Source organism: Oryzias latipes, chromosome 9, assembly GCF_053564925.1.
Source record: "Oryzias latipes strain Hd-rR chromosome 9, Olatipes_Hd-rR_3.1".
Taxonomy (NCBI): domain Eukaryota; kingdom Metazoa; phylum Chordata; class Actinopteri; order Beloniformes; family Adrianichthyidae; genus Oryzias; species Oryzias latipes.
The window spans coordinates 7,320,397-7,429,271 of NC_136245.1; the positions used below are offsets into that span (position 1 = coordinate 7,320,397).

A 108,875-nucleotide genomic window follows, 5' to 3' on the forward strand; every position below is an offset into this window, starting at 1 on the left:
TTCCTCCTGGGTTGGTCCATAGAATGTTAGTCTGCTTCCCCGGTTTGGGGGGTTTAGTGTTTCGAGTTTCTAGCCTGCCGTCTGCAGTGGTTTTGGTTTTGTTTTTTGAGTTTTGTTTATTAAAGCCCCCGTTCCCCTGCAACCTCCTGCCTCCTCTCGCTCTCTGCGCCTGGGTGCTTCCTCCCTTCTCCCCCCGTAACAACCCCTCCCCTTCCCTCTGACACACGCGGCTCAGTCTCTATGACGGGAGGCGCAGCTGCGGCCCAGAGTTGATTGTCAGATAGAAAATTCTCCGAATCACCTGTTAGTGTGATTCAGCCAGCCACCGGCGAGTTGCGCCCCCCTCTCGAGTTTTTTGACTTATGTTCCAAAGACTACCGCAAAGAGGCATCTTGCAGCAGAGGGCGGTGGTCACGTGCGCGTCGGGTCTGCTGTGTCGGAGCAAGTAATTGTGGGAAATAATCCCCATTGCCTGCTTTTGTCGGAATTGGGTTGAGTACGGGGGTTTCTTCTGCCTAATTCCTTTTCATGTGCCTGTTTTACGTTGTTTCACTCTGAGTTATTTCATCTTTTTTCTTTTTTTTTTTCTTTTTTTTTTTTTCTTTTGCACCATAAGTGTGAAGGGGAAACAGGATGAAGACATTCTTAAGAGTCTGATGCGTCAGGGAAAAAGTGGCAAGTGTCGGCAGCTGAAGCAATTTCAAATTGAAAGCGCAAAGCTTACTCTTTGAATATAGTAGCACATTATTTATAACGCATCGGACACGGCAAATGCCGCCCCCTATGAAGTGCCGCCCTGGGCGACCGCCCACATCGCCCATATCAAAAACCGCCACTGCACAGATGTATGACAAATAAATCACCATGCAAAGAACATGTAAATCGATGTAGAAAATGAACCATACGTAATTATTATGCTGTCCATATGCCATTCATTAGTGCGTCAATTACGTAATTTTCACATGATATAGGCAATCTGAAAGTCATACATCGGTGGTACATGCGTGAAAAGTCTGTTAGAGGCCACAAATTTGCGCATGCATCTAGAAAAATCGCGCACAATTGCATAAGATTTCTGAATTACGTATATCATGCATGAATCGTGAAAATGAGCAAACTTTACATAGTGGCTGTTAAACATGGCCTTTAGCAAGAAGATGGATGAGAGAGAGAGAGATGGATGAGGTCTGATTACAGGGAGCTGGGGAAGAAAAAGAACTAAAGACTAATTCATAGGATATTTAGAGCTAGTCAAACAGCAGCTTATGATCTACTCTTTTTATGGATTGTTTTTCATGAAAGGATTTGAAATTATTTAGGTCTTTGAATGACTGTATTTGGAATCATTTGATAAAAGTAATCAGTGCAAAATGTGTCTAAACTGTACATTTTCCTGGATTGGTCAATCTATGGAAAAAGAAAACATGTGGAATCCTCTTTTGTGCTTGCAGAAGAAGCACATCTGACTGAAAAGATTTTCCTAATGAGGGCATGTGCATCCAAGCAGGCTGAACCGGTGCTTCAACACACAAAATCGAACCAGTTTCTCAGCCAGTTTTGTATTACTGCTTTTGAGCTGCAACTAATTATCCAACCCAACAATGCCACAAAGTTGTCAGAAGATTGTTTACAGAGGCACTGCCTTTGAGATATAGGATGAAGCCTATGGTTAGAAAAGTGAGCGTTCAGTTCAGTGTTTGTGGATTTTTCTGACATTGAACCAGAGAAATCTAACCGTCCATCAGTAAATTCAGACATCTTTTTTCTGTGCAAACAAGCTACATCCAGTTTGCAATTATAATTATTAACTTGTCATGTTTAACAGCTGAGCACACAGATAGAAGCTTAAAACCTCTTATGTTGGACATATTTTACCACTACAACATCCTTTGGTACACAAGGTGTTGTGTAAATGGGAGAAACTTATATAAAAATCGTATAAAAATCGAAAATCGTATTTTCCGGACTATAAGTCGCTCCGGAGTATAAGTCGCACCAGTCCAAAAATGCATTGTAAAGTAGAAAAAAACACAGATAAGTCGCACTGGACTATAAGTCGCATTTTGACGGGAAATTTATTTGACAAAATCTGAGACCAAGAACTAATAAGTTGCACAAACTCATATGACACAATCATAGCAGACTGTTTATCTCATAACTTCACACTAATTCTTTCTCATACTTATTTATTTATTCCTTTCATGAAGCATCATTAGCCAACTAATACTCTGTTTTCATCCTGTATTTGTAGAAACAGTTGTTATTTTTATTGCATTTCTGAATCTATGAAATCATGGAAAATAGAATATTATGTTCTTAGCCTTCAAGATCTTACTGTAAAAAAAAGTTTGCTGATTCTCTGAGTCACTTAACATACTCTTAACACTTAACATACCTCATACATCAAATTGACCCAGGAACATCATCTCTGTTCCTCACAAATGAACATAACAGGAGGGTTAACAATGTATTTATTTCAATTTATTTCTAATATAAGTCGCTGCGGAGTATAAGTCGCACCCCTTGCCAAACTATGAAAAAAAGGCGACTTATAGTCCGAAAAATACGGTAGTCATTTTCTACCTTCTCCAAAGGCCCAAAGCACTTTACAGTCACAGTCCCATTCACCCATTCACACACTGGTGGCGGCTCCGCTGTCGAACACTGGCGCCAACCAGAGGCAAGGTGGTGTTTAGTGTCTTGCCCAAGAACACTTCGGGCAAGGTGGAATCGAACTTTCAATCTTACGATTGGAGGTCGACCGCCCTACCACTGCACCATGGTATGTTTGTGTATCGGTATTTGTATAAATCCCTTTTATAATTTAGCCTAAACTTTATTTATATGGATTGCATTTGTGCAGTGGTTAGAGCCCTTGCCTCACAGCAAGAAGGCCCCTGGTTCAAGTCCCAGCTGGGGGACCTGAAACAGAACATCATTGTGTGTGTGGAGTTTGTATGTTCTCCCCGTGCATGGGTGGGTCTTCTTCGGGGACTCCGGATTCCTCCCACCGTCCAAAAACATGCTTCATAGGTTAATTGGTATAATCTAAATGTTCCCTGGGTGTGATAGAGTGTGTGCATGTGTGTGTGATTGTGGCCCTGTGACAGACTGGATGTCCCCTGCCTTTTCTCGCAAATGGCTGGGATAGGTTCCGGCAGCCCCGGAACCCCGAAAGGGGAAAAAACGGATTAGATGAGGCATTTGTATCCTTTTTTTTGTTGGACTGGACGGAAATGAAGAATGTAGGAGACAGGGGGTGAGGGCAGAAGAAAGGTGGAAAAGGGGAGTTAAGGAAATCTGGAGGATGATTACAGAGGTGGACGCGGAGGGTACAATCATTAAGCAACAAGATGCTTGAGGATTATCATCGTTACTGTCTGGTGTAAATGTTAGTCAAAAGGGGCGGGGCCTGTCCACACACATCCTCAAATCCTAGCGAGATACCTGTTGGCTCCAAAAACCTACGTTTCACACACATATGCATATAAACAAACACATGTAAAGCATTTTATTCTGTCACACAGACTATTTGTTCAAGGGGAGCGGACACCTGTGGAGCCCAGCCGTCCCCACACGAAGACCCCATTGAAGCGGTAGTGGTAGCCAGCCCCCCACGACACCGGCACAGTATAGCAGATAGAGGGAATCCGCCTGCCAGGCAATCCAGCCAGACACCTGGACCAGGGCCAGCAGGACCGCCGCAGGGGCCCACAACCCCAAAGAGCAGGGAGGTATAGAAGTCCAGCCCGGGACCCCACCCCTGGAGACCCTCCCCCAGCCCCAGACGAGCAGCCCACCACCACCACCACCAGGAAGTTCCCCTCAGTTGCAATTATTGAAATAATTCAATGGGTTTTCTGTTGAAATTCTGCTGGTGGAGTGTTGCAACAGTTTCGCCGCTTTAGCAAACGCAAAGCTGAGAAATAACTGGTGCAAGAATCCTTTTTGCAAACAGACAAGAAGTCTTGCTGCCCTCACGATGCCACAGCCTATAACCCCACGTCCTGAAATGTCCGGGCTGACACATTGGAGCTATTGTCTTCGGACACTTTGTGTTTGCATGTATTCAGTGGGTGCAACAGAGAGGACTGCAGCGGAAGCAGCACTTTTATTGCTCACCAATGCGCCTATATTTGGCCGAGGCTTACAAACCTTACGATTCGATGACGATGTTATGAGTGAGGTAATTACCGCATTGAGCAAATGCTATTACTTAGTCACCCAATGTGTACAGTGTGTCAGTCATTTGATGCATGTGCTCATGATAAATAAGAGGAAAACTTTTTTTCTGTTAAATGACTTGAGGATTCTGCCAAATGCTTGTGTCAAAATGACAGCTGACAAACCTCTGATAAAAGTATAAGAGTGTGTCTTTCACAACAACACCCAGCTGCATTCTTCCTGGATTCTTTTAGAGAAGCTGGAGCATGTTCAAACAGGCTTGGGCGTGTTGTTGATGAGGAAGTGGCTGCGATAGGTCCAAAAGGACGGTGGAAGGTGTGGTCTCACACGAAAAGCAACACTACATTGAAGTTGACACTATAAATCTTCAGGGCACTCACCTGCTCTGTTAGAGTGACTGACTTGCACTTGGAAATGAAACGGACTCTCCTATTGTGGATCCTACTTCTAAATGCCTCGCTGAAGGCCTCAGGTGAGTCACTGGATACCATTACCTCCATTCATCTAGGTAGCTAATTAATAACTAAAGCCTATCTCTCCTGTCCTATTTATTCAAACCATATAGTTGTTGTTTTTTTGCAGGATTAGGTGCTCCTATCAGTTATATTGGAATATAATTCATTCATTGTATATATTAAAAAGGTTAAAAGGGTCTTTTAAACAGTTTCGGGCTAGATCCACAGTTTTTGTGTAACTTAAGAATAGAATAAACTTTCTTGAGGCAACAGCTTTGTGCTGTTTTTCTGGTGGTGTAAGATTCTGCTGGAGATTGACACCTTTTGTTGTGCCACAAAGACACCTTACATAGGCCAAAAGCATGTCAAAAGGCAAATTAAATGAGACAGCTACTTATGGGTGACACACATTGGACGGTAGACTTTGGATCCCAGCAAAGGCACCATCCTCTCAGGTGCTACTGTGTGCCGAGCTAACAGAAAACAATGGAGCAACGGCGAGGAGGAAGAAAATGACGTGTGTTTCAGAAGACCTGATTTCCTTTCATTAAAGTGTCTGTCATTACGAAAAAATGAGAAAATTGTCTTCTTTTTAAGAGTAGAAATGATATAAATGTTGAGAGCAAAATGATGAGAGCATTGTCTGTGAAAAACGCTTACAGTTGGTTTGTGGTTGTTTGGGTTGTGAAGCAACAAACTGTTAAAAGGAAAACTATCAGGAAGAAGGACATTTATTTCTATTCCAGCAGTGCATACCAAGTTTAGTACGTTCAGAGCAAAGCTCTGGATTTGATCAATTTCATTCACATTTCCATAATCTCAAAGCCTTCTGTAGGTCAGTGACAGGCTCCTGTTGATAACTGAAAACGTCCCATGTTGCTCGGCCTTTTTGTTGCGCCGGTAATGTTAGTTTTTGGATTGTGAGGGGCTGTAAACTAGTGGTAGAAAGTGCAAAACAAGTTATGATGTGGAATGAATGGAGGTTCACTCAATTCCACCCACAAATTTTTTTGAAGAATTCCTGTTGCTCTGCAGAAACTAGGTCCTAGAAAACTACACATTTTTTTATTTGGCTAAAGAAGGCATAATCATAGTTAAAAACCACTGGGAATTGCTTAAAAATAGATCCTAAGATGACCATAGAGAGACTTCAGTAAGATCTGGTCATGTGCCTGTGAACAGTAACAAACGAAAATCCCGTAATTACAGAAGGTTGATTGCCCAAGAATCTGAACACGTCACAAAAACCAAAGTGCCCACGGGCGTTTCAGCAGTTTCTTTCAGCAGCTCTTCTTTGATCTCCTGAACTTTAATCAGATTATCCTGCAGAGACGGTCATTTCTTAGAGCTTGTTTTTGTTTTTCCATATCCGATATTTGGCCTTGAAACCTACAACCTTCATTTCACACTAAGATTTTTAGCTTTTTAGGCGGGAATGTAGCCTTTACATCTTCTTTTGTACGCCTTTTAAAAAGTTTTACATAAGAGCACAGGCTGCAACAGAGCACAGGTCTGAATCTAGCTTTGAAATCACTTTTGCAATTGAAAATCTCCAGATAACAATAACCAATTTAAATTCCACACATTTTCAGCTCCTAAGTAAGTTATCTTCTTTTCAGTTCATGTTTGCCTCTCTTTTTCAAAAATGTAATAAATTGTAGCTTTGTGTTTTTAAAGAAAAGGAGCACTTTTGTTTCCAAATGTTATCCTCATGATAGAGGACACATATACAGCAAATAGGCTTAAAATTGCATTTCTGAGTATTATTATTCAAATTACTGCCAATCAGGAGCAGATAAACAATTCCATTGCTCTTTTGTATGGCAAGTGTGCAGCATTAAGCTAGCTTCATAAAAAATGTCCTATTTCCATCCTTAATGTGGTCTAAATTTTAATCAGCGTTTCATTTTGAAAAACATTTTCTTCAGAACATTTTTTCTGGGTGTGTGAAGTGAAAGAAACAAATCTATGTTGCATTTATATCTGAAAATGTGTCATTCAGGTCTGCTGGAAAATCTTGCGTCGATTTCCTAAAGTAGCATTTTAAGCGGGAAGAAACTTCCCCAAGCAGCTTTTTTCTGCTGGTGAAGTAGGTGTGAAAGACAGCTGACTGACGCACACATTTTTAAAGAAGCACACTTTCTGCCTAACATGTGCTGTCATGATGTAAGGAAACTGACTCCAAGCCATTATTAAAAAAAAGAAAAAAGGGTGTCCTACATTCATCAATAGAGGTGCGAAGACTTGTTTTCTTGTGATATTGCAGTCAAAACATGGGACAAGAGTTTCAGCAAGCAATGTAGAATGTAGAAGCAGAATGTGTTTCCACACAAGAAAAGTATATAGAGAGAGAGAGAGAGAGAGAGAGAGAGAGAGAGAGAGAGAAAGAAAGAAAGAAAGAGAGAGAGAGAGAGAGAGAGAGAGAGAAATCAGCTTTAAATTGTATTTTTGAGTTTTTGTTTGTTCAACTTGTAAATCAGGAGCAGATGAAAAAATGCCTTGTAAGTGTGACATACAAGTTACTACGGACTACTACACCGTCTGTAAAACTAGTAAACTTAACTTTTAAAGTCTCAAGAAAAAAAGATGAATCCGTTTGTTCCGCCTCTTTGACTCAATGAGAGATAAGATCAACTTTATTGATATCGCAGTGAGGAAATTCCATTGTTACAGCAGCTCTGGGGATCAAACATTGGCTGCAAAGAAAGGAAAAAATTGAAATGTGCAAAAAATTCAAGGGGAAGGAATATGTTAATAAACTAAAATAATGCAACTTTTAAAAATCTCTTATTATGTACAGATAAAAAAGCCAACTAGAAAAGCAGTGGTGCGTCATTTACCTCTGTTAAGTTGTATAGTCAAAAAGTGGATCAGGATCAGAGGAATACAAACTGAACTCATGCTCTTTGTGGTGGGGGCTTTTTTAAGAGCTGGCAAAGTGAGATACCACTGCTTTGTCTTTGTTTAGGGTTGACATTCACCTACAGGCTATCATCCAAAGGTTGTCTAGAGCTGTATTGTACCTTTAAGTTTATGTTAATGCTGGCTTGACAAGCTTGATGCATCGAATGTAAACAGTGGAGGTTTAAATGCGTGTGTCAACTTCAAGTTAATAGATATTAAACTCTAAAAAACAAACATTAAATAACAAAAAAAAGGTTATGACTGACAGAAAAGAGAAGACAGGCAAATGGAATGTACTATAACGGTATTCTTTTTCGGGTTGCCCTCACTTCTTCCTGAAGCACAATTCTACAGTTTTGCTGTAGTTTAAAACATTCTAAAAATAACAAATTGTTACTTTTGCAAGATTTGTTTTGCTCAAAATGTGCTTAAGTACCTCCTTTAATTTAAATCTGTCAGATTCAAATGACCAGTTTTTTTATCTCACCACATTTTAATTTATTCTCTTTCATGAAATGTTTGTGGGGTTTTTTAACAATGTAGCTCTGTGAGCATTTCTATGTACGTGTTTAATCTTTTTTTGTCTCTCAGTCAGTGTTCAGCACTTTGGGTCTCTATGGAAAATTTAAATGCTTTATAAATAAGGTTTAATATTAATATTATTAATCCTGGTAATCTCCCACCAAAATTTGCCGTTTCGTACTATTTCTGCAAACCTCATGGTGGAATGCGTACTTGGCCTAAATTGTGACTTTTATTTTGAAATCTTTAACCAAACTTTTTTTATGCTCTTCTTTAGTTAATAGAGGGTTTTTTTTCTCCCTAAAATAATACAAAACAACAAACTAGAAAGAGTGCATTGTGTCGGAAGGAGCCTCAAGCCGCACACTATTTAGAGAAAGACTAACTTTCAATGACATTTTTCTCCAATGTGTTTCCTCTTGTTAACAGACAGCCACAGTGTTCAGGTGCAACAGGAGAAGGAAAAGGACTATGAGGTGGTTCGGCCTGTCAGACTGCACACATTAAGAAAAAGAGATGCTGAGGTGCGTTGTTCCAATTGAAACGTATGAAAAACAGTATGGATTACGTCCCACTGATAGAGATGCAGGCATATTGGTGTGTTTGCATGCTCTTGCATGTTCTGGCTCCAAGGCCAAAGATTGGGAAATATAAATGAGGAACTCATCCTCACCCTCAAACGAATTATTTCTGTTTTATTTTTGTGTTGTTTTTTATGAATGTATTTATTCGATTCTGCTTTTCTCTACAGCATTCCAGACCCCCCGTGATTAGATATGCAATGACTGTGGGAGGAAAAGACATTGAAATGCATCTAGAGAAAAATAAGTATGTTTCACAGTTTTTTTTCTGGTTTACAATCTGGCAAGTTAAGCAACTATCGTGTCACAAACTGTCTCAAAACCACAAAACATATCCTGCCTGCTTTTATGTATTTGATCAAATATGTTTAGTTTGTATCATGAATGCACTTTAGGTGTGAAAACCAATCCTAAATTGACTGTTTGTGAGGTTCTGAGGGTTTTAGCTGTGAGAAGAATGCTGACACACGGCCAATTTTTGAATGTAATTTCCCCAGTAAACTTCTCACCAAAGAATACAGCGAAACGTACTATCAAGAAGACGGAACTCAAGTCACCACAATCCCCCATGACATTGTAAGTGTTTGCTGGCAAGTTTCACTTCCACACAGATTGTCGCTATGATTTACAGATCTAGTTTATTTGAATCACATAAAACTAAACATTAGTGAAACTTGAAACAATTCAAAAATGGGCTTTTACTCTTATTTTGGCGAAAAGTAAGGATTTTTGTGTTGTCATCAGGATCACTGCTACTACCAAGGAAAGATCGTCAACGACAGTGAATCATCTGTCAGCATTAGCACTTGTGATGGACTCAGGTGAGGCCTCCGCTGTCAGAGCTGGACTGATGACTTCCACAGGAAAACACACCAGTTATGTCGTTTCAAAAATATTCCTCCAGCTCAGTGTATTTCATGCAAAATGTACCGTAAATACTTTTTATTTTATCCTTTTAAAGATTTTTATGAAAAACTATGATGGAATGACCATAGCAGTCATTTTGACTGTCCTGACATCATTTGTGTATAATTTAAATTGTGCTGAAAAGACCTAAGAGTATTTGGGAGAATAGGTAAAACAGAACACTCAATGAGAATTTGTGTTCCACTGACAACAAACATTATTGTCTAGTAGTTTTATTTTTTGAAATATTCACATTATCAGGCCTTTTCCAATTCATGACAATAGACTCCAAAGCTTTGATTGTAATTTGTTGTAAATCGTTGCTTTAGGGGTTATTTAAGAACATCTGCCCAAAAGTACGTGATCGAGCCCTTGTCTGGCAGTGATGAGGGAGACCATACACTGAAAACCTTCAGTGAAGAAACGGCTCCACCTCCAGTGTGTGGAGTTACCAACAACAGTTGGAGCGAGGACTTCGAACCCCCAACAAGCCGAATTCAATCCAGATTCGGGGCAAGTATTTGCTTCAAAGAAAACAGGCAATTTGACGACAAAGGGAACAAATAATAAAATAAACGTCTTCTCACTTTTTGTACACTTCAGGGTAGATCTATCGTCCAACAACAGAAGTACATCGAGCTCTTCCTTGTTGCTGATAATCGAGAGGCAAGTTGGTTTTCTTTGGTTTACTTGGTTTTCAGAGAAGAACTTGATAAAAGTATACAAATATAAAAAAAAGACATGAGCATGAAAGGGTAGAGCAGTGGTTAGCACTCTCACCTCTCAGCGAGAAGGCCCAGGTTTAAATCCTGGCTGGGTTTCTTTGTTTCCATGTTCTGCTCATACATGTTTGGGTTTGGGCACTCTAGCTTCCTCCCACATTCCAAAAACATGCTTCATAGCTTGACTGATGATTCTAAATAGTTCGTAGGTGTGATTGTGTGCCTGCAGCAGACTGGTGGGTGTACCTCACCTTTGTCCAACAGTAGCCAAGACAAGCTCCAGCAACCCAGTGACCCTGAAAGGGATTCAGCTGCTTTAGAAGATGGATGGATGGATGGATGGATGGATGGATGTTAGGGTACAGTCTAGTGTCCTGCCCAAAGTTAGTCTCTCGGATACTGACATTTTTATTTGGGGGTCGATAAGTAAAACTTTACAACATAAGTTACCATTAAGGTAACCAATATTTTGAATTTTAAGTGTTTTTTAATGCTTGAAATGTCCTGTAAGATCACAATCAGCTGGATTTCAATTTGAATGATGCTGTTACAGTACCTGAAGATGAACAAAGACATGCAAAAGCTGAGGCAGAGGGTGTTTGAAATCGTCAACTTTGTCAATCTGGTGAGTCATCTCTTTTGACTTTTATGGAAGTTTCCAATGCTCGAAACATTTTCATAAACCAACCACAACTTTGAATCGTGTCTATTGTTACAGTCTGGATGATGTCTGTCTGAGAATTCTTCCTCTTTGGTTTACGGGCAGGTCTACAAACCCCTGAAGACCTTCATCGCTCTGGTGGGTTTGGAAGTTTGGTCGAATGGAGATCTAATCGCCATTACCAACCCGGCAGGACAAAATCTGGATGCTTTCACAAAGTGGAGGAACTCCGAGCTGAAAAAAAGGAAAAATCATGACAATGCACATCTCATCAGGTGTGACCAGCCTCTGCAGAGAATCCACCCTGTGTTCCATCGTTAAATATGACAAAATATTTCTTGTAAGATGTTTGCAGTGAGTTTAATTCAGGATATTGCAAATTCTTCCTTGATCTGAGCTCAGGGTGTACTAAACGTGACTCTTGTCATCACACCACATTGCGTAACCTTCAGACTTTTCAAGAGTCTGGCCGCATGATAAAACTGGTGTCACAGAATTTCCTTTTTTAAGTCAACTTCTCTAAATTTAGGCAAGTATCATGCATAGACATTGAAATACCAGAGAAAGGAACAAAAATGTCTTCACACTTTTCCGTAAACAAACAGAAAACATGAAATCGTTACACTATTTGTGTGTTTGTGGACTGAAATATTGTTGTTGTTTCAGTGGCATCGACTTTGAAGGATCAACTGTGGGTCTCGCTTTTGTTGGAACTTTGTGCTCAGATCACTCAGTTGGGGTGATACAGGTAAGGTGGTCACAGCTGTATTGATTCTGCAATCTTTAAATTCATAACACATAGCTTTTTAACTTCTGTTTTTTTTTATTAATATCCTTTAGACGAACTTAGCCATTTTTTCTACCATTAATAGTTAAATTCTCATGCACTGATAGTTTTTTTAGTGTTTCAAACAAGCCCTTGCATTTTTGATTATTCAGATAAAGGTGATGTTTGGTCAGTGCAGAGACGTTCTTCATTGTATTTTATTTTAAAGAAACTATTTTGATGGCAGAGAAGCATTGGACATGTTATGTTATGCAAACCAGTAAAATGTGATAGGAGCCCAACTATTGAGCGAAAAAATGCAACTGGTCCCACTCTACAATTGCAGTATACAACTTTATTTTTAAAAATGTACAAAAATATGATCAAAACATTGACATTTCCATCAGCAAATGACTTTTTTGTAATGAATTGGATAAAAAAAAAATCATAGTTAAATCATTTTTCTTGTTTTTTTTGGGTAGCATTTTGAAATTTCATTTGTGAATTGGAGCTTTTTACATAAATGTAAACAAATAAAAAAAAATATTGCCGTCTACGATGCAGTCATGCACGGATCATAAAGTGCTATTGGTTTATCTAAAAAGCTTCAGCATGGTTCTTGTCAGATAATTTTTGCTAATGACATCAGAAAATCTTTGTTCACATAGCTCATGTCTTTTCATAAAGGATCACAACAATAACGCCATTGCAGTGGGGGCCACGCTGGCTCATGAAATGGGCCACAACCTAGGAATGAACCACGACGATTCCAGTGCCTGTGCTTGTGCTGGAGACAGCTGCATAATGGCTGCTGCCCTCAGGTAAACATGGAAACCATGTGAAGCTAAAGTACCCAAAAAGTATTCGAGATAAGAAAAACAGGAGCTGCCCTGACGTTGATTTTACTAACAAAAGCAGGTTGTTACTTATCAGATGTTTCTTATCAGGCCTTTTTCCATCTCTGCTTTAGGCGAAAGACTGTCAAAGCTCACAGGGTTGACTCTGATTGCTTTTCACGACAGGGAGATACTTGTAATATTATAACAAAACATGATATGATAACTGAATTAGGCCTTTATTAGTCTGAATTCTAAGATGTTCTTCTGTAAAAATATTCTGACAGTGTTTTTGTATTGTGGTTGCAAATAGGTTCAGGATGGCAAAAAACTGGGAAGACTGGCATTGGTTATCATGAATTCTCATGAATTTTTTTTCAATAATAATTTAAACAATAAGAAAAATAAACCAGCAAAAGAAACATTTTCTGTGGTTGTGGTGTTGTATTGAGCACAGAATGAGTTTTTAAACATAAAAACACAAAGAACCTAACTAAAATTTGATTTTAAATATATTATTTCCCAAATTCTAAAAGGAAAAATTGCCATCAATACCAAAGCTATGTCTCTGCTTGACAATAAAATGAATAAATGACAATTGTGACAGTTAATTTTCCTGTTATTATGGCAAAAGTTTGCAAAGTCATGATTTAAAAGCAAAAATCCAGCAGAGCATTTGATATTTAAAACAACGAAATTATGGATATTCCCAACACATTTTTTTGTTATTAAATATGTTTCTGCCTTTCTTTTTTTGTCCAGCTGGAATGTACCTCGCTCTTTCAGCAGCTGCAGCAGCAGCACCTATGAGCGCTACCTGACAGACCGCAGCCCCAGCTGCCTGCTCGACAAACCCGACTATAAGAGCTTGGAGACACCACCAGTCTGTGGAAACGGTTTCAAAGAGGAAGGGGAACAGTGTGACTGCGGCACGCTGAATGTAAGAGAATTTGTTCTGTTGCTTTAGGGGCATGTAGGTATCATATATAACACATGAAAAGATAGAATCTAGCAAGAATATGACAATACCTTTAGGGACTCTTATTTTGAAACAGTAAATCAGAAGATTGCTATTCCCAAAATAAATTTGAAAAAATAATTAAGGTATAATTGTCATGTGTGGGGGGTGGCTCGAGAGCCAGTTGGACCCAGAAGCAGAGGCGGAGGCACGAGGATCAGGGACTAGTGGGTTTAATACAAGAAAACAAACAAAAAGCGCTGCAGAGCAGGTTCACAGAACAAAAACAAAAACTTACTTGGCGAGGCATGAAACGTGGACGAGGCAAGAGACAGGACCATGGACTAGACAGGACATGAACAACATAACAGAGGTAATGAACCAGCACAGGAGGAAGGCAAAGACAAGACTTAAATTCAGACAGGGCAGACAAGACACAGGTGGACACGATCAGGGCTGATGGGGACCAAAGGAAGTAAAACTCAAGAAACAAGACAAGACAGGACCTTTCAAAATAAAACAGGAAACAGAAAACAAGACAGAACAAGAACTAAGACGAAAAACAAGACAACAAACTCAAAACCATGACAATAATATCTCTATCTTGTTTTCTTCTGCTTAGTTGTTTTATTTTAATACATTAAAATGAAAACTAGACAGTAAAAGTGATTAAATGTTGCATAACTTTGGGTAAAAACATTCAATAAGTCAATTAAGCAAGTACAACATCATACATGAGAAATAGTTACACAAAAAAGTAATAAAAGCACATGTGCTAACCCAGATTAACTCAGATTTTCCTGTATTTCTTTTCTCACTCCATTCTCACATATAGCAGGTCTTGTCAATTTATTTTGAAACCCATTCTTGTCAGGTTTGAAGCATTGTATACAAAGCTTCATCAATATTAGCAAAGTAGATTTTAATCCTGCGGGAAATTTGCTTTTGTTGTTGAAATAAATCATGTATGAAAAAGGACATTCTCAGTAAAGTAATATATAAACAAATTCAGATTTCCTCATAGGAGGTAAAAACATTGAGAACAATTTTTGTAGAATATTTTGGAAAAAGATTCATTCAATATATTGTATCCATGTCAAAGGACTTTAGACATCATGGGGAGGGGTGGAAATGAATATGAGGCATTTTTCCGACATGCTCACAATTTGAGGCTGTTAATTTGGTAATGTAGTTTAGAATTTAGTTTAACCCAATTTCCCAAGCTAGGATCAATAAAGTATCTTTATCTTATCTAGAATGGTGAAGATGCTTTCTTTTTTCCTTTGTATTTGCAGTCACAAAACTGGAAAACACAAAACTTACTTTGACATTTCTAGAATTGTTGACAGTTTTGGATTGCACAAACATTATGATGAACTACTTTTAAGCAACAATTGGCTTTCGTTGCAGAAAACATTCCGGTCTGCATCAAGTCTGATCCTGCTCTGTTATCCCCTCCAGTCAAATGTTGCACAGACAGAAACTCTGTGGCTCTGGGTGATATTGCTGGGTTATATCCCTCCTTCTCTCATTCCTAGAAAATTTTTGGCTGTGCAGGTGAAAATACTCTCTGGCATGTGGCGGTTAGTTGTTGCTGATTGAAGCTCATAACAACTAGATGCAACCTGTTGAAGTTCAGCTCCTGCAGCCCACCATTTGCAGATTGAAATGGAAACAGACAGATGAAAACAACACATATGAAAGAGCGGAACAAATAAATGTGTTACAAAAGTGTGAGTACTGTGGGCTAAACCCAACACTGTCTTCCCAGGAGTGTACAAACCCATGCTGCAACGCCACCACCTGCAAACTGACAGAGGGGTCACAATGTGCTGAAGGACAGTGCTGTGAGAACTGTAAGGTGAGTCAGTAACACTCTACAACAAGCGGCCCTTTATTAACAGTAGGTCATGCATGACTTATAATTACGTAACCGTTAAATTAAGTGTTTTCAATCAGGTGTATGCATTACTTTGGATTACTTAGTGCATTACTTACGCATAAGTTAGCAGTTTATTGTAAAGTGCTTCTGGTGAGTCAAAATAAATCACATCGATGATGATCCACTGCTTTGCAAGTCTGCCTTTTCTCTGAAATGCAAAACTTCGGCTAAATGTTTCTATGCCCTCTAGTGGATACTTAAGAAATTACAGTTTTTTAAATTTTATTTCTGAATGGCTGACCCGTAGCACACTGTTGGAGAAAAGAAAGTCATAGTTAAAGTGGCTAATAATTAAGTTATGAGATACTCTAATAAAAAGGAAAGAACAAGAAAACAGAAAGAAAATACAAGTTGTTTTTATTTTTAAAGACCTTTTTTTACTTTGCACTTTTACTCTGCATTATTTGTGATATTAAGCTATACAAAAGGTTCAAAATAGCCAACACAAGTATTGTTTGTATTGTGTTGTTTGTGCCTGTTAAGCTCTGCTTGAGTTACATGCTTGCATTATTCTAATTTGTGGCATTTTCTGTGCTGCAGATCCTGCCCACCACCAGAGAATGCCGTAGGCAGCAGGACGACTGCGACCTGGCAGAGTACTGTGACGGGAAAAGCAACACCTGTCCGGAGGACGTCTTTGCTGTGAATGGGCTCCCATGTGACAGAGGCCTGGGGTACTGCTACAACGGGCAGTGCCCACAGAGACCTAACCAGTGTGTGAAGATGTTTGGAGGAAGTATGTGCTCTGTTTTTACTGTTCTGATAACATTTAAAAATTCATGAATCAGCCTAAGAGACCTTCACCTGTGCTTAGGTGCCACTGATGCCTCACGTTCCTGTTACCACTTCAATACCAAAGGACAATACTATGGCTTCTGCAAACGCCCCTCAAACCAGGTGTACATCCCCTGCCAGCAACAGTGAGTCTAAGCAGAACAACACAGTCACTCTGCAGTCCGATCAAACATGTTTCAGCTGAAATACCAGGAACTAAACACTCTGATTCACGTGCAGAGATATTTTGTGTGGAAAGCTCTACTGTGAAGGGGGCAATGATAACCCAAACTATGGCCGCATGTTCACAATCAACAACTGCAAGGGATCTTTTTCTGATGATTACACCAAAGATTATGGACAAGTGGACACAGGCACTAAATGTGGCGATGGAATGGTAAACTCTTCTCTTTTAAAACTTTCCCAACCTGACAAATCTTTAAACACCTGAATCCTCTAAACAAAGTCATATTTGTGTTTTGTGTCTATTTAAGGTTTGCGGTCAGAATGAGTGCATGGAGCTTGAAAAGGCTTACCGAAACACAAACTGCTCTGCAAAATGTGCAGGACATGGAGTAAGTACAAGCGGAGTCACGGCCATTTTCATTTTCAAGCAATCTGAACTTCTTAAAGATTTATTGAAAAATTATGAAACAAGAAAAACCAGGATTCTGTTCTTCAGAGTTGATCTTTACAGTGTTTCACTGCACAAAAGCTAAGCAGTGAAACGGAAGTTTGTTGAATCATTTATCAGATCAACCTTTCAAAGTCCGGATTTACTTAATAATTCTGCAATAACACAATCGAGAGACGTAAGAAAATAAAGCTGCAAAAGTTCAAATTGTTCAAACTGTTCATTCTGATCTTTTAAACCACTAATTATTTCAGTACCATTAGATGCCCCAGTAATACCAAAACCCATTCAAACAAATGTGTTTTCTGTAGGTCTGCAATCACAGAAGCGAGTGTCAGTGCGAGCCGGGATGGTTACCGCCATACTGCAACATACAGGATGGAGAGTTCCGTGCGCTTTCAACTGGTTAGATCCACTAGCAGATGCTTTTAGGCAGAATCCTGAATTGATTCTGCCGCATCCTGTTGCATTGCTTCTCCTCAAACTGCTCTGTGTTCCATTTCTGCAGGAGCAACGGTTGCTATTGCACTGCCGATTATTCTAGTGATCTTAGGGGTCGTTCTTGGTGTAGCAGGGTTCATGTGGAAAAAGCGGCAAGGCCCCGTACTACCAAGGTGTGCAAAGGTTTCTTATTAAATGTTGTGGTGTTGTTATTTTGCAGATCTGAGGCATGTCTTTTTTTTCTAACAGCACACATGTTCAGAAGAAGAAGGGACCTGTGAACAACGCTCCTCCATATGTAAGCAAGCGGCCACCCAGCGGTCAGCCTATGCCTGTCAGAGAGGTGAGGGGGTTGTGATAAATGTGCAAAATGTGAACAGATGAACACATTTCTAACCTTTGGATGAAATTTCAGGCTCCAAGGATAAAGCCTAAAGTTGCACCACCACCACCAGTAGGGAAGAAACCTGCCCCCCAGAGTCAAAGTTATCTAGCAGCACGACAGGTAAAGTTTTCAGATTTTGGCTGACACATTGTTGGCCAACTCTGAATAATAAAGTGATCTTACAAAAGCAATAAGCCTCCTAGAAAACTGTGCACAGGCAATTTTATTTGAACTTTCCCACACTTTAATGTTGCTGCAAAAAGTTTAAAGTATAGTCCTAAAACTAGGGGAAAAAACAAGAGCTACATCTTAAGGTCAGAAAAATCTGCCTAAAAGTCTACACAAGTTTTCTTTTGGTTTAAAGGAGCTGTATGGACGAAATAAGCCAAATCCAGGCTGGAAAAAGGGAGTTCTTTTACTAGGAAGTGAAACTTGATAGTCTTTGTACACAAAGGCATATTTAGTGAACGGCTAAAACCAGTTAAGCACAAACATCTGACTGCCAGCTCTTAAACACGGCGGTAGAAAAATGATAGTCTGTACATCTGCTTGAGAAGAGTTATCTGAAGACTCAAATATTTCTTTAGAGGCATGTGGGAGAAATCAGCCCGACAGCTTAGTTTGACTAACGAAAATAAAAAGTTAGATAACAATTTTTTCAAAGGACTGTGTGACTAGCGTATCTCCATTAACAGAAGTCTGTTTTTTTAGTTAATTTGTTTCTTTTGTTGTATCGATCTGTTACGTTTGTAATTTATGTTCAGTGTTCATTGTGGGGGAAAAAAACAACAAAAATGAAATAAAACTTTTCAAACAAGAATTCCCTTTTTAATAATTGTAAATTACTTCCCATTAATGTGTAGAGAATAACTGAAAAACGTCTTACCTTAAGTCCTTAAGATCTATGAGTCCACTTCCTTTTAATACATGCCATCACAGTTATATTAATTTCCTCGTTCTTTTGTTTTCAAGTTTCCTTTCCAAAAATGTAAAATAAATTAGTTTTTTTCAGTCCTAAAGTCTCACTCCGATCAAGCATTCTCAGTGGTCTTTCCACCCTTGTGCTATCCTATGACCCCACCCTCACATTGACGTGTTCTCCCTACCATGACAAAGGTGGATAAAGGTGGAAAGATTTCATGTAATCCATGGACACCAGTGAAGATCACAAATCATTGGAGAAAAAAGTTCAGCGCTATGTCTTGGGGGGTCTAGATGACCCAACTCTCAATGTTAAAGTGCCAAGGATGGCACAGAGGTTAATTATGCCGTAAACACAGAACACAGTTTCTGCAGAGCAGCAGTAGAAAGTCAGGCGGGACTGGTGGTGCAGAGTAAGCCAACCCACTTCCCATCATCCATCTGTTTACACGCTCTACCGCTAGCTTAAAGCCCCTCACAACCCCACCTTACTGGTGCAACAAAACTGGGGAGCAATGCTGGCCGTACATATCTCCAACTTCACAGCTACAAGCTTTTTCCAACAACATTTTTTGCCATCTGCTCCTAATTCACCACAATTTGACTAAAGAAATACTCAGAAACGCCACTTTAAGCCTCAATTTTTTAAAGATGTATATATACATACATATATGTCCTTCATCATGAGAAAATGCCACAAGAACATGTTAAAAACACCAAAACATATTTTTTTTCGGAGCGGGTCTTAATAAAAAAACTAATGATTATAAATAAAGACTTCATTATGTGCATACAGCGAATGATAATTCTAAATAAAGTGTTTTTTTAATTTAAATATTCCGAAGTACTGTAAATCAAATAAAACTAAAGTTATTCATGGATCTGTCTTTCCTCTTTTTTTTTTTTCCAGGCTCTGAGACCAGTTCCTCATCCAAAGGTCTGATGTATAGATGTAGCAGCTGTTATACCAGGGGGGGGCATTTTTCACCGTCCATCTAATTCACGGGGCAGAGCCTCTTTTTACCCCAGCAAGCAAAAACTGGACTGTTACGATTGTGCCACAGAATCAGAACTTCATCACACTTTTTTTTTTTGTTTTTCTTTCCTCTTCCTCCTCCCGTTTTACCTGAAATGTCAGCCATACGTAGGTTTCTGTCAGAATGTTGGAACAGGAGCAGTCCGCGCAAAACGGTTCTAATCTTCAAACGCTTGGCTCGCTCAGTGAGCGAAGACGCTCAGATCGTCTTGGATTTGACAGTGAAATATTTCTAGCTGTCTATAGGGGTCATGAGTTTGAATGTTGTGGGACAGCAAATGTGTCTGAAAAGGTTTGTTTTTATCACATGTCAGGTTTTAGGGGAAAATACTGTGAAACCAATTTTTTGTATTTTTTAAATGTTTATAAAATATCTGTATTTGCAAAGCTGTACAATACAAATTGTGTACATTTGCAGCATTTTAGAATTGCAGCCTTTTAGAAATAAATGTCTTTAATAGTTTTCTTGAAATAGTGAGTAAATTATGTTGAAAATGTCTGCTGCTGATTTTTATGTCATAATCAAAGCTTAAGACTGAAACACGTGGTAAACTTGTAAGTTAATATATTTCAGTGTATCTTGTAAATGCATATTTGTACATTAAACATACTTTAACAGTTTTTTCATGTATTTATCATAATTATGGTATACAAATATTTATAAATTACAGAATTACTTATTATAAAGCAGTGTTGTGTACTCTTTTACAGCTGTTTGCCTTCTTGAAAACAGCATAAAGAGGTTCTTTATATAAGACTGATAACCTCTAAAAGTAGAGTTTGATCAATCATGAGCAAATATGAATGAAGCAAGGATCCATCCATTATTTATGTCCTTTTTTTGGTCCAATTATCGTTACTGAGGCTTATCAGGCAGGTCCATCCCGGCCAGGTTGCCAGTTTCTCTTAACCCTTGTGCTATCCAATGACCCCACCCTTACATTGATCTGTTATTCCTACCATGACAAAGGTGGATGAAGGTGGAAAGATTTCATGTAATCCATGGACACCAGTGAGGATCAGAAATCATTGAAGAAAAAATCAAATCAAATCAAATCAAACTTTATTTATAAAATAGCGCTTCTCATGCACTTTGTGCAGCTCGAAGCGCTTTAACACTAAAAACAGTAAACACACAACATTACAATAAAAACCCCAACCCACCCTTCACCCTTCCCACTCCCCTCCATTAAACCACATGACCCATGGCTCCCACGTACAATGAAATATGACTATGTAACTGTAAAAGAATAAATAAATAAATAAATAAATAAATAAACAAACAAACAAACAAGTATGGCTTGGCTCTGCTGTGAGGAAACAGTATCTGGGAATCCTTTCATACCAGGAGCCAGCCCGGCCACCGGAACATCGCCACAGTGCCCACCCAGACCGGGACAACACCGGGGTCCCCCTCACAGCCAAAAGCTGTAAAATTAGACCCCAGCCGCCCCAGCAAGGGCAACAACTGCAGCAACAACCGCTGACCAAGCCGGCATCCCTGGAGGAAAAGACCCCCTCAAGAAACACTGGGGCTAAAATCATAAGATGCTAAAATTAAAAACATAAAATTGAAAATAAGATGCGTAAAATTAAAATAAATACATAAAATAGCCTATACTAAAACTAATAGAATAAATTAGCAGTTAAAATCAACTAAAAGCTAAATTAAAAAGGTGGGTCTTGAGCCTCTTCTTAAAAACCTCTACAGTCTCTGCGGCCCTGAGGCTCTCCGGAAGGCCGTTCCACAGGCGAGGACCATAATGGCAGAACGAAGCCTCACCATAAGTTTTGGTCCTCACCTTGGGAACAACTAAGAGGCCAGCACCGGAGGACCTCAGGGTCCGCGAGGGCTCATATTTTAAAAGAATATCATTTAAATAAGAAGGCCCAAGACCATAAAAACATTTATAAACCATTAAAAGAATCTTAAAATCAATCCTGAAACGCACAGGGAGCCAATGCAGCGATTTTAAAACCGGTGTAATGTGTTCTCGCCCTCTGGTCCTCGTCAGAACTCGTGCCGCTGAGTTCTGTAGAAGTTGTAAGTTTGAAAGAGACTTTTTGGGTAAACCAGAGAGCAGGGCATTACAATAATCTAAACGACTGAAAATAAAAGCATGCATTAGTACCTCTGTGCTGGCAAGAGAGAGGAACGGGCGGACTCTGGCAATGTTTTTGAGATGATAAAATCCTGTCTTAACGACATTTTTAATGTGTGGGATAAAATTTAGCTCAGAGTCAAAAAGTACGCCCAGGTTTCTCACACATTGAGAAGGTTTAAAATTATGAAGATGTGGTAAAATCATCTCTCTCTTGTCTTCAGAACCGATGATTAAAACTTCAGTTTTGTCCTGGTTGAGCTGTAAGAAATTTTCTGCCATCCACAACTTTATATCTAAAATGCAGTTTAAAAGAGTGCTGACAGGTTCAAGGTCATCAGGAGACACGGCGATGTAAAGCTGTGTATCATCAGCATAGCTGTGAAAGTCAACGCCGTGTCTCCTGATGACCTCCCCAAGAGGCAACATATACAAATTAAAAAGTATTGGCCCTAAAATCGACCCTTGGGGAACCCCACAACTTATTTTGTGGATTCTTGAAGAGCACGTATCCATACTTACATAAAAGTGTCGATCTGTCAGGTAAGAGTAAAACCACTTAAGAACATTTCCAGAGAGGCCCACTAGACTCCTAAGTCTGTCTAATAAAATCTGGTGATCTACTGTATCAAAAGCGGCACTAAGATCCAGCAGCACCAGAACAGAAAGTTTCTGTGAGTCGTAGTTTAATCTTAGATCATTAACGATCTTTAAAAGAGCCGTCTCTGTGCTGTGGCTTTTCCTAAAACCAGACTGATATTTTTCTAAAATTTTTTGGGCATTTAAAAACTCATGCAGTTGAGTAGCGACACTTTTTTCTATTATTTTACTTAAAAATGGTAAGTTGGATACGGGTCTATAGTTATCCAGATTTTTTGGATCTAATTGACTCTTCTTCAGAAGGGGCCTCACCACCGCCATCTTACAGGCAGAGGGGAAGACCCCCGTCTGAAGAGAGCAGTTTACTATATTTAAAAGCTCTGACTCAAAGAATCCATAAAATGTTTTAAAAAGTGAAGTGGGAATGGGATCTAAAAGGCAGGTTGTAGTGTTTACTTGGGATACAACTCGACCAAGCATCTCTGCATCAACCAGGACAAAACTCCCCAGTGTTTCTTCTGGTAAAAACAATGCTGGTGGTCTGTTAAGATCCGTGTACTGCATAGATGACATGTTTGATCTTATAGCATTGATTTTACCCATGAAGTGGTCTGCAAAGTCCTCACATGCAGCATTAGATGATGGCATGGAGGACTTGTTGAAGTCTTTGTTTATTAAAATATCAATTGTTTTAAAAAGAAATTTGGGGTTGTTTTTATTTTCTGAAATGATTTTTGAAAAATAGGAGGTTCTGGCCCGTTTGACTGAGTTATTGTAGATTTTGAGTTGTTCTTTAAAAATGTCTTTATGAATGATTAAATTTGTCTTCCGGTATTTCCTCTCTGCTCTCCTGCAGTTCTGCTTCAGACCCTTAATGTCGTCAGTCTTCCATGGCATTTTAGGAGTGGCTCTTAATGTTTTTGTTTTGAGTGGAGCCACTGCATCTATGGAAGACTGAAGTCTGTTATTAAAATGATCAACAATAAAATCACAGGGTGCAGGTAAAATCTGAGCAGGAGTTTGCTTAAAAACATCAATAAAACTTGCAGCCACTTCAGGAGTTAAATACCGTTTCCTCACAGTTCTCACTGAGGCTTCCTGCTGGATTTCACTGGTGACAGTAAAAAACACACAATAATGGTCTGATATGGCCAAGTCAACAACAGAGGACACCCCAGTGGACAGACCATAGGTAATGACAAGGTCCAGGGTGTGTCCTCTGTTGTGAGTTGGCTGTGTGACATGCTGCTGAAAATCCATGCTGTTTAGAAGATTTAAAAACTCACAGGCATAGATATCATCATGATTGTCAACATGCAAATTAAAATCACCAGTAATTAAAATCCTATTGTACCTAATATGAAGAGATGATAAAAGTAAAAAGGTTCAGAGCACTGTCTAGTGGGGTCTAGATGACCCAACTCCCAATGTTAAAGTGCCTAGGATAGCACAAGGGTTACAGCCACATGCAGTCAACTCACAGTCAGGAACAAGTTTGAATTCTCAATAAACTTATCAAACGTGTTTCTGAAATAGAAAAAGGAATCCCAGGAAGACACTGAACTGACCAAGAGAAAGTTTGATTCCCATTATAAGGGGGACAATCTCTATGTCTTATAGTCACCCTATTTGTTCGTCTTATTCTACTTTATTCTGTAATATGAAGTTAGATTCTCCGTTTAGACTGGAGTTTAAAGAGAAACAGAATTTCAATTCCTATGTATGTGAAAACATTATAGAGATCGACAATAAAGTTTACTTTGTCTTTTGACAACACAAACCATCCCAGCACTGCTCTGCTATCAGAACTTCAATTTCAGAAACACTCCGGGAGGAACTGGTGTTTTCCTTTCAAAAGGAAATTTGTTCCTGAGTGAGAACCAAACGACCAGGTACTTACCTGAACAACTCTTGTGTTAAAAAAAACTGTGTTATACAGTACTTCATACTGCAAAAGCTGATATGATCACCACTTCGTTTGCACGAAGAGGTTGGAAAACTAAGTTGGAGCAAAATACATATGATAATGGTAGGTAAATTTCAACAACATTAAGAAAATCATTAAGAAAACAAGAAATCCACTTCAAAGAATTTCTATAAATGTATTTGTGTTTCACCGAGGAAAATAAGTAGTTGTAGAAATACTTAATACTTTGTGACAAAACGCTTATAAGCAGCAGATGTCAGATGTTTCTTATAGTTGATGGGCAGGTTTCTGCACATATCAGGAGGATGTTTACTCCAGTCTTCTTTAAAATGACTTCTAAATCATTCAGATTTGGTAGCTGTTGCTTAGCAACTCTGAGATTCAGCTCTCTCCATAAAAGTGTTCTAGAGGATTGAGGTTCAAAGATTGGCTGGATCACTCTATGACCTTGATATGCTTCTTCAGCCTTTCCTGGCTATATTTCTAAGATCATGATCCTGTTGGCCCTTCTGCTATCCTAGGCACTTTAACATTGGGAGTTGGGTCATCTAGACCCACCAGACAGTGCGCTGAACCTTTTTTCTTCGATGATTTGTCATCTTCACTGGTGTCCATGGATTACATGAAATCCTCTCCACCTTTATCCACCTTTGTCATGGTAGGGAGAACACGTCAATGGTCATCTTGACTCCACAAGATAGCACAAGGGTTTAAAAATCCATCCAGCACCCATTTTGAGCCTCCTGGTGGAGAGAAGGAGGTTCTTACTCTGGATTTGATGATACAGGGTTCTGTCCATCCTCCCATTCATGAAGTAGCCCTGTGCAGAAAAACACCCACAAGGCATAATGTTTCCACCTCCATGCTTAACAGTGGGGATGGTGGTCTTGGAGTCATAGACGGCATTTCTTCCTCCAAACATAATGAGTTACGTTGGTGCCAAAAAGCTCCATGTTGGTCTCATCTGAGCACAGCACCTTCTCCCGATCTCTCTTTATACCCACACTTCAGGGGGGCCTGATCGTGTGACGGAGGGCCATGTTGCCAGCACTGCAGGATTTTCCAGCCACTTTGAGATCATCAACTAACTCCTGCCGTGTTGTTTTAGGCCAATTTCTCTCTGTACACATGATTATGGAAACCCCACCAGGTCAGAACTGGTTTGGAGCCCCAGACCTATAGATTATGAAACATGACCCTATTGATTGTCATGTTGCACCAACAGTTGGCATCTTAGCCCCAAGCTTGTTGCGAATGATTTTGTAGTCCATTCAGGTCTGAAATCCACTGAATGCTCTTTAGTCTTTTCCTGGTGGACATTTTGGAGTCTGACTGACCGATTCTGTGGACAAGTGTCTTTTCTACAGGTGATTAGTTCAAACAGGTGTCTTTAAATCAGGTGACAGCTTGATTAGCCCTTGTGCTATCCTAGGCACTTTTACATTGGGAGTTGGGTCATCTAGACCCACTAGGCAGTGCGCTGAACCTTCTTTCTTCAATGATTTATGATCTTCACTGGTGTCCATGGATTACATGAAATCTTTCCACCTTTATCCACCTTTGTCATGGTAGGGAGAACACGTCGATGTAAGGGTGGGGTCATAGGATAGCACAAGGGTTAAGCGTCATTTCCAGAATTATCTTCCTGTGATCTGATGTTCACAAGACAAGCACAGGAAAACACTGCATTTAGGTTTATTCTATTTCAAGTGATACATCTATGTTAAAGATCGTATGGCCTCACATGACAAATACAGAACAGCGTTTTACCCTTTATTACAGCTATTGTAAGATCTCAAAAGATGAACAATTGTCTGTATTCTTTTTTTCTTTTTTACATTCTGCGAGATATGTGTAAGAGCTGACAGGAAGTCAGTGTGCTGTACGGTTCATCCAATAAAGCCTTACAGTTTCAAACAAATTCCAACATCACAGTTATGACTGTAAACCCAAACATTCAATATTTAAAGAGCTCAACCAGAAATCTATTCAACAAAACAATAAAAACATTTTCGGGATTTGAAGAACCTTAAGATTACTGAAGCTGAATGTTTTTGACCAAAAGTCTCCGGGCGCCCCTCTATGTTTACCGTCCACACCGAGACACACGTAGAAATGTTCCACCTATAGGTTGGATGGGGGAAACCAGCTTTTGTTTCTTCAAACATTTCTCAAAGAAAATTGAGCAATTTAACAAGTGAATATAAAGTCAAACAGGCTTGTATCTCCCTTCTTTTGCAGACATAAAAACTTAGTTGGTCTTGTCAGAGCACCGACCAAGTTGTAGGATTTAGCAGAAGCAAGCCTTAAAGGGTTGGAAGTGAAAAAAGAATAAATGTGTTGGAACAGGACAGACCGTTGACAGAACAGCATCTGCTCATCATGGTCTCTGTCTTTTAAAGTCCAGCATCCTTCTGTGATCAGGAGTTCAAGAGTCAGAAAAGCGTGAGTTGAGTGCAGCACAGGAAGGCCTTAGCCGACAGCTGCTAGAGCGGAAGCGGGTCCCTTTAAAAGCATCGTCTCTGCTGATCGGCGTGACTCAGTCCATTGTGTCTGGGTTCAGCAACACCAACGTGACATCGTTTCAGTCCTTTCACTTGTTATCAGAGTCAAAAGTTCTGCATGTGGTACGAATCAACGGAGATAAAAGAAGGCCCTGAAAGCGCACACCATCTTTGTAGTGTTTCAAAATATTACGTTTTTGAACAATAATGAACATCAGACAGTCTGGCCAGCAGCTCCCTGCTTTGAGAGACAATCAGTAAATATATCAAGCTTTTAAAAAATGCTTTACTTTTAACCTCTGTGGGTTTTTTGTGCCTTAAAATCCCCAATATCATCCTCAAAATGAAAACATTTTGCTTAGCCTGTCCTGGAACAGAAGAGGAAGCGCCTCCAGCTGGGATGAACCGTACACACCAGAAATGACAATATCATACTCCATATATGTGCATTAATCCCTTCTTATGAATCCTTTGCTTCTTTTGGTTTCGAGCTTGGAGAACATCCTAGCTGCCGTCAGGTGAGCACAGGTTGTACTCAGAAGAGGTCAGAAAGCAACACTAACTGGGATTGCACACAAAGTCTTAAGCCTTCACTTAAAATGTATCAGCCACACATACAAAATACAGTCTGTTGTTTCTACTGGAAGAGAACAAAATACTTCAATGTTTTTCTGCATCATGTGGTTGTGCTAACAAACATAAAATACCTCAGCCTTTCTTAAAATTGCAGTTTTAAATATAAAAGGTTCAGTTGTAATAATGATCATAAATGTATTAAACGTTACGTTCCTCACAATCTTCAATTTCCCTGTTTTAATATAAATTATGAAAACACTGCACTGCACTAGATCCTTAAAGGCCTTAGCAAAAAAATAAATAAAAATAAATTCAGAAGGATACTGTTCAGCCGTACAACATACAGCATTTGTACTTTTCCTTAAATCACTTTAAGGAAGATTTAAAAATAAACTTAAAGTGACTAAATCCCCTTAATACCAAGAGCTACTGCACTTTTTCTGCATCAAGTTTTAAAATCTTTAAAATAAAACTTCAGTATACATTTTTATGCTTTGACAAATCTTCAATCATTGATTTATAGCTATTAAACATTCTATCTATTGTACACAACGGTTAATAAATAAGACTGGATGTTCCACAGACTGTTTCATCATTCAGTAAGTCGTAGTTTCTTCTTTTGAACAGCTGGGACGAAGCATCCCCGTTCTGGGGCACCTTCTATTTCATTTATCTGCCAGAGTAGCTGCTGCTCCGCCCGATTGTGAGCTAACAGAAGACGGACAGATAGTTTCAGCAGAGGAAACGGATGGGCGTGGGGGAGACGGAACGGGCGCGGTGAGGGGCTGAGTCCGGTGAGGGAGGTGCGCCCTGTGTCTATCCGTCAGTGCCGTTCTTGCTGGGGGCGTTTGTGTTGATTGCTGTGCCATCGGGCTGCTGGCCATCTTTGCGTGGTGGCATCCTCTCGTTTATCCTGTCCAGACCCCGTGCCTCCTCGAAGTTGCGAATCTTCCTCGTGGGAGAGAAGCCTTGAATAGCTACAAGAAAGAGAATAAATAAAACAAAGAAAAAATAAACCAAAAACCCTTAAATGAGACTTAAATCCCACTGAATGATCCCTTTAAACCCTAAAAGTCAATTTTTCAAATTAATTTCCATTGACTAAACATCAAACATAGTTACTGACTAGCATAGAACAGCAGACACTAAAACACGGCACATGCACAGCTAAACATTAAACCCTTGTGGGACAAATTCAGCAATGAAACACCTCAGTTTGTAGACTTACGGTAACGTCCCGAATCGCCCAAGGAAACCAGACAGAAAAAAGTGCAAATGAAAAACAGACTTGTAAGAACTGCTGAGACACACTTTACACACATTAAAGGCAAAAATCTGGACTCTATTCTGACAAAGCAAGTATTGGGACCTAAGACACATTTTATTGCCATCCACTGATCATGTTGTCACTAAACAGGGTTGCAGCTGTGAGGAAAGACATGCAGACTTTTTTTTTTTTAAAGATTTTTAACAGCGAAACTTTATCAGAAACAAAGAGTGGAGGTTCCATTCTAAAACAATTTGGGTTCATGAAACAATAATGATGTTTGAAATTTAAGTCATCTGATTATGTTATTAAATGGGTTTGTGAAAAAAACTAAAACTCAAATGCTACAATCTTATGTCTATGCAAAAGCAGATGGATTTCTTTGGAAAAACTGCAACAACAACAACTAACCTGTGATTCACAACAGTATAAAGCTTTACTTAAGAGGAAGTTGGAGTGTGACCACAATGACTCCAATAACCCCTAAAGGCCAGTTGATGCAACAATGGATCAAACTACTCCGGCTCTAAATCACTTTAATTTAGCTTCTACTTGAAAGCAAAAAAGAAGGGATTTTTTATTTCAAAGTTAGAAATAATTACAAGTGTCAAGGGGTTAGAAATGTTCATAAAGGTTTGTTGTTAAAAAGAAATCTGCCTTGTGTACAGTGGAACTCAGTGTTAAAGCAACAAGTACACTAATTTTTATAATGCTAAGTTCACACCAGCCTCTGTAACACGTTCAAGCAACAACTACCAATGAAAGGTCTATGTAAACACGGGTAAACGTATGTTTCGGGCTTCCCCGTTCAAAACTTATCATTATCACACGTCCCTACTCAAGTATTTATGACTGTTTTCAGGCTACATGTACAAAACGTGTGGCCATTGAATTGGTATTAAAAGTTAAACCAGGTCAATCGGTGACCAATGGCGTCCTTTTAATTCACGGAAGTGCGAACCAGTTTAAAATTGATCATGCAGGAAAAATTATTTGACACAATGTCTTTCATATCTTGGAATAGAGCTGCGAAGGAAAAAGCCTGGATTCACGAGATTTATAGTGTTTTGTCATCTCGCACCGCCTGTAGGTGGCAGACATGAGCTAGTATTGGGTAGCGACAGTCTAAGTGTGAACACCATGGCACGAAGGTGCATAAAGCGCATTCTTGAATGCATATGCCCTGCAGTGAATGTAGCTTAAGAGTGCAAGTACTTATTTTGTAGTACATCAGAATATGGTGTACAGATAAAGCAGATGTTAGTATTGCCAAGTACCGGTAAGTAGAATAAATTACAAAAATGAACATTCTTCTGTTGTGTTATGCTAGCTGGATATTATGCAGCTTTAATAAGTAAGAGTCCCTGCATCTTTAACCTGTAATACAGTAGAAAAGAAACTAATTGAGTCTCTGAAGGGACATAAAAGCACATATATTGTTTTGGAATTATTAAATAAAGCTTAGGAATTATTTTAAAAATAAAGGCAATAGGATGTTGTTGTTGTTTACATTTTATATAACATACTAATTGTGTTAAGTAAACAGTTTCCAAATTGTGGGTTGCAGTTTTATTATTTCATCTTAAGATTAGGAGAGTACGTCCTGAGATAAACAAAGACGTTACCTAAGGTGAGTCAAAACTCAGTGATAGAATGTTATAATGATCTCTAGCTCAGCTGAAAACCTCCTGCTGTTATAGTCCACTGATCAGAAGATTTGCATTTTTTATGATGCGATTGTTGTATTTCTTAGGAGTCATCTACTTTACTGTTTGGCATGTGTGTACATTTATTCCTGAAAGGCTCAGCAGTAATTTTGTTTTAGGATCTTTCTTGTTACAGAGGATTAAACAGTTTTTAGTACATCAGTCCACCTGAACCACTGACCATCACCGTCAACCAAAAGGGGGCAGACTGTGTAGCAACAGCCAAACTGTGTAACAGGATTAGCTCCTGAAAATATCCCATCCAGAGATGTCCCTGATCTTCTCTTAACCGGGTCTTAGCAGACGGGCCAATGTGACCACAACCGAGGTTTTCGTGTTAACATGAGACAGTGAAAATACTCTACCTAACCTCTAAACCCCTAACTCCACTTTTGCAGCAGTAACTTTTTTTTTTCTGTTACTACGCACCCCAAGTTAAAAATACTTGAAATACGGTTAAGTTCACATTTTATCAAGTCTCCTCATACTTTTTGAGACTAAGTTTTTGTTGTGACTCCTCTGATCCTGCCAATGAAAAGGAAACAGACACAACAGACACTGACAGTGTGTGCAACAGCAACAAAAAGACTGCTAGAAAAATAAAGGAATCTAAAGAGACTGGATAATCAGCACTTGCACAACAATGGGGTAGTAAAAACTAAATACTCTAAAGAGTAATGATGTGTTTACAAGGTTGGTACCACACACAAAACACAAACAGGAATGTTAGACCTCACGGTCAGTGCGTACCTTTTGCTTTAGCCGCCTCAATTGTGGCTTTGTTAATAAGTCGAGGAAAGAGGGGGGAAAATGGAGTTATCAAATGCAAAACCAGAGACAGTTAATCAACAGTGAAATCAAACTGTAACCTTTAAATGATAAGAATAAAAAACAGATGGGAGATCACAGGGCGGCCGTCTCATGAAGGTTGAGCTGATGGCAGCTGTAAAGTGTCATAAACACAGGTTGGGTGTAGGGGTTGGGGGGAAGACGCCTTTCAGAGATTTGAGATAATGTTGGTGTTAAAAGGTCAATAGGATTTACATGAGGAGAGCTGAGAGGGGCAGATTTGTCTGAGCACTGAGGCCTGAAACTTGACCGCCATGTGCAACAATAACCCACTTTAACCCCATATAAGCATTTCAACCATATTTGATACACATGTATCACACATGGCTTTTCCGGCTCATCTAAAAATGGCTGCTTCTATGAAATTTAAGACACTTTTGGCGGGAAACGTTCAGCTAATTTTCAAACTTTAAGGAGATAATATCTAATCTTTTGATTTTCTTTACATCTTAAACTAACATTGTTGAAAGCTAAACACACCAAATTGCCCAATGTATCATAATTGATACGATCAATAGCTGTGTTTTCATTGCACTTATGCGCAAAAATACTTAAATTTTCTGTCAATTCTTTGATTTAGTGGATTCTACTGGGTTAAAGTCTGACCTCTTCACAAGAACAAGGTTCCAGCCAACATGGAGCTAGAAGATCTTCTTCACAAGTGTGCATCAGATTTAATCTTAAATAATATCTGTCATCTGTGATCTACCTCACAGGATAAACAATTCTTTCTTCTGGCCTTTGCACATCTATCTTATACTCTGGAGTGGAAAGTTACATGACGGCATAAAAGTTATTTTCTTTGTTTGGTTTGAAATGATGATTTCCAGAGGATTGAGATCTATGTCAAGAGTAAAAAACTAAATCAAAACCAAAGTTAATGTTTTTTATGTCTTTAGTAATGCCTTTATTAAACAAAGATGTTTTATGCAAATTTTACTGGTTTGCTTAATGAAAGATAAAAAAAGCTAAAAAAATTTATGGAAATCTTGCAATAAAACAATTAAGACGTTTATCAAAAACTGATGAGAGAGAAAAAAACAGTTTCAGCAAAAGTTCATATAAACTGATGATTCCAGAGGGGTGTTTCAGACCACGATGGCATTACTCACTGATCCCTCTTTTCAATGACTACCTCAGGTTCATTTAGCCAAAGTTTATAGTCTTTGAGGCGTGAACTCATGCTGTGGTACTTTCACGTGAGAAACTGAACATTTTCATACTCTGCTGTTTTCCGCAGGTAAATGTTCCAAGTTGTGATGCTCACACCAGAAAAAAGGAGGAACTAAAAAAGTGAGCAAATCTTATTTAAGCATCAGTTTAGGTGAAGTTCTGTACGCTGCAGCTGTGCTTTAAAGAAAAAAATCGAGTACAGATGAAATAAAAAAACGCAATCCCTTCCCATCCTTTATTTGAACTTCCACCTGAAAACTGTGGCAAGTGGAGCCGACATTGGCAATGGCATTCTCTGAAAGGTCACAACATGTGGTTTCTCCTTCGATTGCTCTGAAGCGTTTGTAAGCCTCCAGTGTGGCAAAGCGTGGCTCCCAGCAGGCCTTCTAGCGGGTGAGGCCAGGCGCTGGCCTTTACATCAAAGTGTCAGTAGCCACTTCCAGGTGACAGTCTGACCTCCCCGCCGTCCCGAAAACTTCCTGCTCCAATGAAGGGGGGGGGGGGGGGGGGGGGGGGACTCAAAGTGGAGCGGGAGCTTCCTGTGGTGGGCATGTGGTTATTGAAGTTAAACCTTTCAAAAAACATGGGGGCGTTAGTCTTTGCTCAACTATAAATATTAAAAGTGAAAAAGGAATCCGATGGATTTCAGTATCACTCCTTTTTGCAAAAAACAAGTTTTAGGCTATAGTGTTATTCACATTTCAATATTCGCGGTTTCATGTATTGGCAAATTTTTTTCAGTCCAGTGACTACTCTGGTTTATCACAAAAGCTCTGATAACTTAGGACGCTTGTATAAGACTTTTGCATCCCAGGGAGGAGCTGCAGGAATTTCTGAGGAAGGGGGGGTGGCCTCCAAGAGCTGATTCTACCGGTTCCAAATTGCTTAAATCAAAGTTTGTCCCCCTGAACGGAGAAATGGCATCAGTTGACTCAGAAGCGGCAGGAAAATTTCCTGATAAGCTGAAGAAGATCCCTGTGGAGAATAATTATCATCTGGATGAATGAGTGACTGGTGGGTGAAACCGGCCTCTTCTGGAAGAAGCGACACTCAAATCACGCTGCTGCCAGACTGGCACCCTGTGCCCGACACTGGAATGGCGCTGCAGGACCTCTCGCACTTAACTGATGAAGGAGGAAGCACGGGCTCCTGGTTTTAAGGCCCTCACAACCCCAAGCTAACGTTACCGGTGCAACAAAAATGGCGAGCAATAGTAATGCTATCCAGTCGTACAGTTATGAGCCAGACGCCGGCTCGGGACGAGGAAGAACAAAAACCTACGTGGATCTAGTTGTCTACAAGTGGATGAATCAGAATGGAGCAGAGCAGGAGGCTGCTTGTGGCCCGCCCAGCGTATTTTCTACATCATAAATCAATTCTCTTTCAAACAGCATTTTTTTCATCTGCTCCTGATTTACAACAATTTAAATAAAGAAATACTATTTCAGAAATGCTGATTTAAGCATTTAATTTAATTTTCTTTATAGATGTCCTCATCAGAAAAACGCTACAAAAAAATGTTAAACACCAAAAACACCATTTTCCCCAGAGTGGCTCCTTATTACGTAAAATAGAATTAGCTTTACTAACAATAACAATAATAATAATTGATACTTTATTTATCCAACAATGGGGAAATTCTTCTCCGCATTTTGACCCATCCCCTGGGGGGAGCGGGGAGCTGTGGACTAGCCGCGCTCGGGGGCAACAGCTGGCTGGGGAGAGCGGGGATCGATCCACCAACCCTTCGGTTGTTGGATGACCTGCTCTACCACCTGAGCTAAACTGCTAAACCAAAATTCCTACGATTCTGTTGATGTTCCATCAGTTCTGAGCTGGCTCAGCAAGCTAAGCACTTTTATTTAGACTTGTGTTTTTAGAGTACCGGGTTGATGACAGAATCTAGAAATAATTAACAGAAACATTGTCTCTTTAGTGGCCTGAACAAGTATATGTGTGAGTCATACACCTCCATTCTCAAATGCTTTAAAGTGCACACCAAAGAGTAATGTATATGCAAAAGGTTTGTAGTTTTCTTTACTTTTTCATGGTCTTGAAGCCAGCTCTCTAATGCCTCATTTCCTCTGTTTCATCCCCTCATTTCAATCACACCATTAATTTTAGGATAAAATGTTGACTTATCTGCAAGAATTCGGAATCTTTTCACACCTACGAGTGTTTCTCCCACTTCTAAAACATTTTGTTTTCACAAATAATACTGGCTTGATCACAAAAACAGAGAAGCTGTCCCTTTGTGTTTCAGTTGTTAAACAGCAACATGTGAGGAGGAAAGACAGAGGCGGTTTAAGACACTCACCATTCTCCAAAGTCTGCTTTCCCCCTGACAAAACTCCCACTGGAAGAGTTCCCGTTGGGGTCAGGCCTTTCAGTGTCAACACACTTTCACTTTCCTCCCTGATCAGCAGTAAATACACACACAGAAAACGGATTACATTCAACAAAGAGGAGCGCAGACACTTGATGATTTAAGGTCAGGAGTCTGAAATCCTTCAATACTGAATGACAGACTTCCAGTTCCAAGTACTTCCAAACTACTACTCCCTGCTTCTCTAAGTAGATCAGTGAGTACAGATCATGTATTTATGCATTCGTTTGACGCAGTTGGAGTTTTCAACTGAAATATCTTTGCATGACTGGTGGTGGACAGATAATAATTATGAATTATCATAACCGCTTGAATTTTATGACATCTAAAACATTTGATAACAAAATAGTGTTAACAAACCCTTCAGATTAAATGCACAACAATCATAGAGTGACTAAAAGAGAACTTTTCCAGTTAGAGTGTCATCATGACTAAAACATATCAGGGTCAGACCTAAGGACAGAGAAGACCCGGGCCATCTTCCCAACAGCACGAATCTTGTTTCGGATGACCTCCTTCCGCATTGCTGACGTGCCTCCTGCAAAACGACATGGGTCAGGTTAAGACAGGTCATTTTTTCCCCCAAATAGACAACTGGCGTCTTATGTCATGGAAAAGGAAAACTTGAAAATGTTTTGAAAGTAACACACAGTAAAGCAAGAGGATGATGGGTTGAAGAAACTTCAGATCCAAGTCGTAACCCTGAGAATGTCTGAATCAACTAATCCTATTCTGCTAGACAAACCTTTTGTAGATGTGAGGAGCACAACAAAAAGAGGAGGCAACATCAGCTTCCTCTACTTTTTCAAATGACAATTCAATTTGTAACTTTGCTGTGCAAGATGATTGAATTTCAAGTTAAATCTAAAGCATCAAGTCATCTTTTGCTTTTAACTGCACCTTCAATCAACTTCAAATGATCTTTTTTACATAAAGTTGAGTGTAGATTGTTGGTTGTAGTTTTAAACTGAATGTTTGCTGGTTTCCTGGTAGTCCAAACTTCTTACCCCATTGGCATATTATCTTTAAAAAGCCAAAAAAATAATCTGCCAATGGAGTAAAAAAATTGCTCTTACCAAGAATTTTTATTTACTCGTCACCAAGACGAGTTTTCTCAAACTAAGATTATTTTACTATTAATAAAAATTCCTTGGCAAGGTTATTTTTCTTGCAAGACAGAAGATAAGACATGTTTTTCTTGAAACAAGGGTCTTTTTACTTTCTGAAGACTCAGATTTTGCGGTGTACAATCAAAAACAACCAGCATTTTTAGTTTTATATAAGATTTCCTTTTTATGTTACATAAAATCTAAGCTAACATCAGATCAGGTTTTAAAATCACCTTCATAAAGGTCGTCTCCTTCTGACATGAGCTCGTCATCAGAGCAAATATTCAGGACATTCACCAGCATTTCCGTCACTGTGCAAGGAAGAATTTAAAAAAAGCTTAATTTCAGCAACATTTGTAGGTCAATAGAAGGACAACGTCATTTTTACGTTTCAAATGCAAATGAGCCACAAACACACCTTTTTCTCCAACAAAAGGCAAAGACCACGTGAACACATCCATAAAGTTGGGTAACCAGTAAGGGTGAGGGGAGCAGTTGAACTGCCGGATGTTCATCACGTTGTTTTCATATTTTAATACGGCAGCTAGGAATAAGAAAACAGAAACTCAAAAAGAGACCATTATCGATACAACAAAAACAAAAGTACGCTGGGACAAATATGAAAATAAACTACAAACCTTTATTGTTGTAGACATCTAGATAATTGGGAGCTGAAAAGATTGTGATTAGTGACGGAAAGCCAGTGGTCTGACTCTTTCTATACATCCGATACCTGTTCAATCACAAAACAAAGTCTACTGAGCATTTAGAAGACTGTGACGAGCTTAAAAAACACATTTTAGATCAAACTTACCCTGCATCTTGTGCTTCATGAGCTCTTATTACTGATAGCAAGTTATTATTTACCAAAAAGTCACAGACTGCAGCATAACTGCAAGTAAAAGGAGAAAAACGTTTGTAAGACATCAAATTTGTAAACGAATCAAGAAAGAATGTCAATTTATTTTCAATTTAAACTTTAACAGTGATTAGTATGAAGCATAAATGATGGTGTCAGAAAGGTTAAAAAGTATGCTGTTTCATTAAAATCCTTTTTTCTTTTAAACTAACATTTACAATAAAGACCTGCGACTTTCTTCTAGTACCTGAAAAAGTAAGAGCAACCTCTGACAGAGTTATGGTTGAAGTGTTCAGAAGTCTTTTCACTGCCGTAGTCCTCGCCAGGGTCAGCCCAGATTAGGTCACACATTGGCCCAAATGCAGGCGGCTCCTTAAACCTGTCTAACTGAAAGACACAAAACAGAAGCAAGCTTAGACCACAATTATAAATCTACTTTTTTTAGTCAAAACGGCAGATGACTTACTTTCCTTATGTCGTCTAGGCAGTTGATTTCAGGTGAGAGTCCTCCATGTACGCATAAGAACTGTTGGTTAAGCAGAGCAGCAAGGGGCAGGCAGTCAAAGGCTTCCATACAGGCATCATACACCCGCTCAGAGTATTTAATTTTACCTGCATCAAAAGAGTGAGAAACAAAGAAAACAAGGATTAGTAAAGTTTTAATGCCAACATAAGGACTCCAATGTGTTTTTAGGCAGAGCTTGGAGTTCTCCATGAAATGAATGGCAGATCAGAATGGATGTAAATGAAAGTCATTATCAGATCATTTATTTTGGGTTGTGATTTAGTCATTACACAACATAACCGTGTGAAGTTTTTGATAGCAAAAGCTACAAATCAAAACCAAAAAAAGACTTAACTGGCAGGGAAATCTAAGGCTTAGAAAGGAATATTTCTCAGCTTTTGCCTTGAAGAGCAAAAAAGCCAAAACATGTTTCAAGAGTAATATAATAATTTGAAGCTTTGGACTTTTTATATCATTTAGTTAAAAAAAAAGTCCGGTAATACCACAGACATTTTCAAAAAAATTGGCTTCACTTGCATTTTTGACTTGGAACAGTACATGTTTAGGTTACATCTCTACATGGCTAATAGTTTTATAAATGTATCTTCAGAATCAACCACTAATATCTTAGAGTAAATGTAGTGACCTTCCTCTTTAATGTCTCTGGTCTGGTAGCACTCTGATTGAGGGCGTTGAAGCTAACGACAGAAGTCAGCTGAGCTGTCTGGTCCACTGACAACAATCTCTCTGAACGTGTGCTGAACAAAGGAAAACGTTGTAGACTGTAGGAGAATACACACTAGTGCTCCTCTGAGGATCAACAGTGTTGCTGTTGTGGAAGAAAGGGGAGGAGCACCAAGTTCCTGGCTGTGCAAATCACATTAGTCCTCCCCTAAACAAAAAGAACATCACTGAAACAAGACATCCCCCCCAACATTTCTGCTTTCTTTAGGAGCTGAGAGCCAGAGCACCATCTGCCATCGTGGTCACCTTCTACTAAATCCTGATCATGGAAGTTCTTTAATCGCACAGAGCAAAGTGAGAGCAGCCGAGAGGATCCTATTTATGCACTTCTCTTTCCTACCTCCAGACGTTATCATACTCAGTTTGCCTGTATAGGCCTATATAATGCAGGTGATCTACCCCCCATTCTTTAGCATCTGTCCTCTGCTGCTGTCTGGTAAGAAACTGCAGTCTTTGGGCCAAGACCAGCAGGCTCAGAGACAGCTCACTCCCCCAGGCTGTCAGGCATCTGAACTCCTTTTCAAGTCTATTTCCTCTATTTCCATGCAAAAACTCCCATCACCCAACTGTTGACTAGAAATGATCTTCACTGCTAAAAACACACTTCTAAAGCATCTAGATTAAAAGTTGGATACAAGTTTAGATCATCAACTCTGCTGCAAGCTGTTGGCTTGACAAGGTAGGTTTTTTACAAAACCTGTCCAGGGTTTAATCTAACCAAATAGTATATAACCAGTGTTATGTAGGCTGTGCTTTGAGAAAAACTTTCAAATATGATCACAATCCTCAGACAAAAGAGCCAGAGGGATCTCTGCAATTTATCCCAAATCCCCTGAAGAGCTGATACAAGGTATGCAGAAAAAACTGTATAAGTGCATCTGTAAATCCAACTCGATCAGGTTCTACGCAGAAAAACTCACAGGTGGTGCAGTGTACAAGTGTGTCAAGTGAAAGCAGCTAGCAAGCCTGCTTTGTCTGATTGTCAATGCGTCTTTGTTTCTGAGTTTGCACACCAGCACCTCTACACCTGCTTCGCCAACGCAGAGACTTTTGAACGGATTCATAAACACTCCATCACACGCTGCAACCTGTGTGTGTGTGTGTGTGTGTGTGTGTGTGTGTGTGTGTGTGTAACTGTCTGAAAAGCATCAGCAGTGTGACTGATGCTCTACTGCCTCTAGCACAGGGGTCGGGAACCTTTTTGACCAAGAGAGCCATAAACGCCACATATTTTTAAATGTAATTTTGAAAGAGCCATACAATAATGTAGCGTCCCTTTCCCACACTGAGGCACGGAGACTTAACCTCTTTTAAGGTTCTTTGTTCTGGTTACTGCAGACCCCTAACAAACGCCGTACAATTAATTCAGCAACTCCTTATTCTCGCCCGCCGAGACGAGACGAGAGCGCTTCTCTCAACTTTTTATTCCCCTGCTCCAGCCCTCCCATTTCCCTTATTCGGCCCATAGCTGAACCCCATTGGTCCAAACTCCCTAACAACAGGCTGAGCGACAGAACAAAGGGCCAATCAGATCACTGCTTGATCGATGCGTTCCATGAACTCCAGAACTTTTAACGAGGCCCAACAGCCAAGTTAAACTCAGTCCGCGACAATATTTTTAAAACTAAAAATACAAATGAATGTGTGCATTTGATGTAATTTTAACACTTTTAAAGTACAATAAGTCATCGTTATGCTGTTGCTAATAAATGATTCGTGGTAGTTTTGCTGATGGTCTTGTCCGGTTGATACGTGGTGAGTTTCTGCTTCATGCAGGCGTTGAGACTTTAAACGTGATCTTAGGTCTGAATGTTCTGTAGATGTGAGACAGACTGATCACATGCAGACCTGGAGCCAAACACACACTCACGCTGCAGTGAGTGACGGGCAGCGGGGTTTACGTTTTTGCCATCCCTGCGCGATTCACCTGCTGCCCCCCCCCCCCCCCCCCCCCCCCTTCTCCCTCACACATCCCGTCCCCGCAACTGCGCGCTCTTTCTCAGAGACGGGAGCGCGCCGTTTTAGGCACGGCAATTCACAGGTTTCCGGGTGGTACAAACTCTGTGAAATAATAGATAATAGTAAACTGATAGTTTTCTCTCCAAGCACCGCTACTACTGCGCGCATCTGGCTTCGCCCAGCGCCCGAGAAGGACTGGTCTAATGAAAAAAAAAGTATAATTAAAGATTTGTCTGCGAGCCACATGTGACCATCAAAAGAGCCATATATGGCTCGCGAGCCATAGGTTCCCGACCCCTGCTCTAGCATTTCAACTCGAACAGCAAAGAGGCAGTTAGAAGGAGACTTTCCTGGTGATGAGCTGCCACATTTTCTGACAGGACTTCTTGAATGCCCCACATTCTAGGAGGTTGTCCTACTTGTAGAAATCTAGAGTTCTTCATGTAAGGTATCACTCCACAGTGATAGTTAAATATTTTCCTATTGTGCATTTTAATTCTACATTTGTCCCAGAGACATTTAATAAAGAGAGGAGAACTAGTGAATGTGGCTATGTGTGTATTACAAATTAGCAATTCTAACTGGCAGATGATGCCTGCGAGGCAAAAAAAAAAAACAATGAACCAAGGTGAAAGGAGAGCAGAATCACATTAGAGTCCTTGGACTTCATATGGCTGTGAAGGACTACACTTACATTCCTGCTTGAAGGTGAAGTACTCTGTGAGATGTCGGCACTCGTGGTTCCCACGCAGAAGGAACAGAGTCGTGGGGTGGTTAATCTTGAGAGACCACAGATAGAGAACGCACTGGAAAACAAAACAGCAAAGGAAAGAAAGACATCAGATATGCACCCTTATAACTAACAGCAGATCTTATACAATAGAAAGACAAATATTGTTGAAAGCACAGAGCAGAAATCCATCTTCCAAACCCACTATGTTCCTAGGGTTACGAAGTTGCTGGAGCCTATCCAGCTGCTGAAGGGCAAAGGCAGACTAAGCCTTGAACTGTTTGCCAGTCCATCACAGGGCAACACAAAGACCAAATAAGCACACACACTCACTTTCACAACTAATGGACAATTTAGAATCACTAGTTAACCAATAAAGCCTGAACTTATGAACCCACACATGCACAAGGAGAACATGTCAACTCCACAGCCGGGATTTGAACCAGGGCAAATCATCATTGTGAGGTGAGTGTGCCAACGACTACATCAATGTGCAGTCTCACCCCTGAACGATATACCCCAAAACTGCAAAGGTCATAACCAATTGCAGACTTAAGAAACACGGCTTTTAAAGCTTTTTAAGAATCAAATTTAAAAGGATTTATGCTAGAGTAACAAGCAAACATATGTTTAACATTAAGGAGTAGTTACATTTATTTTTCAATACTTTTAGTTGCATGCAGACGTTATATCAGGCCCATGGAGGACAGCCGCTATGCTGATGTGGCCCTTGGTGAAAATGAGTTTGAAACCCCTGCTTTAGATCCATTTCAAGGCCATTTAAAGGCTGGATCTGTCCTTTGCATTCTGGGGTAAAACTTTTACACATTTTCTTTTACTCTCATCTTAGTCTCATGTGAAAACTTTGTGTTCTTTGTTTCTGATGGATTGTGAACATGACATTTGTGTTTAACCCAAGTAACCTTGACATTTACTCACAATTTACCCATCATTGTCCTTTTACTCTATGTAATGCTAACATTAAGCATCAGGTATGAAAGCCCGCTGTGGAAAGAGGCTGACAGAGATTGGCTGATCAGTCTAACTTTTTATCTTTATAAACTATTGAAAAGTTTCATTAAATTTTTAACGTCCAGGTGTCTTAATTCCAATGCATGAACATAAAATTATTCATTTTTTAATCAATATATTTGAGTGATTGTAAATTGAATTATGTGAGTTAACCACAAATACAATTTTGGCACTATAAACCATTATCGAACCAACTTGTTTGACATTCAAAATAATTTTTTTTTCCTCAAACCACAAAAAAAAACTCTAACAAAAGCCCAATCAAGACAAATTTCCTGTCTGCCGCTCACAAGATAGTGATGAACAGCAAATGCTTGCCATGAGCCCATTACTGACTGGCAGCAACAATAATCTGCTAAGAAATTGCTGGAAAAAGATGCCACGGTAACATAACCCAGCAGGTGTGCTTTCACATAGCTGATTGTGAGAACAAAAAGGAAGAGGAGAGCTAGAACGGACCTGTCCCCATCATTTATGACACTAAGAAGAATACTGAAGAGTAAAGTTTAAGTGAATGTGTTGGGGGAACTTGATCTTATCTGTGCGGAGGTGGAGAAAGGGCTGTGTCTTGTGGTGGCTGGAAGCTGACATGGGTTTTAATGAGAGCCCTCAGCTCCCTTGTAACCAGTGACTGTGTTGGAGTCTGAGTGGGGGAGGTGGACAAATGAAACGGCACAAAGGCAGGCATGAATGCTGGCTACTTTCACCTCAAAACTCAAACATGCATTCATGCACACTCTTCAGTTTAGGAGCAGGGACAAGGCTGAGAGACAGTGTGCACAGAAATACACTTCTAGATCAAAGAGAATTTCCTGCAAAGGTATAGGAGGGGGGAAAAAAGAAAAGAGTGCGCTCATGTGTACTGACTTCAGACTTGAGGCCAGCAATGGTAATGCACTCCTTAAGAGGCAAGAATCTTTATGTTACCTTGGTAACCACATCCTGATATCCTTTCTCCTATATCTGTCTTGTTATTGTGCTACTGGAGGGAGGAAACCAGCCTTTCAAATGAAGACACATTTAAGGCAAAGTTTTACAAATGAAATAAACCAGAGGCTTTTAAGTCTTGAATTTGTCTTTTAGAGAAACAGCGATAAGAAATGTTTAAAAAATGCTTTAGTTTTTCACATTTTTATGTAATCTTTTTGTTCAACCCATGAAATAAAAGCTGAAAGTCTGCACTTCAATGGCATCTGAGTTGTTTTATTTAAAATACACTGTGGTAATGTACAGAGACAAAATTAGAAAGAATGTGTCTCTATCCAAATATTTATGGTCCTGACTGTATTTCATACGGTCTACCAAAAAGGTCTAATCCAAATATCTTTTCTTACATTCTGTCTCTTACAGTTGAAGTATATCAAGGATGACCATTACAGACCTTTTTAAGAGGGACAATTTGCAGAATTTGTAACTGGAAATTACTGTACATACAGGGGTGGATAAAATTGATGGTACCCCTCAGTTAAAGAAAGAAAGTCCACAGTGCTCACTGAAATGACTTGAAACGTTCAAAAGTAACAATAAATTAAAATGTATTGAAAATGTATTAATCAAAATCAGCCTTTACTTTTGAGTTGTTGATTAACAGAATTATTTAAAAAAACAAACTAATGAAATAAGGCTGAACAAAAATGAGTGTACCTCCATAAAAGACTGATAACTAAATGCCCAGGGGGTCATGATGAACTCAGGTATGTCCTTTAATTGACATCACAGCTGTTTTCAAACCCATGATCAGTCAGTCTGCCTATTTAAAGGGAGAAAAATAGTCATGTTGCCGTTTGGTGAAAAAGTGTGAACCACACTGAACATGGACAACAGAAAGCGAAGGAGAGAATTGTCCCAGGACATTAGAAACAAAATTATAGACAAACATCGTAAAGGCAATAAAACCATCTCTAAGCAGCTTGAAGTTCCTTTGACGGCAGTGGCACATATTATTCAGAAGTTTAAGACCCACGGGACAGTAGCCAACCTCCCTGGATGTGGCCGGAAGAGGAAAATTGATGACAAATTGAGGAGACGGATAGTTGGAACTGTATCCAAAGAGCCAAGAACAACCTCCAAAGAGATTAAAGGTTAACTCATAGATCAAGGTACATCAATGTCAGATCGCAACATTCGTCATTGTTTGAGCCAGAGTCATGGGAGACGACCAAGGAGGACACCACTGTTGAAAGGAAATCATAAAAAAGCCAGACTGGAATATGCAAAAATGCATGTTGACAAGCCACAAAACTTCTGGGAAAATGTCCTTTGGATAAAGGAGAGAAAACTGGAGCTTTTTGGTAAGGCACATCAGCTCTATGTTGGTAGACTCAAAAATGAAGCATCCAACCAAAAGAACACTGTCCCTACTGTGAAACATGGAGGAGGCTCAGTTCTGTTTTGGGGCTGCTTTGCTGCATCTGGCACAGGGTGTCTTGAAGTTGTGCAAGGTCAAATGAAATCTCAAGAATATCAAGGCATTCTGGGTAGAAATGTGCTGCCTAGTGTCAGAAGGCTTGGTCTAAGTCGCAGGTCATTGGTCTTCCAACAGGACAACGATCCAAAACACACAGCCAAAAATCACCAAGAATGGCTGAGAGAAAAGCGTTGGACTATTCTGAAGTGGCCTTCTATGAGCCCAGATCTGAATCCCATTGAACATCTGTGGAAGGAGCTGAAACATGCAATTTTGGAGAAGACACCCATCAAACCTGAGACAACTGGAGCAGTATGCTCATGAGGAGTGGGCCATAATACCTGTGAACAGGTGCAAAAGGCTCATTGACAAATACAGAAACCGTTTAATAGCAGTGATTGCCTCAAAAGGTTGTGCAACAAAATATTAAGTAAAGAGTACCATCATTTTTTTCCAGCCCTATTTCTTTTTTTTTTACATAATTCTGTTAATCAACAACTCAAAAGTAATGGCTGATTTTGATTATTTAATTTTCAATAGATTTTAATTTATTGTTACTTTTGAACGTTTTAAGTCATTTCAGTGAGCATTGTGGACTTTCTTTCTTTAACTGAGGGGTTCCAACAGTTTTGTCCACCACTGTATTTCGCTATGCACGATGCGTCTTGCAGTTTCCTTGAGACACATTCAAGGGGACTCATGAGTGTATTGTATAATATTTGTAAGGATAATGGAAGTTACACTAACTTATAGCGTACAGGAGATGCTGTCGTACAGTGCCCTTAAGCTAGACTCTGGTCAATAGTAAGGTGTGTGTACTGGTTCCTTACTGGCCAAGTACAAATGCTGCACACGTAGGGTGTGCACGTGTCACGTAAGTGCCCGTAGGTCTCCGTTTCTGTTGTGAAGCAGTAGGGGTGAACTGCCATTTTGTTTATGACCGTTTTCTCCTGTTTGGTTAGGTTCAGGGAAATAGGTTTAATTTGATTTCCTTGTTGTTTGATTGGAAGTCAAATAAAGCATTTGGCATTTGAGTTAGTGGTGTTTTCTTTTCTTATTTTTGCCTTGACAGTGACTCAGACCGACTTAGACCAATCACTCAGGGCTCCAGATTGCGACCATTTGGTCGCATTTTGCGACCAAAATTTGAGAGAGTGCGACTGAATTTTACATCCAGTCGCACATGTGCTACCAGTAAATTTGCCTCCCCCACCCTCCGTATTTTTTATACATTAAACGTAGAAGGGGCACGTCAATGATCGATGAAATGAGCAATGAAATCATCAATGAGACGCGAGCGCACGCCTGAGGCGGCCAATGCGTGTGAGAAGAATAGGGAAAGTCACTGCAATTGGCTAAAATATGTGGAGGGGGCGGGGCCTAGAGATAACCGAGTGCGCGTAAACATCTGTGGGAAGGAAACGGAGACAAATATCATCACAACCTGATATGTGCGTCTGAGCAGTGACGTGCAGTCAGGAGAGGCAGGTGAGGCACAGCCTCACCTGTCATTATGGGAAGAAAAGAGAAAAAATAAACTCAATTATTATATTTAATCAGTAATTTGTGCTTTGCAGTCATTTTCCATTTAAATGTACCATTTTTGGGTGTTTTTTCTTTTCAAAATCGCTGAATTTCCGCATTTGCCGTTCAGATACTAAGAAGTGACGTGCGATGAGGCACCAGCCCGCTGAGCCTCACCTTGGATTGCGCAATACCTATGCAGTCAGACGGTACTGCTGTCTCTCTGTATGTCTGTTCAATCACTTGTACTATATGAGCTGAGTTTACATATTTTGGCAGATGTATATGATGTACAGTGTTTGTTTTTATAAATAACTGTATGTGAGGGACGTGTTTCTTGTGCTGAGCGCTAAACGCCGGCAAAAAAGCCGCTGGGTGAGGCCAGACATTCTCGTGCCTAATGTTAGGGGGCGCCGGTGAGCCCTGAGATTATGACGCTAAAAAACAATAGAAGAAGTGATAGCAAGCGGCAAGTCATTTTCTTCAGAAGGAGCTGCGTACAGACTTTATTTACAAGTAAAGGTAAGATGATAATAACGTTTGTGCTTTTTTCTATGCTGCAGTTTGTGTATGAAAAAAAAACACGGTGAAATGATATTTTAAACAAAACACGTTAACTGTTGTCAATTAAATAGTGAATAAGTTACTTAGTATGGTTCATATGTTTGTAAATCTGACTGATGACGTCAGTGCCTCACCAGCCATTAACCTCACCGCACGTCACTGCGTCTGAGCTATGGGCAAGCGAATTATTGATTCGTTCTTTCGACCTGCGGCTAGTGTACCAGTGCCAGAGTCTACAGCAGGGGTCTCGAACTCGCGAAGCAAACCACTGTTCTCGTGCGCGGCTGTTACGGCAGCACACCGCTCCCGCGGGAGTCGGGGCAGCTGAGGAGAATAAATGTCCCACACCTACATACCTGACAGCTAACGGAGCTGTAACATTAAAAATGTGTGAGCGACAACACGATTTAGTCTTAGACACATTTAAAACACATGGGGAAAATGCAACGATAGACGTGTTTAAGATGAACCAGCGCCCTGGGGGTGGGGGTGGGGCATGAAGGCGAAGCTGCAGCGAGACTGAAGGAGAACAGGAAGTTGTAGTCCTTAACATTCAATTTAGTTTTAATATGCCTCTCCCCCTAAGTATGATCTGTGATATTACATCTTTTATAATTATTTTAATGTTTTGTAATGGATGTAGCCTTTTTTAATCAGTTGGTATTTTAAATTATTTTAATTGATCAGTGAACTACAAAAACCCATCAGGACACATGTCCCATAATACATTGTTTTGTAGTCTGTAGGGCAGCTTTCAGTCAGTTCAGTACTAAATTTCCAGCTGTGTTCGCTCAGGTTGGGGTCTTGCGCCCCTTTCTCGTGATATTTTTGTTTTGATTGACAGGTGATGTTAGAGCAAAAACAAAAATATGTCTCACACCAGGTGATCTGTGCAGTGTTGCGTCCATCTGGGTGATCTCAAATTATTGTGCATCTTGGGTGCACCTATTTGGTGTCGCCAACATGTATTTACATCCCCTAATATTTACATACATTTAAGTATTGTTTGAAACTGTGAAATGACCGAAAGGTTACTACGGTAATCACTTCGTTACTAAAAACTTTTTTTTATTCTAAATGTATGGTATTTTGTTTACTATTTGTACTGTCATTTGTACTGCGATGCTGCTGTCAGTTTACCTTGTTTTTGCGTCTTCAAAAGTGCAGAATAAAATGGGACACTGAATTTGGAACAGGGCATTGTAATTTCTGCATCTATTATTAAAGTATTTATTCGTAATACAGTGGAAATTAGTAGATCTGGTTAGCATGTTGATTTACGGTATGCCAATTTGCTCCTAGTGAAAAAAGTTAGTCTGGAGCCCTGTCACTGCTTACTGACAATGTCTGGCTCCAGCATGGCAGCGTCCATACAGTAAAAAAATGGTGACTGAATTGACTTAATTTGTTTTGGAACCGGACATAAGCCATTTCTAGTACTAATCAGGCAGTGAGTTCTGAAGTAACCTTGGTTCTCTAAATATGAGCTAATAATTCATATCCTTTAAAATCTAATTCCCACAGAAAACTGTATCTCACATACATTTGACATCTCTTGTGCTCTACAATCAACAAGATTACCTTATGAAATCACAAGGCAAAATGAAAATCGATCATTCTTTAACCTTTTATGCAACCTAAGTGTTGCAAAAGTAATGTTTTTATCATGTAGCTTTTCCCAAAACAATGGTAATCAAATTCCCTCCGCAACTGCTTGAATGTAAAACCCACTCCACTCATCCGAGCAAAGATGATCGTAGGAGAAATGGAGTCGCCTTTGTGCAGCTACAATGCAGCTGTCTGTCTATTCAAGTCGCTTGCCTTATTTTTAACTGTTCTAAAAAGGCATGTAAGATCGGTGCCCTTTAGACACATCACAAATAGAATTTCCCTGCAAAACCCATTTGGTCCACAAGTCCAACAGTTGCATTCAAGGTTTCCCACAAAAATCTACTGCAAAGCATGATGCAAACCCATCAGATTAACAGCCTGACATTTAAAGGGAAAACGATCACAAACCTACATCGTACACTTAGATGAAGTTGATTTTTAACAAAGGTTAATCTTAAAAGATATGGGGTTTCAAGCTATTAAACAAACTCATCAATTTTCTGACAGATCTTTTCTTCCCTTCCAAAGCTCTCACTGCTTCTAGCATCTTACAGTGACATTAACACAATCCGAAAAATGGCATCAAATTTCACTGAGGTGTAAAATGAAACCTCTCGAGTGGAGTGTGCTCAATTAGAAGTAGAGTGAAGAAGGAGGAGAAGAACATTTCACAAGCACAAGTGTAAGTAGAAGATAGTAGCAAATGTGCAGTAATAAATAAAAAACACAATGTCAAGTTCCTGTTTTCAGATAACTGAAAAAGTAAAGATGATGACATCCTTAAACAACAATCAGACCCAACTTATAGTCGCTCTGCAGCTCACCACATTTCAAATAGGCATTTGTGAACAGCTTGACCGTTACTGTATCTTGAGTGTTTTCACTGTCAACATAAGGTAAAATGTGAACTGCCACCTTCACAACGAAAGCAAAGCAGTTTTCATTCCAGCCCCCGACTTACCTCAATACTGAAGTATCCTCGATCTACGTAGTCGCCAAGAAAAAGATACCGTGTGTTGCTGGGCGATCCCCCAACTTCAAACAACTTCATAAGGTCATAGAATTGTCCATGGACATCACCACATACTAAAAAAAAAAGAACATCACACTGTACTGATCATGTGAGAACCACTCATCAGTTTTTCTTGCTGGATGGGTTGCATGTTGAGCTTGACTCACTCAAAACAAACCTACTTAATAAGCAAATTACATTAGCCCAGCATAGTTAAATAAGCACAAGCCTTTTACTACTTTACAGGAGACTTTTTTACATTTGGAGTGAACCACATCCCTGAACAATTACAGATTTAGTCACAAAAAATTCATTTTTTCCATTTTAAAATGATAAAAATTGGGCTTAACTATGTCTAAACTGGAACAATTAGGTAATAACAATCTAATGTTACTTTTTCAGAGCCCTGCAATAACTGTGATATGAATTTTGAAAACATAAATTAAACTGACAAGTTACAGGTGCATGCTATAGCTCAGGGGTGCTCACACTTTTTTGGCGTGTGAGCTACTTTTGTTACTTTAAGTTAAAGAAGTATTGTCCAATACAAAAAAGGTAAATTCTTTTTCATTATTACCATTGTTTACTCAGGAGGTGCGATGGCTCATGATTTTTTTTTTCTTGCCTTTTTTTCCTTTTTGGTTAACGCTACTTTTAAACAATACAAGGAATTACAGTTTATGCTTCATCCAAGCCATTATTTTTCATGCATAAAGACTTAATAAGCTCATATTTTTTTTATATGCAAGCTTTTTCATTCATGCTTTGCAGAGTTTCTTTCTAAAAAAAAAAAAAAAATGTGACAGAAGCCAAAAGTGTTGGAAAATCTACACTCATTCTTAAATAATGCCCAGTTACCGAGCTAGCAACAGTGATAAAAACAAAAGCACAGTTTCCAACGAACAAGAACAACCAGACAGAAACAGTGCTTGGGAAAAGATAAGAAGTTTTTTTTATTTTATTTTTTTACTTATTCCTTGTTTGTTGAAGCAGTAAGCATAAATGTGTTTACAAATGTATATAAAACCTACCTGTAACAGGTGCTTCCACTTCTAGCATGCACTTCTCCTGCCGAAGAATGTTGGCCCCATCATTGACTATTTTCAGAGCTACGTCCTCCTCCACCCTCCCTTCTTTGACCAGATGATTGCGAAGCACCTCAGAATTGGGCTTACCATCTTCAAATAATTCTTTTATTGTGAGCTTATGTTGTGGGGGGTATGGCACGGCTGTTGGTGAGAAAACAGAAAGAAACACAACAAAAGGACGTTTATTATCGCTGTTTTTACATATCAATCAGACTTAAGAACACAGCTCTAGGGATACTAATGTGTCATTAGTTAACTATAACCGCTTAAATCGTTGACAGATGAAAACTATGTATTGTATGAATCATTTTGAAAGTATCAACCTCAATTCCTGGACATAAAAGAAAGCTGGTAAACGCTGTCTATTACCTCACACACCATTTTAATGCGTTGAAATTACAAGATGTGATTTCAGTGAATGTGCCATAAGGAAGACACTGACACAGGAGTAGAAATACATCCACCTACACAATCATGACAGATGAGAGACGCGAACAACAACCAGCCAGAGGCACCACACCTCACTTAACCTCCCTCCTCTCCCTTAGTGTGCTGCTCCACACCACCTACACAATCCTTTTACCGCCATCGCAAAAGGTCAGCGCTTTCAAGGCTGACACCTGAGAGTTTCACGATCAAAACACAGTAAAGAGCAGAACAAGAAAAACTGGACAGTTTATCACAGAAAATCTTTCACAGGAATAAATACTTCTTCAAAGACACTGACTTCCCTGTCCTGACATTGATTAAATAATATTTGCAGGTCATATTTTGCCTTTATCGTTGATGCAGGGTCCAAAGGGTTTTCATACACTCTAACTCGGATAAAAGTTAGAGTTACATTGCAGTTTCTGTCGATTAGAAGGACACTATTTCATCAGCAGCCTCGTGATTTTAAAAAGTCCATGAGCAGATAGCTGCAGATTAATCTTAACTTGCTCAAATGAACAGCAGGTGTGATTCCAGTTCTGTCACTCCCAGCATGGAAAACAGACAAAAGGGATTACAGATGGTATCCCTAATGACAGGCCACACAGAAAATGCATTACTAATTACCTATTGCATTAGATAAATTATGTAGAGTGAAATTTAGGGCAGAAACACACAGATGCACAATGTGACAGGTTCGTTTTTAGAGGCTTAGAAATGAGAAAATGTACAGGCCATCCGTGTTTAGAAATCCTGATATGTTTTGTGTGTATTTTAATGAACACATCCGATACATTTGTCATAAAAAGTGAAACTTTTAAAAGAATTTAACTTCTTTCAATACAAGTAGTAGCAGTGTAACAAAAAAATGATTTCAACTTGTTTTACAACCACGTTGAACAAATGAACATGACATATTTTTAGTGTTTTATGTGAGTGCATTTTCTGATTAGTTTTCTGTCATTTGACTGCAGCGGTCCTTTAACTTTATCTTAGACGCTTGACCATAAAAACGTCTTGTTTTTTTTTACAGTCTTCAGCGTTTGTTTTAACTAAGTAGCTGCAACATTTTCTCAAAACATAGCTAGAAAAGACGTCGAGTGTCTGAGTGAAAGCAAAGGTTGCAGGTAAATGGAGGTAAGCTACAACAGAAACAGCTCTAGTCTGGCTAGCCTTTCCTGAGGACAAGCTGTCATGCGTTGACCACTGTGGTATAAATAAACAGTAAGTGCTTCCAGGCCTACGAGGCACAGCCACAAACTGAGCTGTAAGCTGAGGTACGAGCCTTAAGAACAGATTAGGTAAAGCCTCTATTAGCGAAGGCCTTCCAGATTCGGAGGCTGTTTACTTAAAAGCCCTGTCACACAGAGGGAAGAGACCTGTATGAACAAAGAAAAGGATGTATGAAAAGACGAGGACAGAATGGGACAACATCCACTGCTTTGGGGTAACCAGACGGTGAAACATTTCAGGCAATCACTGTTTTGACCAAATTTATAAGCATTTTCAAGAAGTTCAGAAGTAAATACCTACAATGGAATAAAAAAATGATGGTCCAAAAGAATCGTTATTTTCAATTAGAATTATTGTTTTATTATTGTCAAAAAAGTAAATCAAAGTTAAAGAAAGTATGAATACAATGAGCATTTGATATCTTATAAATCACATAAGTTATTCTATAATTAAAAAAAGATGATAATAGTTTTGTTTTTGACAGCAAAATGTTTAAAAAAAACAAAAAAAAAACAAGAAAGAAACAATAATAGAAGGCTGCTATCATTGTGAGAGCTGCTTCTTATTAGACTGCCTGACCTAATTAACATCAATGTTTGATGAACTCTTCAAACCACAGCCACAGTGACCCACTGCTGCACTGCATCATCACCCACAGTCTGGCAGGACAACAAACAGCGCAAGAAACAAAGACATGACTATCTAGCACCCCGCCTGCCCGGGGTAATCTGTTATTCTACAGTGATATGAGCCTGCGTCTACAATATGTTCACTATTGTTTCTAAATCAGCACAAAAGAGGAGGCTTGAATTACAAAGATGCGGCTGGGTGGAGATGAATGGAAGGGGACTGGGGCTGTATGAATCATGAAGACCACTTCAGATTGCTCGAATCATCAATGAATGCCCACCCCCAAAAAAAGCTAAATAGCCAGGATGGGAGCTTATTCAACATCTCTGTCAGTCAGCAGGAGTGGGGGTGAATGCTTTACCCTCTTTTCTCTCTTTGATTTCATTTAGATTTTAACCCGTTGGACGTTAAAAACCCACTTCTATGATCGTCTTTTTGGCTGATTTCAACATGATCTCGTGGTATTTTTCTCATGATGACGGACAGATATGAAGAAAATCAAGCTTAGAATTATATTTCTGGGTATCTCTTTATTCAAATCAGTGGCAATCACAAGCAGACAAAATGAATGCCATGGAAAAAACTTTGTAAATGTGACGTAGAAGCTACCATGGCAAACTCCGATGTTGCTCGCCATTTTTGTTGCACCGCTAATGTCTGGTTGTGAGGGGCTGTAAACTCGCGCAAGAGCATGTAAACAGATGGATGATGGGAAGGGGGTGTGCTTACTCCATGCCAACAGTCCTGCTCACAACTCAGAAGTGAATTTCTGATGAACTTCTGCCGCTCTGCAGAAACTATGTCCTAGAAAATGACAGGGTTTTTGGATTTTGCCTAAAAATGGCATTATCATTATTGAAAGAACACTTGGAAATCCTTTAAAAAATCTCAAAAGATGTTTGGAGTGGGTCTTTAAATGAATAGGTTTTGCATCAAGCAAACTTTAGCAGCCAAATGTACTTCGACGCAGCCATGTGGCATGACATTTCTGTCAGTCAACTGTTTATTTACACAAGGCCAAGAGAGAAAACACCTCAAGCAAGTGATGGTGCAAAGCAGAATGTGATAGTGCTGACCACAGCTACTCGTGTAACTGTTAACCAGTGTTTTACAAACGACTAATGTTTGACTATTTAAAGGCAAAAGCAGTGGACAGGTGGGGTCCCATCATATATTAAAAGCTTTTAGCAAAGCAGTCTGCCCTTGTACAGTTCCCATTCTCTTTCTCCACACTGTGTCTGGTCATGCTGGGAGCATCACTGGGGAGATTCTTTCCACAATTAACTCACTCTCCCCCCTACTCGCTTACACTCCAGCATTCCAGCCCTCTGGCAGGACTCTATCCTGGTGCCCTTGGAGAGAAACATGGAAGTGCTTGCTGCTGCTGTAGTGGCTTTAGGTAACCAGATGGGAGGTTTCTGGCTGCAGGAAAGGGGACTGTGTTTCCCCCCTCGGGAGTTTCCCACAAACTAGGCTCTGATTGACCCACAGCAACAACTGGGAAACTCAAATGGCAATTTCAATGCCAAAAAATCTGTTTCCCAGCTGCCATAACCACATGTTTGGTGATCTAAAGCCAGCAGTCCCTGTTGTCAACAACATATTTGTAAGCAAACTAGCTATCTTTAACAGAAAAACGGCATACACCTGCAAAAAACATCAGTAGCCTTAGATAAAGTTATAAAATGATGTTCCAATTACATTAAGGATTCATGGGTATGTATCAACATGAATTACATGATAAATAGTATGAGGAAATGAGCCTTCACACTGCTATAATCATGTTATAATATATATGCCAGGCGGCAAAAGACAACTGGTCTCTTTTTTTTGTTTTTGCTTCCAAAATCTACAGGTGGCTAATATACGATCAGCACACCGCTGCAGAAAGTTCAAAGCCGTGTTTAGAAAATGAGAAATGTTGACTCACTTTTTATCGGTCGTTCTGTGGTGGACTGCTTCTCCTTGTCTTTGTTGTCTTTATCTTTTCCAGACATCGTTGTTTAGTTCAAACTCAGATCTTGTTTGATTTTCAGTCCAGTTCGTTCACAACTGAACTGGCGGACACCTCCGTCTGGTCTTTGACTGAGTTAAGGTCAGATGCACTCCTTTTTGTGTTTGTCCTTTTCTTTTCTTTCTTTTTTCTTTTCTTTTTTTTTTTATTCAGACGCAAGAAGCTAGCAAAGGAGATCCAGTTCTTGAAATTTGACAAGCTAGCTTTATGGCAACAGTTATGCTAACAATAACATTTAAAACTGAAATACTAAAATTTAAACAAAGTATTAAATTAAAAAATAATAATAAAAACGAAAACTAAAAAGTGCTACTGTGAAAAAATATCAAGTATAGCAAACAATACTACTTGGATATTACCCGGAGGTAGGCTGCCATCCACCGCTAATCCGATTTAGTTACTCTATTTCAGCTAATTAGCAAGCTAACATCTTCACGAATTGGCAATTCGCGGACCATGAATAAACCGCAACAATAGACTGGAGGCTCATTTTAAATGTAGCACTCGTTAATTGCAGAGGCAAAAAAGAAGAACACATCCACATATATGTCTAAATATATATATAAATATATATATATATATTTATTTTTTTTTTGCAAAAAAAAATCAAAGAAAAGGTAAGTAACCGCAGCTGCTAGATTCCTCTTTCGTGCACGTGCACGTAAACGGTGCAAGTCCTTCCGAGAAGCACGAAGCGTCTTGACAGTTTGTCGTCCTCCTCGGATTAAACTCTAATCTGACAGCGGGTGAGGACTGAGGGAGCAGCCAGCGGCGGATTTCCTACAACATGGTGGAAGCGATGTGACGTGACTATGGAAACGTGTCACGTGGTGCAAGAGGTGTGTTTAATAACAAACTCACCGGTGAGGTTACGACCCAACGATCGGGCTCAAACGCCGAAAATGAACGACGTAGATCGGGTTCACCAAAGCAGGACAACTGGTCGTGGATCCCACGTAAAATATTGTCACGTGCTGTGGAATAAATTCTGAATAAAGAATCTGAGACTGTCTTTGAAACCACAGAGTGAACGATTCATTACTGACCCGCTAGATGGCGCCCACGCCTCATATCCCGAAACCGTGAGAAAAGCACGGATGACAAGTCAATTATATTTAGTAACTTCAACATACCTCAACCTTTGTTGATATAGAATTTTGTTCTGCAAAACCAAAAGTTGTAAGCGGGCTAAAAAAATAACATTCAGCATTAATGCACAAAGAGGAACTTTTATTTTACCTGTGATATTAGGTGCAGAAGAAAACCTGACAGGTTTAGTAAAAAAATGTTAAAAACTACAGGCGTGATTAATCGACTTAATCAATTTATATTCCTACGATCCAACCAGATTGAAGTAGCAAGTTGTTAATCAAATCGTCCTGTACCATTATAAAATCCTCTCAAAATGAAATAAATCGTTTAAAATAATACTGGCAAGTACCATTTGCATTGAGACATGGTAGGTTTATTTTACTAAAATGTAAAAGCGACCACATGCCATCCCAGCGGACAACAATTTTATGAAGCTAAAATGTGAATGGATTTCCCATCAATCCTTGTTTAATTGTTTGTACACATTTAATTTACACTTGATTATCTTGCAAGAAATACAAGGAATGTGGAAAACTTCACCTGCACTGTTTGGTACCAGGTATTAATCTGAGTCACTCTGGTTGAATTGGAACCAAAATCGTATCAAAAACCACAAATTATGACACCGCAAATCGTTAAAATGATTTGTTACACCCCTAATTAAAGTACAGAGGATTTATACTTGTCCAGTGATCCATGAAAAACAACCTGGTATGTTGTAGTCTAGGCCAGACGGTTCCTTTAAAGTCATCTTTTTAAATTCCACTGGAAGCCATAAAGTGAAAAGGTGCGCTTAAATAATGTACTCTGATGAAAAATCATACAAAAAATTAGATTTATTGAACTCGAAAATAGCATGAAATTCCACTTAAACATTCATCATAAGTAAATACCTACAACTTTACAATGATATTATCACCAACCACATATAAAACCATGGATGCAGAGGAAGAGCTCAAACAAAAAGCAGCTCATTTGCTAAAATAAGACGGATTTAAAAGGATTCTTGAATTTGAACAACGTATAAAGGCCATGCAGAGAGGAGATTTTTCACTTCGCTGTTAGAAACGTTGGTTCACAGAAATGCTTCAGTTTGTTTGTCTTGTAGTTTTGACTGATTTGAGTCTTTGCCGTTCCTTCAGGTAAAATATCAAATATATGTCCACCTTTATTTCTAGAGCCCTGTTATTCTTTACAATAAAATAAAAAATAAAATACATATTTAATTACTTTTCAATAGATCCTCTTAAGACGAGAAATGTGTAATCATCAGGTATGTAGCCAGAGGAGTTCTCAAATCTTTGTTCTACCACTATTGAGAGGATGTCAGGCCCAAACCCTGACAGAATTATTTTTTTTTTTTAATCCATGAGCTGAACCTAAAATTAGTAGCACGCAAGTAAATTAAAAAGACAGATTTCCAGGAGTTGATACAGTTGGGTCTCATCTACAGCTGATCAACAGAGAAATATGGAGTCATCAGCAAACTGTGATCAATGTCACTTCAAGTGTAGGCACTCGTGGCTCTTCAATAGTGCACAGCAACAGCAGTCAAGAGAGAGAAAAATGGAAAGGAAAACGAATGAAGGAGTTCTACAAAAAAACAAAACAAAAAAAAAGTTACCGGAAAATGTTCCCTTCCAAAGCCAAACAGCAGACTTGAAGACTTCTGGCTTACGATTTACAGAGGAGTGTTCTGACATCACAAACAGATATGCAGGGTTAGACAATAATCTTACTAAACCTCATATTTACACGAAAGACCTAAAACGCAAACAGATGTGGGAAGTCTTTGGTGTTCAGTGCGACAAAACTGAACAAAACTATACAAAATGAGTGACATCCGAAACTTTGTTGGCATCATTTTCCTAGAACTTCCAAAGGATGGTGCTGGACATCATACACAGGAGTGCTGCATCACACGGAGGACATCACACATCTGGAGTGGGTTGTATGGCTATACATGAATCCTTCATATCAGGTAAGGCTTTACAGGCCTGCTCTTTGTTGCAGCGGTTCAGCTGTTGATCCTCTCAGCTCATGTGCCCTGAGATGGACCAGTCCCCAACTTAAGTCTATAAACACATCCACACAAGGAACAAGGGACACCAACCAAAGCCCTTCTCCTTGCTAATCATGCTAATCATTCTATCCTGGCTATAATAAACACGCTGCTAGTACTGCCCAATAGATGAATATGATGATGATGATGAAATTCAAATATCTATATGTACCTTGTGAATTTTGATTTTTTTTTTAAAAAAAAGGGGAAAAATCTATAGAGTCAAAGCGTCAATGCAGTTTTCCCTGAAAATATTCTGGGAAAAGATGTTTTTGACTAAACTGCACAGTAAGAAGGGTCTTACCTTGCTTGCATATATATTTCATCTGTAGATTGGTGTGCTGCAGAATACTATTTTAAATCCTTTTCTTTGAGACTTTTACTTTTAAAAGCTGAAAGAATAGATTTGAGGGTCTGACTCTCTAGCTGTTAAATGACCCACGTTATGACTGACAGCAATTGGAGAAAGACGAGGCCCTTATGCTCTCGATTTCTCTTTGACGGGAGCGTTGACCTAAGACAGAACTGAGCAACGACTCCATGGAGATTACTATAGATCTGCTTCAGCCGAGTGTGGCCCGACCAGCTGGTGGAGGCCTGCTTTCTTGTGTTGTGATTGGTCGTAAAACAAGAAAACAGATAAATTAGGAAAAACTGCTCTCAGAGCAGTTGCAGTTGTGAAAAGTCTCTGAAAAAAAACTGTCCTCCAAATGGCTAATTTGTTTTCTTTACTGCATAATGAAGCCAGGTTGCGGCGCCATGCCTGGTGCGGACCTCTGTGGCAGAGCAGGGGGGTATTGAGAGACGTAGTGGTTGGGGTATCCGGTGGGGATGTTGGGGAAAGGCTGGCCGGTCCGGGGAGGGATTGGTGGGTACGGTGAATAGAAGGCAGGAGACTGAGGGGCAACAGATGGAGCTGGGCTTAATATAGGGGCTGGCAGGGAGGGTGGAGGCGGTGGTTTCCTCCGTGGCTGGGCCACGGGAGAAGGAGTGCTGCTGTCGTTTTCGGTGAGGAGGGCGGGCTCCTGGGACACATCCTGAGATCGGGAGGACGAGATGGACATCTGAGGGAGCCCATGGCCCTTCTCCACCATCTCCTGCAGCTTCTCAATCTTCACGCGTCTTAAGTGGGCCAGCTTCCTCTTGCTCTGGTAGGAATCAATGAAAGAATCCAGGGTGATCTCGCCATCCATGAAGGAGTCGGCCATGTTCTGTTGAAAGAGACAGAAAGATATGGGACCGTTTTAACACGACTGGTTCTTTCAGGCAGATCAGCAATGAAAACAGGAAAAAAGCAGAACACAAAAACAAACTAAGCTGGTTACTTATTAAATGTTAAAGATTATTTTATTCATTTCTCCTCAAAACACTACATTTATATTACAAATGATTCATATATTTGTAAGCAAAAACCATAAAAATATAATTTTGTGATGCACTTACAAGCCATGTATTATTGAGATCATTTAAAATTTAGAGTCACTATTTACAGATACCAAATTATGAACAGAAGTGGGAACAAGAATGAATAAGTTAATAAGTATGTTTCATTGGGTATTAACTTGCAGACAAACAGTTGAACTTTTCAAAGAGTTTAAGTTGTGCATCACTGGTCACAACACTCAGGTGTCAGAAAAATACACTTTTGAAGGATCCTTAGAGCAAGTTTCTACAGGAAGTGTTTAAGTGACGCATTACAGATGCAGGGCTACTAATAAAAGTGAAGGTGTCAGTGAGTATTTGCAAGTAGTGTTTTCAAATCTTTTGTTGAGTTAGAACACTTAAAACTCAGATGTCAGAGAGGAAAACCTGGAGGTCGGTAATAAACAACTACCAATTCAACAACACTGAGGTACTTAAACATTTTGTTAATCACAAATTAAATGCCGACTGCACAAATGAATGTCAACAGTTGAATTTTTATCTGTGAGCCGACAGCTGCAATAGTGGGCAGTAAAGTAATCAATGAGAGAGCAGCCTTCAGCTGCTGCTAATGATAAGCAGCCATGTTAATGTGGAACCCAGACATTAAAAACAAGGTCAGTCCTGACTGAAACATTTATAAATGAGGGTGTTGTCCCAGGTACGTTTCCCCTGCCAGAATTTGTTTCCCCATGTAACAGCAGGACTTCTGGCATCGTTGCTTTGTTTCGTAGCACTTATAGTTTGCCCCAAAAAGCGGAAGAAGAAGGTGGACGTTTGTGACGTACTTTAGTCTGGGGCTTGTGGGAGTTTACTGTCAAATTTGGAATTTTTTCCCACATCATTTACGTCAAAACCAATAACAAGGGGGACGGATGCTGTCATGACGCTGATCCAGGCAGCCAGAATCTGTACCTCCCAATAATTTGCAGTAAAAGCAACAACATGAGGATAAAGTCAGTTTCAGAAATCATGTTTCTTATTCTAAATTAGTCAAACAAAAGTCGTTGTTTTTCTTTCTTTCTTTCTTTCTTTCTTTCTTTCTTTCTTTCACAAAAAGCTGTAATTTTACAAAAATATGTGGAGAACAATGCAAATAAGAAAATAAACTCCCAAGTTAACAAGTAAACATCCACCTTCTTTTTATGCTTCTTTTAGGCAAGATCTGAGTACTGCGAAACAAATCAACGATGCCAGAGACAGGGAACACATATCTTGGCACAAAAAGGGTAAAACAACATGGAGGTAAAATCTTTGAGACAAAAAAGCTTGTTTAAGTTCCAATTTTAAACTTCTAAACAGCAGCTGCAAAGAACTGGACAGAAATAATGACAGGTTTTCTGTTCTTGGTTGGTTTGGGATTATTTTCTTCTTCAACAGAGCCCCCCCCCCCAGTTGCATTTTATTTTATAGATTAATATTATGATAATGCATCTTTGTTACAGTTTGAATAAAATCAAAGACTGTGTTAAATCATATCAACACTTCATGTACAACAACATCCACATAATGTTCCTTTTGGGACGAATACACATGAGCATACATATTTACCGTCCAAATGCTTAAAAACAAAAACAAACGTTAAAGTTTCTGTTCTTCTGCAAAATATTGCTAATTGCTTCTAAATGTTTCCCACACGTTTAAACTGAGTGGTTTTGAATATATTTGTTGTCGTTTATTTTTCTTTATTTTACTCATTTACTGTTTTACACACCAATTTTGCAATTTCCGTCCCTTTTTTAAATAACGCAAACAGAAATCATGATGACACTCTTTTTAATTTATTGATACATTTACCAAATTTTAAAAAGTACAATATTTAATTGTTGTTTTTTTGGAATTACATTTATTGTAGCTACACATAACACAAATTGTAGCTAAAATTACAGCTAATTCTGCTAGATCTATTTCTCATTCAGCCTCCTAGTGCTGGCAGTTTTTAAATTTCAACAGTAAATTCTTTTGACGCAGACATAGATATGAATATTTGTAATATTTGGATGAGTACTTGTTGCATTTGATGATAACCCATAGCTGTCTTTAGTAGGTTGGTCAATCTCTCATCATCTGTCTTTAGAGTACGACTCCAATCCTCTTTTGAGCTGTTTTCAAAGCCTTCTCAGTGGTCTTGTAAATATGATTATGTCTTTTTTACCCAAAATAAAATAAAAACGGTCATTTTCTAGGACATAGTTTCTGCAGATCGGCAGTAGTTCACTAGAAATTCACCTTTGAGTTGTGGACAGATCTGTTGACGTGGAGCAACCCCACCCCCCAAATGTCACGTATAACTGAGAGCCATTTACACGCTCTCCTGCTAGCTTACAGCCCTTCACACCCGCCCAGCATATTTTCTACGTCACAACTACAATCTTTTTCAAATAGCATTTTTTTCACCTGCTCCTGGTTCACAGCTACTGTATACAAATAACATAATAATCAGAATGCAATTTTTACGCTTTCTTTATAGATGTCCTCCATCATGAAAAGAATGTCACAAGAACATGTTGAAAAAAATAACCAAAACACAATGGTATCAAAGTGGGTCTTTACACTTTTTTAAATTAACGTCATGTTTGCAATCGCAGGTGCTGGCTATCTGACATGATTTTACATTCAGCGCTTGGAGCAGATCTTCAGCTAGAAGTTTGCATTCTTCTTTTAAGCAGCATTTAAATCTTGTTAAACTGTACAGTTAAAAAAAAAAAAGTCATCAAAACCAGTCGTGTGAACTATGGATAAAAAGAGCAAAATGTCAAAGCTCCCATTTTTGAGAATGAATTCCTCCCACTCAAAAAAGTGACAAAGAAAGCTGTGTTCATTGATGTCTATAATGACGTCTACTATACATAAAAGAAAAAGATAAATGGACTTTCTTTAAAAATTCTCATGCAAAATCTGAACACCAACTGCCTTTTTCTCTTAAGCAAAATATAGCAGAACTAGTAATCCTCTAAAAGCTTAGAAATAGTTAACCAGGCATTACACCAGTTAACCACTAGGGGGCCTTGATTTGTTCTTTGTTGTGTGAGCAACCTTTATGCATGACTAGAAAGATATTTAGCTAATGTTTTACAGCGTGCTGCAGGTGGCTGATTACTAATTTAAATGGTGTTGACAGAATTAAGGAAACAAATAACAACTGAAAGACACTTTTCTGCTGTAAAATACAGACCTGTATTTCCAAAAACGAATTAAAAAAAAGTATACATCCTAGTTTGACTGTACTCTGCTGTACATTTAATAACTGCTGGAAACAAACAGGTCAGGTCAAGAACTGTGTTGCCCAACAGATATTTGACTTTGGAACAATGCAGCCTTTGCCCAAGCAGACGCCAACAAGTGGAACAGCAGATACATGATTCATCAGCTGCATGTGTGAGGTCAACTGTGTGGAGCTACAAAATACTCACTTCTGTCTCCTCTTCTATTTTTGCGCCCTCAGTCTGCAGCAGAGCCAGCAAAGTGTCCAGGGAGGTGTTTCCTGACTTGTGGTCTGTGAAGGAACAAGAAAAGACGAAAAACAAATGTAACTGAGACGGTATACAAACTAAATCTATTCATACTTTTCCCGTTTACTTTCTAAAAAAAATCAGTTGAAACTTTTAATGAGAACAGCCATTAATTTTAACAAAATCTTTGAGCTTTTGCATGTCGAAAAGAACCCAATGAATACACTTTATGCAGGACTCAAGGGGATATTTTGGTAAACATTCCAAGTGTAAATCTGCAACTGACCACAACTTTCCCAGAAATCCCATTTCTCTGATTTTTTTTTCTCTTGGTAACAAGAGGAGAAGTTTAACAGTTGTTTCCTGAAACTATTCAAACAGCTATAATGCCTGTTCTGGTGGGAACTAGCAACAGCTCAGCCGAGTCACCTGAAACCAGCTGGATCCGTCTGAGGAGGAGCAGTTTGCTTTCCGTTCTGAGAAAGGACTGAAAGTCAACACCGATGGGATTAGGGCTGCACAAACAGAGGGACACTCTGACACAGAGACCAAAGACCCAGCACAACTTCATGATCTCCACTGTAAACTTACCAACTGTGTACCAAACCCTAACAGAGTGCAGCAGATCCATTTCACAGAAGAGACTCCGGTCTAACCTGATCTGCTATTCTAGGCTTTTTGACATGCCAACCACGTGAACACAGAGGGTGGCAGGTTCATTTCTGAACCAGGTAAAAGAACTGTCCAGACCAGTATTGGGCTTTTTTTTTCTCCATTCAACATTTACATGTTTGCTTTTGAACATCTTTAGCTCTTTCAAACTATATTTACAATATATTTGTGAACAGTGACAGCTGGAAACCCGTAACAGCCGTACGGGTGCATGTGACTAACACTTAAGGATTTTCATCAAAACAATAATGGAGAATACAGGTTCCTCTCTATGAAGGCAGCCATTGCAATTCAGCAAAACGGCTTTGGTATTTTGAAAAAACGATCCATATAAAGGCATCACTGAATTATAGGCATTTAAAAAACCCTCAACAGGATACTGTCATCTCTGAGTTGTGTGGAAGAAATAAAATGTGAACAGTATACAAGTGTTGACACGGGTATAGTCTCTTTACTAGGGCTGGGTTGATAAAATTGATCAATCAATCTGAATCAATCTAAGCTTATAAATCAATAATCGACCCATGAAAGAGGTCGATCTTTTCTGCCTTTCCTTTTCAGGTGACCTAATGCAAAACAACAGAAAGGCAAAGTCTGTTAGCTTAATGCTAACACATAATGGACAACGCTGAGCTTCTTTTGTCAGCATATTTTTTCCCCCAATTATATTACACAATAATTCCACAATAAACTTGAAACTGTACAAAATTCCAAATAATAATTTTTAAAGCAAAGCAAGCATAGAGATCAAAACGTTTTTATGTTTTATAACAAAGATCAATAGTGCATCTATGAAAGAAAAATTTATAAATCCAAAATTTAAAATAAGGAAAAGATCAAAATAATGTTAAAAAATCTATTTAAAAAAAAACAGCAAACCTCCCTGAAACTACCAGTGTTGCAATGATTTACAGTATTCCCTCGCTTTATTAGGGTTCATTGTTCGTGGTGTCGCCATTTGGCAATTTTCTTTCAGTACAACTTTGCATGCTTTTTTTTTCTAAACAGCACACTGTGTTCTGCGTCCTGATTGGCTGTTGATCTTGTCAATCAACTTCTTCGGTGCCATGTCTCCTGTACAGAGACGCGGCACGTGCAGCTTTTCAGAGATCTGAAATCTTCACTCGCCACCAGATCGTTTTCATTCTAATACTGAACTTCTTTTTCTATGACGGTTTGAACTTTGAGAGTTTGGACAAGAGAAAAAAGTGTGAAAATGTTCATGTCTATCCGGTTCTTTTTCTAACCTCTTAAGGCCTGGCATTTACATGTATAGACTTCACATTTTGGGTTGTATTACTACAGTAGTTAACTGGGGCCCTGTCAAAGAGAAATAAAAAAGGATCAGTTCTTAAGGGGTTAAATCCCTTCTTCCACAGCAGCGTCTCAGTCGTCTTTCTGTCTGTCGGTAGCAGGAGCCCGCCATTCTCATTAAAAAGAAACAAAAACCCTCTATTTTCTCTGTTAAAATGCTTTTGTAAGTCACTGCTTGTGTTAACCCAATAGAGACACTTGCTGTAAGTTTAAAAAAAAAACGTTTTTAAAGAGTTATTGATCACAGAAGTCCAAATCTGTGAAAAACTCACAAGATAAGTTTAACTCAGTGCTTCTCAATTATTTTTTGCAAGGCACCCCATTGGAGAAAGAAAATGTTGGACAGTAAAAATGATTTTTTTTCTAAATGATCGATTGTTTATTCATGATCTCTTAAAGTGCAGCTGTTTTACTGCATTACCTGCTGTCTTTATGTCAAATACTGACACAAACTAAACGACAGGCAGACACAAAGAATACATTTATACATTAGTAGACATTAATAGTCATTAATGAAGAATGACAATATTATAATGAGTTTTTGAAATATCGTAATCAAAAAGCACGTGATGATCCTGGTGTTGCGCAATAGAGGCTGTGCTCCGTGCGCCGTTCCACCTCGCAGCCTGAGCCCACTACCTTTTCCTGCTCAAAGACAGGAGCGTGCAGCTGCAGAGACTGCAATTCACAGTTTCAGGCTGTTCCAAACACTGTGATATAACACATGAACCAATAGTGGCGCTGATTTCCAAGCACTGAGCCGCCACCGTCCCCCGTTAAATTTGCATCCTGGGAAATTGCCGTATTGCCTGTGTCTAAATCCACTACTACTGCGTGCCCCCCCTGGCATCGCATCGGGGCGCGCCCCATTGTTTGAGAAGCACTGGTTTAACTGAACTGTTTTGGTGCACCTCCTGCTCAAACTACCGCTGCAATAAAATGTGGTGAGCCGTTCATGAAAAGCCAACTTCTAGTAGAGTATTTGTCTGGAATGATAAGCTTAAAATTTAAAAGCACTGATCGTAATAAGAATAAATTAAATGTCCGTTCCCTGATCGGGCTACAACATTCGATTTCGATCGATTCATCCACCACATGATCGGGCCTGATTTCCAATCACGTGATTGGATCGGGACAATCCTGGACAAAAAGAAAATCAATACATTCAGTTATTTAAATTGATATAAAGAGCTTTGGTGACTTGTTAGCATGTTGTTTATGCTATTGTTATCTTAATATATGCTCATATGTTGCACTGATATCCTAGATTTCTTCTTATAGTATTTCTTCTGTAGTAAAGTGTGCATATTTTCAGTCTATTATTGTTATCTCTTCTGTTATCATTTGCCTTTCAAGATGAAATGTACTTTCTTTATCCCATATTTTTCTTAAATAAATATGTCCCAAAAGTGCAACTTATACTCCATTGTGACTTAAATGTTACTTTTTCTTCATCATTACGCATTTGTTGGCTGCTTCAACATCCTCCAGAGCAACGTCTAGTCTGACAAAATACAGTAAATCAGTTCTAAACAGTTGTGGGTCAGTGCTCTAAGCTGCAAGGATTGTAACAAAAAGCGTGCGTTTCTCTGCATATGTAATAATACTCTGATGGCTTCACACCTACATGTTAGAAACAATCAAATGCTAAACCGTCTAGCACAGTACGACTAGCTTGTTAATCCAACTTGTCAATGTTTACATTTTTCTTGAGTTTGTAATAAAATGTATAAATTGTCCAGCATTTCCTTGTCACTCATTTGACTGACACTGGTGTAATGTGAACCTTTCAGCCTCATAGTTTACTCTTCACCTCTATGCAAACTCCGGCCCTCCATCCACACAAAGCCGCAGCTCTTTGGGTGAGCCAAGAAAACACTAAGTACAGTCCTTGCTAGAGATTATGAGACACCTATTTTAGTTTTACAAGTGCACTCTGTACTATTAAGTGCTGTTTTCCCACAATTCAGAGTTTAGCAGTCTCATCATCCTCCTGTCACACACTGATAGTTACACACAACCTGTTTGGCAGAAGGCTGGTTCAGTGTGACTAAGTGCCCTAAGAGAAAAGGAACAATGTAAGAGATAGAAACTGTCATTTTATTGTTGTGGACAGAAAGAGTTTTTTTTGCAGATCCATGCACTTATTAAATGAGCTATTTCTACAACTGCATGTTAACCACAAAACTAGATATTGTACACAAAAGCTTTCATCTAGGTCAAACAGCTACTTTTCTCTGGCTATGAACATAACTGTCCCTCCCAGCTGCTCAACAGCAAATCCAAAACTAGGACAGCTACTACATAAAAATGGGGGGGCAGGCGAGGGAAACACTGGGTAACCTACATTGCCTGAAAAACATTGCTTGGCGTCAAACAAAAACATGCCGAGTTGATGAACTTGAAGAGGGTGTTTAAATTCTGATTCATGTTGTTTGCCATAGCTTTACTATAAGCAATAGAGATAGCAAGCAGCATTTGTCCCCGCAAAGGTCCTCTTGCCTTCCAATAAAGGAGATGCAAAGCTCAAACCTCTGTGAGCACAACAAAATACAGAGCAGCTGGCGTGTCTTGGTTGGTGAAGCTCTGCCGCAAGAAGGTCACAAGTACTGCCACTCGGCCTTCTTCTTGTTGTGAATGGGATGAGAACACGGAAACACAGGAAGCTAGATCCTGAGGCTGATTCAGCTTTTGAAACTGGTTAAACAGGTCTTTGTACCATCGAGTGACATCAAGAGAGAGAGCCAGAATCCCTTCTTCCTTCCATCTTCTGGTGTTTATGACTGGTGTCTTGACAAATGATTCGTTTCAAACGTCAATCACTCAGTAAAAATACATCTTAAACTACATGTTTCCAGATTATTGAGTTGAAACCTTTAACTTCTAACGTGAAAACAATTTAGAACGAAATGCTTTAAAGAATATTAAAATAGCAAATTTTATAGTACAAAGCAGGTGAATCTGGACAGGTTTATGTTTGTACTAGGCCTGCACAATAAATGGCCTTTATGGATTTGACCAATCAGATGGGGGCCTTTTATGTTCACCTCTTATGTAGACTAGGGTCATTTGGAGTGCAATTTAAGTTATGTTGACGCTTATTTAAACTAAACTGTTGCAGTGAAATGGAAATGTTTTTAGTTGTTTTGATTATGTATCGCAAGTTATTTCGTCATCGCAATATTGATCACTGATATTGCAAATCGCGGATTTTCCTCATATCGTGCAGCCCTAGTTTGTACCATAGATACTTTTATGTGATCTCATACATTTATATCCATCCATCTTCTACTGCTTCTAAGGAGCTAGGTCAAGGGGCAGCAGACTAAGACGTCCAGACCTCCCTCTCCACAGAAACCGGGGAAACCTTGAGGCGCTCAAAAGCCGTCCAAGAAACATAGTTCCCCCAGCAATTGAATGTCTTTCCTGAGGTCTACTGCCAAAGCAACATGCTAGAAATACAGTCCAGACCAAAAGTTTGGACACACCTTCCCATTCATTTGAATGAGATGTGTCCAAACTTTTGGTCTGTACTGTACCTCCCAAACAAAGTATCCAAGAGACGTCCAAGAAACCTTCCACAGAAGAATAAAAGCATCAGCTTATTTGGATCGTCTTCAATCGTTTCTGCACTAATAACTTCACCTTACACCTACAGAAAACCTCCAATTATGTAATAAAATAGGGAATCAAATATTATGAAAAAGTTTGATGATTTGAGATGGATGACGTCACACTCTTCAGATCACTATAACATTTAATCAAATATTTTCAAACACCTGAAAAGGTTTAATGAACAATCGAGACGTTTTTCAATCTGTATTCATGGGGAAATCGGGAGATTTGACAATTATCCAGACTATAACTGAACATAAAAAAGTACTAGAACATAATAAAGTAATTGCAATAAAAGCTAAAAATAACATATTTAAAAGGAAAAAAACAGAAACGACTGCTGCTGCTGCTTAGTGGCTTTTATGTTGGTAATTTAAGCCCCAGAATTTATGTTCCAGAGTCTGACGGAAGAAACAAAAGATAAAGAATTTAGTATGATCAAATTATTTAGGGATCATCGTATCTCTGTGATTGATTGGCCAACAAACGTACCTGTCCTGAACCATAGATCATCAAGAAAATCAAAATATTTCAAAACCAACAACACAGCACAGCTGAAATCTGCGCTCAGAACAAACGTGGCTTCCAGAACACCACAGCAATTCCACAGACTGAACACCTCTATACCACACTGCATGTTTGTAGAAGAAATGCAAAAGAGATCCCAAAAAAGTAAAGCTTTCCGAGTTAATATATGAAAAAAAGTGTTTTAATTACTCATAGTTTGTAAAGAAAAAGAAAATTCACAGAGATAACGAAATAAAGACTTTTGAGCTGTTAATTATCAAAGCTGAAAGAAAAAGAAACACTGTTTTATGAAGTTCCCATTTTTTAAATACATTTATAGGAAATATATAGTGTTTAAATAATCACAAACCATGGTGAAGACAATCATTCTTTAGTTTCTGGAAAACAGTAGACGTGGATGTTCTGCCATATTAAAACATAGCATTGCTCAAACAAAGACATCAAACTGCCTGTTTGTCCTGTGATCAGTGTGCTGCTGTACCTAGAGTGGACTTGCGGAGCTGAAAGGACTCAAATCTCTCCTGCAGACACCTGTAGTGCTTGGTCAGGTCCTCCTTCTTGTGTTCCAGGCTGGGCTGCAGAGCTAGATTTTGCTCAGCCAGGGTCCGATTGTTGACCAGGGTCTTCTCCTTGTTCTGCTGGACCTCCTGCATCTTCAAAAAGGAAAGCAAACCATGTCAGTCAGCCACAACACAATCCTCATCGGGTGAAGCAGCATTAAAGACGGTAAAAATTCAGAGGAAAAGCACAGCTGTAGTTTCCCATGAGTCTTTTCCCCAGTATATTGATATTATATATACCGTTTTCACAATATTTAGCCTCAGTTTCACATGACCTGTCTACTGCACATAACTGGGGGGGTGGTGCAAATCTTTCTGAAGTCTTCACAAACAAAAGTTTGACAAACGCTAAAATGAAAAAACGCTACTGCTGTAAAAATGTTGCAATAAAGACTAAAACAAGACCCCTGCAGAACATTATGCCCAGTAAACTGCAGATTTGCAGTTTTGAACATATTTTCTTGGGGTTCCAGTTTTATGAAAATCTCCATTATGCTAAACTGACATTTTTCCAAACATGAAATGTGGGAAAAGTGAGAAGAACAGCAGTGTGAACAGTACAAGGGTACTAAATAAAGAATAACTGTCCTGTTTATTATCCAATGAGTCATCTCCCACTCCAGGCCAAGTCTGCAGAATGCTGAGAATATATTGCAAGTACAACTTACACAACTGTTTTGGAAAAATCTGGCTTTGCAGTAAAACTTGTATAAAAGCAGAAAGAAGTAATGTATTGCATTTTTACAAAAACTGAAATTTGAACTTCACCTGCAAAATAAGGCCATTCTCTTTCTGATCACAGTTTCACTAGAGAAACAGAACTTTAGTTTATCATCACTAACTGCATCTGTACTGACAGACGGAGCATAGACTTATATGTATGGAAGATGAACCTCATTGCTGCCTTCTTTCCATAAATACTCAAATAATCCCAAGAAATACAGGTTAAGCGTTTTTCAGGGAAAACCACAAATGCTTAAAAAAAAAAAAAAAATGCAACAAGCTACATACCAGGCACCATAACAAATAAAAAGAAAGCTTTACTGATTTGTAGATGCATTTCTATTAGCCTGCACAATAAATCGCAAATTTATTCTTATCACAATATCAGGCTGGGCAATATGCATATTGCAAAAGTTGGCAAGATTGCAATAAATGGTTACCTTAAATGTGCTAAAACAATCTTATGGCAGCTTGAAGTATTTACTGAATTAAATAAATCCCTTTATGCATTTGACCAATCAGATGGAATCCTTTCATGTTAGATGTTCACCTCCTATGTACTACACTAGGGTCATTTGGAGTATAATTTCAATTATGTTGACTCTTATTTAAATAAACTGCTGCAGTGAAATGGAAATGAGGTTTTTGGATGTTTTGCTATTTTCTCATGTATCGCAAATTATATCGTCATCGCAATATCACGAGTTTTCCTGATATCGTGCAGCCCTAATTTCTATACTCAACTCCTCGCTACATTTCCTTTACTCAGTGTAGATTCATTATCTAGCCGTATACAGTACAAAACCACATTAATATAGATACATTCTGTTTTGCTTTAGGCCCCATAAAAACTGCCCCATTATACTTCAAAATACATTTTTTTCAGTCGCTTTAGTACAATTCTCAGATCAGAATTGAAGTTTGCAAATACTTGTGTGCATTTCTCAAAACAATTTGTACAAACAGCAAAAGACGATGGATTTCTTGCAAAAGCCTGTAACTTCTTTAAAATCTTTAGTTAATCTCTCAAAACTAAGTCTTTATGTCATTGAACATGTCAGTGCCATCAGAATGTCAAGTCCTTGTGCCATTGTCTACGAACAAGACAGTCAAATGATTTAGTCATGTTGTCAATATAAGTGTGTACTTTAGAGGGAGTTTCTGATGTAAACTATGGCTAAAGTTTTGATGACAATTATTGTAAAATGTAAGTTACACCTTTTTTGTTTGATTGCAAGAGACTGGACAAGATTCCCATTTACACTTTTATTGTTCATATTGTAATTTGTTGACACTCCATGTCATACCAACATAGAAAAAACCCACTGCAAACAGTAACACAAAGGGAAGAAAAAGATAGGACAACATTCTGTACAACAGTCCAGGCAGTGCAGTAGGAATTGATGTGGTCTTCCTACACCTCTTGTCGTTCCTGTATGTTAGGCCACAAATTCTCATCCACATCACAGCGAATATCCTCTCTTGCAATGCAGTGAAATATGTTTGTCACATTATGACAACTTGGTCAACCATTTTGCAGTTTATGACTTATACGATGAACTAATGACTATGTGTTTTGAGGAGTAAGACTATTGCACAGTGAACTATATAATACATTTTGATCAACATGACATAAACAATTGATAATGTAGCAAAGAGCAGATAATTGTACATAATCATTTGCATGGATGTACCAAAGCAATTGCAACTTGTTCAAAGAAGTGAGAAACTGCTTATATGATGTGCAGAAGTGACAGCATGATGTGAAGGTTGAACAAATAAATATTTTGGGAATTTCATTCTGATCCAAGAATTGTACTAAAGCCACTGAGAAAAACTGTAAATAAGACATTCTTTCTACATGACAGGCATTATATATTGTCTAACTATAAGATTCTACGGTGATGTTGACAACCCAAGTCCACCACATCCCACATTCACAGTGCAGTCTTTCAGTAGAAATCAATACAAACATGTCTCCCATTTCAAACTTTATTTATTTAAAAAAAAAGAGCTTTTCATACCTTACGCAGCTTAAAAAATGTACAAGAGGCTTAGTTTGAATGCTAATCCAAAGATGAGCATAAATTAGGGGCAACATGTGATTAAGCACTAGGAGACAAGAGTGGCTTTCCTGTCCAGAGTGTACCCAACCGTAGCCAGGTGGGACAGGCTCCAGCAGCCAAGTGATTCAGCTGGACCAGAAAATGGATGGGCGGAGGAATTATTTCTGACTTTTATCAAAGCTGCCATTTCAATACATCTTTGGTTTCTAAACATATCCTTAAAGGCCACATACAGATTGAATTTCCTTTTTTTCTCTTCCTTTTTGTAATTTTGCAAATGAAATAAATACCATTTCTGCAAAATGGTAGGAGCGATTCCATCACCAAATCCTGACCTTCTGACCCGTCAATCCTGATTCTTGGTTTTTCACAGAGATCTCTGCAGTCCAATTGACTGTAAAGTTAGGAAATACTGTTTGAAGCGCTCTGGCAGATCTTGAAGAAACTGCTCAGTCCTCGGAACATAGATATAGAGAGGACACAACTGGCCTCTGAAACCGAGCAATCACAGCTGTGGAATACGCTGTGAAATTGAAAGTGACAAAGCCAAGAGGAACAGTAACCATTCTATCATACACTTTCTGTCCAAAAGGATGCAGGTACTTCTGTTCTGAAGCTGAAAAAACATCAGTTGACAGCAGATCCGATTTTAGCTGAGAGCATGGCAACAAGAATAGAGAAACAGTTCTTAATGCTGTCTTTTGATCTCAAATGACAAATGTTTTCATATCAGAAGTCATCATGTGTTATCAACATACTTTTGAAGAAATGCTATGTCAGACAGTAGTAACCAAGCTTGTTTTATTTACCAAATATGGACGAAGGCAAACATGCAAATAAAAGCCGGAAATCCATATGCAGATTCCTGAAAAATAGCAATAATGTATTTTTTGAATCAAAAGGCTCACCAATATGGTCATATCACATATATTACTACACTACCCAGAATCCCTTGAGGGGCCAAGAGACAAGCAATTGAGACACTCAACATTGCTCAGTTGTTACACAAAATAGAAAGCAATACTCTCCTTTTAACGTCATGATGCTGAGACATAGCGTTAATCCCTACCAGGTCCTCATCAAAGAACAAGTGACATTTAAAAAGCCATTAAAAGCGACAGTATACAAAGAAACAGGGTGTACTGCATGTAAACAGATTTAGCAAGTATGTATTTGCATTATTCAAAACAACAATGTGCTGCAGTCCGGGGCTTTTCAAAACGAAACCATTTCAGAGCAGTGATATGCAATTGTCCGAGATCTTCGTGGGCTGCGGCAGTAAACTCAATTCTTCATATAAATCTCAATATTGACTGTTTCCAGTCAGCAACTTGGAAAATTCCATGACTGGCTTCGGCCAATATACCTGACGGACTGTTTTGTCCCTCCTATAATCTTATGACGAACATGATACAGCAGATAGCGAGTGAGTCACTGCATTAAACGCCTCCCTCCTCCTCTCATAACCAATAGGTCGAGGGAATACGAAAGCATGGAGACAGCCGGTGTGGGACTTAAACAGAAGAAACTCACAAGATAAAAGCCCTGCACCGTGTTCTTCTCACTTTTACAAGCTCCAGCATAACCCAGTCACTCACATTCACACATAAAGTAACTTTACAATGGCGTTTCTATGTGAACAACATAGTCATTTTGAGTGATTTGGAAAACAAGTCTCTGCTGCTGCAGAAATGAACTGAAACGTGGCCACTTCAGTCATTGTTCCTGCTCCACGACAACAGATAAGACCAATTTGTTTGATGAAGAAAGTAATTGGTGAAGTTTTCCCAAAGGGCTTTGCAGCAACAAGAACAAGGCGTGTGATGGGGAAGCTGTACTAACTGTAGGGACCAGCTCAGGCTGTTGGAGCAGCACATTATGACAGCAAAAGACCAAACTGGACAAGGAAATGGGCAGCAGCAACATGTGAAGTCAAATTACATATTAAAAAAAAAAACTCGTCTGTAGCTTTCCTTTGCAATCCTTTTAATAGACTGAGGCTTTTCAGTGACTAATCATTGCTTATTATACAGAGGAAAAACATCAAATGAGTCAAACGACCTGTATTCAAGGGCAATTTGGCTAACTTTTCAAAAGAGTTCAAGACTAGCTGGCTTGTCAGTTAACGAGGTAATTCAGTAACTTCAATATTCACTTTTAATCCCCAAAGAAAGAACGTGTGTTTAATTTGTCTAGTTATGTAAACGTGTGAGTTAGCATGAATGATGGGAAAGGGTCCTTCCGTCTTGTTACGTCACTGTGTACCTGTGCTAGGAGGAGTAACCAGTCTATGTTTGGGGAATTCAGTTGTTTGCCGATGTTGAAGCTAAGCTAACAGCCAAGACAATATTCTGTGGCCGTGAAAGAGTGCGGTTTTCCGTACACACGGCCAAATAGTTACAAGTTTCTATTCTGAAGGGCCGTCTAGGAGGAACGATCCTCAGCAAACTGAAAATCCTCAGCTAAACTTGCTCAAATGCCTCCCAGTATCTGTTATTATTAGCGTAATTATAATACTCTAATTCTGTTTTCTTCGTTTGTCGTCGATTTTAACCTAACTTGGATTTCAGGTAATCTGAAAATAAGGAAACAAACAAAGCAAAGTCTTAAGATAAGGGGAAAACAACAACAAAGCGACCGAAGGAAGGAGAAAAAAAGAGTAACTAGCTAACATTGACTATGGAATAGCCAGTGACTTTGCTTACCTCGTCCATCTCCTGTACCATTTTCGTTAATTTTTCGTCGTCTTCAAGTATTTCGTTGAGCTGAGTCATCGTGTAACCACTGAACTTGTTGTAAAAACTGGACATTTTTGCGGTTATTTTGTGCTCGCGCTCGCCTATGTTCCCTCTGTTCGCCTCCCAGGTTGTGACAGCTGACTGCGCTTCCCTTACAGGAAGTAGAGGACACTGGGCCCTGCGATGCCTTCAAGTACTCCCAATAAAAGTTGGATTTATTAAAGATGATCCCTTTTTAGTAGCTCACACTGTTGGGATGTGAAGTTTGAAATTTAAATAATACAACAATTGGGCCCTAGTTTGCACCATGAAAATAGCTCATATACATCTAATAGTTTAAAAATGATGGTAAATTATTTGTCAATACAATGTAAAAAGTTAGATTTAAATACCTTATAACTTAAGATGTCTGGTAAGATTTTTTTTCTTTAACTATTTGAAGTGTCTGATGTATTGGTGGAGGTTTGTTTATGTAAATAATACATTTCTTGGGAATATTGCATATACCTCAAAAGCATTAAAACAACATGTATATAGAATATAGATATAGCTTTTTCACATTATTATTATGAAAACAACATAAAAGCATAAGAAATCATGAGCAAAAAAATTAGAATCCCTCTCTGATAATCTTTTAAACTATTTATAAAGTCTTCCCAGTAGTATTTGAATTATGATAATGCCATTTTCATCCACAAAAACTTTTTTTTGTCGTTTTCTAGGACATAGTTTCTGCAGAGCGGAATTGTGGTGGGCCATTGGCACAGAGCAACCCCGCCCCCTTCCCCTTCCTCGATGAGAGCTCTCGGATTGCTCGCTCTTCTGCTAGCTTACAGCCTATCACACCCCCAACTTGACATTAGCGGTGCATTTTTGAGTTAAAAATGAAAGCGGACATCTATATTTCTTCTTAGAACTTGGAGTTTTCCATTATCTCTCTACGCCTCACAAACACCTCACCTTGAGCAGGTGTGTGTGGGGGGGGGGGGGGGGGGGATTGCTGAGCATATTTTTCAACAGCATTTTTTTTTAGTCTGCTCCTGATTCACATTTTTAAATAAAGAAATACTCAGAAATGCAATTTTGAACTTAATTTATAATATACATCCTTTGTCATCAGATAAAGCCACAAGTACATGTTAAAAAAACCACAATACAATTTTCATCAGATTGGGACTTTACATAAATAATAAAGACCTTAAAAAAAAACCTAAATAGATTTATATGTTTATTTTAACAGAGTATGTACTGTTTTCCTTTAATAAACACATTTATTCCAGCAGAGGTCCTATCTTTGTTTTCTTTTTGGTACAGCTCCTCTATTCATTTAGCTTTAGTGTCACAAACATGATAAGAGTCCACATCAAACATGCAGGAATGACTGGACTGTTACAGGTTCTTCATGATTAGTTATTTCCCATTTTCCAATGGCAAAGGAGTGAAACCCCTGAGACCCTTTAGCCCAAACTCTACCCACAGTATTTTCCTTTTCAGTAGCGAGGGGTGCACTCCGCCCCGCTAGAAGTGCTGCTGCTACTGCTCTGTCTTCTGCGAGTCCTTCCTCCACCACCTTTCCAGGAATTTCCAGGTGAATTTAAGACTCCTGCTCCAGTCTCCATGCCCAACACTTGCCTCTGCACCATTTTAGAATAGAGCCTGCTAGTAGCCATCAGATGACTGTGGGTTCCCTGTTCAACCACATGGCCCCCGTCAATCACGATGATGTTGTCTGCTTTCTCCACTGTGCTGAGCCGGTGGGCAATGACTAGGACTGTATGATCCTGCATGATGTTGTTCAGAGCCTGCTGAACCTGCAGTCAATTCACACAGTACATCCCTCTGAATGTAGTTAAAACAGCATTTACAGCAAATGTCTCATTAGCAGAATGAGTTTGTTCTATAGACAGCAACTTGCCATGTGTTCACTCTCTGCATCCAGAGCACTGGTTGCCTCATCCAGGAGGAGAACTGTAGGGTTGCGGATGAGAGCTCGTGCAATGGCCACCCTTTGCTTCTGTCCTCCAGACAACTGTGTGCCTTTTTCACCAACACCTCATTGAAGAAAAAATCAAAAAGGAAAGAGGATATGTGAAACTTTTTGGTTCACTTAGCCAATTTACTACTTAAACAGAAAGGAATTTTATTATTTAAACTAGCCACAAGAGAAACAACTATCCAATACAACCCATTATCAATTATCTATTCCCTCTCGACTAATCCTCTCAAGTCAGGTTTGTAAAATAGGAAATTCATTATTATTTATAAACATTTAAAAAAGTAGTATATTGGAATTTGAAATTGGCAATCATATGCATATAGCTAAAAACACACATGATCTGAATGTATGTATGTTTAAGCACACAAAAAAGCCTGCAAGCATCCAGCAAATAACATAAGTGATAAACTGTCTTCCTATTGCGCATCAGGTGGCAGTACAATTTCTCATATCTTTTATTCCTTCAGTCCGAGTTGTAAATATGGTAGATTTGATTTTCTGAGACATTCGACTTGTCATCGATTAAGCGCAGCCCCGGTTGCTGGAAAAGTGTGGTTTCGATTTAAAAATACACGTGTAATACTTCCTGTCGGCCACCTCACTAATACTGAACAACTGTCAAACGGCCTTAGACATGTGCAGACATGTAGACCACATCAGAAGCAATTCCCATGAACACATTTGGTATTTACTAGTATCATAGCCTTTGGGGAGGGCGGTAATAAAATCATGAGCATTAGCCTTGATGGCTGCTTGCACCACAGCCTCCATGGGAACTCCAGTCAGTCCATAAGTGATGTTCTCCTTTACTGTCCGTGCAAACAGCACAGGCTCTTGACTCACAAGAGCCACCTGTAGACAAGAGAAACAGACGTTTTATACAAAAACTTCAATCTGTTATTGAAGTTTAAATAGCTATTGAACATCTGCCTTATATTCTGTTTTGTGAGAGAGCTCCACAGCTGTTGTGCAATACAAAATTGTTGTGAAGGGCGGTGTACTCTTTCAGAAAAGCAACTTGTATAGAGTATTTAATTATTAGTCAATCTTATTCCTTAAGGAACAAGGCAGTGTTTAGACCTTAAGAGCTTTGAAAAACTGAGGATTCGTCATATCACATCATATCATATCATATGTTCCCAAAAGGTTTTGATAACAATACATATCTGGTATCTGCTAACAAGAGGGTTTTATTTGATATAAAAAAAAAAAAAAATAAAAAAAAAACTAGCTTCCAGGTATTTCATTCCTGGCTTTCCTTTTAAAGAAGCAATCTATCAAAACATGGACATGTTTTTTTTTCTTTGAAGGGTGTGAGGGCAAATACAGTTCACTGTGTCTTCTACATCCACAGAGTTCAATGAATTCTTGCTAAATTACTATTGAAATAGTTGTCAAACCAAACTGGGGCTCTTGGGGAGAAAACTTTGACATAAACTAACCTAAACATCTATCAGTTTGAACATAGTCCAAATAAGCTCTGGTCACCTTTACCGTGCCATAAATGAAAGGGTCATCTCACCTTGGAGTGCAGATAGGTGTGCTGGAAGGTGTTTACCGGCTTCCCATCCAGTAGCACTTGGCCTTGCTGTGGGAGATAGAAGTTTTCCAGCAGACTCACACAGGAGCTTTTTCCACTGCCTGAAGGCCCCACCAGGGCAGTGACTTCACCGGGCTGCAGAGCAAATGACACTCCCTGGGGGGAAAAAAGACAATAAAAACAGCATCATGAAATACTCATTAGAATCAAAAAGGAGAAATTTTTCATTGCAGAGTTAATATACCGATTTGAGACCGACTTAGTTTGGGTTGTTTTTCTTTCATAGTGCCCTTTTACCTGGTTACCTCTAAATATATGATCTAACTGACCCCAAGCTGCACCACCTGGGCCAAAGCTGACCACCTCTGGAAAGATTTTGCTTGAAAGCTTTCACTTGAGAAGCCAAAGGAGATTTATCACCACAGTGGAGGAGAAGAACAAACCTGCAGAATATCAGTCTCAGGTCGTGTTGGATAAGCAAAGGTGATGTCTTTAAACTCAACCAGACCCGTGCATGTGTCTGGAGCTTCTGTGCCGTCTGCTGGGTGTTTGGGTTTCCTGTCTAAATACTCGAAAACCTTCTCAGCAGCTCCGACTCCCTGCATGAGGCCGGTGTACACTGATGCAATTTCCTGCCGAAAAAGCAAGTTGACTTTAATGCTCCAGCAGCCTAATACTTCTATAGAAAACAGCTGATGAAAGAATAGACATGATACCCCAAGACATTCTCCTAGTTCCAACATGTATATAAAAAAAGAAATCAAAGTCCCACTGCTGATCTGACCAGCGATCACAAGGTGGCCTCCATAGTACAGGATGGCAACCTCCAGGGCCAGCTCTGAGATCTGACAAATAGACAAAAACCCAAACATTAAGATCAGAACAGGGTTTAGGGAAAATGTTCTATTTGAAAGTACCTACACAGCTGGACCACATGTAGCAAGCATAGGCCAGGGCTTGTTTTTTGTTGATCTGGAACATGGCTGAGAGCTTGCTACAGTAAGAATCTGACTCTCCAGTCTCGTTTGCGAAGCTGCGCACCGTCCTCATGGCTGACATGGTTTCTTCTGCAATTTTATTGGCCTCTGCGAGGGTTGTTTGTACCTCCTTGCTCAGTTTCTGGACAATATAAAAAAATATATGCTTAAAAATGAAATAAAGAATTTCTCAATCCTTTTGACGTGTGCTGACATCACAAGCGAGATCTCGCCAAAAATGAGCGGAATGATTTTTTGTTTCTTACAGTTTTTCTCAGTCGCTTTAGTACAATTCTTAGATCAGAATGAAATTCCCAAAACTATTTGTTCAATCTTCAAATCATGATGTCACTTCTGCACATCATATAAGCAGTTTCTCACTTCTTTGAACAAGTTGCAATTGCTTTGGTACATCCATGCAAATGATTATGTACAATTATCTGCTCTTTGCTACATTATCAATCGTTTATGTCATGTTGATCAAAATGTATTATATAGTTCACTGTGCAATAGTCTTACTCCTCAAAACACCTAGTCATTAGTTCATCGTATAAGTCATTAACTGCAAAATGGTTGACCAAGTTGTCATAATATTACAAACCTATTTCGCTGCATTGCAAGAAAGGATATTCGCTGTGATGTGGATTAGAATTTGTGGCCTAACATACAGGAACGACAAGAGGTGTAGGAAGACCACACCAATTCCTACTGCACTGCCTGGACTGTTGTACAGAATGTTGTCCTATCTTTTTTTTTCCCTTTGTGTTACTGTTTGCAGTGGGTTTTTTCTATGTTGGTATGACATGGTCTGTCAACAAATTACAATATGAACAATAAAAGTGTAAATGGGAATCTTGTCCAGTCTCTTGCAATCAAACAAAAAAGGTGTAACTTACATTTTACAATAATTGTCATCAAAACTTTAGCCATAGTTTACATCAGAAACTCCCTCTAAAGTACACAGTTATATTGACAACATGACTAAGTAATTTGACTGTCTTGTTCGTAGACAATGGCACAAGGACTTGACATTCTGATGGCACTGACATGTTCAATGACATAAAGACTTAGTTTTGAGAGATGAACTAAAGATTTTGAGCAAGTTACAGGCTTTTGCAAGAAATCCATCGTCTTTTGCTGTTTGTACAAATTGTTTTGAGAAATGCACACAAGTATTTGCAAACTTCAATTCTGATCTGAGAATTGTACTAAAGCGACTGAGAAAAACTGTAACATCTCCTAAATAAATAACCCAAAAAAGAGAACTATCTTGCCTTGTAGTATTTGCCATAAACTTTGGAGACAAGAGCGATAAAAGGAAATCCCATGATGGCGACCATCGTAAGCTTCCAGGACATCCCGAGCATGAAGATGATGAAGCCAACGCCTTTGATGCCGCTCCGCAAGAAAATATTTATATTCTGGGAGATCAGGTCGCTCACCTGAGTGGTGTCAGCTGACAGGCGGGAAATAATGTCCCCTGCAGAGTCATTTCAATAAAACCGTTTCAACGGAGGGGGTGGAGATCTAGGCATGGGAATTATATTAGGTGCCCCCACATTACCTGTGTGGTTTTCATCAAAAAAGGCTATTTCTTGCCTCATCAAGGTTCTGAAAAGATGACTCCTAAGACGAAGGTTTAGTCTGGCCATAATCAGGGTGAACACTCCCCCTCGTATCCCAATGGCAAGTGAACTAGGAAAATAGAAAAGAAGTGGATGACAGTGCTGCTCGGATGGCTGTAGTTAAGACCTTTAACACATAGTGTGGAGGAAATACGTATTCGATCCCTTTGATATTGCAAGTTTGCCCTCTTAGAAAGAACTTGATAGTCTGGCACATGTCCTAATGGTAGGTTCATTTTAACGGCATTAAGTCTTTCCAACATGACGGTTCAGATATTTATTTCCTTAAATAAATGATTTCTTGACTTTTCTATCTCTCATTGTTCAAATGAACTATACCATTGGGATGACAGACTGCCCCATTTTTTTTAAGTGGGCAAACTTACAAAATCAGCAAGGGATCAAATACTTATTCCCTCCAAGTATTCATAGAAATACTTAAAACAGGGTATATTCTCTTGTGATATTAAGGTTTTACAAATAGACACACAGTTGTGGTCCTTACAAAAGGGTAACATCTGAGCCAAAGGACAGCCATGACAAAAACCAACACAAAGATTTCTCTCTAATTTGAAGGAGAATTTTGTGGGAACAAATGATAAAGTGGCATATCAGATTCTACAGGCTCCAGTTATAATGTTTAATGGTGAGGTAAGTCGCTAAATAAAGAAGGATTGGAGGGCAAAAGCAGCATCACAGGGGGAAAACTACACAACTGCTGGAAAACATTTCTTTAGAGAGAAGATAGCTTTCATTCAGACATGAAAATATGAAAACAGAGGATCTCCACAAAAATCTTAAACAATCTGTCAAACGTGGAAGAGGAGAGTTGATGATTTAGGATGTTTAACAGCCATCCATAAACACCTTCCAGTCACTGAACTCCTCTTTGTCCTCTTTGTTTGTCAGATGGGAAAGTTCACCTGAACTCTGGTACAAACCAAACAAATCATTAAAAACTATGAGCTCTAGCAGCCAAATGACTCTCTTGGCAAACAAACACATAATGATTTAGTTGCAGTTATAAATAAGCTTCTATTGATAGGAATTAATCTCTCATTCGGTGATATATTTCGTATATTTCTTAAGGTTACAAGACCAGGTTTTCAGAGAATTGGCCCACTTCTCACAATTTTCGGATCCTGCTAAGACGTTGGTTTGTTTGTATTCTTGAAATTGCCATTTCAGTCCCCCTCAGCTGAGATTTGACCATGAAATGACCTCATATTCCATAGATACTTACCTGACTAAGGCCAGAGCTGCCAGTGTGATCACGGGTTTAGCGAAGTAGCCCATGCTCTGGTGGACTACAATGCCGTCTATGGCTTTACCATAAAAGAAAGGAATAAAGGCCTCACCTAAAAGACAAGAAGCAAATCACAAAACAGCAGATTTGAGTGCGAACTCAATCTTTTTTTTAAATAAATTTATGTTAAAATGTATATTCAGATAATAATAAATTTGTTAATAAAAATAATTACGGTAGAACAGGGGTGGGATTATATAAGTTTGCTTCCTTCCACTCCCTTTCAAGCAATCTTTGTTTTAATGTCTAATTATCCTAAGTTTGATACGTCTTTGTATGAATGTATGAATGCTGATTGTGTTGTTTTGTGCATTATTCTTGCTTTGATTGCTTGAAATAAACCATTTCAAATCACATCAAAATCAAAGAACATTTTAAAAATACATTTCTGCATATTTATTTATTCAAATTGTGGTGAATCAGGAGCAGACAAAAAAAAATGCAGTTTTAAAAGATTATATTTGTGACGTAAAAAATACACTGGGCAGGCCACAAGCTTCCTGCTCCGCTCCATTCTGATGTATCCACTTGTAGACTAAAAGGTGCATGTATGTCTTTGTTTTCCTCGCCTGAGCTGGAATCTGCTTCAAAATTGTAAGGCTGGACAGCTCACCATTTTAGTAGCACCACTAAAGTTAGGTTGGGGGTATGAGGGGGCTGTAAGCTAGCTGTAGACCACGTAAACAGATGTGTGATAGGAATGGGGCGGGCTTACTCCGCGCCAACAGTCCAACTAGGATGTGAATTTCTATTGAACTCCTGCCACTGAACATAAACTTTGTCCTAGAAAACATAACAGCTTTTTGAAAAATTAATTTAGTCTAAAAAAAAAACTGCATAATCCTAATTAAAAGACCACCGGCAACACTTTTACAAGGGATCAAAACATGATTGGAGTGGGCCTTTTATTTGGACATTCAAGTATGAAAATATATCAGTATTTAGCAGTCAAATGTAAATCTGTAATGGGTGAGGTAAGTAAGTAATTCCTCGTTAAGACGTTGCATTACTAAAGAATATTACTTGTTGACTAAAATTGAGAAATAACAGAGTTAGAATTTATTTGAAAAAAAGCTAACTTCATGAGAAAAGTCACATATTTTGCATTAAAAATGTAATTGTTAAGCTGGATATAATTCATGTGTTTTTGTTGTGCTTCAATCTTTCATATTCTTGCAGTTTTCCCCTTAATAAATCCAGAACTTATGCTAATTATTAAACTGTAATTGTGCACTTGCCACAAAGCTCAAGTGTATTTTGTTGTTCATTTACAGAGCAGAGCAGTAAACTAGCAGGTGGAAGGTGCGGATGCAGTAATCTTTGCCCTTGGACATCTTTCTGTTTTTATAAGTTGTGCAGAATTAAATAAGTTACTGATTTGCACTAGAAAGAAGAAAACCTGTTTTCTATTGTGTGTTAAAAATGGCGGCAGAAACTAAACTCCATGAGGTTCTAAAGCAATTTATGGCAAATATCCCTTGCTAAACACAAATATTGCTTATTCAAGTTTAGTTTGTAAGACTTAAGGTAATTAACCTGAAGTAAAGAAAATTGAATATAAAACAAGAAAAAAGCTTTTTCTCATAAGCAGTTTTAGCAGACGTTGAGTGTTTTACAGTCAGGAGCTTTTTATGACTCATTGTTACTTTGACTAAAAGGCCAGGCCAATATAAGTCTTTTTTGAATAAAAACTGCTTTTAAAATAATTTTATAACAAGAGTTCAAAAACGTGTTTTTGTTCACGTATGATATCTAACATGTCATATTGCCACAAAGATTTTCTAAAGATTCTATAATAAGTTGGTGCATTTGCTCCTGGTTTCTTCCTCTTGCTTTTGTTGTTTTAAGATACTCACACAATGCAGAAATGAGGAGGAAGAATACGGCTACAGAAAGTAGTCCTGCATCTTTTTTACAGTAGCTGAGCAAGCGTCCCAGTGTAGCTCCAGAACCGCTCTTTGTGCCTTTCCCCTTTTTCTGACCCTCCTCCTCCTTCTCATCCTCTTCACCAGCTGTCTCCATCAACTTCTCAGTGTCCTCAGAGCCTCCTCCTCCTCCACTACGGCTGCTGCTTTGGATGCTGTGACTGCCCACCAAGCTGGATTTCTTCCCTAGCTGCCTCCAGAGCAGCATGACACACAAAGACGAGGCACATGTCCAACCGATCAAACTCAAGAACCACGGCTGATGGCTCAGAGGCTCCATCTCTGTCAGCATCAACATCTTGGCCAGGGCGTAAGTGATGACAACCATGCAGAGGAAGAGAATGAAAGTGGTGAGCTTGGCGACTCTCAATGGGCCTTCTTCCTTGTTCCATGAAACCCCTATGGAGGCCCCCAGCAGGAGGGAGGCTCGGAGCAGCACGGTGCCCCAGAGGTCCAAGACGGACCGGAGGATATTGAAGTGTAGAGCATCATCTAGAAAAAGGGAAGGCTGGGATCCATGTGTGTACAGGACAGTGGTGATGATGCTGTCAACCAGAATGTACAGCACGCTGCAGCACACAACAACTTTGGTACCCATGGTGATGACCACAGCTGCAAGAATCACAGAAAACAGCGTTTTCAAAACACATTTGAAACCTACAGAACCCTGGACATGGCATTCAAAATAAAAATGATAATGATAATAATACGATTCGTGCGTAAATTTCAATGTCTTTGTGTAACATGTAATCACAAACCCCTGGCTTGTTCTTTTCCTATTATTGCATTGCACTGTATTGTATTGGATTGTTGAGATTAATAAAGTTCCTGTTAAAAAAGAAAAACGACGGGGCATCCTGTTTACTATTACTTACTTACTTAGTGACTAAAATAATAAATAAATAAATAATCGTCCTATACGAGAAGGTGAACCCAAAGACGAGCAAAAAAAAAAAAAAAACACTTTAATTTTTGTCACACTTATTTTTAAAAGATTCTACTTCCGGTCCGCTGCGGCTCCCAACTACTCACCTCAGTCATTCGTGATACAACTGCAATCAAACCAGGACATACGGTCGGCGGTTGTCTACTCACTCCGAAAAATCACTTCAGGAAACTTACATCATGCTAACTTCATCTAAAAAAAATAGCTCTTAGCAGGCGGGGATTAATGTAGAAGCCAAATAATAAGAGATACTTCCATCTTGTTTTAAAGAATCCTTACATGCGTATTGTAAAGCGCACTACTGTCGTGTCTGTTTCTAAAAGATTACATTGTAAAAATATAACTCGTGCGTAAAGCGATGGGCCGAGATTTTTTTTTTTTTTTTTTTTTTTTAAACAAACTTTATTGTACATTTTTCAATTTACAGACATTCACAGTCACTTACTTGCTCAATAAACAATTGTTAATATCACACACATATAAGACTGAAAAAACGAAAAATAGTAATATTTTTAACAATGTGTGTGCCTTTTTTTTTTTTTTTTTTTTTTTTTTTTTTTAGATGCTCATATACAAACCAAATTAGGGTGAACAAACGTTATAAATGCACATATAGAAATAAAAAGAAACAAAAATGAAATAATAGGCAAAGGCAAGGCCAAAACAATTCAAAATAATAATACTTTTGATATATTTTGATAAATGACTGTAGTTTTCTTGTTTTTGTTAGGAATGCATTTAAGACACTTATAATAATCAGAAAAATAATTCAAAAAAATACTAAATAAAGGGCATGTATTTTTCCATTTACACAAATGAATGAAATGTTTGCATAAAATAATAACAACATTAATGACATCAGAAATTCCCGGGTCCAGATTTTCCATATAGAAAAGAACATCATATAAGGAAAAAAAGGGAATATTTAAAATTTTGAGTGACAACCAATTGTGTATATCAGACCAAAATATTTTAACCTGGTTGCAACTGTAAAACAGATGTTCTAATGTTTCAGTTTCAGATGAACAGAATATGCATGGTTCCGATTCAAATTTGAATCTTTTATGTAAAAAATCTCCAACAGTGTAAATTTTAGATATTATTTTAAAATGCGTTTCTTTCATTTTAGGAGGAAGTGGGTACTTTGTGTATAAAGAAAAAGATTTGTTCATTTGGGTGGTTTCTAAATCGCATCTATTGTTTATACTAAAGTTGCAGAAAATTAATTGTTTAAAGGTTAGAGTTATTAATTTATTGTTGCATTTTTTATCTTTTAGGGGAATATTATTAATTTTCAGCTCCGAAAGTTGTGGTTTGATTTCATTGTATTGTAGTATGTTTTGAATGAGATTAAGTAGAGGTATGGGAATTGCTTTACAGACTTTGTTATAACAGTTACTAGAATCCTTAATCTTGTATTTGGTTACAAACTCATAGTATGATAACAGCCTTCCATCAGTATGCATCAAGTCATGGACAAAATACACACCATTATCATACCATTCAGACATAAACAAGGATTTCTTGTTTACAGTTATAAATCTGTTGTTCCATAAAACAGTGTTGTGAGGGGAGAAGTTATGGTTGAAAAGCATCTTCCCAAATTCTAAGGCTTGTTTGTAAAAGTTTGATAGTTTTATTGGTACTTTTGAAATATTATAATCACACTTCAGCAAAAACTCCAGTCCCCCGACCTTACCGAAGAGTTTGTTTGGGATATGATACCACATAGAATGAGGCTGGGAAATACAGCCTTTTAACCATTTCGTTCTAAACGCTACAATCTGTGATTCAACATCTAAAGCTTTTAAACCGCCATTTTTATAATCTCTGACCAATTGTGATTTTCGTATATAGTGAGTCTTATTTTTCCAAATAAATTTAAAGAGAATAGAATTAGACAACTTGATGTTCTTTGGGGATGTATATAATGAGTGACAGGGATACACAAGTCTTGAAAAACCTTCCGCTTTGGATAATAGAATGCGGCCAAATATTGATAGGCCACGTCCCAACCATTGATTTAAAGTTTTCTGTATTGTTTTTAGTCTGGGAGTGATATTTACACTTTCTCTATCATTACTATTTTTTGTTATTATTAGACCAAGATATTTCACTTCACTTTTTACAGGTATGTTTTCAATAATACTTTGATTGCAGGTATGTATAGGTAAGATTTCACATTTTTTGAGATTTAGGGTAAGGCCAGATGCTCTTGAAAACAAAAGTATTTTATTGATAACAACAGGTACGATATTTTTATTCTTTAAAAATAAAGCTGTGTCATCAGCAAATTGACTAATTTTAAATTCCCTGTCGAAAATGTTAATACCCTCAAAATCTGGAGAATATTTAAGAAAGATGGCTAGTAATTCCGCTGAAATTATGAACAACAGCGGGCTAATTGGACATCCTTGGCGAACACCTCTATTAACAGGAAAACTGTTTGAGAAACCTCGGTTGAGTGCAATGTTGCTACTTATGTCTTTGTAAAACATTTTAATTATGTTACAAAATTTTGATTCAAAGCCAAAGGTTTTCAAGGCATTAAACAAAAAGGCGTGTTCTAATGAGTCGAAGGCCTTAAAAAAATCCAAAAAAAGGATAAGACTATCCTGAGGAATAATTTGATTGTAATCTAATATATCTAAGATTAAGCGAGTGTGGTGGTGAATATGTCTCCCCTTAATAAATGCTGATTGTGATTCGTCTATGATCTGAGATATTCCTGATTTCAGTCTGTTAGCATAGATATGTGCTAGTATTTTATAGTCACAACAAAGAAGTGTGATTGGTCTCCAATTATCAATTAATAACACATCTTTGCCTGGTTTGGGTAAAAGGGAAATAACGCCTCTTTTCATTGTAGGTGATAACATCTGTTCGTCGATGCATTCATTGAATGCCTCAAACAACATTTCTCTGATGTCAGTCCAAAAGTGTTTGTAGAACTCAGCTGTAATTCCATCAGGTCCCGGTGATTTACCACTGGCCATCTGGGAAACAGCTTTATCAAGCTCATCTATAGTAAGTTCAGATTCCATGAGATCTCTAAATGTCTTGTCTATTTTAGGGACTTTATCATAGATTAACCTTTCAAATAAAAGTGTGTTTTGATTTGAATATTGAGTAGTGTAAAGATTTTTATAGAAGTTGGTGATATAGTCCTTAATATTGTTTTGATCGTCTACTAGAGAGTTTTCTATCTGTAACTTAGTGATTGTTTTTTTCCTTTGTCTACTTTTTTCCAAGTTAAAAAAGTAAGTTGAATTTTTTTCTCCATCTTCCATCCACTTTGCCTTTGAACGAATAAATGCTCCTTTGGCTTTTTCGGTATAGAGTTCATCTAATTTAGATTGCAATTTGTTAATTTCAATGACATTTTCCTCACTCAGTTGAGTTAAATTACACAAAGTGTTTAATTTTGAAATTATTTCAGTCTGTTCTTGTCTTTTTTTTCTAGCCAAAATTTTTCCTTCTACAATTGCAATTTTTCTAATATTAAATTTCAACCACTCCCATCTATTAATAGGAGACAGGTATTGTATTTCTTTTATTTCAGGAATAAGTGATTTGATTTTTTTACAAAAGTTTTTGTTATTTAAAAGGCTATTATTGAATTTCCAGTGGGATGTTCCATTTTTTGGTTGATTTTTTTCAGGGGAAAGAGCCAAAGTGATAGCACAGTGGTCAGTGAGAGGAGAGTGGGAGATATTACAATTCAAGGTTGAAGATGTTAGATTACTTGTTACTAACCAGTAATCAATCCTTGAGCGTTGAGAGTGTTGAGAGTTATTCCAGGTGTATTGAAGCTTATTTGGATTTTGTCTACGCCAAATGTCGATAAGGTCGAGAGAGTTAGAAAATTCAGAAATAATTTTATTGAAATGAGGAGAGTTGTGTTGAGTTGGATGTCTGTCTTGGTTTTCATCTGGTACTACGTTAAAATCACCTGCAACAATAATCTTGTCAGTTGCATACATCTGTTTCCAGTTGATTATCTTGTGATTTATGTTTGTGAGGAATTTCTGATTTTTTGTCCTATTATTGAAACCATAAATGTTAACAAGAATATATTTAGTGTCGTCCACCTCAATGTTAACCATTAGCCAATGACCTTCTGTGTCACTTTTATGATCAACAATTTTACCATCAAAATTATGTAAGAAAATTGCCACTCCTGCTGAACGAGGACTTCCATGAGATAAATAAATGTTTCCACTGCCCCACTGAGATTTCCAAAAATCAAAATCTTCTTCACTACTGTGTGTCTCTTGAAAGAAAAAACAGTTCACGTTAACTTGTGCCTTACAGTAAAGAAAAATTGCCTTGCGCTTTGTTACATTCTTAAAACCACGAACATTTAAAGATAACAAAGAAAGAACCATAAAGAATAGCTGGAAAGCAATTAACTCCATAAAGGGCTATAATGCAATTTCACATTTTTCTAATCGGTTTTCTCAAAGCTGTAATAACATTCAACACAATAACATACCAGCTTTGGATTTATTTTCTCTTTTCTTCTTCAGGAAGATGTCTTTGTCCATTCAGTCTAGATGAAGGAGTGTTGGTTTCAAGCAGTGACCTGATGACCATCGATGACCGCGTAGCCGTCCTTTAAAAAGGCCTTGAGTCCTCTCTTCCTCGCCTCCTCCACTCTCGGCCAAAGACGCTGACGAGTCTCCCTGTCTTCTTTGCAAAAGTCTTCTTTGAAGCGAACATTTAGATCTTTGCAGATTTTTGCATTTTTTGACATTCTCCAGACTTGTTCTCGAACAACTCTCATTCCAAACTGGATGATAATTTGTCTTGGTTGGTTATTTTTTCCTTTCTGTCCCAGCCGATGCACTGTGTCCACTGAGTGTCGTAGTTCCTCAACGTTGACCGACATCACTTTGGAAAGGATCTTGAGAGTTTCATCTCGTGTGATTTCCCCTTCTTTCTCAGGAAGGCCAATAAGTCGCAGAGACCATCTTCTTTTATATCTTGCATGTTCCAGACACATTTCACGGAGAGAAGCATTTTCTTTTTGCAGAGACACCATCTGCAGTTTGAGGCGGTTCACATCTTCCACAACATTTTTAACAGCAGCTGTATTTGCATCAACAGATTCTTTAACTTGTTTAACTGCATCTGTGATCTCTTGCAGTTGAAACTCATATCCTTTCAGATATTCACTTTGAGTGTCAAACTTGGTTGTCAGGGTTTGAATCGCGTTAAAGAGGACACTGTTGGATATTTCCTCCTTGCGTTCTTGTGGAGCATTCTTTTTAATCTTTTTAGGGTTTGGGCTTTTTACCGGTGTGTGGTGTCTGTTGACTCTCGTTTGATCTTGTGAGATGTCTTCCTGTTCCTCCATCCATTCAACTTCTCCCTCGCTGCACGTCTGTCCTGAAGCCACTAGATGGTACTCATGGTCTTTGCTAGTGTTAGCCATTTCTTCACGTCGAAGTTTGAAAAATATAACGAAAACAGTGGTAAACAAACCTCTTTCAAGCTGAATCGGTTTGAGAGTTCTTTGCTGGTATTTTCTTTAGCTTTGGTTGAACTTGTCATATAGAAAGAGTTATTATTTCAGGTAAAGCGTCGGAGCCCCGAAAAAAGTAACCGCTTATTCCGCCATCTTGGTAACACCCCCCGCGATGGGCCGAGATACTTTAAAGACCTGTCAAGTAGGCACCGGTATCAAAGATCGTCTAACGCGGAAATCAGGAGCAAACGGGTCACGCGGTACACATTTGTGTTTTCCGGTTTCTGATTATTTGTAGTATGTTTCACCAAAAAAAAATCTAGGGTACCTTGGTTATGCACAGGGAGACTGCAATATAATTTTACTCCGGGGACAACCAACAGCAAGTAGCATGTTGTACAAAACTACTACAAAATGAATACGTGTGACGCCTCTTCGCATGTGGGAGGGCAAGGCGGAAATAAGACCAATGAGCTATTTTGCTAGAGGAGACATCACGTGATTGCTCATAGGGAGGAGAGCACCGCCATCTTGGTGAGGTCAAGTCACTGTATGGATGTGAACACATTTTTTTGCAAAATGCCAGTTCATTGCCGGGTTTCAATTGCCAAAATCGGACAAATTGGTCCATGAAGGAGGAAAGCATAACATTTTACAGATAGGTATTATATAGTTTTTTCTTTTAAGGCTGCAGGGGCTGCATAATAGTACACCTATTGACATGCATGATGATGCTGTTGGGCTGTTTTCAACTTGCTGCTTGTTGATGTACGTATAATTTGCTGTCGACATAAATGTAAACTTTATTTTGTTAAACCTATATACAGCATACTAGGACTAGGCTCTTATAGTAATATAGATTTATACATTTTTGACTGAGTGACTGAACTTTTCTTGCAGGTTTCCAATGGATTCAAACTTAAGGAAAAAGTAAGCCTTAGCTATCACAAGAACTGACCCAGATGGATCACTGTGGTACAGACTAGCAATACAGTCTGGCTATGTTCAAAACATTTTGTGGAAACAGATTTTGATAAGATTGGCCAGACTGTTCACTTGAAACCCGACACCATAGCATCTGTGTTATACCAAATTGATCACTCACATGAATCAGTGGGGTAAATCTATTGTTTTTTGTTTTTTTTAGGGTAAATCTATTGTTAACTTTTGGACTTATTATTGACTTATTATGTATTTATTATTATTATTTATTGACTTATTTGATTTTTTTAAATTGACTTATTATGTATTTATTTTTATTATTGACTTACTATTGATTATTAATAATATTATTATGATTTAATTATTTACTTATTATTGACTTATTGTTGGGCTTTTCTAAATAATTTAAATTACATGTTAAAGTGGTCTATAACTTCTAAATGTTTAGAAATTATTTTCTAAAATTCTTTGTAATAATTTTTTAATTTGTAAGAAGTCACGCAACTATGCAATTTTTGTGGGTGGTCACTCACACAAGCTCGGGTCTTCTACCAGAGGCCTGGGAGCTTGAGGGTCCTGCGCAGTATCTTAGCTGTTCCTAGCACTGCGCTTTTCTGGACTGAGAGGTCTGAGGTCTTTCCAGGTATCTGTTGTAGCCACTCCTCTAGCTTGGGGGTTACTGCCCCGAGTGCTCCAATTACCACAGGCACCACTGTCACCTTCACTTTCCATGCTTTCTCCAGTTCTTCTCTGAGTCCCTGGTATTTCTCCAGTTTCTCACGTTCCTTCTTCCTGATGTTCCCATCGCTTGGCACTGCCACATCCACCACAACGGCTTTCCTCTGTTCTTTATCCACCACTACAATGCCTGGTTGGTTCGCCATTACCATCCTATCAGTCTGGATCTGGAAGTCCCACAGAATCTTTGCCCTTTCATTCTCTACGACCTTCGGGGGTGTTTTCCATTTTGATCTTGGGGTTTCCAGTCCATATTCTGCACACATATTCCTCTATATTATTCCAGCCACTTGATTGAGGCGCTCCACGTCTTACATGCAGGTGGTTCATTGTCTCTCATGTTGTGAGGTAGGCAGTTGCGTTAAGGACCCTCCCTGGGTAATGTTAATTGCTCATTATTGTTATGGTAATTGCTCCATTAATTGTTCATTCCACCCCTGGGAATTGAACTCTGGTTTCCTGCATGACAGTCCTGCACCTTACCAACTGAGCTACAAAATTAAAAATTATTTCCCATTTCAAACATTGAAATCCCAAGATTTTATTATTGGACTCTCATTAAATTAGAAAATATGTGAACTTCTCCCAATTAAATATTGTGATTCGGATTCGCTCTTTAATATTCCTGTAAATACATTAGTCACATATCTTGGTGTAATAATATCCAAAACTGAAAATGATAGAGGAAATATTAACTTTCTTCCAATTATTGATCAAATCAAAAATAGGTTTAAACTCTGGCTCTTACGTGATCTTTCCACGAAAGGTCGGATTCTCCTCTCTGAGGCTGAAGGGCTCTCCAGAGTCATTTATGCCGCTCAGTCTCTTTATGTCAGCAACTTCATAAGCAAAACCGTTGATAAACTGCTATGTGACTTTGTCTGGAAAAACAAACTCATTATATCAGCAAGTTTGTTTTAATGAATGGTTATACCAGTGGTGTCTAAACTTCCTGGATTTCAGTACCTTAAACATGACTTTTATCTTAGTGATTTTTATGTTACTTATTTTTCTCCCTTGTCCGTGAGAAGGGATGTAACGCTCAGTGTTGGTGAAGAAAACACCAACACTGAGCGTCCCAGTTCCTCTTTACAGCTTCATCCTCTATCGACCTCCATCAAACTCCATCATCCTTCACACCCCTGAAGCTGCTCAAGTTCAAACTGACCCAAAGGAAAGCAGCAGTAAAGACAGATTTTCCGCCCTAAAAAAACAGATGATAAAAAAGCTTTTTCTGTTTTCAGCTTCAGATCAATGTTGGAAACTGAGATTATGAGAGTAAAGCAGGTGTCGGGACAAACCATGAGATTTTCCTCCACAGGATGCTGAGTTTGGTGGGAAACTTCAATCTGAACTTTGACCACAAACATGTCTTATTTCCAGATGCTTCATACGTGAAGTAAAGATCTTTGGTTTTCAACAGTTTTCTGACTAAGAAACTCCTAAAACTTTGTGTTTCTCACTAAGCTTTCCTTCCAGGTCAGCAAACACTGATTTTCTCTCATTCAGGATTTGCTCTGATCTTGCATCTCACACTCTCTCTCCACAGCTCTACATGCTAAAACACGAAAACCAAATGGGTCAGTAATTTGATTAAGTCATAAAAAAATGGTTTCTGTTTCCTGGCAGGAGATGCTGACACTGTGCAGACATCATGGAGGCAGAGGGGCTTTGCACCAGGAGTTTACAGGATGAGGAAAGAAGATGCTGTGATGTTTGGAACTAATTCAATGGACCAGAGAGCAAACAAAAAAACGGTAACAGATGGGCTGCCTCATACTAGATCATCTGCAGCTTCAACAAAGACAAAAATGAGACAACTTTTACAAAAACCAACAATTTCTTTCTGACACGTTTTAGGCTAATTTCTTTTTAAAGACTGTCATTTTCTAGGACTTAGTTGCTGCAGAGCGGCAGGAGTTCATTCGAAATTCACCTCTGAGTTGTGGCCAGGACCATAGGTGTGGAGCAAGTCCGCCCCCTTCCCATCATCCATCTGTTTATGTGCTGTTATGTGAAAGTACCAGTAGAAGAGAGAAGATCCCTTTGCTCCACCCATTCTTATAGAAAACTGTTTGATGATGTCAAGTCTAGAAAATCATGTGGTCCTGTTAGATTCTTCTAAATTATAAAAAAGGTTATGGTTACAGGGTTGAGTGCATGTTGTGGGAAACAAGTCCCATAAATAATAACAAATGTATTTCGCAAAAAAGTTGTTCCCCAGTCACAAGAGACACCAACAAAACAAAGAATACAAAAACAGCATTGTCGCCCCCACATTTAATGTTAAATGTGTACTCCTAAAACACCTAATAATAATAATAATAATAATAATTGATACTTTATTTATCCCACAATGGGGAAATTCTTCTCCACATTTGACCCATCCCCTGGGGGAGCGGTGAGCTGCAGCTTAACCACGCTCGGGAGGCAGTAGCGTTAAGGGTCTTGCCTAAGGGCCCTCACTGGGTGATGTTAATTTCTCGCCTTATAAAACTACCTATAAACTACTCTTTTACTTCTGATGTGTCATGCGGTATCTCAGGCAGAACGATGAGGCGGATGATTGAACTTGTGTACACCTTGTCCTTTATCTGAACCTCCTCTGTTATGACATGTCCATCTGGCCCCCGGGAATACTTTTGTCACTTTTCCGACCTGCCAATGAAATCGAGGTAGTTGTGGATCCACCATCATGATAACCAAAACGTCAGGAGGAGGAGACCTCCATTTCCCTCTTGTCTTCAGGCTGGGCAAAGGGTTTCTTAGAAAAACAGTTCAAAATCTATCTGCCAGCACTTGTGATTGTCTCCACCTGCGACGACCAAAAATCTCAGATTGTGGATAAACCATTTGTGGTAATGAACCATCAGGCCGTCCTATCAACAAACACCGGGTCTAAATCAGGTACATTAGCTGAGGTGTAGCCCAAAGGTTTGGAGTTGAGTATGGCCTCCACTTCTTTGAGAACTGTCATAAGCACTTCTTCGCTCACTGTATGTGAGCCGATGGTGGTATAGAGAGCGGACTTTACTGAGCGTTTTTCTCGTTCCCAAGTCCCACCAATGTGGTGCTGCAGGTGGGTTAAAGTGGAGAGAGATCTGCTGAACAGAAAGTTGCAGAGAATCTTGAATTTAAATATTGATCAATGAAGAGAAGTCCTTTTTTCTATGCGTCATAATATAGAGTAAGAAAGAGGTAGCTCAGGTCAGCAGCCAGTCTAAAAGAGTCCCATCTAAAGAGGATGGCAGGACCACACCAGCCAAAGAAAAAGGCTTGCTCTGATGATGATGATGGAGAAACCAAAAAGAGGAAAGTTGAACCATCTGAGCCTGCATAGCCCATGAAGCCCACTGGAGTAAAGAAATTAAAGAATAAGAAAGACTTTTTGGGGAAACTGAAAAAGCTCATGGAAAAGAGATCCTTTCTCAGTCGAACCAAGTCCTCCTTGGTCAAAACTAACAAAGGTAGAGACTTTAAATAAACATCAGCTACATCAGTCTGATCCAGTTTTTATCAAATAAATTCCTTAGTAGTTTATTTATTATTATTTGTGTGCACAAACTAATAATTTGTATGCACAAATTGGAAATTGCATAAACAAATTTCCAATTTGTGTATGCAAAGTGCTAAATTGTGACCTGACTGAATTGTGGCTACAAATAGCTCATTTTAGCACCTGGCCACAAACTATTTAAACGATCTTCAAATGTTTTCTAATCAAAAACTAAGGGATTAAAACCAAACCAAATTGATATAAAATCTTACTTACATCTTTGCTTCTGTTTTTTTTAACCATATAATCGTCAGGAACTTCTGTAGGTAATAGAAATTGGACTTTTTACTTCTTACTTGTGAGTCTCTCTTTTTGTCAGGTGTAATATTGTCATCTTTGATTTTAATTTTGAAACGGTTTATTTCAAGCAATCCTGGAATAATGCACAAAACAATACAACAAGCATTCATACATTCATTCAAAGACATATCAAACTTAGGATAATTAGAAATTAATCTTGATGATCAGAATTGAATCTTTCTGCTTAGTAACAAATGATGGAACTGGCTGTGTATCCGTGATGGAAAAACATGAGTTTGAGCATTTTGAAATGAAAGGATGAAATCAAAGGATTGGAAAGTAGAGATCAGTTCCATCAGCACAGATGGATGGATTGTAGCTTTTATACCACCAAGAAGCTGCATTTGTTGCATTTAAAACAAATTTTAGATAGAAAGACAGATATTGTTGTTCTCTGTCACTATTGGTGTTTAAAAACATTTATAAATCTTCCTTTTTTGTGGACAATTGGACAAATCCATTCTAGATTCAGGGGAGATAAAGGATATTTGTGAAAATGTGATCAATGTGTCTTAGATTTGCATCATGGGAACATTTGCAGCATTTCTCAAAATTCTCCTGTTTTTAATTTTCTTTTCTTTTTTTAACTTTGAGTTTAAACAGTTTGTTAGAAAGCTCCAGCTCCTTGTGTCGATAAAGGTTCTCATTTATCCAGGTGACATTGTCCTGAAGTGGAGTCATGGCACCTGGACTTAAAGTCTTCTTTCTGGAACCGTTTTGGGCAAAAAAGGGGCCATGACTCAACTTCAGTCCAGCTGAAGAATCTCTGCATCAACTCCAAAATGCTCAAATTATTTTCTAATAGCTTATCCTTATCAGAACTTCAACTCCTTCACCAACACAAAAAAGACCAACACGTCATATTAAGTAAAAACAGAGATAAGGTTTTTGCTAGGATGGTCCTAAATTCATGGAAAAAATTGTCTCTCCATGTTCATGCTGTCCAGACTTCTTCTTGAAGGTGTTCATTTCTCTGTGAAGAGTGGTTTTAATTGTCCAACTCTGTCTCTATTCATGGTCTAAAATGTTAGAAATATATTATGAATTTTAAATGATTTTTCCCTTTCACTGTGATTTTTGTTTGACTGTATTTTGTTTCTTGAAGATGAGGAAAAAACAAGCAGCAGCCGGTCTAAAAGAGTCCCGTCTAAAGAGGATGGCAGGACCACACAAGCCAAAAAAAGGCTTGCTCTGATGATGATGATGATGATGAAGAAAACAAAAAGAGGAAAGTTGAGCCATCTGAGCCTGCAGAGCCCATGAAGCCCACTGGAGTAAAGACATTAAAGAATAAGAAAGATTTTCTGGAGAAACTGAAAAAGATTGTGGAAAAGAGCACCTTTCTCAGTGGAACCAAGACCTCCTCTGTCAAGACTACCAAAGGTAGAGAATTTAGATAAACATCAGCTACATCCAATCTGATAGTGATTTTTTAATCAATTAGCAGGCTTTGGATGTGGGTTTCTAGTGGCTTCCGCAGATCAGACAACCTGCAGGTCAGTGGTTGTCATGCAGCTGCAGTGAACGAGCTTCTGGCTTTCATTGGAAAACACATTGAAAACATAGATGGTTTTGCTTCATCTGGTCCATGTTAGTTGAAGGTTTAATCTGAAATGTCTGAGTTTGTCGTCTGTCGGATTTTTCACCTTCAGATTTTCTGACCACATGTGTTTGTGTCTTGCAGGTGGCCATCAAACGCATTGAAAAAGGCTTCGATCTAAATACAGAGGTGGTGAGTGGGAGTCATGCAGCGCTGCAGAAGTCATGATGAAGATCTCTGCTCTGAATGTGTTCCTTTGCAGTTCTCCTCTTCATCCTCTCTTTGTGGTGCTTCCTCAGGATGAACACGGACAGTTCATTTGCGCAGAGGTGGCCGTCATGCAGAAGCTCAAAGACCCACAGCTACAGTCTCCAGATAAAGCCTCCCCCGTGGTTCTGCTGGACTGGTACGATCTGAAGGAGGAGATCATCCTTGTAATGGAGAGACCGATCCCAGCCACAGACATGGAGGATTACCTGAAGAGCAGAGGAGGCAAAATAGAGGAAGATGAAGTTAAGGTAGGCTTGTGTTTACATTCTCTATTTGTTCCAGATGTTCTCCTTCTACTCCTGAAGAAACTTCCTGAAGTTCTGATGTTTGACTGAAATCTGGTTGAACATGTTAGTTCAGTGTTTGATGCAAACAGACAGAGAAGTTTGCAAAGACTAGAACTAAGAGAAAAACAGACCCTGTCCTCCTGAGAAGCAGCTCTAGAAGTTGTCCCTTCTTTTCCTCATTGGGTTTTTGTGATGTCTTCCAGATCATCATGAAACAGCTGATCCAGACAGCTGTGGATCTTGAGAGACATCTTCCATCGGGACATCAAAATTGAAAATGTCCTGATTGAGACGAGCTCCAGTGTCCCGCGTGCTCGCCTCATTGACTTTGGACTGAGCTGTTTCACCAAGGAGACTTCCGTGTTCACAGACTTTGCAGGTAACAGATCAGCATCTGCCATTAAGGAAACCACTGAGGAGCTTCAACTGATCTAAAGCTGCTGATTTTCAGGCACGTTTAAAATTTCAGGGGACCAGGGTACGGTCACGAGCATCCAAACTGCACGTGACCTCCATTCTATCAAAACATAACTTAAGAGCGTGCTTTGTCGAAACTACACTGTCCACAATGCCTTTCGTCTACAATGGCCGCAAAGTGACGGCCTACTGCCACTAAACGGCAGTGTTTCCACATTTTCCACATTCATGAAAACAGGAAACTTCATTCGGGCCCGTGGCCTGAATCAATGTCAGTTCCAGCAGTTTTTGCTGGAGATGGGGATGTGCCGTACCACACAGAAGTAAGGTGGCGGAGTAGGAGTAGAGTCCTCAAGCTGTTTTTTGAGCTCAGGGAAGAAATTGCTCTTTATATGCAGAGTAAAGGAAACCCCATGTCTGAACTGTCAGATCCAAAGTGGCTGTGTGACTTTGCCGTGATATGTGACTTAACAGACCATCTTGCCCAGCTAAATCAGAAGCTGCAGGGACGCAAACAACTCATAACGAAGATGTCCGACACTATCACCGCTTTCCAGCGTAAACTGGATTTATGGATGTGGCAAGTGAAACAGAACAATCTTGTCTATTTTCCTGTTTGTCAGAGCATGTCAGCCTCATTTCCTGAGACTTTTTCATGTGCTCAGTTGGCTTCCAAAATGAGCCCGTTAAAAACTGAGTTTGATGGGCACTTCTCTGACTTCAGAGCACAACAGTCTGGCTTTGACATCTTCGCCAATCCTTTAATCACTGATGTCTGCACTGCACCCCAACACCTACAGATGGAGCTTCAGGATGCTGAAGTCCAAGACTTTTACCGTCTGCTGCCCCCTAGTTTGATGCCACAGCTTCGACTTCATGCTGCTCGTGTTCTATGTTTGGGAGCACCTATTTGTGCGAACAGTTTTTTCCCATAATGAATCTGAACAAAAACAAGCACAGGTCACGCCTCACAGATGACAACCTCCATGCTGTTCTACGTATTGCCTCAGCACATGACCTAAAACCAGGCATTGACACACTGGCAATGGGAAAACAGTGTCAGACATCTGGTCAGAAAACAAACGGGTAAGAATTTTTTGAGGACTTCATCATAATATTATAAAACTGTTTGCAATTTCATGATTGTGCTTGAAATTTGTTTTGTTTGCCATTTTCAGAACATGATCAATCCATGGTAGAGAGAGAATCCACTTGGTGTGTTCAAAGATGGGCAGCATCTACTCAAAGATAAACTTTGAATTTGACAAATACAGTTGTTAACTGAGTCAACCTTTATGTTGGTATTTTAGTTAATTACATTTTATTTATGTTTAGATGCTGTTGTAATTATTTAATGTTTGCAGGTTTTATGTGTGAATGCAGACAAATTGTTGTCAAACCATGCAAAGCTGGGTGCAGCTTTTTTTGTAAACTGTTGCTTGTGTAATAAATGTTCTTTGCAGCTCAGTTTTTGTTATTTTGTTTATATTATATTTATATATGTTATATTTTACTTTATTCACTTGGACAGTTTGATCCTTCATTAATGGAGTTATGTGGGTTTTCATAAGCAGACACAATTTAAATGGATTTATGCAGTAACAGGCAAACATGTTTTCTATGCAATTGTTATTGTCACTTTAAAAAGTTATAATAAATAAATGAGACATTTAACATTAAGGAGCAGTTACATTCATTTATTACATTTAGCTATATGTATAAGTTATATCTGGCCCTTCGAGGACAACCGCTATGCTGATGTGGCCCTCTGTGAAAATGAGTTTGACACCCCTGCTGTAGCCCAATCTCTACCAGCATGCATACAGGCAGTTTGTGCTGCATCGATGGCCTCCTCAGTGGATGTAAATTTATTTAATCCATTACAACTTTTAGTCCATCATGGAGATGATGTCTTACTCAGCGCACAATACGCTGCAGTCTGTTAATGTCCCTGGTTGTGGCTCCAGCGTACCACACTGTGATGGAAGAGGTGAGGATGGACTCAATGATGGCCGTGTAGAACTGCAAGAGGAAGAACTGGGCCAACCCATGGTGGGAAGGACCATACCAAGTCCTAACCACACCCACAGCTGTGAAAATATCTGAACACCCCCAGCTGGATACATCTCAGTCAATGTAAGTTGCAGTGTGCACCAGAGGCCTAAGGGAGGTTGTTATGGTGAAGTCTGACTACAAAGGGGTTCCGCCTTTTAGTGGCGATTCGTCTCAAAAGTCAGTGAAGAAACCAACAGAACCCAGCATCCATTAGAACTTGGGTCCTCGAAGTGATTCTGCAACCTAGCAGCATGGAAGGCCCACTGCTGGGAGACTGCAGCAGGTGGGTGCGGAGCTGCGCTGTGACTGTTGCATGTCTCCACGTCCCCCTAACTGTCCCAGCGATGGAAAAACCAGGAGAAGGCGGTACCAACCTAGCCCATCAGTCATTGGACCTGTATGAAAAAACAAACTCACCTCAAGGATACCACCCAAGATCACTCCTACAGTACCAACCTGTGGTGGCAACAGAAATGCAAACGACACATGGGGTGTTGCTTCAAGCTAGGAAGATGCAGAGGATCGCTCCTGATGAAGACGGACATGTCGTTATGCTGACTCCTAAAGGAATTAGCGTCAAGACAAAGAGTTTAAGTCATCAATACAGGGTAAGCAAAAGAAGCCCCATCACAGATTTCAAGAAGGTCTTGCAGTCGTTGAACAACATGTTATCTGTCTTCAAGGACCCCAGATGCTGGGGGGATTCTTTCTGCAGCTCCTTCAACCCCTCAGCCATCGGTGGAAGGGCAAACTCTCTTTGAATTGCCTTTCCAGAGGGTTCTTCATAAATTGGCCTCACAGGGAGTTTTACCTCGTCTTCATTGAGAGCATGGGTTGGGGGGCGGAGCATGCACAACCCACACCAGGTTCTAATTACAATTAGGCAGCAGAAGTAAAGGAGTACCCATCACAACTATTAATAGATCAATTTGGACTCCTTAAATTTGAAAATGTACTTTTTTTTTTTCTTTTTACAAAAGTAACAGATTATAAACAGTGGCTGATTCTAGTATTCTTCCAACTGCCAGAAACCATCAGAATAGGAATGAAATGTTTTTAAAAATATTAATAAAATTGTTCATTTAAATTAACAATTTGCAGCCACGAAATAGTATTTGGGCACACCAATCATCATTTCAGGGAACAATTTTGGATTATTTGCACAAAAATTAGTATTTCAGCCTTTTCAATTCCTACCAATTTCTAGCCACAAAATACTAAATTGTGTGCACAAAGCGCTCATTTCTGCACATATATTGCTAATTTATGGGCAAAAATTGCTCATTTGTATACACAAAATTCCGATTTCTGCACACAAAATGCTAATTAATAGACACAAAATCCTACCTTTTGTGCAGAAAATACTAATTTGTGTACACAAAATTCTATTTTGTCTGAACATAATACTAAATTGTGTTTACAAAATGCTCATGTATGGGGGAAAAAAATAATTTATGAGCATAAAATACTGATTTGTGGGCACAAATTCCTAATTTCTGCACACATAATACTAATTTGTATGCACAAACTGTAAAATTGTATAAACAAATTTACAAATTGTCCATGCACAATGCTCATTTGTGACCTTGAAATACTGAATTGTGGCTACAAATACCTCATTTTAGCACAGAAAACACCAACTTATGGGCGCAAACTATTAATTTGAGGGAACTTCAAATGTCTCTGATTAAGACTAAATGATGAGAACCAAACCAAATTGCTGTAAAATCGTACATCTTTGCTTCTGTTTTTTAACCATAAAATCATCAGGAATTTCTGTAGTAAATAAAAATGGGACTTTTTACTTCTTACTTGTAAGTCTGTCTCTTTTTGTCAGGTGTAATATTGTCATCTTGATCAAGAATAGAATATTTTTGCTCAGTAACAAATGATGAAACTGGCTGTGTATCTGTGATAGAAAAACCTCTGACAAATAAAAGTGGAATCCTAACTCCTAAAATTTGTCTATCCATATTCTTCTACTCATCTGGGGGGGAAGAACTAGCAGTCTAAGTGGACTACATGTAAACCACTGGTTATGAAAAAAAATCTAATCAAGGAAATTATAAATATACTGTAGATTATGAATAATATATAAAAATGATTATTATTCATTATGAATATTATTATTATATAAAAATATACATGATAAAATAAATATCTTTGTCCAAAAAAAAGTCTAAAACAAAGAGAAAATTCAATAGATAGTAAAAAAATAAAATAATTCACTACAGATCCCATAATGCAGCCCTTCAGCTGCCTGACGAAGTATAACAGTGGCATCATGTTAAACACAGATCCCACAATGCAGCGCTTCAGCTGCCCTGGTGAACACTTTTGCTAGCCCTCACAATGCCCAAGAGAAAAAGTTGACTCTGTGTCCCACTTCATGAGGTAAATGGTGGTCACACCAGATACTGATTGGTTGTATGAGTCCCCTGACCCCCTCAATAAAACAAAACTGAAGATTTCAGTGGCCTTTTCTTGTGGCCAGTCTAAGGCACACCTGTGCAATAATCATGTTGTCTAATCAGCATCTTGATATGGCAAACCTGTGAGGTGGGATGGATTGTCTTGGCAAAGGAGAAGTGCTCACTTTCACAGATTTAGACAGATTTGTGAACAATATTTCAGAGAAGTGGTTATTTTGTGTATGTGGAAAATGTTTCACATCTTCATACCATAAAAAATGGGAGCAATAACAAAAGTGTTGCGTTTATATATTTGTTCAGTGTAAGTCTGTTTATGTATCTTTATATGTATATATATATATATATATATATATATATATATATATATATATATATACATATATATATATATACATATGTTTTTGCCACGAAAGCTCCTCACCATGCATGGAGGGTTCCATCCCAAATCCAGCACACTGAGACTGTATGCTAGCCGCAAGGATGGAGGCCGAGGACTAGTGAGCGTAGAAGCCACTATCCAGGATGAAACATCCAAGATGCATGAGTACATCAAGCTCAAGGCCCCAAATGACAGTGTGCTCAGTGAATGTCTCGGGCAATGGAGAGCAGAGGACACAGTGCTGGAGGACAGATCCTCATGGGAGGACAAACCTCTGCATGGGATGTACCACCGGACCATAACTGAAGTGGCTGATATCAAGAAGTCCTACCAATGGCTAGAAAGGGCTGGCCTACAGGACAGTACTGAAGCGCTCATCCTGGCAGCTCAGGAACAAGCCCTGAGCACCAGAGCGATAGAGGCTCAGATCTACCACACCAGACAAGACCCAAGGTGTAGGCTGTGCAAAGAGGCCCCTGAAACAATCCAGCACATAATTGCAGGATGTAAGATGCTGGCAGGTAAAGCATACATGGAGCGCCACAATCAAGTGGCTGGAATAATATACAGGAACATGTGTGCACAATATGAACTGGAAACCCCAAGGTCAAAATGGGAAACACCTCCGAAGGTGGTAAAGAATGAGAGGGCAAAGATCCTGTGGGACTTCCAGATCCAGACTGATAGGATGGTAATGGCAAACCAACCAGACATTGTAGTGGTGGATAAAGAACAGAGGAAAGCCGTTGTGGTGGATGTGGCAGTGCCAAGCGATGGAAACATCAGGAAGAAGGAACATGAGAAACTGGAGAAATACCAGGGACTCAGAGAAGAACTGGAGAAAGCCTGGAAAGTGAAGGTGACAGTGGTGCCTGTGGTAATTGGAGCACTTGGGGCAGTAACCCCCAAGCTGGAGGAGTGGCTACAACAGATACCTGGAAAGACCTCAGACCTCTCAGTCCAGAAAAGCGCAGTGCTAGGAACAGCTAAGATACTGCGCAGGACCCTCAAGCTCCCAGGCCTCTGGTAGAGGACCCGAGCTTGAAGGAGAAACCACCCGCGGAGGGTGAGAGAGGCGTTTTTTTTTTTTTACATATGTGTTTGTGTGTATGAAAATATATATGTCTATTTATGTATATGTTTGTATATACATATGAATATCTATAAATGAATATACATATGTATGTATATTTAAATATACATATAATTATACGTATATATGTGTGTGTGTATAAAAACACATATGTATATGTATGTATATATATACATGCATATGTATATACATTTATATATGTGTAAAAATATATTTATATTTAATTCAATTCAGTTTTAGTTGTATAACCCAAATTCACAACAAGAGTCGTCTCGATGGGCTTCGTATTGGTAATTGAAAGTGAAACTCAAAATACACACAGTCCAATAGGAAAATACTACATTGAACTAACAAACTGACTAAGATAAACTAGCATCCCTGCCCTTAGACCCTCCCTGCGCTGTATTTATAAATATAAATGTACATATAAATGTGTATATATATATATGTTTATACATACATATATGTATATATTTTTTTATTTGATTTGATTTATTTATTTAAGTGTCATGCACTAATGTGCCTTATATGACACTGAAAGGCTAAATACATAATACATAAAGATACATGCCCCTCACAAAAATCCAATAACCCCCCTAATCAGAGTATAACAGAAAACAAAGTGTCCATTCTTATTCTTCATGCCTTTGACACAAAATTTACCAAACAAATTTCATTTTCAAAAATGAAAATACTACTTTCCCCTACAGCATTACTTTAATATAAAAAAGAAATAAAAATACAAAAAAATATTTAAAAAAGTAAAACAAATGATTAATCACTTATTGAAAATTGTTAAATTGATTGACTTTTAATAACTATTACTTCACTTTCTCCAAAAATTGATGAATTGATTCAAAAATCTTTCCTAATGTAGCATAATTTTGCACATGTTTTTAACTTTTGATACTTTGCTATGAAAATTCCTGAAACAGTGTTGTGTCTACTTTACTGATATAGTATTATGTTTTATTCATATGAATGGCTTTTATAAGTAACATAATCTGCATATATTTCATATGACTGATCTGCATTTGCCATGTTGATTTCTAAAAATAGTTATTTTTGACGTAATACTTAAGTAATTCATCTTTGTCATGTGCTTTATCGATATCTTATGATTTTTAATTCTGTCTGAAAAAAACTGGGAACCGGATATTGATAAATCATTTAATAAAATGGTTATAGTATAACGGGGTGGGATTATATAAGTTCGCTTCCTTCCACTCCCTTTCAAGCAATATTTATTAATTTGTCTAATTATATTAAATTTGATTAGTTACTGTATGAATGTATAACTGATGATTAAATTCCTGTTGTGTATTATTTCTACTTAATTGCTTGAAATAAACCATTTAAAAAAAAAAAAAATTTCAAAAAGCCAACGTAAAATTTATATGTATATGGTTATATTTATATGTATATATCTGTGTGTGTCTATATATATATGTGTGTATGTATATACAAATGTACATATATGTATATATATGGTTTTATAGCCTTTACCTTTACCATGTTTGTGTATAATTTTGTTTTTGTTTTGGGACAATTCTCTCCTTCGCTTTCTGTTGTCCATGTTAAGCAATGTGACTATTTGTCTCCCTTTAAATAGGCAGAGTGACTGATTATAGGTTTGAAAACAGCTGTGATGTCAACTAAAGGACATGCCTGGATTTATCATGACCCCCTGGGCAATTAGTTCTCATTCTTTTATGTAGGTACCATCATTTTTGTCCAGCCCTATTTCATTAATTTTTTTTATATATATATACTTCTGTTAATCAACAGTTTAAAAGAAATGGCTGATGTTGATTATTCAATTTTCAATAAAATTTATTGTTGCTTTTGAACATTTCAAGTCATTTCAGTCAGCATTGTGGACTTTCTTTCTTTATATATATTTCACAATATATATTTGAATACATACTATATATATATATATATATATATATATATATATATATATATATATATATATATATATATATATATATATATCTTTCGTCCTCTTTCGGCTTCTCCCATCAGGGGTCGCCACAGCGAACAAGTCGCATGGTAAACTTGGCAATGTTTTACGCCGGATGCCCTTCCTGACGCAACCTTCTCAAACCGGGCTTGGAACCGGCACAGAGGTAGAGAAGGGAACAGGGAGCAGCCCGGAGTCGAACCCTGGTATCACGGACGGAAGGCGCCGCAAACCAGCACGAGCTAAACCGGCCCCCATATATATATATATATATATATATATATACAATATATATTTGAATACATACATACTATATATATATTTTTATAATATGTACATATAGAGACATAATATACATACATCATATCTATACATATATAACCATCCCTATATATATATATATATATATATATATATATATATATATATATATATATATATATATATATATATATATATATATATATATATATATATATGTATATATAAGATCTGACCTCAATGGTTCTGCTATCCATACTGGAAAAGTCGCTTTTTTTGTGTCCCACAAGATATAAATGTTATCTGCGATATTTAACTCACCAACTCAATCAATTAATTAATGACAACAAACAAGACAAGGAAGCACACACCGGAACGCTACCAAAGACATACGATGGTGGAAAGAGCTAAACGGTACAAAATGCTGCTGCTCTCTGTGTTTTTGTAATTTTCAATGAATTTTAATTTATTGGTGCTTTTGAAGGTTTCAAGTCAATTCAGCGAGCATTGTGGACTTTATATATATATATATATATATATATATATATATATATATATATATATATATATATATATATATATACATACACACATCCATACAATATATATTTATACACACTATATACATATATAATGGGCATGTTGGTGAGGGCAACAGAGGTGATGAGGAGGTGATGGGCAGGTTTGGTGTGAAGGAAAGGAATCTGGAGGGACGGATGGTGGTGGACTTTGCAAAGAGGATGGAAATGGCGGTAGTCAACACTTACTTCCAGAAGAGAGAGGAACATAAAGTGACATACAGAAGTGGAGGTAGGAGTACTCAAGTGGACTACATCCTGTGTAGACGAGGTCATTTGAGAGAGGTTAATGACTGCAAAGTGGTGGTAGGAGAGAGTGTAGCCAGACAGCACCGCATGGTGGTGTGTAAGATGACTCTGGAGGTCAGGAAGAAGAAGAGAGGGAAAACAGAAAAGAAGACCAAGTGGTGGAAGCTACAGAATGAAGAAACTTGTGAGGAATTTAGGCAGAAGTTGAGACAGGTCCTGGGTGGTCAGGATGAACTTCCAGATGACTGGGAAACTACAGCAGAGATTATAAGGGAAACAGGTAGGAAGGAGCTAGGTGTGTCATCTGGAAAGAGGAAAGATGGTAAAGAGACTTGGTGGTGGAATGAGGAAGTACAGGAATGCGTCCAGAGGAAGAGGTTGGCTAAAAGGAAGTGGGATGTAGAAAGGACTGAGGAAGGTAGACAGGAGTACAAGGAAGCGCAGCGTAGAGTGAAGAGAGAGGTGGCAAAGGCCAAACAGAAAGCTTACGATGAGCTATATGACAGGCTAGACACAAAGGAAGGAGAGAAGGACTTGTACAGGCTAGCCAGACAGAGAGACACAGATAGGAAGGACGTGCAACAGATAAGGGTGATTAAGGACAGAGATGGAAAGGTGCTAACAACCCAGGAGAGTGTACAGAAAAGATGGAAGGAGTATTTTGAGGAGCTGATGAACGAGGAAAATGACAGGGAAAGAAGGGAGGAAGATGTGGTTGTTGTGGAGCAGGAAGTAGCAGAGATTGGAAAGGATGAGGTTAGAAAGGCTCTGAAAAGGATGAAGAGCGGAAAGGCCGTTGGTCCTGATGACCTACCTGTGGAGGTATGGAAATGCTTAGGAGAGACAGCAGTGGAATTTCTAACGAGTTTGTTCAATAGGATTCTAGAGAGTGAGAAGATGCCTGAGGAATGGAGGAGAAGCGTTCTGGTCCCGATCTTTAAGAACAAGGGTGACACGCAGAACTGCAGCAACTATAGAGGAATAAAGTTGATGAGCCACACAATGAAGCTGTGGGAAAGAGTAATGGAAGCCAGGCTTAGGAAGAAGGTGGAGATTTGTGAGCAGCAGTATGGTTTCATGCCCCGTAAGAGCACCACTGATGCCATTTTTGCTTTGAGAATGTTGATGGAAAAGTACAGAGATGGTCAGAAGGAGCTGCATTGTGTGTTCGTAGATTTAGAGAAGGCGTATGACAGGGTGCCGAGGGAGGAGCTGTGGTACTGTATGAGGTCGTCTGGAGTGGCAGAGAAGTATGTCAGAGTAGTTCAGGACATGTATGAGAGAAGTATGACGGTGGTGAGATGTGCTGTAGGTCAGACAGAGGAGTTCAAGGTGGAGGTGGGACTACACCAAGGATCAGCTTTGAGTCCTTTTTTGTTTGCTATGCTGATGGACAGGCTGACAGACGAGGTAAGACAGGAATCTCCCTGGACAATGATGTTTGCGGATTACATCGTAATTTGCAGTGAGATTAGAGAGCAGGTGGAGGAACAGCTAGAGAGGTGGAGGTTTGCTCTGGAAAGAAGAGGCATGAAGGTCAGTCGTAGTAAGACAGAATACATGTGTCTGAACGAGAGGGATCAAGGTAGAAGCGTTAGGTTACAGGGGGCTGAG

The 108,875-nt window shown here is 38.8% G+C and overlaps 5 protein-coding genes across 9 annotated transcripts; 2 read left to right on the forward strand and 3 right to left on the reverse strand.

Annotated features, from left to right (window-relative positions):
• The first annotated feature begins 4,499 nt into the window (after nt 1-4,499).
• On the forward strand, nt 4,500-20,250 carry adam28 (ADAM metallopeptidase domain 28). Its single transcript, XM_004072890.4, has 22 exons — nt 4,500-4,657; nt 8,496-8,590; nt 8,818-8,894; nt 9,145-9,223; nt 9,392-9,468; nt 9,883-10,066; nt 10,157-10,219; nt 10,829-10,900; nt 11,042-11,211; nt 11,603-11,684; nt 12,390-12,523; nt 13,301-13,478; nt 15,268-15,357; nt 15,979-16,174; nt 16,253-16,358; nt 16,453-16,609; nt 16,707-16,787; nt 17,158-17,251; nt 17,355-17,460; nt 17,537-17,630; nt 17,703-17,792; nt 19,504-20,250. Exons 1-22 carry the CDS (start codon nt 4,600-4,602, stop codon nt 19,534-19,536), a joined length of 2,316 nt encoding a protein of 771 aa, XP_004072938.2. The 5' UTR covers nt 4,500-4,599; the 3' UTR covers nt 19,537-20,250.
• A 5,687-nt stretch (nt 20,251-25,937) lies between these two features.
• On the reverse strand, nt 25,938-54,983 carry ppp3cca (protein phosphatase 3, catalytic subunit, gamma isozyme, a). Of its 3 annotated transcripts, none has more exons than XM_011479570.4 (14): nt 54,086-54,983; nt 49,807-50,004; nt 48,725-48,849; nt 40,590-40,701; nt 37,154-37,299; nt 36,935-37,074; nt 36,643-36,720; nt 36,467-36,561; nt 36,247-36,372; nt 36,062-36,139; nt 35,173-35,257; nt 34,651-34,748; nt 31,062-31,088; nt 25,938-28,306 (listed from the first exon to the last, which is right to left on the reverse strand). In XM_011479570.4, the coding sequence occupies exons 1-14, from the start codon at nt 54,150-54,152 to the stop codon at nt 28,155-28,157; spliced, it is 1,527 nt and encodes a 508-aa protein (XP_011477872.2). In that variant the 5' UTR covers nt 54,153-54,983; the 3' UTR covers nt 25,938-28,154. The 3 variants fall into 3 exon arrangements, with proteins under 3 accessions (XP_011477872.2, XP_011477871.2, XP_011477873.2); XM_011479569.4 differs by having other exon boundaries at nt 25,938-28,315; XM_011479571.4 differs by lacking the exon at nt 31,062-31,088 and having other exon boundaries at nt 25,938-28,315.
• A 1,099-nt stretch (nt 54,984-56,082) lies between these two features.
• On the reverse strand, nt 56,083-74,598 carry vps37ba (VPS37B subunit of ESCRT-I a). Its single transcript, XM_004072776.5, has 4 exons — nt 74,381-74,598; nt 68,808-68,979; nt 62,159-62,241; nt 56,083-58,534 (listed from the first exon to the last, which is right to left on the reverse strand). Exons 1-4 carry the CDS (start codon nt 74,483-74,485, stop codon nt 58,052-58,054), a joined length of 843 nt encoding a protein of 280 aa, XP_004072824.1. The 5' UTR covers nt 74,486-74,598; the 3' UTR covers nt 56,083-58,051.
• An 891-nt stretch (nt 74,599-75,489) lies between these two features.
• On the reverse strand, nt 75,490-90,634 carry abcb9 (ATP-binding cassette, sub-family B (MDR/TAP), member 9). 3 transcript variants are annotated; one of them, XM_078952562.1, is made up of 12 exons: nt 90,527-90,634; nt 83,714-84,394; nt 81,795-81,909; nt 80,491-80,621; nt 80,201-80,406; nt 78,871-79,068; nt 78,666-78,794; nt 78,393-78,581; nt 77,932-78,105; nt 77,102-77,261; nt 76,329-76,465; nt 75,490-76,224 (listed from the first exon to the last, which is right to left on the reverse strand). In XM_078952562.1, exons 2-12 carry the CDS (start codon nt 84,378-84,380, stop codon nt 75,904-75,906), a joined length of 2,427 nt encoding a protein of 808 aa, XP_078808688.1. In that variant the 5' UTR covers nt 84,381-84,394; nt 90,527-90,634; the 3' UTR covers nt 75,490-75,903. The 3 variants fall into 3 exon arrangements, with proteins under 3 accessions (XP_078808688.1, XP_078808687.1, XP_023814504.1); XM_078952561.1 differs by lacking the exon at nt 90,527-90,634 and adding an exon at nt 89,224-89,417; XM_023958736.2 differs by lacking the exon at nt 90,527-90,634 and adding an exon at nt 84,815-85,099.
• A 6,515-nt stretch (nt 90,635-97,149) lies between these two features.
• Nucleotides 97,150-99,715, forward strand: LOC105357264 (serine/threonine-protein kinase pim-1-like). Its single transcript, XM_020699510.3, has 5 exons — nt 97,150-97,230; nt 97,419-97,466; nt 97,574-97,792; nt 98,035-99,334; nt 99,427-99,715. The coding sequence occupies exons 1-4, from the start codon at nt 97,189-97,191 to the stop codon at nt 98,104-98,106; spliced, it is 381 nt and encodes a 126-aa protein (XP_020555169.1). The 5' UTR covers nt 97,150-97,188; the 3' UTR covers nt 98,107-99,334; nt 99,427-99,715.
• The last annotated feature ends 9,160 nt before the right edge of the window (nt 99,716-108,875 follow it).

Coding starts and splice junctions, on each gene's coding strand:
- adam28 (XM_004072890.4), top strand. CDS start 4,600: ATGAAACGGACTCTCCTATTGTGGATCCTACTTCTAAATGCCTCGCTG. Junction 11,212..11,602: donor GACAATGCACATCTCATCAG/GTGTGACCAGCC, acceptor TTGTTGTTTCAG/TGGCATCGACTTTGAAGGAT. Junction 16,359..16,452: donor TACATCCCCTGCCAGCAACA/GTGAGTCTAAGC, acceptor ATTCACGTGCAG/AGATATTTTGTGTGGAAAGC.
- ppp3cca (XM_011479569.4), bottom strand. CDS start 54,152: ATGTCTGGAAAAGATAAAGACAACAAAGACAAGGAGAAGCAGTCCACC. Junction 36,373..36,466: donor AGATGTCTACAACAATAAAG/GTTTGTAGTTTA, acceptor TCTTATTCCTAG/CTGCCGTATTAAAATATGAA. Junction 31,089..34,650: donor AAAGCAGACTTTGGAGAATG/GTGAGTGTCTTA, acceptor TTATTAACAAAG/CCACAATTGAGGCGGCTAAA.
- vps37ba (XM_004072776.5), bottom strand. CDS start 74,485: ATGTCCAGTTTTTACAACAAGTTCAGTGGTTACACGATGACTCAGCTC. Junction 68,980..74,380: donor TGGTACAGGAGATGGACGAG/GTAAGCAAAGTC, acceptor TCCTTTTTGAAG/ATGCAGGAGGTCCAGCAGAA. Junction 62,242..68,807: donor GCTCCGCAAGTCCACTCTAG/GTACAGCAGCAC, acceptor GTTCCTTCACAG/ACCACAAGTCAGGAAACACC.
- abcb9 (XM_078952561.1), bottom strand. CDS start 89,275: ATGGACAAAGACATCTTCCTGAAGAAGAAAAGAGAAAATAAATCCAAA. Junction 81,910..83,713: donor CCTCCTCATTTCTGCATTGT/GTGAGTATCTTA, acceptor CTTGTCTTTTAG/GTGAGGCCTTTATTCCTTTC. Junction 79,069..80,200: donor TTTATGGCAAATACTACAAG/GCAAGATAGTTC, acceptor TATATTGTCCAG/AAACTGAGCAAGGAGGTACA.
- LOC105357264 (XM_020699510.3), top strand. CDS start 97,189: ATGTGGGTTTCTAGTGGCTTCCGCAGATCAGACAACCTGCAG. Junction 97,231..97,418: donor GCAGATCAGACAACCTGCAG/GTCAGTGGTTGT, acceptor TGTGTCTTGCAG/GTGGCCATCAAACGCATTGA. Junction 97,467..97,573: donor TCGATCTAAATACAGAGGTG/GTGAGTGGGAGT, acceptor GTGCTTCCTCAG/GATGAACACGGACAGTTCAT.